The sequence below is a fragment of the Eucalyptus grandis genome, chromosome 2, assembly GCF_016545825.1.
Source record: "Eucalyptus grandis isolate ANBG69807.140 chromosome 2, ASM1654582v1, whole genome shotgun sequence".
Taxonomy (NCBI): Eukaryota; Viridiplantae; Streptophyta; class Magnoliopsida; order Myrtales; family Myrtaceae; genus Eucalyptus; species Eucalyptus grandis.
In genome coordinates this window covers 32,426,980-32,571,158 of record NC_052613.1, presented here as the reverse complement: position 1 = coordinate 32,571,158, position 144,179 = coordinate 32,426,980, and the positions used below count along the sequence as shown (strand labels likewise).

Genomic DNA, 144,179 nt, shown 5'->3' with positions numbered 1-144,179 from the left:
ACCACCAAGCCTCCAAAGTCTTCCAAAAATATCTTAATTCATTATGAGAGAGACCCCAAAGTCCATGGTTGAGCTCAGCTGCCCTATCCTCTCCAAATCTTCCTCAAGAAGCCATTCTAGGTGCCCAAATTGTTGCACCCCCCCCCCATGGCTACGTTTGAGACATTTCCCTTCCAAATTCAAGGCAATTCTTCTCCAGTTGGACTCAAAACATTGGCCAACTTGCCAAGGTAGGTTCCCAATTCAAATTCTACAATTTTCCTCACCAAAAGATCCAACTTGATGGCCAAAAGTACGCTAAAAAATAGGCCTCTAAATTTTCCGGTCCAAAATCATCCAATTTTGATTTTTCGCCAAAAATTCGGACTCGCCGAAAATTCTTCGGAGGATGAGTCAACGTTCCTAAAATAAATCATCACATGATAGAACTTTCAATTTCTGAAATCGGGTTCAATTTTGTGGTTAATTTCAATTGGGCGCAATTTTAGCGTAACCTAGCCTACCGAGTAGCTTTTAAGAATTTTTAGCTCAATTGACCCATAGTCGATTATTTTTAGCCACATTGTGCATTTACGACTCATAAGCAACTTTCGATTAACGAAAATCTCGAGGTTTCAAATACGGACATAAGATACAGAAATGATAAAAAAATCAGTTGAGTACCGTTCGACGAAAATTTTGCAATTAGGTGGAATCACCCACACTTTAATCACATACCTCTGCTGAATCGACCTATCTCTAGTCTTTGATCGATTTTAACGGTGCCATATTGACCCTCGTAGATTAGCATGATCGAGCAGTTGATTTCTGGTCGAATTCTCAAGTCTATTGCATTTAAATTCCTTAACGGCTTCACCTAATAGATTAGTTATCTCGTGAGTGATGAACTTAGAAAAAAAGACTATAGGCGCGTCGATGAAAAGCTCAACTCATTTAATCAAAAACAGATTCAGAAAATCAGGCTGTCACAACTCTTCCCCTCTTATAAAAATTTCGTCCTTGAAATTTAAACCATTACAAATCTTAAACAAAAAGGTGGGAGTATTGTCGTCTTATCGAGTCTTCACTTTCCCATGTTGCTCCTTTTGTCCCGTGGTATTGCCAGACCACTTTGACTAATGGGATCATCTTGGTGCGTAAAACCTGTTCTTTCCGATCCACAATTTGAACTAGTCTCTTCACGTACGACACTATGTCGTCTACGTCTAATTTTTCAAAATTCAGCACTTGGGTTGAGTCAGACTCATGCTTTTTCAACATTGACACATGGAAGACGTCATGCACTTGTACCAGTCTCGGCGGCAATGCAAAACGACACGCCAGAGTCCCCATTCTCTCCAGAATCTTAAAAGGACCGACGTACCACAGACTCAGCTTCCATTTTCTTGCCAAAGCACTAAGTACCACTCATCAGTGACATTTTTAAAAAGACGTGTTCACCCAACTTGGAATTCTAAAGATCTTTGACGCTTATTAGCATAGCTCTTCTGGTAACTCTGAGCGATATTTAATATGTCCATGATAACTGCAACTGCATCCACTGACTGTTAAACCAATTCAAGGCATGTGATCCTCCATTCTCGAACTTCATCCCAAAAAATTGGAGTTCTGCACGCTCTGTCATACAACGCTTCAAACAATGTCATATGAATACTCTACTGGTAGCTATTGTTGTAGGCGAACTCGACGAGATGAAGTTGTTCCTCCCAACTTCCTTTGAAATCTAGTATATAAGCTCTCAACATGTCCTCGAGGGTTTGAATCGTCCTCTCAGACTGGCCATCTTTCTGTGGATGATATGCCGTACTGAACTGCAGCTTTGTTCCCAAAGCAGTCGGTAAACTTTTTGCAGAAGGCTGCTATGAACTTCAGGTCTCGATCAAAAGTAATCGTCACTAGAACTCCATGCAGACGAACTATCTGATGCACATACAACTATGCATATCTAGCTAATGCATAGTCCTTTCGTACGGCGATGAAGTGAGCAGACTTCGTCGATCTATTGACTACAACCCAAATGAAATCATTACCCCTCTGACTCCTTGGTAAGCCCATCACAAAATCCATTGTAATGTGTTCCCATTTCCACTCAGGAATCTTAAGAGGCTGCAGAAGTCCTCCCAGCTTACAGTGTTGTGCCTTCACTTGCTAACACGTCAGACACTTGGTGACATGCTTAGCGATATCCGCCTTCATACTGGTCCACCAATAGTGTTGATGTAGATTCCGATACACCTTTGTACTGCCTAAATGAATGCCATAACTGCTATGATGAGCTTCTAACAAAATCTCTTCCTTAAATTCTGCATCATCAAATACACACAATTGTCCACGAAACTTCAGTTTTCTGTCCTCAGAAATCTGAAAGTCAGGTTTTCTCTTTTCTAAATCCTCTTGCAAGATCTTCTGGATCTCTGGTGTCATCTATAATGTCTTGATTTTGATCTGCACTTCCAGTTCAATTCTAAGGGGGCCATAAGATTTGAAAGGTGGTCTACCTCAAATTTGAAAATCGAATCTCAAACTCCTTCAAGTAAGATCCACTCCTTGATCACCATCTGCACAATCGAAGACTTCCAACTCAACGCATCTGCGACCTTATTAACCTTTCCAAAATGATATAGAATGTCGCAATCATAATTCTTAAGAAGTTCCATCTAGCGACGCTATCTCATATTCAACTCCTTCTAAGAGAATAAATACTTAAGACTTTGATGATCTATAAAGATCTAGAACCTTTATCTGCACAAATAATGTCTCCAAATCTTCAGAGCGAAGATAATTGCTGCAATTCTAGGTCATGCATAAGGTAATTCAGCTCATGAGGTCTCAATTGACGGGACACATATGCAACAACCATGCCGTGCTACATTAACACACAACCCAGTCCTCTAAACGACTCATTACTGTAGATCTTGTATCCTCCAAGACCAGACAGAATTGTTAACACTGGTGCGATAGTTAGCTTCTGTTTAAGCTCTTGGAAACACAAACTTCTTTTCCTTCTTTATCAATCGGGTCAAAGGTGAGGCTATTACTGAAAATCCTTCCACGAACCTTTTGTCATAACCTGCCAAACCCAAGAAACTTCTGATCTCTATCACTGTCATCAATCTTGGCCAATTGATAACTGCTTCGATCTTGGTCGGGTCCACGGAGATTTCTCCACCTGAAATCACATGACCTAGGAATGCCACACGAGTCAATCAAAACTAGCACTTATTGAACTTGGCGTACAATCCATGATTCTACAAAGTCTGGAGCACTGTCCTCAACTATCTTCCGTGCTCTTCAGGACTTCTCGAGTACACTAGGATATCATCAATGAAAAGGATCACGAACTAATCTGGATACTCTTTAAACACCCGGTTCATCAGATCCATGAAAGCAGCTGGGGCGTTTGTCAAGCCAAACGGCGTTACAGTGAACTCATAATGGCCATATCACGTACGAAACGCCGTCTTTGATATGTCTTCCTTTCTGATTCTTAGCTGATGATACCCTATCCTCAGGTCGATCATAGAAAATATCGACGCTCCTTGCAACTAGTCAAACAAGTCGTCAATCTTCGGCAGCAGATACTTGTTCTTGATCTTCACCTGATTGAGTTGACGATAGTCAATGCACAGACGCAACGAACCATATTTCTTCTTTATGAACAGTACTGGTGCTCTCCAAGGTGATGCATTGGGACGTATGAATCCCTTATCCAATAACTCCTGCATCTACACCTTCAGTTCTTTCAACTCTAACAACGTCATGCGGTAAGGGGCCTTAGAGATTGGCTCCATCCCGGGGGCCAACTCGATCACGAACTCTATCTCCCATTCTGGGGGCAGACCTGGTAACTCCTTTGGAAACACATCTGGAAACTCCTGTACCACTGCAATATCCTCGATCTTCAGCTCCTCAACTATCGTATCCACGACAGTTGCCAAGTAACATTGACAACCCCCGTCTAACAAACAGGTTGCCTCAAGCGACGAGGTTAAGGTAATCGAAAGTCCTCATCGACTCTCAATAAACTCGAATCTTTCACCCATTAACGGGTTAAACTGAATTGCTTTACAATAACAATCCATTTTAATTCTATACTTAGTGAGCAAGTCCATGCCAATTATCACATCAAAATCATACATCGCTAAGACTATCAAATCTATATTTTATTCTCGCTCACCAATCACTAACTTGCAACCGGAACAACCTACCGTAAACAACACATTATCCTTTAACGATGTAGATATACTAACCACTAACTCCAACAATTCAAGACTCAACCCTACTAGCTTAACAAACTGCTCAGCTATAAATGAATGAGTAGCATCAGGGTCAAATAAAGTATAAGCAGCATGGTCGTATAGTAAAACAATACATGTGACCACATCAGGCGAGTCCTCTAGCTGTCACCGGGTGACAACATACACCCTTCCTTGAGCTAGTGGCCGGTTCAGTCCACCTTGTGGTGCATTCGGTGGCGCATATCCCCTGTTCTGACCCATCGGTGGCAACGGTGGCAACTGTTGTGGTCCCATTGGTCTGCGGGGACAATCTTTGACCTGATGGCCCTGCTGGCCACACCCATAGCAAGCACTCATCGTAGAACGACAAAGGGCTGATCCTTGTCGCCTCCCACAGAAACGACAGACTCCATTATGGCTCGATGCTGACTTGCCTACCCCACCCTTCCTATTGGGCGGGATAGGGTACCTCCCTCCGACCATAGGTTTCTTCCAAACCTATTACCATCCATGTTCGAATCAAACCACAACCCAAATGCAGTGGCTTGTTTGTTCAAATTCCTCTCTATCAACTGATCCCGCTCATACAAATCGTTGTAGTCTTTCAGGTTGAACGGTACCAGCAGATTCTTCAACTTTGGTCCGAGGCCATTGGTTGAACCCCCTAGCTTTATCCTCTAAATTTTCTACCAGCCTCGAGGCGTAATGTGATAGCTCTGCAAATTTGGCCTCATACTAATCCACTGTCATCAGACCTTGATGAAGGCGCTAGAATTCCTCCATCTTCTATTCGCTTACACTATCAGAAAAATATTTGCCATTAAAGGCTCCAAGGAAAGGGTTCCACACCAGAACCACGCCTTTTGTGAATACCCTGCCTCTGGTGGCCCTCCACCAGGTACTTGCGTTTCCCTACAATTGATATACTGCAATGACAACTTTCTCTTCCTTGGTGCACATCAGCAATGCAAAGGTCTTCTCCAAATCTTGGACCTAGAGTGTCGCAGCCTCAGGGTCCCCTACACCTATGAACCTCAGCGAGTTCAGCTTCAGGAATTGTTCGACGAGTTTGTGCATAGGCCTCTCAACAACCACATTCCTAGGTGGAACTTCAGCAGGTGTGGCGGCAGCAGCAATGGAAGCATTGGTAGCAGCAGTAGTGGCAGTTGTAGCAGCGGTGGTAGTGGCGGTGACTTGATTCTAGGCCTGCTGCCCCTATTAGATTCCCTAGAGTCTTGAGCGCCTGAACGATCCCATCGATTCTAGGATCGTCAGGGGCTATTACACCAGCACCGACCAGCGGCGACACTATCACACTTGCGCTGGCCTGAGCCTACACTCTACCTCGGCCACCTCGAGTACCAACCCTTGTCAGCGTCCAACCCCGAGTCACAGGGGCTGCTGCCCTCTTCCTAGGAGTTCTCTACTCTTGATCACTCATCTCACAGACTCTCTACAAAACCTACTTTCCAATTCCATACAAATTTAGAAATTGAGTGATCTCCACACACAAGCTACTAACCAACTATCAATCACTTGCATCAACATAATAAAATGACTTTCCTACTAACTATCCCATAACCTTTATCACCTTATCACTCCATACACTAACCAGCTCTGATACCACTTCGGGCAGGGATGCCATGCCCCGAACCTCGAGCGCACGCACATCCCTCGATGATCGATAAAATTTGCAACGTTGCCACGACCCCTCACCGACCCAACTCGATTCATGCACAAGCGAAAGCGGAATAAACAATCTCCAAACAACAATCAACATAGGATAGAAAAGCAAGACGGTAGATTTTCACAAACACACTTTTATAAACAAGCAGGTCGGCCTTATAAAGGTATATACCAAAGTCACGGTCTCAAAAAGGGACTACCTAGCTAATTCTACCTCGAACCCTATCTGTCATGCCCTGAACCCCAAGACACGTGAACAACCCGCCATGGTCATGTAAATGCGACATTCCCAGGTAGTGTCGACGACCCCCTTCATTTATTATGCACATGCGGAATGTACTAAGAAACCCCTGACAAAACTTACATGATAGGAAGCAAGAAACCAACGGGTAGATTAGAAGAGCTCATTTGGAAAGTGCCAACGGATATGAAGGCATGGAGGAGTATATAAGGAAGACGTTCCAGTTATTCGAGTGTGTGCGCAATAGATAAATTCCAAAGTCTGAAGCTCCTTGTTCTTTGCAAATTCATTGTTGAGCGTAAACTTGTACTCAAAAGAGAGTTTATACATTTGTGAAACCTTGAAGAAGTATAGCAGAGTCTCTACACTGTGGAATCAAGGACGTGATACTGTAACGACTCTTTTGATTCATAGTGAAATTTAGCCAGTGGGCTGTCAGTGCGGAAGAATGGACGTAGGCTTAGATTAAACTGAACCACTATAAATCTTGTGTTCTTATCCTCTTCCCTAAACTCTTTTACTTTACTCGTAACTTTATTTAATTGTTAGAGTCTTGTTTCCACTTTAAAGTCTACTGTGAAATAGACTCTGGTTAAAAGTAAAGTTTTACACTACTTTGCAAAAGTTTGTTTTCGCACCTATTCACCCCCTCTAGGTGCTCGTACTAGCATTCACAATTGGTATCAGAGCCTGTGTACTCATTTAAATTAAGTGTTTTACTTAAGAGTTAACGATCCATGGCTAGTATGTTGGCTCCATGTTTGGTTGAAGAGCAAAGCGACACTAGACCGCTTTACTTTGATGGGAAGGAATACAATATATGGGAAAAAAAAATGAAGGCATTCCTAAGATCGAAAGACCCTCTTGAATGGGATGTGGTAGACAAAGGAATTAATTCTAAAACTATAACAGTCTTAGAAAGGAGAAAAGAAGCTGTTGAGTCCAGTGAGATGACTCAAGAAGAGATAACCAAGAGACAAGCTTTTGATGCAAAAGCAATTTATTCTTTATATTGTGTAGTATCTCCTACTGAATATAACAGAATATCTTCTTGTGAAACAGCTAAAGAAGTCTGTGATAGATTGCATATCACCTATGAAGGAACCGATCGAGTGAAAAAAACCAGAATCAATATTATGCTCAATCAATATGAAACATTCAAGATGAAACCAAGAGAATCTATCACTGACATGTTTAGTCGTTTTACAGAAATCGTGAATGGTCTTTGTCACGCCCTGATCCTCGGGCACACACACATCCTTCTCACTTGGTCAATTTTATAATGCGATATCCCAGGACTATGTATCGCCGACTTTTTCATTTATTAAGCACATGTGGAAGCAGTTAAAATTCCCAGACAATAAAACGATGGGATAGAAAAGCAGGGCCATATTTTTCATATTGAAACTTATAACCAAACTTTTATACAAAACACAAACCAGAGTACTTCACAACTTTTTACTCTATCTCTATTCACATCAAAATGGAGATCTCAAAAGAAGATAGAATTTCAGTTCACCTGGGCTGTACTCAAGACCCCTCTTGGGATTATCTTCTTCCAAAAATTCTTCTCCTTAAGTTTCACTGCAAAGTACTCCTTAGATTCCTCCTCAGCTCCTCAACGAGGTCCTGAAATAATTTCCCCAAACCAGGATGAGATTACGTCTCAGCGAGTTCTACTCCACTAAGGCCCGATTAGTAAACTATTATACTACAGGCTGCCTAAACACGCATAGGGCAGATGACTTACCTTGACCTCAGATCCCACCTGCAAATCAGCACAATTCACAATAGGCACTGATTTATTCCAAACAAATCGAACCAATCGATTACATGTCAAACGGACCATTATAGGTCATTGATTCCACACCATATATCCTCCCATCGAGTACTCAGTCACAGAGCCACATCAATGCTCTCAGGCATCAAGTTTGCCAAGGTGACGTATCCACTACACAATTGCATGCGTTCTTTAAGGCGCCGTTTTCGCCAGTGATATCCCAAATCACCGAACCACACATGCCTACAATGATTTGTTCAATAGACAATTGCGTGCGTTCTTTAAGGCACCGTTTTCGCCAGTGATATCCCACATCACCGAACCACGCATGCCTATAATCATGTATTCAATAGACAACTACGTGCGTCCTTTAAGGCACCGTTTTCGCCAGTGACTTCCTTAGACACCGAACCACATAGGCCTGTACACCGTGTTTGATCAGTTATAGCTCAGAGTATTTCCAATCCACTCTCATGATTCCATCCACTTTACAACTCATTAAAGCAGTATAAATGCTAAACAAACATACTCGACCATCTACCAATCAATCATTTAATCTCAATCAATTCCAAATCAATTTAGGTTAAATCCCTAAAACATCACAATTTATTTAATTCCATGCAACGTATAGCTCAAATAAATAAATGAACTGTGCCATGACAATCAGCACGAGATTTCGGTCGTCGGCCATCTCAATCTTAATTTTTGAAAAATAAATAATTAATAAATATTAAAAATTCAATTTAGCACAAAATAAAGCCTAATTAAATAAACGGACTTCTCCACGGTCATCAGCATAATATTCTGGTCATTTACCATCTCAATTGAATTTTTGGAAATTAATTAATTAATTAATTAATTTTGAAATTTAAATAATTAATATTAAAAATTCAATTTAGCTCAAAATAAAGCCCAATTAAATAAACAGACTTCACCACGGTCATCAGCATAATATTCCGGTCTCGGGCCATCCCAGTTGAATTTTTGGAAAATAAATAATTATTTAATTTAATTCCGAAAATTAATATTTAAATACCAAAATTTCACTTAGGCCCGAAAAGCCTAATTGGAGCCCACTAAGGGTCGGGAAAAATCCTGAGACACTTCCAATAAATAGTAGACCACGTCTACTTGCTAATTGCACAATCAATTTGTCTAATTCGCATCACAATTGGCTAATAAACACTAATCCATACTAATCTAACCACCTAAACCTAATTAATTAAAACTAAACCAAACTTAAGCATAATTAGCCAACTAATCCAGGATTAGTGAGATTACTCACTGGAATCGCGCGCAAAACGTATCAATTCGACGGGGACGACACGAGGAACGATTCTTCCCAAAGCATGGCTTGGGTTCGAGGCCCGAAAACGGCCCAAAAGCGGGCCTAAAGCCGCTGGAAACCCACTTCGTGGGTTGCTGGTTGGCCGCGAAACAGGGGAAAACAAAGATGGTTAGGGGCGGAGAAGGGTTCGGGAGAGCGGGCGGAGCTCCGAGGAGGGCCGGTGGAGGTCCGGCGGCTTCAAACGGCGGCCGGAGGTGGCCGGACAAGGGCTGGACAGAGGCTGGGCAGCGGCTGGATCAAGTGGGGAGCATGCCTGGGCGCGAGGACGGCCGGCGAAACGTGCGGCGTGCGCGGGCATGCGGTGCGGGCAGCGGTCCGGCTCCGGTGCGGCGACGATGGCTTCGGCGAGCTGTTGCTTCCGTTCTTCTTCAGCTTCTAGTTTTTCACGAACAAGAGGGGAAGAAGAAAGGAGTTGGTTCGGTCACGTGGGGAAAATGGGGAAGGAGAGAGAGAGAGAAGAAGAGAGAAAGAAGAGATAAGAAGAAGGGTTTTCTTTTGACTAGTCAAAAGTAGAAACAAAAGAGAGAAGCCAATTTAAAATTGGCAAGGGGGCATTCGGTTGGTGGGGATGCTCGTACAAGGGGGGGGAGAGGAGAGAGAAGAGAGAGGGAGAGGAAAAAATAAAATAAAATAAAATAATACCCTCAATCTTATTTTATTTCTTTTCTCTTTCCCTTTCTATTTTCTTTTGGTCTTCAATTTTTTTCCTCCGATAATTTCTTTATTGAAATTTTGGACTCGTCAATAATTTGATGAACGATGAGACAGGATCCTCAAAATGAATTGTGACACGCTCGAATATTCGATTCCCAAAACCAAATTAAATTTCATGGTTAGAATCAATCAAACGCAATTTTAGTCCAATTCAACCAATTGAGTAGCTTTTAGGGATTTTACTGCAGATACATCCCTTAACGGCTTCACCCAATAGGTTAGTTAACTCGTGAGTAATCAGCTCAGAGAAAAATGACCATATGCACATTGACGACATGCCCATTTCACTTTATTGAAACGGGGTCGAATTTCAGGATGTCACAGTCTTAAGTATCAAGGTCAACCAATCTCTTCACCCATGAAAGTTAATAAGTTATTGCGTAGACTTTCCAAAGATTGGAATCACGTAAGGACCTCAATAAGAAAGACATAAAGGATAATGTCACTCTTTGTTGGCGAATTAGTTGACACTCTTCAGTCTTATAAAGTGGAGCAAATCAATGAAGATGAGGATCCCAAAGGTAAAAAAAATCTATTGCATTAAAATCTAATGATGATTCTGATGTTACAGATTCAGAAGACGATATGGACGATAAAGAGCTTGCTCTCATGATAAGAAGGTTCAGAAAACTGAACAAAAAGGGAAGAAGATTCAATTGAAAGAAATAGAGTTCTCAAAAGTTTCAAAATAAATCAGCTGAGGATGATGAATCCAATAAAGATGTGATTTGTTTTGAATGCAAGAAAAAGGGACACATCAGACCCAACTGTCCCTTACTGAAGAAAAAGAAAGGAAAAGCTGAGAAATACAGAAAAGCTCTCAAAGCAGAAACTTGGAGTGATACCGAGTGTGAAGAGAGTGATGATGATTATGCTAATATTTGTCTAATGGCACAATCAGAATCAGATTCAGACTCTGAGATAAACTCAGACTCAGACAATGAAATCGAGGTAAGTAATTTTAAAATTCCTACTAAAGTCTATAAATATATTGAGGAATTGTGTCTTAGTCTCAAAACCTCTCCCAAGAGGATTTCCGAACTAAAAATGGAAAATTTTGCACTGAAGCAACAGGAGATTGTTTGGAAAGAAAAAGTCAAAAATTTAGATAAAAGTGTTATTACTTTGAAAGAAAATGCAGACTCTCTTTCAAAAGAAAATGCACTTTTGAAAAATGATATTTCAAGTATTTCAAAAAAAGGTTTTCTATAGGATCGAGAAATTAGAAAAGATTCTTTCAGCACAAAGACCTTACGTTAACAAATCAGGTTTGTGAATGACTGTTGAAACCATTCCTCTAATTGATTTTCCAAAAGTAAAGGAAAGAATTAAACAAAGACTTACAAAAGATTTTTATAGAAATCATTTCCAAAAGTCTTTGTAAAACTTGTAGGCCGCAGTGCTCTCAAATGTTCTAAGTGCAACAGTTCATAACATTTTGAGAAAGAATGTCCTATGATTTGGAAACCCGTTAAGAAGGTTTGGGCAAAGACTGTATATTGCACTAACTCCATTGGACCCAAAAAGTATGGGTATCAAAGAAAGCTTGAGTTTCTTTTTTAAATGCAGGTCACTATCAAGAAAAAGGTTAAATGGTACTTGGATAGTGGCTGCTCAAGACATATGACAGGAGACTCAAGTTGTTTCATAAAACTTATGCAAGTTAGTGGTGGAAAAGTTTTTGTTTGAGGAAATAGCAAAGGCAGAATTGTGGGATATGGAACCGTAAAGATTGGAAGTCTCACAATCAGTAACGTTTCCTTAGTAAAAGGACTCAACTACAACTTGCTGAGCATCAGCCAACTATACGACACAGGTTACAAAATCAACTTTCAAGAATAAATATGTTTAGGAACCAATAAAGACTCCTCTCAAACATTCATGGGGCGAAGACATGGGAATATATATCTCTTGGATATCAAACTAGAAAAATCTCAATGTCTAATTTCAATTCAAGAGGAAGCTAATCTCTGGCATAGAAAACTTGGCCACATCAACATGAAGCAAATAGCCAAGATCTTTGCAAAGAAGCTTGTTCATGGACTACCCAACCTGACATATCAAAAATCTAAACTATGCACACCGTGTGTATTGGGAAAACAAGTTAGAAACTCTTTCAAACCAATCAATCAAGTTTCCACTAATCGTGTACTACAGCTATTGCATATGGATCTCTTTGGACCAACAAGAACCCAAAGCATTGGAGGTAAGAAATATTGCCTAGTAATAGTGGATGATTATTCACGATTCACTTGGGTATATTTCCTGACAAGTAAGTTTGAAACATTTTCTTATTTTATAAAATTTGCTAAGAAAGTTCAAAATGAGAAAAAAAAAGTATGTTATTTCAAGTATACGAACAGACCATGAAGGTGAGTTTGAAAATCAAGACTTTGCTAAATTTTGTGATGAATCTAGTTTTCAGCATGTGTTCTCCTTACCATACACTCCATAACATAATGGAGTTGTGAAAAGGTAGAATAGATCGTTGCAAGAAATGACTAGAACATTATTAATTAAAAGTAACATTTCCTCTCTTTTTAGGCTGAAGCAGTTTCTACAGCATGTTACATTATTAATAGAGTTTTCTAAAGGCCTATTCTAGATAAAACTCCTTATGAGTTGTTCAAAGGAAAGAAGCCAATTGTTTCTTATTTTCATGTGTTTGGATGCAAATGTTTTATATTGAAAAATGCAAATGATTGAATTGGTAAGTTTGAAGAAAAATTAGACGAAGGCATCTTCCTTGGATATTCAACCACCGGCAAAGCTTATAGAATATACAACAAAAAGACTCAATTTGTGGAGGAATTGATGAATGTCAAATTTCAAAACTTTATACAAAATCAATCGATTCAGTCTCAATCTGAAGAATCTGAACCTGTTCCAGACTCTACAAAGTCTAAATATCTAGAAGCAGCTCAGACTTTAGAAGATCAGCAACGAATGATCGTTGAAGATTCAAATTAAGAAAAAGATCAACAATCTGACAAACCAACCAGCAACTAGAAGCACACGTCTAGTCATCCTAAAGAACTCATTATTGATGACATTAATCAAGAAATTCATACAAGATCCAAAAGGCGTGAAGAGTTTAGTGCTGTGGCTCTTATTTATGAAATAGAAGAAAAGAGCATAAAAGAAGCTTTAACTAATGAAAGCTGGATTGAAGCTATGCAAGAAGAACTTAGGCAATTCAGTATCAATGATGTCTAGGAATTGACTCCTAACCAAAAGGTAAATCTATTATTGGAGCTAAATGGGTTTTCCGGAACAAGATGAACGAGAAAGGAAAAGTCATAAGAAACAAAGCAAGACTCATGGCCAAAGGATATACGCAAGAAGAAGGGATAGACTATGATGAGACTTACGTACCCAGCAAGGTTAGAAGCAATTAGATTATTACTTGCTTTTGCTTGTTATAAGAATTTCAGGTTATTCCAAATGGACATCAAAAGCGCATATTCTTAAATGGATTTATCCAAGAAGTCTATGTGGAACAACCTCCCAGTTTTAAAGACCCAAGGAAACCAGACTCTGTATTCAGACTAAAAAAGGCGTTATACGGCTTAAAGCAAGCACCTCGAGCTTGGTATGACAAATTAAGTAAGTTTTTAATCCAAAATGACTTTGTTAAAGGTAAAGTAGATACTACATTGTTTATCAAAAGAGAAAGCAAAAACTTTTTACTTATTCAAATTTATGTTGATGATATTATTTTTAAATCACATAACGAAAATCTATGTAAGAAATTCTCTAAGACTATGCGGGATGAGTTTGAAATGAGCATGATGGGTGAATTATCCTTCTTTCTCGGACTTCAAGTAAAACAATTGAATGAAGGAATTTTCATTCACCAAGAAAAATATGCTTAAAAACTTATTAAAAAGTTTGGCTTAGAGAATTGCAAAAAGACTGATATACCAATGTCGAGTTCCTCTAAGCTTGATAAAGATGAAGGAGGAAAGAAAGTTGACCAGAAGCTACATAGGAGTATCATTGGTCACTTCTTTATCTTACTGCTTCTAGACCTGACATTTTGTTTAGTGTTTGTATTTGTGTCAGATTTCAATCAGATCCCAAAGAATCTCATTCAAGTGCTGCAATACGCATCATCAAATACGTTGCATCTATCTTTAATTTGGGTCTCTGGTATCCTAAAGAAGGAGAGTTTACTCTCCTTGGATATTCAAACACAGACCTAGCAGGATGCAGAGTTGATAGAAAAAGCACCTCGGGCACCTGTCAATTACTTAGGGACAGGACAGTATCTTGGTTTTCAAGAAAGCAAAGTACTGTAGCTCTTTCAACAGCAGAAGCAAAGTATGTGGCTCTTGGAAGTTGTTGTTCACAAATTTTGTGGATAAAGCAACAGTTAAGAGACTTTGGAATCGAAAATTCATGCACTAAGATCAAATGTGACAACACCAACGCGATTAATCTTACCAAGAATCCAATTCTTTATTCAAGAGCAAAGCATATAGAGATTTGACATCATTTTATTAGAAACCATGTTCAAAATGGAAAAGTCTTGATTCAATTCATTGACTCAAATAATCAACTAGCGGACATCTTTACAAAGCCTCTAGAGAAAAATCAATTCGAGCTTATTCGTTCCAGACTCAATATCTTAAAGTCTGAAGAAGTTCAGACTCAGGGATAAAAGTCTAAAGATACTCAAACTCAGAAGATCAAGATTTACGACTGTAAGTTATTTTCGTTTTAGAAATTTATCTCACGGATAAAATCTCGAAAAGGTACGTACATCTATTAATCTGTAATTGATTGGTGTTATCTTCCCTAGTTTTCATGATTATTGCAAGCATTCCTTTTCAAAAAAGAAGTTATCTTTTGAAAAGACGGTAATCTATTTTTTTTTTCAAAAAGGCAGTTATTTTTTGAAAAGGCATTTCTATTTTTCCTTTTACGTCGTTCCGTATACCTCTTTTCGATGCCTTATATATTGATCTTCTTCCTCACAAACCCTAAAAGCACATAACATCACTTTCTCACTTTTACTCTGTAGTTAATCCTCAAAGCTCTCACCTTTTTTGCAAATCGAGTTTGAAATCTCTCAAAGACTGTGAGAATGTCTTCCCAAAGAAAGTCTTCAAGGATTGCGAACATGGGACCACAACACATGCGTGAGGGTCCTATGCATTTTGACCTCACCGAGGAAAAAGAATCTCCAAGACAGCAGTAGGGCTCACAACATTCTCAACCGCATCAATCTCCTCAAGCTAGACCTCAAGATATTGATCATAGAATGGAGGAAGAAATCATTGAAGGCGCAGAACCCATAAGATCTCAAAAGCCTGCTTTTATCTTTAAACTTCATTCTACCTTGAACTATATTAATGAGTTTTTGAAAGAGAAAGGGTATCGAAATGAAACCCACTTTTTGCGAATAATGGAACGTTTAGGAGTTGTTCCTGCGGGGTCGACAGAACAAGCATTTGCGAATATTCCAAGCCATCCACGTGTTGAAGGTCTTAGTCAGCCTGATGGGAATGATGATGACAAAATGTATACTCACTTTACGCCTAGAATGGGTGTTGGGGCGAATATTCGAAGCAAAATGACAAATTTGTTTCGCTTGAATAAACACAGGCAACTTTACTCTAAGTTGCTAAAGCGAGGGGTGATCAACCCAAGAAGTGTGGACTTTGATTTTCTTGATTCTCTGAATGTGAAACTATGAGCTTCATCTTGAATAATTTTGCTTTGAATCAACGATGGCTCATCCGAAACTCACTGCGTACTTCTATTCTAATCTAAGTTTTTTGGATGCGAATAGATTTTCTTTTAGTGTTTGAGACCAGGATTATATCGTTGACATGGACACATTAGCAAATGTGATTGGAGTAGAGCGAGGGGCATTCCAATCAATTAGTGTGTCTATTGGTTGTGCGATGGTAGAGCTTGTTTGGGATGGAATGGCAGAAGGAAGAATTTCATACTTGAGGATGAATGCCTCAAATATTTTGCTTCACAAGATCGTGATCAATTGCCTTAGACCCAAATCGACTTCGAAGACCGACGTCTCCAACTCAGAAGCAAAGCTTATATATGCAATCAATGCTGGCAAGAAGTTCTCTTTGCCTCACACAATCATGTTTCACATGTATAGAACGATGGTGAAAGACAATGGCCAACTTCCTTACTCAACGCTTGTTACAAAGCTATTCAGACATTTCAATATTCAATCTCCCGATATTCTATGTGTTCGTTCCTGTGAACAAATGGTGTTGGGACTGAAAATGGTTTTCAAAATGGGACTGAAAGAGCTGAACAAAGCATTAGAGTGATTGAAGGAGAAAACGCCTGTCAAGACTCACCAAGTTTCTTCGGCTACAAAACGGAAAGGGAAAGAGCCAATGACTGCTCAATCCAGGGAAAGAAGAGCACTCATCTTGGAGAATGAAGAAGATGAGGACGAAATCACCATTTTCGCTCTTGCATTGAGAAACCTACAAGGTTCTGTTCCAAAAACAGAGGAGAGAGAGGATCAGGACAAAGAAGAAGAAGAGCAAAGGAGTGGAGAGAGAGGATCGATCAGAAAAGAAGCGGAGGAAGAAAGGATTGCAGAAGAAGAAGAAGAAGGTAGAGGTGAACCAGACGAAACAGAGCATGAAGAGTACTTCTCACCGCCTAAAGACAATGAAGCGGGGAGTTGCTGAGAAAAGAGGTACCTCTTCAATTGCTTTTACTAGTGAAGATGTTAGCTGTTCACCTACAGATCCAGAAGACATCTATGCCTCTTAATTTCCTGAGGAAGGTCATGAGGCTTCATCACCAAATCTGGGTGCTCATGCTGACTTGCCATCATCTGCCAATACTCCTACTGATCATGCAGAGGCAAGCACTTAGATTGATAATATAGCAGACTTTCGAAGATTGCTTAATATTCTTATGGAGATGCGAGGCCAGATTTATGCCCTAGGATGCGAAGTTCAGAACTTGCATAATGCAGAACAAGCTTCTTCAGTTTCTTTGCATGATCAAATTCATGTCCTTGCTCTTCAAGTTCAAGCTAATGCCAAGGGTGAAGAAGTGGCTCAACTAGAGGATTTGAAAAGGCTGGAAGGGATTGTCCAGTCGATGGGAGATTTCCAGCTAGTTCACGTTCCAAAGCAATCCTAATTTCATTCTCTTTTCATCTCTACCTTTTTAATGCTGACAAAAAGGGGGAGATGGTGCAGATTTAAGACTTGACTCTTATTTGACTTTACTTTTGAATGACTTTACTTTTGTTTGGATGCTTGGTTGTGACTGGATTTGGATTTAGATTGTTTGATAGTTTAAATGTTTGCTGCAGTATCTTAAGTATTGTTGGTATTTCATGGTAAAGATAGTTATTTTTAACAGGATTAACTTATTTGTTGTGGATGCAGATTTATTACTATCTTTACTAAGACAGTTATTCTTTTGTGAGATATCCATGTTTGCTTGAATATTGTCTTGCAGGTCAAAAATATCCAAATCTACAGGAAAGTTTTGTCACCATCAAAAAGGGGGAGATTGTTGGAGAAAACTTCCATATTTGTTTTGAAGCTGACAAAACGTTTCCATTAGTCTAGTCTGAAGACTTGTAGACTCTTTCATCAAAGTCTGAAGACCGCCGAATCACTAGACTCAAGATTCAAAGTCTACCCTCATTGACAGTTTCTAGACCGCCGAAGAAGACTTATCTAGAGTTGAGTGTTTCTTTAAGGATTTGATTCTATCGACTAAATAAGATCTTTCGGCTGGATATAGCATCTCAAAATCTTTATTTGTTTTTATTCGGGTAATTTAGATCCGTTGATTGGCAAAGCATACTTGAAAAGTTCTACTTATGAAAACTTAGATCTTGATTGTATGGGCGAGTATGATTGGTGGGCTATCGTCATATTCCTTAAATACCTCGAGATCTCCCTAATTGATTCTGTCCAACGGGTAGAATGGAAGAGCTCCTTTAGAAAGTGCAGACGGGTATGAAGGCATGGAGAAGTATATAAGGAAGACGTTCAAATTATTCGAGTGTGTGCGCGATAGATAAATTCCAAAGTCTGAAGCTCCTTGTTCTTTGCAAGTTCATTTTGTTAAGCGTAAACTTGTACTCTAAAGAGATTTTATACATTTGTGAAACCTTGAAGAAGTGTAGTAGAGTCTTTACACTATGGAATCAATGACGTGATACTGTAACGACTCTTTTGATTCATAATGAAATCGAACCGGTGGGCTGTCAGTGCGGGAGAGTGGACGTAGGCTTGGATTAAGCCGAACCACTATAAATCTTGTGTTATTATTCTCTTACCTAAACTCTTTTACTTTACTCATAACTTTATTTAATTGTTAGAGTCTTGTTTCCACTTTAAAGTCTACTGTGAAATAGACTCTGGTTAAAAGTAAAGTTTTACACTACTTTGCAAAAGTTTGTTTTCGCACCTATTCACCCTCTCTAAGTACTCGTACTAGCATTCATACGATGGACCTGATTAGCTCGTAGACCCAATGACTTCTAGGGTCAAGAAAACTGTGCACCTACTCGACAATGTGCACTGGGATGCCATTTTTCTCCGGAGGTCCTGCCATCTAAGGCCCTATAATATTTTCCCACAACGGAGTGAGACATTGTCTCACCAAGTTCATCCCTCTTAAACCCCTATTAGAAAGAAAATATGCCCAATAGTGGTCTAGCCACACAGCACAAAAGACTTACCTCGTCTTATTTCCTTCCTGCAAGTTAGTACAGTTTATATCACTCAATCATAGGTAGTAATAAGAACTTAAATCATTGGAACACAATCAATTTCAAATAATTCACAATCACAGCAAGCGTTACAATTATTATTCAATCGCCTCCCCCCTCGGAGCGCGGCTTCGTCACTACGTCGATGGCATTCCCGAAGGAACATGGGTCTAGTTGGCCTATCCTCTACTGCGACCCGAGCTTCGTCACTATGTTGACAGAGTTTCTAATGGAATAAAGGTCCAGTTGGCCTACCCACTACTGTGACCCGAGTCTTTCAACCAAGACACGACAATTCAATATTGATCCCCAGATACTTTGTATTTCACTCAAATACTCCAATTACAATATTAATCCTTAAAAATCTAATTTCGGTGCCAAACCCGACACTTTGAATATTCTAAATAAAATCCATATTTTTCACAATCAGCACTCAATTTACATTATCCACTCATCAAATTTAAATTATAAATACACAGTAGCGATCAGCATGAAATTTTGAGCAATTGAGGTCGAGAAATAATTTTTCGAAAATTTTTATATAATAATATTTTAATAATTTTTGGAATATAATATATTATTAAATAATCCAATAATTTTGAAACATTTATTTAAATCAAAAATAAATTCTTTTAAGTCACATCAAGGCTTATACTAAAATAAACCTACTTAGCTTTAAACTAAACACATTTTAACTTAATTAAACATCTTAATCTAATCCACAACTAAATAAACTAATCTAACCACCTAATCTCAATCAACCTAAGCTAAACACACTTAAGGCATGATTAACCCTCTAATCAAGATTTAGTGAGCTAAACTCACCAGAATCGCTTTCCGATGAGTCTCCGGCGAAGAGAACGGCGAGGCGATCGACAAATCTCGGTTGGAAGGAGGTTGCACATCGGCTGGTTGGACGGAGGAGGACCGACAGAAGCTCAAGTGGCTTGCACAGTCCTCTAGCGAGCAGGATGACGGCTTGTGACGGCTCGGCGATGGTTAACAGGTTGCTGAGCAACGGACGATGGTCTGGACGCTTGACTACAGTGGACAATGGCCAAAGAGCTCGGACAAAGGCGGAGCAGCGAATGGCAAGCGGGACAACGTGCACAAACGGGCGGCGACGGTGCAACCTCCAGTGAACATGCAACAAGCTCGAGCTGGCGGTTCCGTCGAGCTGTTGGCTGGCTCTAGTTCGCACGATCTTCCCCCCCTTCAACCAGTTTCAAACATTGGAGAAGAAGATGATGGAGAGTGATGTGAGGTGCTTTTTTGGAAGCAATGTACACCCTCCACTTGTCAACATCCTAGCCACTCTCTTTCCCCCACACCATGACATCACTTGTGAGGTCACAGTCCACTATCTCAATCATCCACAACCTCTTTCAATAGGTTCAATTTCATTTTCCGCCGAGGCATAAAATCTTGTACAACAACTTCTTCAAATCCATTCGATTCTCTTCCAATTGAATCAAATTGAAGTTCATAAAATTAATTTAATGTCACCACATTTCAATTCACATCTTCACTCATCCATAGAACCAACTTAAGTCCCAAAAGCACGACCAAAAGCTAGCCTTCTAAATTCTCGAGCCAAATTAACCATTTCTTGACTAATGCTGAAAAACTCTGATTACATGAAAAATCTTCCGAAGATGAGTCAATGATCCTAAAATGATTTGTGACACACCGTGACTTCTAATTTCTGAATTCGATCTCAATTTCACGGTTAATTTCACTTAGCATGATACTAGCGCGTCCTGATCTAATGGGCAGCTTTTAAAAATTTTCATGCATTTGACCTGTGATTGATCAATTCAAGCCACAATGTACATCTTTGACACATTGGCGACTTTTGGTTGTTGGGGGTAATCTCAAGATTTCAAATACAAACACAGGGTACCCAATCGACAAAAAAGTCGGTCCAATGCCGATCGACAAGAATTGTGCAATCTGGTGGAATCACCCACACCTGATCACATGCCCCTGTCGAGTCGACCTATCTCTGGTCTCTAATCAATTTTTAATTGTGTCGTAATGACCCTTGCAGATTAACTCGATCGAAAGGTCACTTCCTGATCACTCGAGTCTAATGCATTAGAATCTCTTAACGGCTTCACCTAATAGACTAGTTTTCACATAAGTGGCCGACTTAAGGAAAGGAACTATATGCGTGCTAACAAAATGCCCGTCTCAATTTATTGAAAATAGAATTGGAAAATCAGAATGTCACACCATCTACTTGGGATCCAGGTCTACCACAACACCGTCAGGTGGGTCAACTACCCCCTCGCTAATAGCGGCGTTGACCACAACGGCGGGGACGTCGAAACCCTACAAAGGACCTTCCTGGACCCCATTAGGCCTATAACGGAACCACTCCCTAAACCGATGGTAGGCCCTCATCGACCAAGATAGTGATCACGATGAGCTCATGAAGCTAAGGACTCTTGGGGACAAGGACGTCAATACTCTGCTCGGTATACCCCCGCAGCTATTCAAAAAAAACTGAAGGAGCCTCTATCTACGGACCTGAAAAGTTAAACCCACGACAGGGTGAGACAATGTCTTAGCAATTTTATGCCCTAAACCCCGATTAGGAAGGAAATATGCCTAAAGGCAGTCTAACCACACATCATACAAAACCCACCTCGCCTCAGCACATCCTTGCACGTCAGTACAATTCATATAACAGATGCATATAGTAAATGCACACATCAATTGGAACGTCTCAGTCAATTTCAATCAATCCCAAGGATCCCAATTATAGGGCCAATTCGTTATGACACATCACATTCCGTGCCACACAATTTTGTCACATAATCCGACGTGTCAATTTCAATCATCCATGCATCCCAATTGATTACGACCCAACGGCCATGACCGACTCAACAGTCAGCAGTCTTCCAGCATAGCAATTGTTTCGCACCATCGAGCACAGCAACGTCTACATCTAGACGGCATCTCACAAGGAAGCATCAGTCCAACCTCCACTGCGACTGGTGTCCGTTGACTTGGGGCATTTCTGAAGAAGCATTGTCAGGCTTAATAGCTCGTGACGGTTTCTCATAGCAATTCCATGCATATCCAATCCTGCCCAAGGATATCGTGCTTTGCACTCAAATGCCTCAATTAAAATAATGTACTTGGCATATATTCTTCATATTAAAAACACCTGGTAAAATAATCGTGTGTGGGTACACAGTTAAATTGAACTTTAAAAATTGATATCTTTCCTTTTAAAAATCAAACTACTTGCTATAGTACTTAAAAATATTTTCGGTGTCAAAACCCGACGCCCAATATTTTCTAATTAAATACAAAAACTTCATATTTTTAAATAATAAATAAAAATCACAATCATCACTCAATTGCACAAATTATCATTCAATTGCATAAACTAATCACACCACGACAATCAGCACGAAATTCGATGGACCGATTATCCCGATATAATTTCTAGAAAATATTAAATAATTAAACAAATTACAAAATTAATTAAAATAATGCAAATTAATTACATAAATACCTAATTAAGCCTAATACAATAATCTAACCACCTAATTAGCCTAATTAATCAACTAAATCACTAATTAAACTACACTAACCACCTAAACCAAGCTTAGCATAATATAATCCTACTAGAAGCATAATTAACCTCCTAATTAAGGTTTGGCAAGTAAACTCACCGAATTAACGAGCCGATGAGTTCACGGCGACGGTGATGCGGAGGCGAGTGAAACACGAGCATACGGCAATGCCCAACAAGTTGGAAAGGCCCAAAAAAGCCTAGCAAACCTCACGGTTTATTGCTGGCTTCACTTCTACCACAGCTGGTTGAAGAGGCTGCCGGAGACTGCCCAGGCTAGTTAGGTTGACAGGAGGTGGCATGGCAGCTTGGACAGGCGGCGAAGGGACTTGGTGACAACGAACAATGGCTAGACGACGAACGCATGAGCGCGAGGCAGTGAGCATGAGGTAGTGCGGGGCTAAAGTCGCGCAGGCGAGCGGGACAGCATGCGATGGCAGCTTGGGCAAGCAAACAGCGACATTGACGGCTTGGCTAGTTGACGGCTGCAAGGGCTCGCCTTTTGCTTGCTTTCTATGGTTTTCTAGCTCCAAAATAGCAACAGTGGAGATCAATGCAACAAGGAAGAAGAAGGAGAAGAGCTGCAGCTGGAGGGGGACCACAAAGCCTCCAAAGTCTTCCAAAAATATCCTAATTAATCATGAGAGAGGCCCCAAAGTCCATGGTTGAAATCAGCTACCCTATCCTCTCCAAATCTTCCTCAAGAAGCCACTTTAGATGCCCAAAATGTTGCACCCCCCATGGCTACGAATTTGAGACATTTCCCTTCCAAATTCAATTCAATTCAATTCTTCTCCAATTGGCCTCAAAATATTGGCCAACTTGCTAAGGTAGGTGCCCACTTCAAATTCTACAATTTTCTTTACCAAAAGATCCAACTTGATGGCCAAAAGTATGCTACGGCCTTCCGAATTTCCCAGTCCAGAATCATTCAATTTTGATTTTTCGCCGAAAATTTGGACTCACCGAAAATTCTTCAGAGGATGAGTCAACATTCCTAAAATAAATCATCACATGATAGAACTTTCAATTTCTGAAATCGAGTTCGATTTCGTGGTTAATTTCAATCGGGTGCAATTTTAGCATGACCTAACCTACCGTATGGCTTTTAGGAATTTTTAGCGCAATTGACCCGTGGTAGATTATTTTTTAGCCACATTGTGCATCTTCAACTCATAAGCAACTCTCAATTGCGGTGAAAATCTCAAGATTTTAAATACAAGCACAGGGTACATAAATGATAGAAAAATCAGTTTAGTGTCGTTCGATGAGAATTTTGCAATTAGGTGAAATCACCCACACTTTAATCACATGCCTCTGTCGAATCGACCTATCTCTAGTCTCTAATTGATTTTAATAGTACCATATTGACCCTCGCAAATTAGCACAGTTGAGTAATCGAATTCTCAAGTCTATTGTGTTTAGATTCCTTAAGGACTTCACCTGATAGATTAGTTATCTCGTGAGTGATCAGCTCAGAGAAAAAAACTATAGGCGCGTCGATGAAAAGCCCAACTCATTCAATCAAAAACAAAAGCAGAAAACCAGGCTGTCACATGTGCTATGATATGCAATTGATTGCTTGATGGTAGTTATGGATTTTTAGTATAAAACTCGGTTTTATGGGCTTTTAAATGGAAAAATTATAGGTGTCGATTTTGGACGCCAATCTTTTATGTACTATATAAAATCATGGAGTTTTAAAATAGGAGAGTACCAAGTTTGACGGTTTGCTTTTGAATACGTGGCCACGCACAATTATTTTTACCGAGATTTTCAATAGGAAGAAAAATTGACCAAGTTCATTGTTTGAAAACGAGATATTTGAACGCAAAGTATGGTGTTCTTGGCTAAGTATGTGCTTGAGTGGTCACATAATTAAACCCGTCACCCAACAGGAGTTTGGGGACGATACCCGATTTTATCAGATGCCCGGCAGGGGTCCGGAAGTCAAGTCACACTTGAGGCTAGACCGATGCTCCTTTATGGAATGCCATCTAGGCAGGGGTTCTAGACGTTACCATGCTCGACGGATGACCACTGACTTTTGAGCTAGCCGTGGTCGATAGGTCATAATAATCGGAACATGCCTAAATGGTTGTGCTATTGCGCTTGATTATGGGGCAAAATTGTGTGGCACGGTATGGAACATGTCATAATGATTTTACCTTATAATCAGAACCCATATAAATGTTTGAAGGATGAAAATTATGTGTTTCAGTTATTAATTACGCTTGTTGTATTTATAATGGCATATGTGATGCGCTAGTATGTAGGGACGTGCCGAGGCGAGGTGACTTTTGTTTAGTGTGTGTTTAGGACCGCCTTCGAGGTGAATTTGCGTCCTAATCGGGATTTAGGATTTTAACTCGCTAAGATTTATCTCACCCCGTTGTGGTTAATATTTTTTAGGTCCTTAGTATGGAGATACATCCAGTTCATTTTGGGGTTTCATGGGACATGGAATCAAAGTCTACCTTCTTCCCTATCCCCGGGACCACCTAGACTCGCGAGTTAGTGGTGACTACGATTTGGGTTGATGAGGGCTTACTTCATCTAATACCTCATCACTTCAAGGCGTGATTCATTAACGAGCGCAACGGTGCTCAAGAGGGTCCCTTGCAGGGTTTTGATGGACCGCCCGTCGGGACGGAAGATGGGGAAGTAGGTCACCCCATGGACATCGACATCCCGGACGGTATCGTGGAGGATCTAGAGCCCGAGTCGGAAGGGTTTAGGGTGTAGGTTGCCTAGGAGTTCTTTTTTAGATAGACTTGTGTATATAAATTAACTTGGTATGTTTATAAAACGTAGTTTGTGAAAAATCACTAACATGTTTTTTCTATCTCTATGTTTGTTTGTTGGCCAAGTGTTTATTTAATTCGATTACACATGTGCTTAATCGAAAGATAAAATGAATGGGTCGGCGACGCATATTGGGACGTCACATTTTTAATTGACTACCGAGGGATGTGCACGTGCTTGGGGTTCGGGGCATGACATGATGCCATTCTAATATCCCTATGTTTTCACCACAACGGTAGTATAACCCATGCTGATGTGAGACTCTCTAAATTGCAATAAGTTAAAGCTAGAATATCGTCAGACCATCAAAGAGAGAGAAAAATGCCTTGGATCAAGTTTTTTGTAGAATTCTTTCTTGAACCACTCACCCCAGCTTTCTGAGATTCACGGATCACGATAACATCCACATTTTACTCGGTCATGAAAAAGTTGGAGTTTGACCCTGTCGCTTCTTAACAAAAATGTACAAGTAGGGTTGACAAACCCAGTTACTCACTGATTATCCATGTTGAGGAATCTGTTGTTTCCAGGATTGCTATTGACATTTGTTTCTAGTTTGGAAAACAAAGATCTATCTTCTAAAAGTGTAAGCTGTCCAAAATCTCTCATCAAATGTCCTGTTTCATGTTGTTCCTTGCCAAATCTTTTCATTGCTTTATATCTTGTACTCCAGTGTTACCATTTCTTAGGATCCTTTCCTGAGAATATCCAGAATAGTTGAGTCTGGGGTTCTCTTCCTGTTGAAGCTGTCATTATATTGTCTAATATGTTCCTAGAGGCACTGGTGATTTGATATGCTGTAAAGCTTGTTGCCGGAGAAAGAAATGGTGAAAATTTTACTTTACCAGCTTCTCATTAAGGCTATGAAGAGGTGTGTCATTCTTACATAGTTTAATACTCTTCGTTCTAGCGAGTGCCTTTGATAATATTCAGCTTTCATCTTGCGAAAATTGCCAGTAAAGGAGATGATTATGTAGATCCTAAATAATCGCATTCTTTAAAAGTCCATTTCCACAATGAACCTTATTGAATCTAACATAAGTATGGATTTTCTTTTGGCCAAAGACCAAAAGAAAATTGAAAATGCAGTTAGAGCACATCTTTCGTAATATTCACATGTTTTTTTTTATCAGGACCGGATGTCTAGTGTCTCTTATCACTTGGCAAAAGGAATGGCCATAATTGCAAACCTGCTCATAGCAATCACATGAACAGTGCTGGTAATCACCATCAAGATTGCTTGCAAGCCATGTCTTGACGGATCTCTCGTTGTTGCCCCTGTAATCGACCCTTGCAACACCAGTTATGTGTAAGTTTCAGATGATGCCCCAACCCACCAGGACCACTGGCCCCAGCCCTCGTTGTTCGCAACCGGCTATGTCCAAGTCGCAACAGCACAGTCAATGGTAAAAAAAAAAAAAATGAAGTGCCGTCTCTTTCCATTGCATGGCATTATGCTTAGCTATCTTCTTGTTGGTAGCCTAATCTGCGGCTTGAAAATAATAGGGTGATCTTGGAAAATTAGCATGTCTCTACTCGCACCATTTAGACAATTTAGCCTCCTGCAAGTGACAGGAAAAAACTCATTTTAGAACTCTTAAAATACTTTAAAGCGGGAAAATATTACAAATGAGTTCTCTCATAACATTTTCAAAATCATCATTTCAAATATTGCTTATTTTTCTTACTTCATTCTTTATTCTAACCAATCGGTATAAACAGTTGGGTCAATCGAACTAGAAGAATTGAATGCCGGTCCATACTCCGGTTCAACCTTTGATAACATTTTCAAAATATTGCCTACAATCAGACCTAGAATAGTTGACTAAAATCATCTGTTCTTCTTGAACGGTGGTGGGTATATGAAAATCTTTAATTAAGAGCCCTCAACTTTGGTTCATATATCTATTCATCAAATTTCTTTGGTGGACGACCTCGCTCTTAATTTATAAAATACCATTCGAAGTACAAGTATATATGTATATTACAACAATGGGGAATTAGACATCATTATTTTAAGCCCGCTTCGTCCTTCTTCTAAGCGAGAGGATCCACAAAAAATATACATTTCAAACATGTGGAGGGAGAGATAGAGAGTCTTATGCAAACACACACTAACTGAACTTCCTCGATTTGATAACAAAAGAGAAAATGAAATTTAGCATATTATATTTAAAAAGGGTTGTATTTTCGTACATCTTGATTGTAGGAAACTTTATCTAACCATGCCTTTAGTCAGAATTACAAATTATGGATCATTTAAGTGCAAATAGAAATATGGGCGACGTCCATGTTATCATGACTTAAGACTTATATTTTATTATGCTTAGCATGTGAAATTACACAACATTATTTAACCAAACTCGACCAGACTTGCTGTGGCTCCATGTACCTCTCAACCTCATATAATAACCGATGATAGATCAGATGTTGGAAATTATAGTTTAGATTTCGGCTTGATTATTTTATTTAACACATTTTGTCATCCTTTTCTAGATCAAGGCATCATCCTCTGTATCCTGAATAAAGATCACTAGGTATCTAGTTACAGTCAAAAACTTGAAAGAAAATAAGCTTCTTACTTCTCCATGAACAAGATAATATGGTAAGCATCGTTGAGTTTTAGGGAAACTCATTCGGATCATAGCAAATTGTTGATAACCTCAGGTAGCACCAACTCTATACTTGTCATAACTATCACTAAACAAGGGACACGCATAGTCACAAACACATCTCCTTATTTTGGTTTTATTTAAATTTTTTAGCACAAGTTCAGAATCAGGTCCAATATTATTGATATTTGTCCAATTGAGATTTGTAAAGTTATCTCTCAATATTGATGAACATTTGAGAGAAAATTATAAGGGACAATTTATTTTAACGAAAGACATCCAAAATTTTGATCAATATTTAGTGAAGACAAAAATAGCGCCAAGAGCAACCGAAGTCGCTTCACGGTTATATACGTCGCTCCCAAAGTGCATAAAGAAGGGATTCAATGGAGTGTGAATTAATGTGGAGCTAAGTGCGGAGAAAAATAGAAAATTGCAAATAAAATGTAAACTGCATTGAAAGGGTAAATTTTGAGAAAAATAAAAAGGTGTAATAAAAAGTAAATATAAACATAGATTATAGATTTGCTTGGTCGTGGAAGGAGAGAGCTTTTCAATCCCAAAACATTGGTATTTATAAACCAAATACTTAGAATAACCATCCCTCCTGCACGTACAACAACCACCCACATAACTCCAAATGTTCCACCTCATTTGCAGCTTCTAACCTCAAAGACGAAAGCTACCACGTGCAACTCATCATGAGCTCTTCCTAGTTACTTCCCCCAACTAATCTGTACATCTGCCTTATTTGTCGTTTCCACTTTCTCTGCTTTTTTCCTCCCTTCTCATAAATTTTAGGTTAGCATCTACCGTGCTTAACTATATATGTGATGATAACTAATATTTCGAAATTGTTAAATTTCCATCACAGGGGTAGCTTCTGTCTCACTTAGTGTTTAAGTTTTTTCTTTAATTTCCTAATAAATTTAACTTAGTGGACGAAAGAGTCCCATTTCATCTTTAGTTCATTCAATCAGCCTATACGCAGCACTAATTAACAATACGTCCGCATCTTTACGAAGGACTAACTTATCAGGAAAAAAAAATATAAATTAGAGACCATATCGGCGGAGAGAGAGAGTACGGGGACAATAACAAGGAAATTGAAAAAGTAAAGGCACTAGTGATTCCATTATCCCTGAACCTTTTCCAAAAGTTGTATGAAAAGAGCTAGAGGCATAGTTATACACTAGGGATGTATTGCTTTGGGTTCTTCTCCTATGATTGTTTGAATCCTACATACAAACTGCTCTAAGTTAAAACCACCTACATAAGCAAAATGCCCAAACTTAATAAGTTCATGACGCTTGCAAGTTATTTCATGAATCTCTGAATAGCTGCGTTTATACGTTCACATTCCCTGAATTATAATAGAAAAATGATCAATCACGACTTTAAAATCATCTACCACAAAATAATAAAATAAATTACCAACGCGTCCTAAACAATTAAATCACTTATTAAAATCATCAAGCATAAATTAAAAATCTTCAATAACGAATGATTTCATGCTAATAATCAAAGTAAAACGTAAACCTTACGGTCCTTCCTATTGCTTAGCTCGTCCCTCTCCACGATGACTCAGAGTCAAATCTGACGTTGATCTTACCCAATATTTTTCCCATATATATCCATAAGAATTTTGAAACGGCACAATTTTAATATATTTCTCAATTAATCCATCATCTTCGAAACATACTACTCAACATAACTATCGTGATATTATTCTTTTTTGACGTGTCGCGACCAAAATTTCGAGTGAACCACCTAGTGTTTGACTAATGGATTATTAAGTCTAAACTTAACCCGGGTTCTCCCAAGCCCATACCACTTCGCGACTTAGATTCAAGTTTGTAACATGCAAATGATTTTTCAATTAGGAGTCGCTATTAATATATTTTCGGTGGGTCGATTAAAAACTTAAGTAATAGGAGATTCACTTTACTCCTGTAAACCAGAGATTTATGAGTTTGAGGACTTGATTACGCTAGATTACTCTAACGCCATTTCGGTACCTTTCTCCTTTATTCAGCATGAATTGATTTTAATTTACTTTCATAACATGTGAGGTAACCATGTGGGTACGCATACCACCACTCAAGAAAACAAATAAAAAATACAAGACTTACCTCATAGCAACGAAATCTGCATTGTTAGATCAGAATTTACATTAACGGTCTTAGATATGATTATTAAGATGCAATCACTCAATTTCTGTTATGAGAATCTAATCTATATGCAATGTAATGTTACTAATCTAACATAAAGTGATATGACATAGCAGTATAGCCTAAACTATATGACATGAGTAACTAATTTTTTTGGTGTTTTCTTAATGAGCATGCAATCTATTCTAGAGAATTAATTAATCTACATGAAATGCAAATGCAATTTTTTGGTATTTTTGGGATAAACAAAACAATTAAAGATAAGCACCAAATCATTCACAATCATCAAAGATATCATCTAATCAACTTGATTATTTCAATAATAAAATCGATAAATTAATCTTAAGCCTTAAAGATCAAAATATCAATTTTATTCTCGCATGATTAATTATTTCATTTAAAGCCTTATAGATGGAATAAACAATTGACATGCGGTTGCGGATTAGGCAATAAATCATAATTGACATTATGCCTATTACTCAAAAAGATTAAATTAGATATCAATCTCATCAACCTAGGCAATATGATATCTAAATCAAATTTGGCGATTTTTTACCTAATTTGCGGATATAATTCAAAATTGGAATTTGTCGATGGATGGCTTGCAACCGGTGGCCAATGGCACAACTGACGGTGGTGACTTGAGTGGCGGTGGGTCACGTGGTGGTTCATAGTGATGCTGGCCGATGGGTCTCTCGGTGGTGCTTACGATCAACAAACCTACAAAACAGAAACTTCACGGGATGCTTGGGTCGGGGATGAGCTCAACGGGACGGCAGCTTGTCTTGACGTTGGGCTAGAAAATGGCGTTAGAGCGGCTCACGTCGGGACTTCGTGGCTCAGCACGGCAGGGCAACAGCGAGTCAATGAGCTCGCCAGGGACTCCGCGGCTGATGATGTTGCTGCAGCTTGATGTGGCACAACCATGGCTACTCGTCGTGGGAAATTCGCTGGAAAGACTTGTAGAAGACACCTGACACACACACACGTAATCTGAAATTTTTGACGGCCTGTTGGTGTTGTAGGCAACGTGATGAGCAGCAGCTGGTGTCACGAACGCCACGCAGGGCCAAGATCTCGCTTGAAAGTGCTCGCTGGAAGTGTCCACCCTGCTGTCACAATGTAGACGTCGCAGCGAACAGCTGGGGACGACGAATGGGGGTTGGCTTGGATCAGTGAGGCACGGGCGTAAGGCAATGAGTAGTTCCGAGCTTGCGGTGCAGGGGCAGCAAGCGCGGACCAGCAGCGGGCAGAGGAGGACCGAGCAGCGACAGCGGGTAGCTTGGACCAGCGTGCAGGGTTGCCGGTGCTCGGACAACGGGCGGAGACGTTGGAGCTGGGGCTGCAGCGTGCGAGTCGGACGGGTGGCGTCAACGCCAGGGCTGGCAGAGGGAGCCGGTGACGGGGCGATCTGCTGTGGTGGCGGCGACGACGGGCGGAAGCGGCGGACCAGCAGCAGTAGCTTCGTGGGTTGCTGGCGGTGACTGGCAGAGCAGGGCGAGCGGAAGTGACCGGTGAGAGCTACTGGGCATCGGAGCAGAGGCGGAGCAGGGGCGGAGCAAGGGCGTCGTTTCTGGTGCACTGGGTCGCTCGAAGACGCGGCGGCCGGCGGAAGAGACGGCAAACGCGGCGGCGGAGCTCCGGTGTCGCGGGCAGAACAGCGGCCGCCTTGGGTGGGCTGACAGAGCGGCGGCGCGGAGGTGGCGGAACGGCGGTGGCGACCGGCGCAGCGGAGGCCGGCTGACGGAAGCGTCGCGGCTGGGGGCGGAGCAGAAGCTGCGGCGTCGACGCCCGGGGCTGCTACCTCTTCTTCCTCTCCTTTTTGTTTTTTGTTTTTTCTTTTTTCTTTTTCTCCCTCTCTGGCCGCACGTCCACTCTTTGCAGCACTCTTTTTGACTTTTTTTTCTTTTCCACAAACGAATTTTTTCTTTTCTCTCTTGAATTTCTAACTCTAATAAGCCCCAGCAAAAGACCCCCTTTGCCGTACAAGGACAACCCTTCTTCTGGGGGAGGGATTTGATCTTCGCGGTATATTTTGTTTCTAATTTTGCTTGTGCATAATCCCCAGCATATATCATTGAAATATACGCACCTCAAGTAATATTCTTGTTTGTATTTTTCAAATATTTCATCCAAAATCTTCCTTTTCGCCCAAAAATGTCCATCGGTGTATATTACTTGAATATGTGAAAATCTCTCGTCATATCAACGCTCACCGTCGATCCAATAAAATAAAATAAAATAAATGTTTCTAAACTATATGCAATTTTATTTTTATTTTTTTTGGGTAAAAATTAACCCATTTTTTACGCAAAAATTTAGGTGTCAACATGGCGAAAGACCCAAGCGTTGATCAAAAAGTCTTTCAGCAAAAGACCAATTATTTGGGAAGGTTTCCAAGGCAAAAAAACCAATTCGCAACCATATGTATTCTAATCAAACCTCTTGGTTGCAAGTTATGGTGTGTCGATAAAGTTGTGATTTTTTTTTCGCCTTGTTCCACTTGTCTTTTATGATATGCAAATATTCGTTTGAGCGAGTCTCGGACAAAACCGTAATTCTGAATTCTTTCATCACCATGAACAGAAAATAACTTCACTTTGATTTATGTGACAACGTGACCCAATTAATATCCTTAAAGTCTACAAGATGGGGACATTCTCATACCATCTCGTGTTAATAATAACGAGGTAGCACCATATGATAGAAATTCACCAACGATTCGGTAACTTTTTAACAATAAGTGCAAATGATTTTGTATGGGACAATTATCTAAAAAAAGTCTCAAACCTATTATATTAATGTCAATTCAATCACAAACTTTTCAATTTTATCAATTTAGTCATAAACACATTTTTCACATTTTTCTAATTAAGTCCAACCAGTCAATTTTAGCTGGAAATCGATGCCGTGGATGTCGTTGTCCAACATGGTATAACTAGCACTATTGTAGAAATTCTAAAAAAATAATAATAGGTTTTGAATTTTTTTATAGTTTTTTAAGTTTTTTTTATTTTTCTTTTCTTTTCTTTTCTTTACTTTTTTTTACTAAATGACAGCAAGTGTAACCGGCTGACCCTCATCTGCTTCTAGTACCGCAATTCAAAAATTATCCTTCAACAAGTCTTTCAAATACTTGAATCTTCTTGGTCTTCATGTTTAGTCCCCCAAATGCCACCTCCATTTCACTTCATATTAGAATTTTAGTAACTTTCTTGTTTCGTGAACATTTGCAATGTAGCACACATTTATAGAGCTCGAGAATTGGTCGGAACTCTCTGATCAGTGATCAATCTCCAAAAAATACTCCAACAGCAGCCTTCTCATCATTTTTCTGACATGCATGTTTTACTAAATAATAGAGGAATATCTGTTAAAAATCATGGAGGTCCACATTCATTCTTCAAAAGCTGTCCAATTGCAACTGTGTGCCCGCCCGTGTCATTAACCAAGTGCTTTTTCTTCTCACGTTACCCTTGATTCTTTCAAAATACTGAATTCTGATGATGTTTTGCAGTTGTTGGAAATCGATTAGATCAAATTGGCTAGTTCCATACATAAGAAATTGCACTCAAGCTCTTCAATGAATATGAGATTAGCATTCTCTTTTAGCATGATCCCATTAGTGGTTTTTCGATGTAGATGCAGGAGGAGCTTTGTACCCCAAGTTTGTCATCGACCGATATCACAGATACTTTTTTGCAAATAAAATGGAACTTCTTTTCTTATTGGTCATCCAATTCTTTTGTCACAATAGTACTAAATCGGGTACCTATACTTTATTATTTTTCCCTTGGACATATGTGCGCTGTAAGGGCAACATTTGAGTTAGATACCAAGTGTGCTTCGGCAGAACTTGGTGAAGTCAGGCTTTGATATTAGGTGGCAGCAAAATCATCTGGGTTGGTTTGTCTTGAATGCTTATTGCTTTCGGTGTTCAAGAGACTACATTGAATCCTCCAACTATGTTCCCCATCCCCATTTGTATACTTGTTTATGGAATTGTTCTTTCATGGGAAGAATTTTGTGAATGCAAAGGAAGAATATCCTAGATTGCGTGGTCATTATTGTTTCCAACAAACTGACAATGTTGCCTCGTACACATATTAGTTTTTGTTAGCTTGTGCCCTTGTAAAGGTTGAGGGACAGAATCATTCACAGAATCATTGGTCAACTCAAAATATTTCAACAAGAATTCACGAATCAATTAAATCGCTAACTATTACAAAATAGGACCACACTAAATCAAATCTGGATCCAATCATAAAATGATGTATCATAGCCATTTTATTCATTATGGTCAATTTGCAAATGTTTGTTGGATCTTTTAGGTTAAAGACTCCTCCCGCCATAAAAAACGCAAGTGCTAGAGAAACTCCATGCTTAGAGCTATAGTGATTGATTCTCTTATGATCTTGGGGACTCGACATAATATGAACGTATAATGGGAATTCGTTTATTATAGTGGGGAGGGAGGGAGGGAGGAGAGAGAGAGAAAATGAGGTCTCAAGAGGCTGGATTGACTTAGGCGTGTGTTGGCGTTTTGGATCCTGAGAAGATGAATCAAGTCTTGGGGGCAAGTTCTTGGAAATTTAATGTGGAGGAAGTACATATGTGGGAAGGAGTGGATAGGGATAATTATTACTATATCTTGATCGGGGGAATTTGGAAATTTCGACCCAGATTGTGTAATTATGAGTTGGGAAAAAAGTTGGAAAATCTTTTTGAGACTTGAATAATTCTACCCGTTATCTATATTTTTTGCAAAAAGTGTATTATAAGAAAGAATGAGTATTTTAAACATAATTAATTTCAAAATTGGCTGATTAGATATTCAATGGGCAAATTTAACGTTTTGGAAATTTAGTTTTGGGATATGTTCAACAGAAGTCCTAAAACTTGTCAAGAAAGTGCAATTAAGTTCTAAAACTTACAAAAGTTCAATCAAATCCTAAAACTTGTCAAATTGGTTCAATTGAGTCCTAAAGTTAACATCATTAATATTTTTCATTAAAAATGCTAACGTGGCATTTTAAATAATTTTTTTATTTTTCATGTGAATTTTTTAATAATTTTTATTCATTTAAAAAATAGATTTATTCATTTTATATTATTTTCACCAAAAACTAAAAAGAAAATTTTAAAAAAATGAGCCATCTTCTCCTGCCGCCGCCGCCCATCACCGGAGGGGCCGAGCGACGATTGTCGGCCCTAGGCGGGGTGGCCAGCCCTCACCGGCCCTAGGCGAGGCGGGCGATGGTCGCTCGGCCCCGGTGAGGGATGGCAACCGTCGCCCGCCCTAGGTGAGGCCTCGTCAACCCTCGCTCGGGGCCGGTGAGGGCCGACGAGACCTCGCCCGGGGCAAGCGACGGTCGTCGGTCCCCCATGAGAGCGGCGAAGACTCGCTTAGGGCGGGCGATGGCCATCGGCCCCTCGCGAGGGCCGGCGTGCCCCGGATCTGGGCATCCTCGCCCAACCCGCGAGGGTGGCCGGCCCTCACACAGGGCCGGCAAGGGCCGGCCACCCCGCCCAAGGCCGGCGACCGTCGCCGACCCCTGCGAGTGATGGGCGGCGGAGAAGTCCACTAGTGCCTTTTTTTTTTTAATAGTTTTGTTTTTATAAATAAATTTAGATTTTCCTTTTTAGTTTTTAATCTAATTTTTAAATATTTTGAATAAAAAATAATTTAAAAAGCCATTTGAAAAATAAAAAAATCATTTAAAATAAAGCGTTAGCGCCACGTCGATAATTTTTATTAACTTTTGACGGTGTTAATTTTAGGATTCAATTGAATCAATTCGACAAGTTTTAAAACTTGATTACACTTTTTATAAGTTTTATGACTCAATTGCATTTTCTTTAACGAGTTTTACGATTTCTGCTAAACATATCCCTTTAGTTTTCATTTGGTTACTTCGTAGTGGTATCTTCTCTTTCTTTCTTTGCAGACGCACGCAGAGCGAGGTCGAAATCAAGCCATGGAAACCACCGCAGAATCCGCGCGGCCCTTCCAGTTCTTCGTCAAGCTGATCGACGGCAAGACCTCCGTCCTCAACTTCGCCGCCCCGCGCGTCGACGCGCTCGCCGTCAAGCGCCGCATCTTCGAGGTCGCCCAGATCCCCGTCCCCTCCCAGCGCCTCATCGTCGCCGGCCGCCAGCTCGAGGACCGCTCCGTCGTCTCCTCCCCCGGGCCCACCCTCCACCTCTCCCTCCGCCTCCGCGGCGGGAAGGGCGGGTTCGGGTCCCTCCTCCGCGGGGCCGCCACCAAGGCGGGCCAGAAGAAGACCAACAACTTCGACGCGTGCCGCGACATGAGCGGCTGGCGGCTCCGCCACGTCAACACCGAGAAGAAGCTCGAGGAGGAGAGGAAGCTGGAGAGGGTGGCGGAGGAGTTTATAAAGAAGGCCGCCAAGAAGGGGAAGAAGGGGTCGGGGAGGGGCAGGCCGAGAAGTATGTCGAGAAGTACAGGCAGCAATCGGCGAAATGCGTGGCGCAGGTTGAGGAGTGCGTTAGGGACGTGATCGGGTCGCGTGGGACGGGGTCGAAGTGGAAAGCTGGGGTCAGTTCGGGCTCAGATGCGAAAAAGTTGAAGATTTGGATGGGGAAGAGAAAAGTGGGAGATAGTGACAGTGATGATTCGGGTGATGATACCAGTGAGGATGAAGAAGATGAGAAGTCTACCATCTCAAATGGTGCAATGCATTTGAATTTGATTAGGGAAGAGGATGGAAGCTCCGACTCTGTGACTGGTGGGAGACAAGATGGAGAAGCATATACTTCCAGTTGTAATGGAAGTGGTTCTGAGGAAGAAAAAGAGACCAGCATGCAAGTGTGTTCAGAATCCGACGGGTGCTCTGGTGGAGTTGTGCCTGATGAAAAAGTTGCTTTGGTTAACCCAGTTTCTTCTGAGGGTCATGCTGTTATGTCATTGGAGTGTGCCATAGTTTCTGAGACTGAAGCGGTTGAGCCCGTGATGAGAGTCAACATAAAGTTGAACCAGAAAATTGCGAAGTAGTGATTAGTCAGTCACCAAGTGCTCCAGATTCAGGAGATGAGGTAACAACTGAAGCTGGACAAGTACCTCCACAGGCTGGTGGGTTTTCAGAGGACAAAGTAGCAGTTACTGAAGCAGCTGAAATTGTCGAACCTGAAATTGTCGAAGCTAGTGTTTCAGAGGACAATGCACTTGATTTTGATAAATTCGATTCAGCTGCTGAAATGGAGGTTCTGGGCATGGAAAGGTTAAAGCTTGAACTTCAATCTCGTGGATTGAAATGCGGAGGTACTTTGCAGGAGCGTGCTTCTAGGCTTTTCCTACTCAAGACTACCCCACTGGACAAGATCCCAAAGAAGCATCTTGCAAAGAAATGATGTATATGATGCCACTTCAAGCATGAACCTAGTCATCAAGCTGTGATAGAGCCGGAACTTTGTCGGCATTAGATGGGAACAATTGCATGCCATCCGATGCTTTGGACCTTCAAAAGATTTCATCACCATCTACTTTAAACATTGCGTGTATAGAGTCTTTGTTTGTGTGCTTATGGAGGAGACAAGTTTTTGTAATCTGACTTCGTACGAGGATGTGTACCTATAATGAAGTTAAAATTTGAAAAAGCCAGTCTAGTGGTGAAAGGGTATCGCCTTTTTTATTTTCCCAAAAAGGGTATTGCCTTTTGGCACGATTGTGATTTGGGGGGAAGGAAAGTAGGTTGCCTTTTGCCTAGTCATGAATCACGAGTGCGAGTTGACAGATGAAAAGGAACAATGGCAACGATCTTGTACCGTCCCCACAAATATGGACCCTTCGATTGGGATGACAAGGATCTCAGCCATTGAAATAGAACAGCTTCCATCCAATTATCCACTTTGATAGGATCCTGATACAAATATGCTACAGGCCAAAAGAGGTTATCCGCGCATTAACTACATACTAGGAATTGTTCTTTTTTTTTTTTTTAACCTGGATTTCAAGACAATGCACTTGCCGCATCTCAAATATGCAAGTGTGAGATTCTATTTCCACGCCTGTAAAGAGACAAGGTAAAAATCTAAAATTAAGTTAAAATGAAAATAAAACAGACCAAGAAAAAAAAAAAAAAGCAAACCATGAATCCGGTAATTTTTCTTGCCAATATCGCCATGACTATGCTTAGGTTCACCAGCGCTAGAGAGCGAGCAGAATATCACGAATGTCATGGATCACAAAGCCGTGCAAAAACTCTAGCCAAAAAGTAATGATCGAATTGGAAGCAACCTGCCCACTAAACATCCTGGTCCTAGAGTTTAAGATTCTAGTAACTGCACCGTGATTTTCTTTCTCTGGCTTTTTTGGATAATATTAGAGTGAAAGTAGAGGCATCGATCACCATCATATTATATGTGCAATCTCTTGGTTTGGATTTAGGTTCAACCTAAATAAGGAATACTCAAATATAAGATTAAAGATTCACAAAATATGGTAACACTTTTGGATAGGCAAAAGACATCGGGATAATAGGACTTATTATTATATTTTTGCATGTTAACTCGAGATTATCATTCCAATGGAGTGACTCCAATTATGGTAATATTTAAACATGTCTTTCCATGGGTCAATTGCTAGATGTGTTATGTCACGTATAACTCTTTCAATAGTTAAAATTCTTTAATCCATTGATGTTATAAGTTGTCTCTCATGTGAAAACATGAAATTAATATATATCATTGGAGAGCATGAAGCTCAAGATAGGCTTGAGTGATCCAAGCATATTCGTGCACTCATCAAAAGTAAAGTTCGAACCGTTGTGCCTGTGACAAAACAATTCATCAATACAACCAAATAATTAAAGACTTATTTGGTCACGTATTATCAAGAGACACAATTTTTTAAGTTTTTATAAGGTCCTTTTAACCTTAGGAAAACATAGTGTTAAGATATCAAGCAGATGCCCTCATTGTCTAGACTAGGCAGACATCGATTTATGTATATACACACTAGCTCAAAAACTTTGCCAATTTTCACCTTTGTTAGTATTGGCTATGCGGTTATGAATATGTACAAAACCGGCATTTGAGAGGCCATCATTAATCTTTCATGGTCTAATGCTCCCAATAAAAGAAAAGTTTAATGTCCCAGAAGATAGATTATTATACGAGCCATACTTGTCATTCAAGTTTCCACTTCAAAGGAAACTTGCATGCGGCTCACACCATTCAAGGTGGCCCAGCCCAGCATTCATTCGAAAATCCGGTAGCCCCCATTATCAACTACTTAAGGGAAATAGGTTGAATAGAATCTGAATGAACAGGTGCCCTTCAGAACTACCAAACATGATTGTTCTAGGAGGAGCGGGCCACCCACCTTCGAATGCCAGAGGCAGAGCAAGGTGATTCAAATGAAAGTGATCCCCCAATCCTCACTCGGTACCAGGGGCTAGAACTTCATGATTGATTCGATGTAATTGGTCTTTGATTGATCAAGGAAAAAACACTTTACCTATTGAAGGAAAAAGTTCAGTTCAATTCCACGAGTAGAATAAAGAAAAGATAGGGGGAAAGAAAGGGCTATTCTAAAAAACATGTTTCATATATATACATATTCTAAATATTCTAAGGACTCGATTTTCCTACTTCGCAATTTCACAATACTAACATGTGTTGAATGGGAGAACGGAACTGACGGACCAAAAACACAAACGCGATCCTTAAATTATTGATAAATATTAACTGTAATCTTATATGAAAATATATAAAAACTTAGATAAATTTCGAGGATTGTGTTGAATAAATTAAAGTATTATTTTTTCATTAGATTAAAATTCATGAATCATATTACATAAATTAAAATTTTAATAATAATATTACACGTCCGACCAAAATTGAGGAGCCATTCGTGTTGATTTTTCTTTTGCTGACCCTTCCCCCTGCGCAGCGATGGAAAGTCAAATCCGCACATTTAACCTTATCCGTCAAATTATTCAAAGACCCGGTCAAGTCAGCAGTCATCATCCCAGCTTTTTCCCAGCGATTACACAAAGACTTGAAACCCAGCACGAGTTAAAATAATTTTATGGGTCGGTCCATCATTTTCTCTCTCATTCCCTCGTCTAGCTTTTCTTCTCCTCTCTCCCCGAACTTCCCCAGCGAAGGGGATAACAGCAGCCTGGTCTTCTGGTCCTGGTCATCGAAAAACGGATTAACAAAAACATGAGAAACGTCAAACTTCGCACCCAATCCCTGCCTGCACTCCTACATCTATATATGGCAACAAATTTCACCAAGAATCCCAGGACACGCGCAAAGCTTCGGTCTTGATTCAGTTCTGAAACGGGTTTTGGCCTCCGAAAAGGAAACAGCTTTTACGTCCCTTCGCTGTGCGCACGATCGTTTCGACGAGGGTTTGTTTCCTGGTTGGGATCGAGCTTGATTCAGTCTCGATACGGTTCGTAGCCTTCAAAAAGGAAACAGCTTTTACGTCCCTTCGCTGGCCGCGTGATCGTTCCGATGTGGGTTTGTTTCGCTGGTTGGATAGACAACTTCGTAGCCTCGATCGAGACGTCACAACCAACCCCACGCGTTTTGGCGTTACTGTCAACGACAACAAAGGGATAGAGAGGGTGGGTGGGTGCCACAATTTTCACCAGAAGCAATAATTCTGAAAAACAGGGGGTTTCAGAGAGATAGGAAGAGACAGGAATTGCGGGTGTGAATCGAATCTACGAAGGAGGTGAAATCGGACTTGTTCGAGAGGAAGGGAGGAAGGGAGAGAGCATGGGGGGTTGCTTGGGTTTCTTTTCGGATGTGAAAGGAGGTCAACAAGCGGTCGGGGGGACCCGACAGGGCCCCATGGGAGGATTAGAAGTCGGCGGAGGAGGAGGAGGAGGAGGCAACAACGGCGGTCCCAACGACGCAGTTGACCACTTCTTCCGAGCTCGCGGTCTACCCGCTCTCTTCTCTCAAATTGAGGTTTGTACCTGTCGCCTGCCCGTGTAATCATGCATGCGCGCCTTTTTCGCTGCAGAATCTTTTTTTCTTTTTTGCATAGCGATGCGCTTCGTTCTCTTGAGGCCTGAGTCAATGTTGTCGCTTGTCGGTATTTTACTCTTGTCGTTTCGCGCGAACCGATGATGTGGCCAGAAAAAACCTGTCTTTCGGAGGATGGTTCGCAGAAAAACTGAGAAGCATTCTTCACAATGTGGATTCTACTCAAACCTCGCTATCTGAACGACATAATGTTAAATTTTGCGCGTGATCTAAAGAAAACACGGTCGTCTAATTGGAGTTTTCTTCTTGTATTCCTCATCAGACTTGACTTCAGTAAATCTGATTTGTTTTCTTTGAACCAAAATTTTGGTCTGCTTCTTGAGCCGTGGCCTTTTGGAACTCATGCATTGCATGCTGCAACAAGTTTAATTGGGATTTTTCGTCAGTTTATTCAAAAGAGGCTGCTAAATTAAAACAAAAATCTAACTAAGCCTTGGACTTATACGCAATTGCATTGTTCATTCTGCAGAAACAGTTTTTTAACTATCTGAATTGTGTGTCGCCTTATGAAATATAAATTTGGTGTTGCTGATTAAGCGTAGCAGGGAGGGAGCTAGTACAAATTAAGCATATGAACTTTCCAACAACAAACTTCTTGCATTACATATGGTGTTCTGCATGAGTATCAATCTTGAAATATAGTACCCACAATTTGTATGATGTGCCATACTGTCTTTGCTGCAGTTATCCTTATCTGCTTCGAAATTACGTGATCGAGACGTCATGTCAAAGGTGAGAAACTTAGCTTTTTCAGGAGACTTGGGTATATATCGGAGATGAACCACATGCTTACAATCACTGAAGAACCATCAAACCAATAGATAAAATCATTCAAATTAATGCCTAAGAGAATTCACTGCAGCATCCAGCTCATTAAGCTCGCAAGGTTTACAAATAACCCACTCCAACAATACCCAAACATGTCCTAATAACTAGCAAATCAAGTACACATTGTCTTCCGACCACCAAAAAAAAAAATGTACACATTGTCACCTTATCATCTAAATCACACTCAAATGAGTCTTAAACTAGTATACATCATGAATAAAACGGTGATGTCAGAAAAATCCAGAACAAAATCAGAACATTAAAGGCCGAAATTCATGATTCTTTCTAACTAATGGACTTGAAACACATCCTTGTGCGAGTGTATATCAGCTCATGTGAAAATTGAAGTCAAATGAAGATCATCAATGCTTGTATAGCAGGCACATGTTCAATTTCAGCAAATTAAAGCATGACAACATGATTATCTTTCTTGAAAATTAACACGGATTCCTCATCTTAACTCACACAACTAAGATAACACATAGACAAATCTTGGTGATTGTTGTTTGAACAACGAATGGATATGGACAACATGCATCAACATGAATCGAGCAAATTTAAGTCACAGACAACATTTATAACCATGACTACAGCATGTTATAAACATACACAGCATTCATAGCCAAGAAATCAACATATTTTTTAACATGTACAGCAAGAACAATAATGAATTCAGTAAATTTGAGCCATGTACAGTAAGAATAGACATATTCAGCAAGCCCACAATGCAATGGGTGTACAATTTTGACAAATAGCACATCCTGAATTGAATGTTGTGCAAGCTAATGATGAGAACTGAGATAAGCCACCATGTACTGGCACGTACATCGCAAGCATGACACAAACATTACTCCAACGCATCCATCACATGTGAAGTGGAGTCTCAACCAAGCCCAAAACAGAGCAGCAGTTAATGCGAAAGAAAAGCTACAACTCCACACATGAACAATTTGCAGTTACAGACGATTTCTTTAGATTAAAACCTAGACAATTATGCTTTGAACACCTCAAGTGCAAAAATAAATCCAAAGGCTCTCAGTTTAGAGGATGATTCAGCCACGCTCCCAAAGCAGTATTTAATTCACTGAGGATGAGTAAACGAAGCACCAAGGGAAGGAGAACTCTAGGCCATCAAAGGATGAAGCATCCATTCGCCATATACAGTTAGTACCTTGAACAACATACAAATCGCTCCTATACAATCTCAAATTGATCAATTGATTCATCATGGTCATCTCCAAGGCAAATTGTCGAACAGGTGGTGAGCATGAAGGGTGTGGTGTTATGTAAACAGGAATTCCTATCAATTGGCGAGGAATGTAACATGAGAAACCCAGCTAAAGATTGCTAGAGAGGAACCGTCATCTCGGTCTGTGCGTTTTGTTCTTGTTTCGCTCAGTTCCTCAGCCCTCATGCGCACACCAAGCTTCAGAGAGTGCATTGTGGTTGTTGTTGTTGTTGTTGTTGTTGTGAATTCTCCTACAGACCGTGAAATCGTCAGCTTAAAAGAATCTCCAATGCATTAGACGGGAGAGAATGAAAGAGCATGAGAGAGAAGTTCAATTGGTGGTGGTGATGAGCGTCAAATGCTCTGCTCCATCACGGCCAAGGCTGTGGCAGCTAGCTACGGAGTTCTGATGGTGGCTGTTATTGATCGGAGATGGAAGACGATTATCACCACCACCCATCTTTCTCAGGCAGCTATGTCAAAACACACTCGGCGACCAAGGAAAATTTGTGCAGAAGAGAGATTCTACCTGAAACTACCCGCGCTATAAGCGAGCAACATCCAGAAATCACTGAACATCACTTCCTCTTGTGTCCCTGCACAAAGCAAAATTTGGGAAAACCCATCAATCAATATCAGAATTGACATTCGCGGACTGACCAACCAGGTTTTGGGCATGGCTAGCTAATCTTAAACACGCCTCGGTCTCGTTCGAACTCTTCTCCTCGTTACTCCGGCAGGTCTGGAAAGCCCGGAACAACTTTGTGTTCAGAGCTCAAAATCCAAAGCCCCCTGTTCATCATGGACTCAGCCCTTGGCGATGAATCGAAACAATTACCAGGTGGGTGACGGTAACTTCGTCGAGGACTCCAAAAAAGAAGCGATTTACCCCTGGTTTGGACAGTGCCAGCTCCTGGCGTGCTCAAACATCAAGGTCGATGGGTCGGTTGTTCCAGAAACAGGGGAAGGCGCCATAGCTTTTGTGTGCCGCGACTGCCACGCAACGGTGACCCGACGGTTGTGCCCACTCGGTGGTGACCGTCTCCTCGGCGATTCAAAGTTGAAGCAATGGCAATTCCTGCCCGAAACACTTCGTAAGCCCCGGCGAAGTGAAGCTAGGTGAACTGAAGTGGGAACTCGAGACTGATCAATCTGATCTGGTAGCTGCAAATTTTTCTTACTTCTGCCAACATTCCCAGATGATCTTTCCAACCAAGGGATCGACTTTCTTTGGGGATCTTGAGGCGGCGATTTTGAAAACCTGCGTCACCTTTAACTTGCATCGGGTTCATCCCAGTCCAAAGTACTCTCAAAGTGGCAAGCTCCCAGAGAATGACTCCAAACTAAAAATGTCACATCTGCACAATCCACGAAACATCGAATAAAGTTTTGTAGCTCCTACAGCTTAAGCTTATGAAAAGGAAGTGCTGTGGTTAACCATATCATCTCAAGCAACGCGTATATAGAGCTAATAACATCAGTTATACAGCTCTTATAAAGCTCTTTTTCCCTGACAGTCACATCCAAGCAGAGTCTGATCAAATAAAGTTCCATCTTCTCAATTTTGTATGTCCTATTCTCCAGACATCAAAAGATACACATTCAATCGAAAAGAAACTTTGCTTAAGGTGCAACTTTTTTCTTTTCTATATATAATATCGTGTAAGGTATCAGTGATAGGGTCAATCAGAAGGACATTATCCAAGTCCATCCAAATCCCAATATCGACAAAAAAAGTAGGCCAGGAAGAATGCTTTCCAACTTCAGCAATGAAAAACAGAAGGCCTAATAGTATAATTACAACATATTATCACAGCAACGCTCATAAGTGAAATCATTTAGGCTTGACTATCGCAAAATCTAAGCAAGACAAGCTTAAGAAACTTAGTTTGGACAAAATAATTGAAGCTACCTCAGATATGCACAATTCACTTCTCATTTGACAGTTCATTACGGAGAACTTCTGGTGCCATCCACTCAGCCTTACACGACCAAAAACTTCACATTAGGAACAGCAAAATCTCAAGAAACATCAAGAATGGTTTCTTTCAAATCCAAGTATAAAATAAAAATGGAAAACGAGACTCTCTGACTCTTAAGGCATTGTTTATTATTGCTATGGCAAACTGTTTTCTAATTTCACAAATTGAATCACTATGTACATGCTTGTCTGACTGTTTAAGATTGCATTAGAGAAGAAGTCTAATTCTGAAATGACCAAAAATAATGTTTCTAGTTGTTTTCTCTTTGTTTCCTCTTTTGTTGCTAATTGTCCATTTAACTCCACTGAAAGCTATTAGTAGAAACCATCCAAATGTCTTTACCTATTTCAATATAGTTGGATATCGTTCTCTCTCCATCCTTGAAAACTCTTCAAGAACGATTTCAAGAAAGCTTCCAAATTTACTGTTCTTGCAGTTGACTTGGATGACAAGAAAGTATTATGCTTCAAGCGTGACAACCCAAAGTCACAAACCTGCACAACGATAAATTTTAGTGAGGACGCAAACAACATTTTACTGCAAACTTTGATTGTCATTCACATCGAAATCACAGATCACATTTCTGATGGAAATTGCATCGCATCAGCAAGTTTGGATCAAGAATCATCCACATCAAGGTTCTGTACAAATGTAAGTTCATCTATGGCAGTGAAAAGAGAGAATGAGAAGTCAGAGTCTACAAGAAATAAAGTTAACATGCTATCCCAGAATAAGCTAATACCAGTCAATATCGAGCTTATTTGAGGTGCTCACACTGTCAGGCAAAAAAGAGTATCCAAGAAAAAGAGAAAAAGGCCAAGCAAGATGTTAGTAGCACCTAGGAGATGGATAAATGACATGTACGCAAGAGAATAGCTTGATTTGCTATTTAAAGAAGTGAAAGAAAGAAAACGAAAGTGTCAGGCAACATCAATAAGTTTTATGCACTTTGACAATCCAGTTTTTGTCAACAAGAGGATTTGGTGATTTCAAATCTCGATGAAATATTGTCGGGAGGCTTGTGTGCAAGCAATTCATTCCCCTTGCCTGTAAAATTTCCATAAGCACTTAAATCGATTTCAGAAAAGGAAATCTCTATATCTCCAGCACCAAAGAGAAGGGAGACCGATTATTTCATACCACATCAAGGGCCATTTTTATCCTGCGTTTCTCATCAATATGACAGGACGATGTATGATACTATACAAGCTTCCCCTGGAGAAGTAAACAAAATTAAAAATCAGACAGCAAAATGAGATTGTCGCACACCATCAAAATATCAACACCTTTAACAGTAGATAAATGAGCTGCATGCCCCTAACAATTGATGTCATTCCCATACTACCAAGGTTTTTTAAGGTACAGAAAATTGTACCTTGGAAGAAACTCCATAATGATAGACAGATGTGGAGGATGAGCCGCATCACCCATGAAAAGAACAAATTTGGATGACACAGTCTACGGATCATCTGCACCTTGGAACAGAAGAACAAGACATATGGTCAGTTATCTTCCTAAATATATTGGAAAGCATTTGTTGACTCATTGCTCTGATTAGTCCTCATATCTTTCCTTGCTAAATAAGCAAATCAAGCAAACATATTAATCGTTGAACACAATTATTTCCATAGACGCGGACAGATCATGGAACCCGTGAAAAGTATGACATTCTGATGACACTGTCTACGTATCATCAGTAACCTTGGCACAGAAGCAAAAAGCATGGTGCATAGTCATTTATCTTACAGTTGCTGGATAAACGGGGAAAGCATTTCTTTGTCCTCAGTTTTATTCTTGCTCAAAATGCAAATCAATTACTGAACACACTAATTCATCAGCTTCCAAAATACATATAGATACACATAAACTAAACTGAACTTGTGATCCGTAAATATTTCTCTTTTGTTTTCAACTATCAGACTTTATGTGTCATTCGGATCTTATGTAAAGAACATTAATTTAATGTGTCGGCGTTATATAAATCACCAAAAAAAGCAGACTAAATCAACAATTCTATGCCAACATCAACAAAGCAACAGGAAAGCATATTGCCTCTTTCCTCTGTAATATTTCTGTCAATGCAGAATGCATGGCGTGGTAAGGTAGTCTTATTGTGAAACTCATCTCTATTAAGCGCCCGTGCTAATTCTTTCCTTTACAATGTTCATCCAAGTTTTATTCTTTACAGGTTTTGAGTTCTCAATAAATCTGGAAGATTTTGTTCCCCAAAAAATAAAAAATAAAAGAACTGGAAGATAAAAAGCACAAATGAAAGACCTATGGATAGCTTACTTCTCATCTGAACTTATCCAAAGCAGCACTTGAGAGATCCTGATCCAAAAATTTCCTCATAGCCACCTCCTGCTAAACAAGCAAGTCAAGCCAGATGTTAGACTCAGACATGCATTGCAATTTATCTTAGGTCTTATACATCATAGATTTTTAATATTAAAACACATCACCACCAAGTATTTTGCAAAAGGTAATGTCTAAATTGCAAAGTACCGATAATGAGTGCATAAAATTCTTCGGAGAATGTTAAAAACTGAAAAAGTCGTCTACTGCTTCTCTTTCCATTTCTTGATATTTAAGAGTATATAAAACCATAAGAACGACAAACCTAAACAACCCAGTGTTTAAAGTGCTTTTACCAAATGGGTGGGGTTTGATTGAATCGGAGACTAACAAATTACAAAAAGACTTTGCAACAGCCTATTCATTGTGACTATTGTACAAAAATCTTCAGTCTTCACAAAAAGGATTCAATTAAATCCAGAGAACTTGCAACTCTTCACCGAAGAGCCAAACATAGAAGCAGAATCTTGCCAGCACCTAATAACAGAATAGCAAGGGGGCCAAAAGTAAAATTTCCTTTGGCTTATCCAAAGTACAAAGAGAGAGTAGCAAGACGAGGCCATGAATGAGCAACGAGGATTTAGTTATTATGGTTGGCACCAGTCCAACAAGTCATGTGCGTATGTCAAGGTACCGATTCTGGAGCTTTTTTCTACCAACCCAGGTTGAAATGCCAGATTTTGATACTATATCTGATGTCACTATTACACACTAGCTGCTTAGTCCAAAAATCTAAAACATTAGCACAAAGCAGGACACTGAATTAGTACTAACCGTCATCTCTTTTGACTAAAAGACTACTTGTCACTTTCTAGGAGGATCTCTTGCTTAAAAGCAGTCATACAAAAGGAGTCAACAGATATAATCTCATTCCATAAATTCAAACAAATGGAAGTCACAACCAAACATAAAGGAACTCTTCAAGTAACTAACGCAATGCCAGTTCTTGATTCGCAAGAATTTAGAAATATTTGAAACTGACCTTGCCATTCCAGTAAGCATGATAGACCTCTCCATAAGAGCCTGTTTGGAAGACGATGAAATGGGGTACAATTTTTTACACAATAAACAGTAAATGCAATTCAATGAGGAAGCGTTGCAGTACATCCTATAATAACTACTGCAATTATGCTTACATTCGGATTGCCATAGGAACTTTCTATTAGAAGGCATGCCCTTCTTGTTACAAGGCTAGCTAGCCATGAGCATATTAGGCGGTAAAATGGTGATAAAGCATATCTCATGGTACTAGACAAATTTCACCAAAAATGCAGCAACAGGATCAACATATATGAATTCATGAGTCTTGCTCTCTGAGCTAATATGTGGACCTGCATTTAATCAAAGCAATACCTAGTCCAATCCTTTCACCGATGACCAAATTTTCCCATTGAATCTCATCACCAACATCAACATCATCAACTTTATTGGTATAACTATCAATTGATGCACTAGGCCCTTCTGAATTCTTCAACATGAAGTTTGTGTCCGTGAATCTGTCATTAGTGCACTTTTTTGGATCAGGAAAAGAAATTCCATGACCACCACACCCGCTCGGAAAATCTGCTACACCATGTTGCAAATTCTCCAGAGTCCTAAGAGGGTCTTCCTTGATGCGGGATTTCAAGCGCTCTTCACAAGGCATCGTATTATACTGCCCTGTGCTACATCCCAACATCGGACTATTCTTACTGGAAGGATTCCAGTGACTACTCTCTTTGATCAACTGATTTGATTTGTTTGATGACTTGACGACACTGCTCTCTTGAGCTGAATGATTAAAATAATTACTAACTTAAAGCTGTCCAGATTGACATCAGTTGTAGAGCTGCCAATGGATGATGACACATCATAAGCAATAGGTTCCCAATTGCTTCTTGGAAATAGACCTTCCTTAAAACCATATTCTTTCTCGCTACTTCGTTGAGAGAAAGTCGATTTGTTAGCATCGATGGGACAGGAGGCTGACCAGGAATGGAGTTATTTTTCTATCCCGGCATCCCATTGATTTTGTTTTCTGTGCTGTTTCCAAGGGCTTTTGGAAAGCCTGCCACTAAGAAAGGATAGAGATTTACAAAATGATTTGTGGGTGCTTTGAACACGGCATAATAACAGCATTGATCCTCCTCGATGATGATGATGGTGGTTGTCCCGGTCCTCGGCGTACCCCGCTTCGCACTTCCTTTTTAATTAGCTTTCAGCGACAAACCGGCGACCGAGTAATCCAATCATTTTTTTCGGGTGGCAGGGACGGGGGGATGGATGGTTCGATAACTTCGACGCGCCGATCTCCTCTTACCACAGAACTGTCCGCCGGCTCTGCCAGTGCCCTCTCGGGGGCGTCTCTGTCCAAAAAATCGCCGATTCTCTCAAAACACCATGGTCAATCCAAACGCTGCCGGGCGACAGTTACACCGCACATTCTCTTTTTTTCTTCTCATTTTCTCATCTCTCTCTCTCTCTCTCCCCGTGCCTCTCTGCGCACAGACAGAAGTGAGAGAACAGAGGAGGACGAGGGAGAAGAAGAAGAAGTCGGGACCTCATCGGCGTCAAGCCGCGCGCCGGGCCCTTAGACTTTCGAATTTGCTGTGTTCTGAAGCAAATTTTATATATTCTCAGACTACTTCTTAATGAGAATTTCATCTAGGATTGCATCTCCATTGAAAATTTCACCTAGCAGATTGCATTACATTTGAATAGCATCAATTAGATTCTTATTTGCATATATCATAGTTCATTTTACAGAAATAATTCATTTAGTATTCAAATAGTACCTCACGTTTTCATATTTGTTCTTCTTTTTTTATTAAGCGGTGGTTAATTTTGAAGATTTTTTATTGAGTTTCCATTTATAGCTCACAAGAGTCCTGTCATGAGCACTAATAACAAGGTTTCATAAAATTTTACCCGTATGGTTTGGGTTCTTTGTTTTTCCTGCAGCTTTTATTTGTTATTATGGTTAATATTTATTATTGATTGCTTGTTTATTTTTTACTGCTCGGGCACTATGCATTATCATCTTCCCATATTAGAGGATTTAGGAAAACAAAAAATGAAAATACTACTTGCAAAATTATTTTATGAAAGGTATTGAAAGGGTATTAAATTAATGTAACGTACTCAAGTCCCAAGACACATGAATCTTTGGTTCCTATGCTCTCGCATCTTACCAACCTTTCTAACTGGCTTCTAATAGGTTAGTAGTGATTCTTTAGCCTGATCTTGAATAAATGATTAATTAGAAAAATTAAGTTACGATTAGTATGACTTGTAAGGATACGTGCTAGGCATAGGCCCCATCTACTGAGAGAAATCATTCTTCGTTTAGCAATCCAGCAAATTTCCTCAGAGGTATAATGTATTTAATATCACTCTCAGGAAGGTCGTGACAATTTATACTTAAAGTACAACTTAATTCTATACTAGCAAATGTTCGCATGTTACGTGAGAAATAACTTCAAAATTCAATACAATCAACGTAAAGCGAGATTTGCAGTATAGTGTTATTAATACAAATTTCATTAAAAACAAAAAAGTTAGAAGCAAATGAACAGAAATGATGAGATGATAAATATCACCTGAGAACGCCGAGGATTGCTGCCACATATTGCCATTAAATAGCGCCTCATGGTCCTCTCTTGTTGCTACGACCGTGCATTGGCTACAACACCAACATCTATTGATGAGATATAATTTGGTACGAAAAGCTTTTGTAAACACTTCTTTAAAAATACGAGATCAAAATATAATACAAGAACCTTAAATCCATTCCGCAAAATGAAGATAATCACTTGACCCGCATGCCCTCACGTCTCAAAATCAACAATTTAAGCAAATTTTTAAAGTCCACAATACTTACGTCATCATTATTATTTAGGACAGTCCCAATGTTGCAGTAGAAATACAATATAAATGAAGATGCGACAAGAAACAACCCTCAAAAGGAGATGAGAGGAAGTCGAGCGAACCAGAGATTTCTGCTCCCTCTCGGACCTTTCTTCACTGAAGCATCGAGACTCCAAGAACGAGAATTCTCTTCTGGATACCCTCGATTGAACCTACAACGTCGACTCCAGTCCAATCTTCCACCGCAAACATTCGAATCTCCGTCGACCGAGGCGCCTCCACCTCTGGTCGCTTTGAGCTCAGCCAGGTCGGAGAGATGAAACGAAGTATTGACAGAAAGATGCCGAAGTCGCGGCCGATCGGAGCCGCTCCCGAGCTTCACTGATCGCGTCTCCCTGTTCTGCTCTGTTTGTCGTTCGGAGATCTCGAAGTGCCTTGCACTCGCTGAATCCTCCTTTGCCAGGTCCGATCATCATCGGTGACGCCCAGGAGTCCTTCTCGTAAGTTCAGCGGCTGTTCGCGACTGCAATCGCACATCATCAAGGTAAAATTGTTATTGTTTGTCTGAAAATCGGCCACGAGGTTCTATTATGGATTTAAGCTTGCTCCGATGTTGTTCTGATGATCTAAAAGTGAATCGTCGGTTCATATACGCGTACAAACTCCTTGATCGAAATGCGTATCACATGTTTGATGAAATGGTCGAACCAGATCCGGATGTGTTTCAATTAAATCATTGAGCCGAAAGTCGTAATACATCAACTCAACTTATTCTTGGCTTATTGAGACCTCATTGTGACTGATTTAGTTGGAATACGACGCCCATTTTTTATTGAATTGGTGTTATGATTCTCATGTTGGAAATTGTGTCTTGATTTCTCATCTTTTATATGAACATAATTCAGTGTTCGAATCGTTGCTATATGCTCAAATTTCTCTTTATATTTCATTTTTCCTTATGCATATCACTCTGACGTGTCATCGCTGCGTATGAGGTGTGGCCAGTGATCGAGTGAGAGCTTGCCTCTCGAAATAGAAGCTCACTGACCGTGCTTGACAAGGCGACAATCATTAACTATGGACTCTCTATCCTTCCTCTGCATTTAGTTGTCTTCATTACATGTGTTTCTTCTTTTCTGTCCGCCATTCACATCTTTGTTATTGCACTGTTTCAAGGCCCTGCGAGCACAAAGTCGAGGTTGTACAGCAGCAACTGGCGAAACTCCTGCTCTTTCTGCATCCGCATTGCTTTCAGCTTGAAAGGTTTGAGTATGGGTATACTCATGTAAATTTGGTAAGGAAAGATCAACTCAGTACATGTGAATCCTGCTTTACCTATTATCTCTGTTTTTGGTTTTCCTTTGCTATCCTGAGTTGGTTTTTTTTTTTTTTTGTGATCGTATTGGAAAGCTTGAGGTCCTGAATATTTTAATTCCCAAAAAGAAAAATTTTGTAGTAGCCACCGTCTTTGGGGAATCATTGAATGGGAATTGATGTCTAGCGATTTGTAGAACCAAGTTTAGTAGGCTTTGCTCTACATTTGCTTTTCTTCAGTCCTTCTACCAAAACCCCTCTGGCATGTGATGAAGCTATATTAATATGATCATTTACCTTAGCATTTTTTTGGATAGAGAAACTCATTCGATTAATCGAAGCCAGGGATTAAACCGAAGTTTTAATTTGATATAAACTCATAATCGGGTTATGTGTTTTGTGTTCTGTTTTACAACACGGATGTTTATTCATGTAGCTGATACTTGAATATGCTTCATAAAATGAGTGGGCAATGGATGAGTGTTAAGAATACATGTCAATTTTGAAAGAAATAGGACCATAGTCACGTTTGATCATGCTGGAATGTAACTTGGATTTGCTGACTTATCTAATTGAAGCTCAATTTCAATTCGTTGTGATGTCATTTTTATCATATGAACAAGTATGATGACCTAGGAGACTGTCATGGTGAATTGGTGATAATTTTTCAACAGATAACCATGTTGTTGTGCCTTGAAAATGCTGGATATGGGCTGTCATCACTATTCCTTTGTTGGTCATTCCTTTCTCGGTGTAGACTGAATTCATGTGAAGCCCCATCTAAGTGCTGTTCTAATTAGCCGTGATGCGGTGTTTGTATGTTGATGATTTCTTAATCATTGGGCATGTTTGTTGCCAATTGCTTTGATTGAGGTAATGCTGAAATTCATGGAGTATCTCAGTGAAGATCTGATTCACAGGAGGGACCGAGAATAAGAGAAGGGAACGAAAATAATAAAAAAATAATATTAAAAATCTTGAAAATAAAAATAAAATGGAAAAATGTTAGAATTTGGTATCAGAATTATCTTGGAATTAGTTTAGTTTCAATTAGTTAGTGTACACATGGTTTAATGTTTTATTGGACACCTTTGATTTAGTCTTAGATGGTTGATCATTTAGAAAATAAATTGAACTCAATTTGAATTAAGCTCATGGGGTTGTTATCATGGGGTTTAATAGCAAGGCCATGTAATATTTTTTACCTAACTTATATTGAGTTATTTTACTACACTATATTTTTTATTCATCCTTCATTATTATTTTTAATGTGTTTGTTATGATTGCCATTATACCATTTTTTTTTTTTTTTGCTGTTATTCATTTTTAGTTAAGTGGTCAGATTCATGTTAGGAACATCATAAACACAAAATCATTGCATGGACACTTAGCAAACAATAACTTTAGGACTCATAATTTGGTAAAAAGATTGCATGGGCACCTTGGTTGACAAATGATCAAGTTTAGGTACCAAAAGGGCACGAATTAGATAAATAATGTAATCAATCCCCTAAACTTAGATATTTGGTTGCATAGGAAGTGGGTATATTTTCATACCCCACTTGATTTTTAGCTAACTCTAATAAGCTGATAGCGATTCATAGGGTTAATCGAACTAAACTGAAAATCCCAATGTCGTGCTAGGTAAGGATTTAAGAGCACCCAAACCGATTGAGGACCATTGGTCTTCCGTCATCACATCACCTCTAATGTGTTCTTTTTTAAGAGCACCCAAACTGATTGAGGACCATTGGTCTTCGTCATCACATCACCTCTAATGTGTTGTTTTCTCTGACGGAAAAGAGATGCGTAACATCAAATCCTTCCATTAGACCCGTCCGAATTGATTCAATGTAAGTTAGAAATATGTAGGGGCCATGTCATAAAAATTTGCCAATTTTTTAAGAAAAAAAATCGAAAAAGAGCCAAAATCCATCTCTTTCCACACATTTGTAAGCGAGAAAGGGAACCTTATGGAAAAAAAAGAAAAAAAAAAAAAAAAAAAAAAGGGGGAACCTTATGGTATGTTCATGTGAATTATTGTTTGTTAATCAAAACTTGTCTTAGTTTGTGGGACCAAACCCCACCAAAATTACTACAAAGCAAGGTCATAAGAGGACAATACCTTTTGGTTGATTTGAAGAAAATAATTCGAAGCATAGTATTCAACCGCTTCCAAAAGTTGCCAGTGAAGGAGATGATTACTTGGCTTCTAAAGAATAGCATTGATTAAAAATTGATATCTAGTATGAACACCTTGACTCTAACATTGAGTATCGATTCTTTTTTGGCTAGGACCTAAATGTTGATTACAATGTTTTTGAGCAACAAGTGAAAACGTCTATTAGCAAAAGACCAATTTCAGACCATATTTCTTCGATCACTGAAGGTTGGCCATAGCATTAATTGGTTTGGAAGTTTGCTTTTTTCCCCCTACAAGTTCCCATTGCAAAGATATCGTGATTCTTTAACTTGGTTATGCTTCGTAACTCTCTTTCTTGATGAAATGTTTCTCCAAGCTAACAAGTATTGCTATTGCCATACTTTCAAAGTGTTTCGAGAAAGGAATGAAGATTTTCTCCCCATTCAATCCCTTATAGATTATGTCATGGATATATTGAACTTTTCAGAAACATGAACATGAACATGAACTTTCCTATTTCTGTTTACACAAAAACGCTTTCAAAAAGTATTTGATAATTCCTTATGTTCATTAATTCAGCGATTGCAAGTCATGTGGGATACTCGACTTTAAAAATTCTGGTATCCCAATAAAAAGAAATTTGATAAAGAAAAATCAGAATTTTCATTTTCTTTTATTTAGGACAAGAGAGATTCCCTCAGAGGCTGTAAAATATTATATTAACGTCATAAAAATAGCAAGTATGTACATACCTTGGAGGGACACAAATGTTCCCAACTTTCAAATGTCCTAAAACAAGCACGTCCTCTTAATTGAGGGGCACAATGTCCACCGTTGTTTTTTACGTCCAAATGAGCTTGCATGGCAACTACGAACGACACTTTATGATAAGAAAGCGCCGTCGGCAATGTGGCTTGAGACAGGGTCTCTAGTCTTGTCTTGCTCGTCCTCACCACCTCTCTTAGCACTCAGCAAAAGAAAAACTAGGAAAATAATGGCCACAATCACAATCTCACTTATACTATCACATGAGTGGTGTTGGTGATCCTCATCGACATTGAATGCAAGCCTTGCCTAGACAAGGGCGGGGAAGCCATCGACCAATCTTTCAACCCTGATTACAACCCCAGTGTCCAATCTCACTTATCTCTCGCCCCTCCGATCGCCCACCCTAACCCTAACCTTGTAGATTCAAATATGAAGTGCATCGGTGGTTGCTTCTCAGTATCTTCTAAAATCGTCAAATCAATGCTTTCTGTTGTAGGTTTCCGATTCATAATCTTTTCCCTCCAATCGTTCCTCTTTTTCACTTTGGCCATGAGGTTGGTGAATCCTTCCGCGTAGCACTAATGTATTATTATATGTAGAATTTTAATCTTAGTTTGACATTGACAAAGCTAGCTTCGACACCATAAATGGATTATGAGGGATAAGGATACCATACGTACTATAATTTTCGTACGACGCTCACTTCAATGTCATAACTTTTTTCCAAACACTAAAGTGTTCATAACTTATTATAAAAAAAAAAAAGCGTTCACTCGAGGTCATATCTTTTAATCGATTACTTTAGTGTCAAAATTTAAGTACCAAAAATTTGACGTCACATAGCACTTGTGGTGAAAGTTTTTAAAAAGTCATAACACTCAAATGGTCAATTAAAAAGTTATATGGCACTCAAATAATAATAAATAAATAAAAAGGTTATGGCGATCAAGTGAGGGCTATGTATAAGTTATGACACTTAAGCGATCGAACAAAAAAAAAAAGTTATGGCTAGTAAATGCTTTACGAAAGTTATGATACTTATAGTGTCCGTTTCTCAAGTTATGATGAGGATTAATGATAGTTCGAGACAAGTATGCCTTTAGTATCAAGACATCATTAACCTATATCAGTAGAATCTTTGGCTTCATAAAGTTTATGATCGACATAAAAAGGACGATAATGCAAGTCATTCTGGCCAAAAATAATCGCCGATAAATATAAAAGCACACTGATTACGATAATGTCAAATCCTCTAGAGTCATGTTTTTGGGACCCACATCACCAAGCTTTGCCAACCACCACCGCCAATTGTCCATATTCATGAGCACTATCTGATCGATAGGAAAAGGACAATGATGCAAATTATTGTAGACAAATGTAATGGCCGACAATAAGAGAAGCGCACTAAGTACGATACGATCATGTCAGATCCTCTTGAATCAATTTTTCTAGGATGAGCATCACGGAGCTTCGCCAACCATCCTTGCCAACTCATTTAACTTAAAAAAAAAAGATGAAATGCTTATCTTCTTCGTGAGCAAGAGATTATAGTAAGCATCATTGAACTCTAGGTAATATCATCCAAATAATAGCAAATTGTCTATAAACTCAAGTTATCTCAATAAGTAGTACCTCGCTGCACTTATGTCGTTTATTACGAAATAAGAAATGAGAATGGTTACAGACGCGTCTCCTAATCTTCTAGTGAGAAATCAATTTCTTATCACATGTACAAACTCTGGGACATATTTAATGGTATTTATCCAAGTAGGATTTGTAAAGTTGACATTTGCAAGATAATTAAAAGAGACCATCAAAAGAAAAATTTAAATTTTGATCAAAATCTATTAAAATTATCTAATCATGTGCCAAAAAAATAAATAAAAACAAATTGCGTGAAGAGCAATGGATCGCTCTGAGGTTCCTTACCTCGCTCGCAAAGTACACGAAGTGGAGATTCAACAAAGTGCAAATTTTTGTGAAGCTAAGTGCGAAGAAAAATGAAAAAAATTGGACAAGATGCACCCACCCAACTCTAGTATTCATTCCACCTATTTTATAATAATAATAATAATAATAATAATAATAATAATAATAATAATAATAATAATAATAATAATAATAATAATAATAATAATTTTAAAAATAAGAATTGCAAAAGTTATTTACACCAACAAAGGCCGTGCCATGTAGGACAATTAGTATTAACTAGACCATCATGTTAGCTATTTTTGGCTGAAATGACTAATTTTGCACATAGTCAAAAGATTTTGGACAAACTAATTAATTTAAAATATTTATAACTAAACTGACAAAAATATTATAAGTTTAGGATTTTTGTTGGTAAACTATTATGAATTCAAGGCCAAATGTAAACCTCACGCTCTGAGAATTGCCTAACTCTTCCCTTTCACAATGATTGAGAGTTGAATATGACATTCCATCAAACTGACAAAATATTATAAGTTTAGGATTTTTGTTGGTAATTTTACTATTATGAAATCAAGGCCAAATGTAAACCTCACGCTCCGAGAATTGCCTAACTCTTCCCTTTCACAATGATTGAGAGTTGAATATAACATTGATCTTTTCCATCAACTTATTAAAAGACATGTCACAGATTAGCCTGTGACACACGCCTCAAGTGTTAGAGGTCATCCAAGCTTCTTCCAAGATATTTCCGCATAATTTCAAACACGGCACTGCTTTAGCAAAAATTCTCAATCAATCCATTATTTTCAAAGCATAATTATTCAGCATCTTGACTCTAAAGGATAGCAACATGCGAAAGTTAATTTCTAGTACGAACAACTTGACTTTAACATGAGAATTGATTTTTTTTTTGCCAAAGACTTAAGTGTTGATTAACACGTCTTTTAGCAAAATACCAAATATCCTTGAAGTCTTTGGGGCAGGGTTTTCCTGCCAATCTAGAGAAGGGATTGATTTATCCTTTGGGGAAAAAGAAAAAAATGGTTTCCACTACGAGCAACTTGCAAAAGTTGCCAAGTAAAGGAGATGATCATTTCCACTATCAACACCTTGACTCTGACATAAAGTATCGATTATTTCATTTAGTGGGGCAGGGAGAGCCCATTTTCAATTTGATTTGCGTGGCCAGCCGATCCAATTACAAAGACAACTAACAATGTATCTTTGGATTCTACAGTGGGCGGTATTCCTGCCAATTCATTTTTAGTTTATTACACACGGTTTAATTATTATAAACAGAGCTTGTCAAAAATGCTGTATGATAAACATAACATCAATTGGAAATATTGATAGAATGATATCATTATCATGTTAGCAATGAATTGATCATTGCAAAATATACGATACAATATGTAAATAGGTGAAGTTTTAGGACTTCATGTATTTCCTATCACTTTATTGTTGATGAAGAGAATTCCCATCACTTTATAACCGGTGAGAATAAATTTTGAAGTAAGAAATACAGTTAGCTTCTAAATGAGTTTTTGAAGGGGTTTCAGTATTATATCTTTAAATTTTTCACAATAAATAATCTAATTAACAGTTATTTTACAAATTAAAAATATTAAAAATTATATAAATCTCTGCTTCGCTCGTCCGGACATAAGCACACTCACCAATCACGAGAGATCCATATAGAGAGATTTAGCAACCAATCGTCTTATCATCCTGAGTACTCTAGAGCATTTTTAAAACTATTCGTTCACTTAACTCTTTTGCTCGCCTTTCATGATTTGAAGATATAATTGGGTCTATATTAGATCAGAGAGAGAGAGAGTGTGTGTGTGTGAGAGTTAAGAGGAGTTCATAAATTAGATGACATCAATCTTGTATTTGATGATGCAATTTTGATTCGAAGTCGAAGTAAACCCAAATTTCGAATCTAAATGAGATCTCTTAAATAATGAAAGTAGTTTTAGCGATCAGATGATGATTAGATTGTCTTTGATAATGATCCAATGACATCTAGTCCAATCACTTCACCATACTTTTTCTCTCACTTGTTTTTTATTGGATGATATTATATGTAGAATGAGACACTGGTCATCGATATATGTGCAATATCTTGGTTTGGATTTAGGTTCAACCCAACCAAGTAAGATTTGATTAGAACAAATGTTGGTATCTTTTTATTCTTCTTTGTTTAAAGTGAAATTTCAATGACTTATCTGAAAACTCAATTTTTGGTCTTTCTATTGGTAGCATAATTTGTGACTTAAAATTAATATGTAAACTTGAAAAATTAGAAGTCTCTGCTCACTTTCATTTAGACAATTCAGCCTATTACAATTGATAATATATATATATATATATATATATATATATATATATATATGATTTTTACTCATTACAGAACACCAACATGTGAATTCACACATGGAATTTTCAAAATTATAATTATATTGTTTATTTTTCTTACTTCATTCTTTATATTCAAACGATTGTTATAAAGGTCCAATCGGTTGAACCAGTGGAATTGCACTCTAGCCCTCACTCCTATTTAACCTCCTGTACCATATTCAAAAAATTGCCTATAATCAGAAGCCGGAATGGTGAACTAAAATTCATTAGTTTTTTTTTAAAGATGGGTACGTGGAAATTTTTAATTAAGGTCGTCATCTTTGATTCATATACCTATCCATTTTTTATGGATGACCACTCGCTTAATTTATTAAAATTTCACATGGTTTATTCAAAGAGAAAGTGCAAGTGTATATATAGATTATGCAAATGGAAAATTGGATATCGTTGCTCTATATCCGCTTCCTCCGTTGCCCATGCGAGAGGATCCACAGAAAAATTAACGGTTCAAACATATGGAGGGAGCAGGGAGGGAGGCAGGGAGAGAGAGAGAAACCTATACAAACACATGCTAAAAGAAGTTCCTCAATCAATAATAAAAGAGTAAAAGAAAAAAATTGTCATATTTTATGCAATGGGTTATAATTTTCCCACCCTTAATTGAAGGAAACTTTCTCAGACCATAACTTTGGTCGGTGGATTACAAATTATGAACATAACACGCATGCACAAATAAATGTGGATGATGTCCATGTTATCCTAACTTGATGCTTGTATAATTACTATGTTATCTACAAGGCCTAACTCATCAAGACTTCACCTATTGCCCAATCTCATGTCGTAACTGATGTTAAAACAAATGCTGGAATTATAGCCCAAATTTTGGCTTGATTATCCTGTTCACATATTTTGTCATCCATTTCTAAATCAAGGCATCACCCTCGATTTTCTAATATAGATCGATACATATCCGATAACAGTTAAAAACTTGTTTAACTAAAAGAATAAAATGCTTATCTTCTCCATGAACAAGAGGTTTCAGCAAGTATAGTTAATCTCTAGGTAATATTATCTGGATCATAGTGAATTGTCTATAACCTCAAGTTATCTTGATAAGTAGTGCCACAAGGGATGAGCATGGAAATAGACACATCTCCTAATTTTTTAGTGAGAAATCAATTTTCTTTATCACATATACGAAATCAGGGACAAATTTAATGACATTTATGCAGGTAGGATTTGTAAAGTTGACATGTGAGAGAAATTTAAAAGGGACAATCCGTTTTAACAAAAGACAAATTAAAATTTTGATCAAAATCTATTAAATCCACCTAGCCATGTGCCAAAAACCTAAATAAAAAGAAATTGCGTGAAGAGCAACGGGTCGCTCTGAGGTTCCTTACCTCGCTCACAAAGTGCACGAAGTGGAGATTTGACAGAGTGTGAATTTATGTGAAGCTAAGTGTGAAGAAAAATAAGAGATTGGACAAGTAGCACCCACACAGCTCCATTATTCATTCCACCTATTAAAAAAAAAATTAAACAAATTTAAGAAAAACAAAATTTATTCACACTAGCGCTTACAGTGCCACGTAGGATGACACGCACTAACTGAATTATCGCATCAACTATTTCTGACCAAAATTGACTAAAATGACTAAATTTGTAAATGGTCAAAAGATTTAGGACAAAATTATCAAATTGAAAGGTTTATAATTGAATTGACACGAGTATTATAGATTAGGATTTTTGTTCATAATTATCCTGTTATGAATGACTTCATGCTAACATGAATCAAGGCCAAATGTTCCTACGAATTGCTTAGCTCTTCCTTCTCACAGTAACTAAGAGTCAAATCCAACATTGATATTTTTCATCAACTTATTAAAAGGCGCATGTGTCACGGACCAGCTTGTGACACACCAAGGTCGTCCAAGTTTCTTCCAAGATATTTCCATAGAATTTCAAACACGGCACCATTTTAGCAAAAATTCTCAATCAATCCATCATTTTCAAAGCATAACTATTCAACATCTTGACTCTAAAGGATAGCATCATGCAAAAGTTAATTTCCAGTATGAACAACTTGACTTTAACATGAGAATTGATTCTTTTTTAACCAAAGACTTAAGTGTAGCATAACTATTCAACATCTTGACTCTAAAGGATAAAATTATGCAAAAGTTAATTTCTAGTATGAATAAATTGACTTTTAACATGAGAATCGATTCTTTTTGACCAAAGACTTAAGTGCAGCATAACTATTCAACATCTTGACTTTAAAGGATAGCATCATGCAATAATTTCCAGTATGGGCAACTTGACTTTAACATGAGAATCGATTCTTTTTTGACCAAAGACTTAAGTGTTGATTAACACGTATTTTAGCAAAAGACCAATTATCCTTGAAGTCTTTGGGGGAGGGTATACTTGCCAATCTTGAGGAAGGGATTGATTTATCCTTTGGGGCAAGAGAAAAAGTGGTTTCCACTATGAACACCTTGTAAAAGTTGCCAAGCAAAGGAGATGATAATTTCTACCATCCACACGTTGACTCTGACAAGAAGTATCGATTATTCATTTAGCGGGGCAAGGAAAGCGCATTTTCACTTTGATTTGCGTGGCCACCCGATCCAATTACAAAGACAACTAACAAAGTTTCTTTGGATTCTACAGTGGGGGGTATTCTTGCCAATTCATTTTTTTGTTTATTACATATGGTTTAATTATTATCTATGGAGCTTGTCAAAATTTTATATGATAAACATAACATTAATTGGAAAAATTGATAGTATGATATGATTATCATATTAGTGATGAATGGATCTTTGCAAAATATTCGATACAATATGTAAATAGGTGAAATTTTTACAACTTCACAGATTTCCTATCACTTTATTGCTTAAGAAGAGAATTCTATCACTTTATAATCTGTGAGGATAAATTTTGAAGTCAGAAATAAGCTTTTGAATGATTTTTTAAAAGGGTTTCAGTATTATATCTTCAATATCCTTACAATAAATAATCTGATTAGTACGTATTTTACAAATTCTAAAAGTATTATCAAAATTATAGAAATCAATAAAAAGTCAACGTAAAAATTTGCCTATGATTTCGAAAAAAGTTATGAAACAAAAACATGTGTCTTAACATTGTTTCCAAAAAATGAGATACATAAATATCAAATTAGCATATCTGTTGATATTCCTTTTGGATTTTCACTATCATTGTTGTTTTTCCCCTTCTTGGTTCTTTTTTCCCCTCTAAGTATTATGTGTGAAGCCATGTGATATGCATGGCGTTTCCTGATTACAGATTTACAATGTCTTTGACTGCAATTCTATGTCACATTTTCCTAGTTATGGATCGACTGAATTTTTGGTTTTGTCCTGAAGTAGGATTATATAAAGATAAACAATCGTCTTTTCTTAACTTTGATGTTCATGTGTGGTAGGCCGACAAATTTTTTGAGGTGGATTGGCCTTTGCTGTCTTGTAATCTCCAAATTGCTACATCCCTAGAGTTCAGGAAAAATAAAATGACTACATTGGACGACCTTACGTTTGCGCTGAAATTCAAATGTTGAACGGCAATTGAGGGGATCATGACTTGCAATTACCCTTGCAATCAAGCTTATGTGGAAAATGTTTACTAGCCCATTCGAATTACATGAAATTCTATTTGCCTTTTGTCTCTCCATTTGAGTAAGATGATATCTCGACAGTATTTTTAATCGGGAGGTTTCATAGCAGAGGTTAAAGTAGAAGGACTTAAAATTTATAGGAGAAACTAGCCGTGTCGTTTAAAACCTTTAACTTCCGCCAAATCTAAAAAAGTTGACTATGGCGATTAAGAGAGGAAACTACTATAGTGCTACAGTGAGCTAAAGTACTGCTGCGGTTATAAATAGTATTGCTATAGTGCGTCAACGGTACTAATATGGTGCCATGAATTTTTGTAATAATGATCACTAACTCTAAATAAAGGTAAAATCTAATTAAAAGAATTGAGGATATAACTAATAACCCGACAAACTGAAATTGATAAATTGTGTAAGCGTTCATTGATTGTGGATACTCCACAACTGGTCAAGCTTCGCTTTATATAATCTTGCACAAATCCTTGCTTATTTTCAACTACACATCCTTATCCATAAGCAATTATGATCCCTTGAATATCCTTTAACTCAACCATTGGTCAAGAATTCTTATACAATCTTCACTTTATATCTTTTTGTAACATAATCGGCCATTTGCCATCATATGTCGATAACTGTCTTTGTCCATCATCACCTAGCAACACTTCCATCGGTAACATAATGTTGGTCTTACGTCAATGGTTTATTGACTAGTGACTAGACCTATCAATTACTCTTTCGACTCAGTACCAACACCATATCAATTTATAAGGACGTGAATTATTTTTCAGTGTCAACACTCCTAATTAACACACCTCTTTCTAAAAATTTACGGGCTAATAAAATATTATCAATTGCCCCTATCCTCTTCACTCCAAATATTCAATGTGAGATTTTGTTAATTTCTTACCTTGCATGTGCACAAGATATTCTCCTACTCATGTGTGAGTCTCTCAAATGAGGCTTGAAAATTATTGCGCTCCCTTTTTTGTATCCTAAATGTCAAATGTGGCATTTCTTTTCATACGAGCACTTGATAAAAGAACGCTTTAGAAGTTTTGTAGAAAAATTTTAAATTTTTTTAAAATTTATTATAATTATATCAATTTAATCTTTATTTTTTTTTTTATTAATTTAATCCTAAATTTTTAGTAATGATAGTAATTTAGTTTATTCGATCAAATAGGATCAGCCTGCGTTGATGTGAATTCCGGACAGTTGGTGCCATTCTACTGACGTCGATGTGATAATTTTTTTATAATTTTTTATTTTTTTATAATTTTTTATTTTTATTTTTATTTTTCCTTCTCTTTTTCTCTTCTTTCCCTTTGGGTTCTTTTCTCGCAGTGGCCGGCGAGCCTCTGATTGGCGAGGCTCTGACGAGGCTCGCTGGCCCTTGGACGAGGGCCGCGAAGCCCTCGCTCGGCCTCACCCACCCTCGCCGGTGGCCTCGCCACGGCTGGCGAGGCTCGCCGGCCTCTCGAAGGAGGAGGAAGTCCCCTTTCCTCTCTCTTCCATAATCTCTCCCTCCTCAATCTGTCTTCTTCCTCCTCTTCTCGGTTAGCACCAGGAGCTCTCTCGATCTCCTCCATTGCATTCCATCCCCTCGAATCTATCTCTCCCTTCCTCTCTCTTCCATAATCTCTCGCTTCTCGGCTCGATTTCCCAAACCGTTCTCCAAGGACTCGCAGGTGGGTGGGTGGGTGCGTGTGTAGTTTTTTCCATTTCGCCGAAATCGCGTTGCTTTCTTGGAACGGTTCCGCCTGTGATCCGAATTCTGCTCGCGTCCCTGCTTCAAGGCTCGATTCTCGTCCTGGGATCGAATTTCCTCGTTCTGCTCTCGCTTTCTTCTGTCGCGGGAATGTTCTGCTCTCACTTTCTTCGCAATCCGCGGGCGAGGCCGCCGGCGAGGTTGGGTGAGACCAGGCGACCGCCGGCGACGGCGAAGGCTTCGCGGCCCTCGCCCAGTCGCCGGCGAGCCTCGCCGGCCACGGCGGGGAAAAGAATCCAAAGGAAAGAGAAGAAAAAGAAAAGGGAAAAGAAAAAGGAAAAAATAAAAATAAAAATTCAAAAATATTATTAAAAATTGTAATGTCAATGTTGCACGTGAGTTTCAACCGACCAAATTTAGCCGAAAAAATTAAATTAATATAATTATAAAAAATTTAGAATTGAATTAATGTAAAATAAATTTATGATTGAATTATGTCATGTTTAAGACTATTATGATATTTCTCACAATATGTTATAGTTTTGAATTAAGGAAGTGATCACACCAATTATTCAGTGAATTGTTGGGCATACTTGGGCATACGAGTAAGATAAAATGTAGAGAATATTTTCAAATGATTTGAAGTGAGACTATTCTTCAAATTGAGAATTCAAAGTGGACTTTTTGTCTAAAAGAAGAGCATGGAATAACAAAAGTTGTTTCAAAATAGTCCCAAGCTTTGCTCTGGGCATTTACGTCCAAGAATTTTTTTTTCTTCCTTTTCTTTTTCTTTTCTATTCCCCATCTTCTTCTTCATCGACAATGACAGCTTGGGGTTGGACTGAGCGTTTGTGACAGGAATGTATCAATGAGCGATAAGAAGTGGCGTCTTGTGAAGGTCATGAAATGTGAGAGCAGGTTCTTGAGGACGTGAATGGCGGTGGAGAGATAGAAGGAGAGGAGGTGGAGGAGATCGGAGAAAACCATTGAACTGGGTATGGATGTGCTTCGATGTGCGCGTTTCAGTTTTCAACCAAAACTCAATTTTGGCATTTGAAGCGTTCGCGATCGACGCGTAGATGAAGGAACAAAACCATGAGAAATACACTCATCATTGTTCTCTCTTTCTTTTCTTTTTTTAATTTTTCTGAACACAGCAGACGTACATGTCGCTGTTGATCGTACAAGAAAAGAACAATCATGGAGGAAGAGAAACTGTGGAGGACCACGTGATGTGTTCGGTCCTCATCATTCATCATTCTTAAATGTTCTTTTCACTTCGATATCTGTGGCCACTTGGGCCAATCACAAAAGTGACCCAAGAAAACATCCTTAAAATCTAGAGGCTAATTAAGAGGAAGGGATTGTTTTGGAAGTCTTGGTCAAAAAGGTAAGGGTTAAAGAAGTAAATTTGCCTCATTATAGAAAAAGCAACCATCACTAGATTTCGTATATACCAAGCGTTTCTGGTTCAACCTTCGGGGCAAGAGAAGAATTCGAGCTTACTTTAGGAGGCGAGGACTTGTGCTTGAAGTGGAGAAATCACGCTGGTAAGAAAATCACCGAGATGCTCCTTTTTGTTTTGAGATATTTACTTTGATGACTATAGATTAAGGCGTGAAGATAATCCTCTAATTGTATTTCTTTTTGGGATTCGGACACAACTTGATATGTTTCAAGAAAATTTATTCTGAAACACAAAACTCAATATAGTAAATTTCATCTCTACATTACTCCTCTAGAAAAGCCCCACCTTCGATTTCTTGTATATTAAAATTTGACAGGATGAAAAACATTTGAGTTTTACTTGTTGCGTGACAATCTACATCCTCTAGAGCATACAAATTCACAAATTACTTTTTCATCTTTTTGGGGCAAGAGAAGAAGTAAAGCTTTGTTTGGCTTGTGCTTGAAGAGGAGAAATCGCATTGGTAAGAAACACCACACTGATCTTGAGAAATCACTGATACACTCCTTGTTATGAGATATTTGCTTTGATGACTACAGGTTAAGGTGTGAAGCTAATCCTCCCACCATATTGCATTTCAAGACTTGGACATGACTTAATTTGTTTCAAGGTAACTTATTTTGAAACACAAAACTCATTATAATAAATTTCATCTCTACATTGCTCCTCCATAAAAGCCCACCTTCATTTTTTATTTTATTATAATTGATAGTATGAAAAATATTTCAGTTTTACTCGTTGCGGAATACAAATTCACATATTACTTTTTCAGCATTTGGGGCAAGAGAAGAAGTAAAGCTTTGTTTGGCTTGTGCTTGAAGAGGAGAAACCGCATTGGTAAGAAACACCATGCAAATCCTAAGAAATCACCGAGATGCTCCTTCTTGTTCTGAGATATTTACTTTGATGACTACAGGTTGAGGCGTGAAGTTAATCCTCCGATCGTATTGCCTTTCGAGACTCGGACATGACTTGATCTATTTCAAGGTAACTTATTCTAAAACACAGATCTCATTATAGTAAATTTTATCTCTATATTGCTTCTCTAGAAAAGCCCCACCTTCATTCTCTAGTTTATTATAATTGATTAGATGAAAAACATTTGAGTTTTACTTATTGCAGGACACTTTACATCCTTTAAAGCATATAAATTCACATTACATTTTAAAAATAATCGTCACACATATTGCTTTTTTTTCTTAATACATTCATTCTATTCAAAACCAATCGATATGAACTGTTAGTTTGTTTGGACATGGTGGAATCGCATACCGATCCTCACTCTAGAGCAATTCTCGAAACATTTACCTTTGACCTCTGGAATAACGGACTTTAAAATGTGGATAGGGGAGAATCTTTACTTAAGGGACCTCAACTTTGGTTCTCGTATCTATGCACAAAAATTTCTTTACTGGATGAGCTCGCTCTTAATTTATTAAAATTTCATCCGATGATGCCAAAGTAAAGTGCAAGGGTATATGAAAGTTATATCCACAGGAATTTGGACATCGTTGCTCTAACCTTGCTTTGTCCTTTATACTATGTGAGAGGATCCACAAACAGATTACTGATTTGGAAGTGCGCAGAGAAAGAGAGATTCGTAACTATGAGCCGTCAGACTAGCTATATATTTTCATTCATAGACTAATTAATAAATAAATTCATTTTAGTCTGAGAAAATATATATGGCAATGAAGTAATTAGTAATAAAATATTAGTCTTTTCCCACACATTTTTAAGTGAGAAAGGGGCATCCTATGGAGAGCTAATGTAATAAAAAAGTGTCCTTATTAAATGGGATGGGTTTGTGGATAACGTCTTAGCTCACAGGACCACACCACCCCCATAATTTCCTGTATGAATACATTGTCTCTAATGTACGTATCAATTCCTTTTTTGCCAAAGACCTAAGTGCTGAGTACAGCGTCATTTAGTGAAAGACCAAATATTAGACAACGTCTATTAGCGGAAAACCAATTTGAAAGCATACTTCTTTCGACTGCCGAAGGTTGAGCATAGCATTACTCGGTTCGAAAGTTTCCTCACGCCTACGAGTTGCAATTGCAAAGAAATTGACTTTTTTCCTTGGGCACACGCTTCATAACTCCTTTCATGATGGAACGTTTCTCCAAGCTAATGAAAACTAGTATTGCAGAATACTTTTAAAGTGCCTAAAAAAATTAAGTTGCCAACCCCCCATGTATTACGCTACATATCTGTTCATCTTTTAGGAACAATGAACACGAGTTTTCCTCATCTCTTCCAACAAAACGCTTTCGAGAAGTATTTGATAAGTCCCAGTGTACATCAATGCGGGATTTTACATTTATTCATGTGGATTAGTTGACTTTAAAAATTTAGGTACCCCGTGATTTTTATAACAAAAATATTAGATAAGGACAAATCAAAATAATCATTTTCTTTATCTAGGACGAGGTTTCCTAGATGAAAATTCCGAATGGATAAAAATTTTGTATAATATTAAAGGGGACAAAATGATCCCCTTTTCATATGTCTTCTAAAAATGCACTCACTCTTAATATAGAGATGGAGATGTCCCCAGCTATCTTTTCTATCCAAATAAACCTACGTGGCAACCAATGTGATAAACACCCCTTTTCCGAATTGATCGGTCGTTTTTTATCGCTAAAAAATGAGAAAAAGAAAAATTGTCCAAAAAGTTTTTGAAAGTATTATATGATTGCTAATTAAAATTTTTTTTTTTAATTTTATCAATTTAGTTGTAAATCTTTTAACGATTTTTCAATGTAGTCCATCTAGTCAATTGTCATTGGAAATCACAAACGTGAACGATTTTTATAAATTTTATAAATTTTTATTTTTTTTTTTTTTTATTTATTTCCTTTATCGAATTTCCACCCAACAAGAAGGAAAAAAAGAAAGAAAGGAAAAGGAAAAAAAGTGGAAACTTGAAAATTTTAAATAAAATTATAAAAATTATTCATGTCAGCGTTAATCTTGTTATGTAAAATGGTCAACGTTGATTGGACTATCATGTTACCGGTTTTCAATTATAGAAATCACACAAGTGATGCTAGTTATTACCATTGAGACAGCTTGCAAATCTTGCCTCAATCGATCTCTCAACCTCGATAGTGACTCCTTCGACAACAAAGGCAAGCTCGTGCTCGCGCCTCTTGAATCCCTAGCCCTCAACTTGTATATTTAAATCGGTAGCACATTGAGGGAAAATCTTCCACATCTTCTAAAACTGTTTGATTAATGCTCTCTCTCTCGTAGGTATAACGTCCGGTTTATAACCTTGTTTTCCCTTCAATCATTACTCTTGTTCGCTATATTTTGCTTTTGTGTTTGCATCTTTCTGCAAATCGAAAAGAAGAAAGAAAAGAAAACTGTGACATTTGGTTTTGCTTCAAGATTCTGTTACTCTTTTTCTTTTCGTTACTCTTCGATAATAATCATTTTGTTTTAAGTTCAAAATCATCTTCTTTTTGCCTTCTACAATAATAAAAAACGTCAAGTCAGCTTACCACGTGAGCGCCATTTGCCACGTAGCTTAGTTGGAAAAGATGACAGTGGCGATGTTCATTCACCAGGAAAAAAATATTTGCTTTCTTTTATGTAAATACATGGTTTTTCTGGAGTATTTTTTTTTTTTTTTTTGGGTCGAAGCTTTTTAGATATGTGAGAACTTTAAATGGCATTCCAACCCACCGAGGCCTTTGAAACCCAGCCCTCTATGTTAACAACTTGCTCTTTCCAAATCGCAATAGCATGGTCAATTAAAAACATGAAAAAATAAAAAGAAGTAAAGAAAACATTAAGATGGTCACTATTGAGTAGTCGGAAACGATCGACTCCATCCAGATTGTGGTCGAAACATATTTTCAGGGAGATTGAGATATAGTGATATATGTCTCTCTTTGTCATTTTCTTATGATATTTCTCAACCAATCGATTTTTTTTATAGCAAGACATATGTCGATAAATTGTGATTTTTTGTTGCCGTTGTTTTGCTTTGTCTTTGTTTGATGGTCATTTGCAATTATTTATCCCAGTAAGTTGGACAGAACTATATGATGAATTTTGTCCTTAGCATTTTCCCCTAGAATTATACATTTCTCAACTAATCAATTTCTTAATTGCAAGTTATTTGTTGATGAAAACGGAACATGAGTATCGGAGTTGCATGTGTGTGTGTGTGTGTGTGTGTGTGTGTGAGAGAGAGAGAGAGAGAGAGAGAGAGAGTTAGTTTTTGAACATTGTAAAAATTACCTCAAGCCATCCTATTCCTATTAAGATGAATAGTTTAGTTACATTAAAAAATGAACAATCTAAGCAAATTAATATTTATGGACCAAACTTACAAACTTAAAAGTATTACACCATTTAATCCATCATAGTTTAAAAAGAAGATGGGAGAAGCAACGTTGACAGTGAGAAACAAAAGGTATGGTTAATTAACCATTAATTGATTTTTACTCATAGAAGAATATTTTAGTCAATTAATAATAAACATGAAAGGTGAACAGAAAAATGAGAAAAAAACGAACGAATTGACGATTGACCTTGTTTTTTTCCTTAATAATAAATTGATATTTTGGTCAATTGATAATAAAATGTGTTTATCAAGCTAAAGAAGAGGTGGAAATAGCCCTACCTTTTATTTTTTTTAATATAAAGTAAAAGTATAGAGACTTTTATTCGATGCATTGTTCTTGTTTAATTTAGAATTTTCCACATTAAAAGGTACCCAATTCAAAAAGATTCTCTTTCAATTCATAGGGGACATGGCACACGCCGTGTGCTTAGAATTGATTATAATCCTTCACATAGAAAATATTAAGTGAGCCCGAACCTCCATGTCAGCCACTTTTCGTCTCTTTGAGAAGTTTTCCCCGGCCCAAGCTCATCGTCTTCATCAACCAGTCAGCAAAATATTTGGGTACCCTTGCTGCGCCCGGTCAGCAAAGAACGAATCCATTAGTTGATCGACAAGTGTCAATGGAGCTCACATTTTAGATATTTCCAAAATTCTTTTCTCAATCAGTTTTGTTCTTCCATAAACGTCCCCCGTCTCTCGCCTTCGTCTCTCTCTCCGTCTCTTTTCTTCAGAGACAGAGGTGGCCTCCATCCACCGGCCAGCGACGAAGTTGTCGCAGGAGGCCGAGTTCTTTATGCGGGAGAGAAAGGCGGCGGCGTGGTGGAGGTCAAGCATCTCGCCGCGGACCTTGTCGGGCTTTGCGTCTACGAGGGCCAGCTCGTCAGCGAGGTAGGTGAGAATGTTCTGGGCGATGGCCATGCCGACGTCGCCGACCCCAACGACGGCCATCTTGATGCGTCGCTTGTAGGGCGACGACTGCAGGGTGTTTTGGATCGGCTCGAAGAAGGCTTGGGTCAGGTCCAAATCGCCGGGGCTAAAATAGGAAGAAGAAAGAGGATCGCAGACGAGTGTTTAAATTTGAGGGTTGGACAGTGATCTTGGCGTGGCGCTTGGACGACGATCTTTGTGCATCTGCTGTTTTGAACTTGAGGGTTGAGAGAGAGGAGCGCGGATGAGTGAAGAAGAAGGAGAAGAAATAGGGAGGGGTGTTTATGGAAGTTAAAAGATTAGTGAAAAAGAGATTTTTCAAAAAACTGAAACGCGGGTTTCATCGGACACTTGTCGATCAACTAATGGACTCGCTTTTTGCTGATTGGGCACCCAATATTTTCTCGGGGAAGAGAACAGACAAAACCCAGCCGAAGCACCCACTCCCACACCCTCCCATTTCCTCGCCTTTCCACTCCTTCTCGCCCTCCCCGACGACGACTTCCAGTCCCCCCCCGTCTCTCCATGGTCCGTACCCTCCTCGCCTCCTCCCCCACCTCCCACTCCGCCACCACCTCCTCCCTCGGCTCCGAACATCCGAACATCAACGAGCGAACACAAGACGAAACTCAGAGTCATTGTCGCCGGCGATCGCGCTGCGGAAAAGGACATGAACCGAAATCAAGCGGCGATTGCGAAACTCAGTTGAGGGACGAAAGCATCTTCGACGACGATGGAGCTTGACGGTCGGCGATGAAGTTCGCTGCGTCTGCGCAGGAAAAGAGACTTTCGAATTTTTTTTTGCGGATTTTGGAAACGATCGGAAATTGGAGGGGAAGCGGGGAAGGATGGTCTCGGCTTATTTTTCGTTTTCTTTTTAAGAAAAAGAGGTTTGACCGAGTTTCGTTATTCTGAGATAGATCCTCATAAATTGAGGTTTAATGGATCTGTTTTAAGAATTTATCAAATACACTCCTAAAGAGGGAGAGGAAAATATTGGTTTGATTTTTTTTTCTTTTTATTTTGCATTAAATAACTCAGCTTTTATTTATTTATCTCGGTTTTATATTCATCTTAATCCTATCCGACTTATGCTTTTTTTAAAAAAAAAAAAAATGGACGGAATTAAGTTCTTCTTAAAAAAGGAAAATAATCGATCAATATTGTGGTCAATACTTGGTTTAATTACATTATGTTCAAACTCCATGCTTATTGCTTGTAGAACCGTGAAAATATCAACGAACAATTGAATTTTTCGGAATGGCTTGCTAAGAACTTGCTCGTGACCGGTTTGATTAGTCGACACACATTCTAAAATTTGTAACTTGGTGATTTAAAAAAAGGTGACGAACATGGAGCACGCGTTTTCTTTTGTCGAGCACGGAGCACATTTAATGCCTGAAATTTGATTTTTATTTAATATCGAAACCTTTCAACTCCAATTTACAAAATAGGCAAATCAGATTTAAAATATAGAATCATCAGTAATCTCCAACATATTTTTCAGTAAAATATATTTGAAAATCTTGAAAATAGTATAATTATGAAAATTTGTTAATAGTATTAAATAATTTATTGACTTTGTCGTGGAAAGTCAAGGGACTAGTTGAACAAATCGAAAATTTAGAGACTATATTGAACATTTATGATTAGTTGAAAGACCACATGAACAAATTAAAAGTCCAATAATGATATTGCATATTGAGTTGAAGTTTAGGAGATTTAGTATCAATTGCTCCTTTTCAAAATTATCATTACATATATTGGTTATTACTTTATTCTTTATACTCCAACTGGTCGGTCTAAATAGTTGTACTGGTTGAACTGGTGGAATCACATACCGGCTTTCACTTTGGTTATGCTATTTCCAAAACATGGCTTATAATTAGATAACAGAATGATTGACTAAAAGTCACTAGTTTTTAACCCACTCATGTATGACTGTGCTAGTTGAGTTGTGCCCCTCTACATTTATGCGGACCGAATGGTTAGGGTTCGAAACTCTCAAGAGTGGTTTTGTGATTTAAGTGAGGGGTTTTAGCGGTGGGTTGCTGGGCTAGTTTCCCCCAAGATATAGTCGATACTGTGCTTCCGTAAGGTGAGCTAGGCCGGATCTTTAGCATAAAAAAAAGAAAAAAGTCTTTCATTAAGGGCCCTCACCTTTGGTTCATCTACACGTTAAATTCCTTTAACGGACAACCCCGCTCTTAAGTTACTAAATTTCATTTGCTTTATTTGAAGTAAAGCGCAGGTAGATAAGTAGATTATGCATATGAGAAATTGGACATTGTAGCAGGTGTATGTGTAGATTATGGGAAATTGGATGTTGTTGCTTTAAACCTGCTTCGTCCTTTTCTAAGCAAGAGGATTCAACATTCTCTTTTTCTTTTCCTTTTTCTTTTTTTGGGGGGACGAGGGGTCTTATGCAAACATATGGCATATGCTAACCAAAGTTCCTAGATTTTATAACAAAAGAGTAAAGTATAAATGTACCATATTTTATGTTATTCCTGACTTGATGCTTGTATTTTATTACCCTTAGCACATGGAATTGCAGATGACAACATTAGCTAACAAAAAATGGCCCAACTTGTTGAGGCTGCATCTACTCACAACTTCACGTGATCACTAATGATGGAACAAATATATGATATTTACATATAATAAATATAACTTTTTGGCAGTCTAATCTATTATATGAATTAGGGCAAAAAGAATTTAGTATGTTAAAATAAGATATCAGGTAACAACTTAGGGTTATACGGTGGTGTGTGTGAACTTTATCTTCATTAAATAAGTAATGATACTCGGAAAAACAGGATAAAAGAGTGAGAATATGACCATCTTACATAAATTTGGAGAATGATGTCTTTCGGTTGAGTTGAAGAAAATAATTGGAAGCATACTAGTCAACATTTGCAAAAGTTGCTGAGAAAGGAGATGGTTTCGGGCCTTTAAAGAGTAGCATCATCTGAAAATCAATTTCCACTATGAGCAACCGACTCTAACGTGAGTATTATTCTTTCGTGGCCCAATATAAGTGTTGATTAAAACATCTTTTAGCAAAAGACCAATTATTTGAGAACGTCTATTAGCAAAAAAAAACCAATTTGAGACCATAGCATTAATATGTTAATGAATGAAGAAATCAATTAGACGTTGAGGTTGCAATAGCATGGTCAATGAAGAAAAATGAAAATAGAAAAGAATTGCCGTCTCTTTTCATGTCATCGATAATGAAGAAAGGAAGGCGTTGAGGTCGTCTCCATCAACAAGTCGGAATTCCATCTGGATTTTGGTTAAAAATGTCTTAGGGGATCGAGATACCTGGCGATCTCCGGCCCTCGTCGTCATTTCCCATTAATATGATACACTAGTTCTCTAATAATCAGTTACTTAATTGCAAGTTGTCTCGATAAAGTTGTGATATTTTGGTACCTTGTTTTGTTTCTCTTTGTCCGATGGTCATTTGCAATTCTTTCTCTGAGCAAATGTGACAGAACCACGTGATGATTCTGTCCTCATCATTTCCCTCTAAAATACGTTTCTGAACTAACTATTTCTTAATTGTAAGTTGTCTTTTTGATGAACAATGAACGTGGGTGTTTGTGCGGCACATTGACCTGTTGACTACTAATTGTTTTTCTTGATTTCTGTAGCAGCAAACGGCCAGTCCAATAAGTCCGGCTTATTAATTGCGGAAAGAACTCAGTAAAGAATCCCTTCATCCTTTAGCCATTCCAACCGAAGCTTAAGGTATTGAAACATCTTACTCCATTAGATTTTCTCTTCAATGAATTTTCAGTTCCCTGCTGTATTCTTCCCCCACGGTGTCCACTTGTTTTTGTGTCATACTGATATGTCCACGTATATTCTGGTGTTGTCAGGACTGGTTTTGGCCTGCATTGCCCTTCACCCATCTTGCAGAAAAATTAGCAATGAAGCCAAGAAATCTCAGTTCCGTTTCATCCCTACAGTGAAGCCACTCCTGGTATGTGTGTCATCATATGCTATCACATTCAACCTTTCTGTTTGGTAATTTGGTTGCATCGATTTTACCCTACAAAACCCAAAAGCAAAAAAAAAAAAAAAAAAAACATGGAAGAAGAAACAAAATGGGTGAAATAATAGCAACACAAACTCATTTCTCTGACCAAAAAAAACACAAACTCATTTCAGATGCATCGATATTTGTGTCTCTAAGGTTTTATGCGTCACTAAATTTACTTAAATGAAACTATAATAATATTTATAAAGATAAAAAAAAAGGTAAAAAAAAATGAATAAAAAGACTTTTTTTTTTTCGTTGATTTAGCAAAAGAAATAAAATGAAAATATATTCTGAAATATGAGAAATATTGTAATAATGAAAACTTTTGAATGCTATAGAAGAATTAATTTGACTTTATCATGCAAAGTTGAGAGACTAGATCAAACAAATTGCAAGTTTAAAACATGGAATATTCATGAATTTTTTAAGGATCACATTAAACAAATTAGAAGTCCAAGATGACATTACACATTGGGTCAAATTTTAAAGACTATTTGTTTCAATTTCCCTTCTCAAAATATTGCATTTTCACTTTCTATTTTCAAACTGATGGGTATAAATAGTTTGACCGTTGAAACAGTGAAATCACATACCGACCATTACTCCGCTTATATTGTTTTCAAAATATTACCTTTAATCAGAGACTGAAACGGCTGACTAAAAGTCATTTATTCTTTTCTTGAAAGGTGGGTATGCAAAAACCTTTAATTAAGGGCCTTCACCTTTGGTTCATATATCTATACATAAAATTTCTTTAACGGACAACCTTGCTCTGAACCTACTAAAATTCCATCTGCTTTATTCGTAGTAAAATGCAAGATTATATCCATAGGGAATTGGACATAGTTGTTTTAAATCTTCTTTATCCGTTTACTAATCAAGAGGATCCCACACAAATAAATGTTTTTAAACATGTGGAGATAGAGAGAGACCTTCGCAAAAGCATCCTAATCAAACTTACTCGATTGATAACAAACGAGTAAATTATAAATTGCAACATATTTTATGTCTTCTTGACTTGATGCTTGTATTTTATTATGCTTAGCACATGACTAAATTATCTAACAAAATAGGGCCCAACTTGTTTAGGGCCCAACTTGTTGAGGTTCCATCTACCTCACAACCTCACTTGATAAGTGATGAAAGAACAAATGATAAAAATTTAAATATGATAGATGTAACTTTTGGAAATTCTATTATATTATATGAATTGGAAAAAAAAGAATCTAATATGTCAAAATAACACATCAGGTAACATTTTAGGTTTTGTGGTGGCTTGTGCGAGCTTCCTAATCAATAATGAGTAATGATACTCCAAAGGAAAAGAATAGAAAATCGAGGATATGACCATCCAAAAAAAATTTGTTGATTGAAACCTTTTGCTTCAGTTAAATCTAATGAATCAAAAAGACATGTCCTTTTTTTCTTAACATGCCCAATAAAAGATCTTGAATTTTTTTTTGGTCGAAAGAAAATTGCGTTCATTACTCAAAAGAATGCAGAAGTACATAGTATTCATGAAAAAATAAATTGAAATAGAGTATGGATACTAAATAGCAAAGTCAAATCCAGAACACAAGAAGGATTGATGGAGCAATTGCAAAGTTAAGCACAAACTCATTCCACTTGAACAGGTCTATCAAAAAAAAAAAAAAATGGGAAGCCGATCACTGGATCTTGTATCTTTGTCAGTGATGAGCACACGCCAAAAATTCCTTCTTCAATAATTATGACGTTGTCAGTTGGCGATACATGAGTAGGTTTGGCTTCCTCTACACCATCGTCATATGAAAACAACAAAAACATGTGGAGGAGCAAATATTTGTAATTCAATGAGATGCCAAAACTCCTACGATCATCATTGATATTGGATGTAGAGAACCTTACACGAATAGCACATATGGGTATTGAATCCCCAAAAGCATATTTATTAAACTCCTAAACTAAATTGGGAGAGGATAGCACCCAAATCCAGAATTAGATCGAGAGAGTTCAAACTCTCGAATTGAGAATTGGATTGGGAGAAGAGAGCTCCCAAATCTAAATCAAGAGAGAACAAAAGTAAGGAAAGAACAATAAAGGCAAACAAAATCAACAAAAGAGAGAGGAGAGAAAAAAGATCTTGAATTTGCCGATTAAATTAATGCATTAATTGAATTATAAAACATAATTATGGGGGTGGAGGTTGATAACCCCCGATTATTTAGGATATCATCTTGCCATCCAATTTTGACCGTTGAACATAATCCACTCTTTTGGTTCTCTTCCCTCCCAATAAACATGCACCTCTTTTAGTAAATTTATGAGTTAATAAGGTATTGCCAATTACTCCGACCACTTTCAGTTCGCTCCACGTATGTCGTGTGGGATTTTGTTTATTTCCCACCTCACGTGTGCACCAGATATTCTCCCCTCACATGACAATTGCCAATTGAAACATGATCTCTTGTTTTGTGAATCATTGAATACTTCCTTTTATCCCAAATGTATGATTTTGTATTGCCGATTTTCAAGGGATTTTTTTTTTTTTAGATTTAAGGAAAATGATTATACTAAGCACTCAGATGATTTAAGTAAATTGCATTTCTTGTTAAAAGAGCCCAATTAACTGAGAGAAGCGCATGAGTCCATGCAGTAAAATAAAATAGGCTTTAACATTTACAACGACAGTGGAAGTTCCTAACTACCAACGTCTATTCAGTTAAATATTTTCAAACATAGTGTAATTAATAAGTAATTTATTCGATCATCCAGACTAGTGCGAGAAAATGTATAGGGTACCGAAGAAATTATTACTTAGATCCTTACTATTATGTTTTGACTTGGTTATGCCTCATAACTCCTTTCGTCTCCAATCAAGCCATTGATGGTGCCGCATGTATTTTCAAAGGGGTTTCTCAAGATTAAGGTTCTTTCCACATACCCAATAGATGACGCGGCAGATTAGTTCAACTTTTAGCACCATGAACCCAAATTATCCTGTATCTCTTCCTAAAAAAATGCTTTAGAAAGTATCTTATAAGTCTCGATGTACATCAATTCGGTGATTTACATACGTTCATGTGGATTAGTCAAACTTCAATTTTTTTTTTTTTTTTTTGGATTTAAAAACTTCAAAAGTTTAAGTACTTCTTGTTTATACCAAAAAAGATATATTAAATAAGGAAAAATTAAATTTTTCGTGCTCTTTTAATTAGGATGAGAAGGTTCTTTGGATGAAAATTCCAGGTCTGTAAAATATTATATTAAGTGGACAAAAATGACTCCGCATTTCAAATGTCAAAAAAAAAAAGCACCCACTCTTAACGGAGGGATCCAAATGGCCACCATTATTTTCCGTCCAAATGAATTACGTGCAGTTGACAAATATGCTTACATATAAGATGACATGTCTTTTTTTTTTTTTTTTTTTTTAAAGTAAAAAAAAAAGTGAAATTAATAATTTTAAACACAAAATAGGATGTTTTCTATCAAAGAAAAGAATAAAACGAAACTAAAAACAGTGAGGGGAAGGGGCTGTGTCCGGCGGTGGTGGCCACGCTGGCATCGAGATAAGCATGGCCGCAACCGCCGCCGCGTCGCTCTTGGTGCTCTTTTCGACTCCGGTAGCCGACGACATAATCAGTTTTTCCACGAAACATAATTTGCAAAGGCGACCATGGAGAAAGCGCCGTTCGCAGCATCACTCGCGACAGGGTGTCTACCCTCGTCTTGCTCGGCCTCATCATCTCTATTATCTCACGTCAAAAAGAAACAACATATAAGAAAAAAATGGCCGCAATCACAAATCCGCTCGTAAAGTCGTGAATTTTTGTCGCCTTGTTTTGTTTGTCTCTGTTTGATCGTCATTTGCAATTATTTATGTGGGCAAGTTGGACAGAAGTCACAGAACCGCAGTGATGAAACTTCTCTCAAGCCAAAAAGTAGGACTTAGTAGTGCTCTGTATCAAGTCATCCCATTACAATTTAGAAGAATTGAAAAGCTACATTAAAGAATTAACAATCTAAGTAAAGTTGTTCTGACCAAAAAAAAAAACATTCCAAGTAAAGTAGTTTATGGACAAAAATTACAGAATTACCAATTTTACAAAAATTAATCCATCATAATTTACAGAAAGTATGGTTGATTAATGTTCAATTGATTTTCAAACATAGAAGGATATTTTAGTCAATTAACTATAAACATAGAAGGTGAAGAGAACATATGAGAGAGAAAAAAAAGTGGGTGAATTGGTGATTGACCTTGTTTTCCGAAGGTAGAAGGCTATCTTGGTCAATTGATAATGGGAAGTTTGTATCAAATTAAAGAGGAGGTGGTAATTGCCCCACATTTCTTTTATGTAAAATAAAGCAATAAGATCTGAACTTTTAGTTGGTGCGACTTTATTCTTTAATTCACAATTTCTCAAATTTAGAAGTAGCCATTAAAAAAATCTCTTTTAATAAACTAAAAAGATCTGCTGTGCTCTAATAATTGTTTGTAACCTCTTCCATACTCAAGTCCGAGTAATGGATGGTACAAACATCACAACAAGTAACAGCTATCAAATGTTTTTCCCCCAAAAGTACTTATTGATTTCTTGCAAGTCATGAAAATGCAAAGAAATGTTTTAAGCTTTAAAATATTGGGAAAAAGTTCTAAATAATTCGATCAGTCAATAATTAAAAGTCCTAAATTTGAACACACTTAAACTTTCTCGCGGAAACACTTTGAGAGCGTGTAATTGTGATGGAGTCTGCAAAATTTGTTGAAGCCCTCGAAGAGTCATCCCCATCATCAAGAAACTAAAAAAGAAAGGGAAAAAAAAGGATATATAGAAAAAATATTTTCTTTATCCTTCTACTGCACGTGGTTGACCAGTAACGTGTTGTCTGTCCTCGCAAGATCATCTGCAAATTGTCCACATAGACCAGTAACGTGTTAGTTCGGTGCACCGAGTGCGGCGAGCCAAGGAGCAACCGAATTTTCCCATTAACTGCTCCTTTTTAGTATGCGTAGTGCCGACGTCTTTCTTTTCTTTGATTCTTTTTTTTTTTAATCCTCAATCTGATTCTAAATTGCTCTTGCTGGTATTCCATGGTCTCTCTGTTTATTTACATTACTATTGCTTCCATACACTCGAGGCTCACTCTCTCTCTCCCTCTCCTCTTTGGTTTTGTTTCACGGTTCTCATTGTTTTATGACTTTGCTCTTCCTTTCTTTTCATGCACCGAGTGATTAGTTCTTTTCTTTGTTCAGTTTCCTTCACGCCCACTTCTTTAAGCAAATAATAAAAGGAGGCAACAACAAGAGGAACGAAAGAGGGAGGTGGGGGGAACAAGGGATTACCGGAAATTAAAGCAGAAAAAATGTGTGATGCATTTGCTACCTCCATTGCATCAAATCTTGTGTCGAAACTCGGTGAGTACCTGTTTGGTCCCATTGGACGTCAATTTGGGTATGTCCTATCCTACAAGAGCAATGTTAAAGATCTCAAGAAAGAAGTCAATGATCTGAAGAATGCAAGGGAAAGGGTGCAATCCTCCGTCGACAAAGCCTTGTATGACAGGAAACCTATATTCACTGATGTTAAGGATTGGCTGAAAAGTGTGAAGAATGAGGCTGAGGAAGCAGAAAACCTATTAAGAGATGGCGAAAGTGCCAAAGATGCTTGCTTCCGTGGGTGGCTTCCCAACCCTGTGGTGCGCCATTCAATTGGCAGGAAGGTGAAGAAGATGACTCAAGTCATTAAAGAACTCCATAAGAAAAATAACTTCCCGGATGTCCACTACGACCATCCTCCGATAGGAATCGTCACTGCTACCACTTCCACGAGGTGAGGACACCTGGAGTGCCATAACTTGGCACGCCGGGACACTTAAGTGCCATAACTTTAAAATGGTACACTTAAGTGCCATCATCGGAGTAAAATGGGACACTTAAGTGCCACTCCGGCGAAAATCCGGCCAAATGGCTGACGTGGCAATTTTCCGCGAGTTTAGTCCAAAACGGCGTCGTTTTGCACGCTGACGTGGCAGAGAAAACGCAAAACGACGCCGTTTCGTGCCTACGTGTAAATAATAATATAAAATTAATTAAATTATAAAGTATTCAAAAAATTAAAAAAATTTTAAAAATTAAGAAAAATTTAAAATTTTTAAAAATTAAGAAAATTAAAAATTAAGAAAAAAAAAGGGTGGGGAGGTCGAACGGGCGGCCGAGGGCTAAGCCCTCGCCGCCGCCGCCCCCCGCCGTCGCCGCCCTCCCCGCCGTCGCCGGGAAGGGCTGGCGACGGAGGGGGAGGGTCGGCCGGGGTCGCCGGCCCCGGCCGATCGACGGTGAGGGCTGCGAGCCTCGCCGACCGCGGCGAGGGCCGTGACCCTCGCCCTAGATCTGGGCGAGGGCTCGCGGGCCCTCGCCGACCCTCCCCACTCCATCGCCGGCCCTTCCGGCGGCGGCGGGGGAGGCGGCAGGGCCCGCGACCCCCGCCGGATCTGGCGAGGGGTCGCGGGCCCTTGCCGCCTCCCGCCGCCGCCGGAAGGGCCGGCGACGGGAGGGGGAGGGTCGGCCGGGTCGCCCGGGCCCGGCCGGGCCGGCCGATCGGCGCGAGGGCCCGCGAGCCCTCGCCTGGATCTGGGCGAGGGTCGCGGCCCTCGCCGCGATTTGGCGAGGGCTCGCAGCCCTCGCCGTTGGTCGGCCGGGGGCCGCAACCCCGACCGACCCTCCCCCTCCGTCGCCGGCCCTTCCCGGCGACGGCGGGAGGCGGCGGCGGCGAGGGCTCGGCCCTCAGCCGCCCGTTCGACCTCCCCCACTTTTTTTTTTTTTTTTTTTAAATTCTTAAATTTTAAATTTTTTTAAATTTTCTTATTTTTTAAAAATTTTAAAAATTTTCTTTTTTAAAAATTTTTTTGTTAATTTTTATGCTGATTTGGAGCTCCGGAGCCACGTAGGCAAAAAATAATAATAAAATATTGCCACGTAGGATTTCCGGCAAGGGTCGCCGGAGGTGGCACTTAAGTGTCCCACTTGAAAAAAAGTGGCACTTAAGTGTACCGTTTGGAAGTTATGGCACTTAAGTGTCCCGGCGTGCCAAGTTATGGCACTTGTGCTGTTCTTCTGCCCACTTCCACTACTAGATCTGCTGACAATAATGAAGATGTCCTAGAGTCAAGGGCTTCATTCATAGAGAAGGTAATTAAGGCTATAGCTTATGACAAGGTATGTGTGGTTGGGGTGTATGGACCAGGTGGGGTAGGCAAGTCTAAGGTTTTGGCGGACATTGAAAGGCGAGCAAAGAAAGAGAAGCTATTTGATGTGGTTGCCTTAGCAGAAGTATCACGCAATCCAGATCTAAGAAGAATCCAAGGAGAAATTGCTTATGCATTGGGTCTAAATATAATGAATGAGGAAACTACTCATGGGAGAGCAGATCTTTTGTGCAGGAGATTAGAGAGTTATTTTGAGAAAAGAATTCTCATAATTTTAGATAATATGTGGACAAAGTTAGAGTTGAATGAAGTTGGAATCCCTTGCAGATATGATAATAAAGTAAAAGGCTGCAACCTATTGATAACATCTAGAAATCGAGAAGTTTTGAGCATTGACATGTGCTCTGACCAAGACTTTCGACTCAATGAGTTAAATGATGGAGAAGCACGAAGACTTTTTGAAAGGACGGTGGGGAAGAGAGTTAATGATCCAGACATTAAACCCTGGGTAGATGGAGTGGTCAAGAATTGTGGAGGCTTGCCACTTTTGATTGTTTCTTCGGCAAAAAGGTTGAAACATGGAGAGTTGGCTGCATGGAGGAATGCTTCGACCCATATAGATGTGTCGGATGTAAAATCAATAGCTGAACTAAATTACAATGAATTAGGAGATGAGAGGATCAGAAAATTGTTCTTGGTTTGTGCTCTATACTCTAGCAGTATTCACATGAGATGTATCCTTGCCTACAGCATGGGTTTGGATTTATATAAACAATTCAGCATGACCATCGAAAGCGCTAGATATAGGTTGGTCCTGGATTTACGTTGCTTGCAAAACTCTTCTTTGTTATTAGATAGTGATGACATTGAAGACCTCAAAATGCATGACATATTTGTTGATATGGCCATCTCTATTACTTCCACAGAGTGGAAGGCCTTGATTGGGAGGAAAGATTATGGGTTTAAAGAATGGTCAAAGGATGACCTCAGCAAATGCACCGCGATATCCTTCCCTTTTGTGGGCATTGATAAGCTTCCAGAGAAATTAGATTGCCCAAACTTGAAGATGTTTCTGTTAGCCGAAGACAACGAGTCTCTCAAATTTTCTGATTCATTTTTTGAATCTACGGAGAAGCTCCAAGTCTTGGACTTGACTTGCTTATCTTTCACTTCTCTACCTACGTCGATTAAATTACTTGAAAACCTCAATTCGTTGTATCTTGATTACTGCCATCTGGAGGATGTGACTGTTCTTGGAAAGCTGAAAGGATTGCAATTCCTAAGTTTCCACGGATCTATAATCGCTCGGCTGCCCAAAGAAATAGGTGGACTAACAGAATTGAGATTTTTGGACTTAAGAGAGTGCTTCAAGCTCCAAATTATAGAACCTGGCGTGCTTGAAAGCTTGGTTAATTTAGAAGAACTGTATATTGACGGATTTTGTCAATGGGAGGCCGAGGATGAAGCACCGCGAAGCAACGCCAACCTGGCTGACTTGAAGAACATGAAAAAGTTGAGAACTTTGCACATTACCATTCCTCATTCTACCAATTTCTCAAGCAACCTGCCATTCGGGAATCTAAAAGAGTATAAAATCCAAATTGGGGCAATTGCGCATGGGTGCAATGAATACAAAGAATCCAGAAGTTTAAAGCTCAATTTGGATTCTGGCAATCTTCTCCGTGAAGTGTGTATGCAGGAATGTTTGGGGAGAACGCAAGATCTCTGCTTCGATGGATTGCAAGATGACAGAGATAGCATTCACGACTTGTGCACCAAAGGTTTTCAGGAATTGAAGCATCTTTGTGTAAAAAATAACCTCTCGTTTCAGTATGTCGTTGGCTCCACACAATCCACTGGATTTATGAGACTGGAATCATTGGTTCTACAGAATTTGAACAACTTCAAGAAGATTTGTCGCCATTGTCTTACCCCGGAATCCTTTAGCAAATTAAAGATTGTGAAAGTGGAAAACTGTGATGAAATTAAACATTTGTTTCCTTCATCCATGACAAGAATATTCTTGCAGCTAGAAGAGATTGAAATAACTGGATGCAACTTGATGCAGCATATTGTCGCAAATGCCAAGGTAGAAGATTACATAGATGAAGTAGATAATGATGCCAATGTGAAGTCATGCAAGTTGCGTAGGCTAACGTTACAAGACTTGCCAAAGATGACGAGCTTCTGTAAAACCGAGGACCACTCAGTCGTATTCCTGGATGGGCAACAGGTAAATTTCATGCTTTCTGAAAGAATCATGTTCCCATTCATCCGGACCATCCTAGTTGGAGGAAACCTTCTCCGACTAGTCTTCTGATGCATAAGTTAAAACATGGATATTGCCTTCAATTGAATATGCTAATCGTGGAAAAAAAATACTAGTGTAAGAATGAGTTAGTTCACTACTCAATTCGTGATACTCTCGATAATAAAACCTGAGGAAAGATAGACAAAATAACATAGATTATGTTTCCGATTTTTATAGCCTTTTCCAATTTCCTCCATACCTTTCAAAGGTATCAGTTGAAGCCCCCCACATTTTACGGTATTCTTAAAAAATGACTTGTTGAAATATTTACTTTGGACATATAATGAATAGAAATTTTGTGTAATTTCAAAAAGGTAATATGTATTAATCAACCAAACGACAACAATTATTTAGTGAGACTTGCGTCGTCTAGTGTTTTGTGTTAAAAACGTATTGAGTTTATTTGAATTTGATTATTTAGATATTTGATTTGTAAACACATGAAAGTATTGAATCTAGAATTATCCTTGATTTATTTTTTTTATGCAAATGTGGCTCTACACAAACTTCCATTATATAATTTTTTTTTATAGTTTTATGTGTTAATTGATGGACTATTATGTGACTACGAAATGAAAATTCAAATATAATATTCAATAGGGCAGTTTGTTTTCATTACCCCTGGTTGTAGAATGGACCTTATGTGGTGACCAAATCCAGCACAAATCTACATTCTAACCACTTATTCTAATATTAATAGTAGAACTTATGTGCCCTGCACATGTTTCATTTTTTTTTTGTAATAAAATATTATTGAAAGCATTTATTAGATATACATCTAGCATTCATTTGTTCACAATTGCTTGGATTTAACAGTTTCTGTAACTATTCTGTTTGTATAGATTAAAAATATAGAAACCCTTTTTTGAATTATCTTGAAATTATGTTTATAGTGTGATCCAAATTGCAAAAGCATAATGTTCGATCAAAATCATTTATTAAATTAATTGGCTACACGACTAACTCTCCACATAAATCAATCTTTTTTATGACGAGAAAGGGTATCTTAGGTTCTTATATCCGTAGAATTAAACCTATTGCTGAAATTTACTTTGAAGCTCATATGGTGCTGCTGCGACCAGTTCATGGATCTTATGGCCGACCACGGATCTTAAATTGATGAACCCCTTTCTGACTTTGTTTCGATAAGTCATCTATTCCGCACTACAGATATACTAGAATTTTAGCCCATGTTATGCACGGGGACAACAAAATTTTCTGACTACTTCATAAATTTATAATTACTTTTTAGTTTCAATCCTTTGATAAGGCATGTTTTTGTTTTTGGAATACTTTGAAGAAAAAAGCCAGACTCAAGTTACACGTTTTGATCAATTAAAATAATATTTTTTATCGGTTGGTCAATCACGAGCCCTTTAAATAATGCTCATTGTTATGTTTAATGTTGTTCTATGTCTTTCTTTAACCTAATATCTTGTTAGTCCATGAACATTTGGTAGAAAATAATTAAGGTGGTTTTTGTAAATTGTTATTTGAGATATTATATCATACCACAATTAATGACTAACAATAATTAATTGAGTCTACGCCATTAATTTGTAAAATTTGGAAAGCACAAAATGTAAGCGCAAATTCAATAACCTCAATAACCCATGGATTATATCTTCCTTCTCTTGTCATATATATAATAGAGCCCCAATAGACAATAAGGTGATTGATAAGTCAAGTGTAAAAGTTGATAAAATTTAAAGAAGAAAAAGGCAAAATTGAAAAATCACTACTAGGCCTTTTTTTCCCGTCAACTTCAAATCCATTATGTGAGATTATTTCCCTAATTAATTTTTCACAAACAGCGCATGTTCACAGCTTTTACTTATAAGCATTGTGAGATTATGTGGGATCATCCACCCCTTACTGCTAAAGAAGAATCAATGCATATGCCTTTGTAACATTATTCTCCTAACTTTTTAAGGTTTCACTGCCCTTGTTGGAGTACTTGACACTGTCTGAACTTCCCAAATTGAAAGAGATATGGAATTCTCAATTTCCTTCAGATGTGAGCAACCTAAAATTTTTGAAGGTAGAGAATTGTGCGTTCCTCTTGAGCGTCTTCCCATCAAACTTGGTGACAAAGCTACAGAATTTGGAAGCCATAACCATTGAAAGATGTCAGTTAATACGAGAAGTATTCGATGTTGAAGAACTAACAACTAGTGGGGATGTCAAGATTCTATCACGATTGATGACATTAACCTTGAGTGACTTACCAAGGTTGGGGCATATATGGAACAAGAATTCAAGAATAGCATTGTGTTTCCGAAACTTAAGGGTATTGAAGGTGCAAGGCTGTGAGAATTTGAGGTTTATTTTTTCTTCTTCCTTGGCTAAAGAACTCAAACAAATAAGAAAAATAAAAATAGCAAGATGTAAACTGTTGGAGGAAATTATAAATGTGCAAGAAGAAGAGTCAAAGAAAGGTGCATCTATGCACACTTTAGAGTTTCCTCTATTATCCTCCTTATCTCTTGAGGAATTGCCAAATCTTAGGACATTCTCTCATGGGACACACCGTATTCACTGTCCAACCTTAACAAGATTGAGGATATTTGGATGCCCCAAGATGATGACATTCTCTTCATTCCAAGGAAAGCAACAGACGATAGCAACTAATACAGGTTTACAACAAGCACTCGGTGGTGTCAACTCTAGCATGTCCTTGTCTATACTCTTCGATCAAAATGTACGTAACTATCTCTGGAATTTTCTATTATATGTTTATCGTAGAAACTATTCTTGCTAATTGTAGTCTTATCGCCGATGAAGCAGTTGAAAACTCTGCTGCATGTCCTTTAAAGCCTCTTGCTACTGCATGCATTTGTCGTTTTTCTATGATGATGGTAATCTCGAGTAACCAACTTCATTCATGAAAATATATTACAGAGCACATATCATGAGTAAACCAACTTCATCCAATTCAGGATTATTAGGAGTTCTTGGTCGAGAAACTAACATATGGTCGTTGCAAACAGATTCTTTTTCCCAGCTTGGAGGAGTTGACCGTCGTGTCGTGTGGGTTGATGAAGATATGGCACAATGAACTTTCTAAGGAATCATTCTGCGAACTAGCATCCATCACAATCCGAGATTGTGAAAATTTGTCTCATATTTTTCCATCAAATAAAATAGAGGTGTTCAAGAGCCTGGAAATGATTGAGGTGGTCAATTGTACCTCTTTGGAGTCATTAATCGAACATGTTGCTGTCAATACTAAGAAAATGCCAAAAATTTTGGTCTTTCGAAACTTAAACGAAATGAAGTTGTGGGATCTGCCGAGGCTGGATGCATTAGTGACAAGTAGCTCCGAAGCAACTTTGAGTCTTCCTAGTCTGACTACCGTTAGCTTGCGCAACTGCCACAGTCTGAGATATCTCTTCACATATGATACATCGAGGACTCTTGTTAAACTTGAGATGCTAGATGTTTCTGATTGCAATAAAATGCAGAAAGTAGTTGCCATGGAAGAAAGTGAAGAGCGAAATTTGAAGGCAATGAAGTTCTCTCGTTTACAAACATTGAAGCTTTGTTCCCTTAAGAGCTTGATTAGTTTCAGCTTAGGAAGTTGTGCATTTGAGTTTCCCTCCCTCACAAATCTCTCAATTTTGGAGTGCACTGAACTCAAGGCATTCATACTGAGGCTGCCAATGCCAAGAGTAGAGACGACGAATGAGGGAACTGCTGGTTCTGATGAAAGTCCACCTTCTTTATTTGACGAGAAGGTTTTCCTCTTTCCTTTATCTCAGCTGTATCGTCATTCATGTGATTTGCTTTCTTCTTTGTATTGCTCTAGATAAAAAAAGCAACTTTGCTTCAATGCCAGTCATTGTGACTTTAGCCAAGTGATGCCTCTGTAGGTTGTATTCCTAAATTAGAAGAGCTACGTCTAATGTGAATTCAATCAAGAGATTTTGTATAGTTTTAACAAAGTAATATGCATTTATCAACCAAACGACGAAATTTATTAGTAACACTTGTATCGTTTAGTCTTTTGTGTTAAAAGGTATTAAGTTTACCCAAATTTGATCATTTAGATTTTAAATTATAAACACATTAAAGTATTGATTTTTGGAATTATCCTCAATTTTATCTTTTTTGGAAATGTGGCTCTAAACAAACTTCCGTTATATAACGACCTTTTTTAAGGGTGATATCCGTAGGGGAGATTCTTTTTATTCTCTTATGATATTTCTAGTTAGCCCAAGACGCGCATCCACCAGATAAGCAAATAGTTGTGATCCTCAAGTTCAAGTCACCAGTGACTAATAGTATCAAACAGACAGAAGACCTTCTCCGCGGGTGGTGAACCGAATTGTTCCGATTAAACATATGGCACTCCTTCCTACCTCTGCTTGGAAACCTTAGCTTGACGCACTGGCACAAGACAACTAAACCTCTGGTAAAGGGCACAGAGACTAAAAGGGCACGGCTGGCTATATCCTATGATAAAAGCACTTTTTAAACTATCTTGATCACACTCACTGTCTTCTCTAAGATCCTTGCGCTTTCTGTACATTCCGCCGCTTGTTCGTTAGCTACTTAGGAATGAAGGGGAAGACGTAAGGACAGGGAGGAAATTCTCTTATAAGGGAGTGGACAGTAGACAGGGGTTTCTATTGCTTATCCATAGTCAACTACTTCATGGACTACATATTAAGTGGAGACTCTTATATGTTAATTGATGGATTATCATGTGACTCCGAAATGAAAAACTAAATATACTATTCAATAGCCAATTTGTTTAGAGCCGCATTTTTCTTCAATCTAAAGTGCGTAGATGCCAAGAGTGGAGATGATAAATGAGGGATCTACCGGTTTTGATGAAAGTTCACATTCTTTATTTTACAAGAAGGTTTTCCTCTTTCCTTTATCTTAGTTGTATCTTTGCTCATGTGATTTGCTTTCTTCTTTGTGATGCTCTGGATACATCATTCACTTTGCTTCAATGCCAGTCATTGTGACTTTAGCCAGGTGATGCTTCTATAGGTTGTGTTTTCCAAATTAGAAGAGCTACGTCTAACATGAATTCAAATTAAGATATTTTGTATAGTTTTAACAAAGTAATATGCATTTATCAACCAAACGACGAAGTTTATTAGTAAAATTTGTATCGTTTAGTGTTTTGTGTTAAAATGTATTAAGTTTACTCAAATTTGATAATTTAGATTTTAAATTATAAACACATTAAAGTATTGATTTTAGAATTATCCTCAATTTTATCTTTTGTGGAAATGTGGATCTAAACAAACTTCCATTATATAAATCTTTTTATGCTCTTATATGTTAATTGATGGACTATTATGTGACTACGAAATGAAAAATCTAAATAATATTCAATAGGCCAATTTATTTTCCTTACCCTAGGTTATAACGTTGACCTTCCGTTGTGATCAAATCTATCGCAAAAGTATATTCTAACCCCTTTTCTAATATTACTAATAAAATCAATGTGCGCTGCACATGTTCAATTTTTTTTTTTGTAATAAAATATTCATGAAAGCATTTGTTAGAAATACATCTAGTATTCATTTGTTCATTATTGCTTGGATACTATTATGCTAATATACAATAAAAATATGGGAAACCTTTTTTTAAATTATCTTAAAATTATGTTTATAATGTGACCCAAACTGCAAAAGCATAATGCTTGGCTAAAATCATTTATTAAATGAAGTAACACCATTTTCTTGGCTACATGACTAGCTCTCCAATAAATTAATCTTTTTATGACGAGAAAGGGGGTATCTTAGGTTCTAATATAGGTAGAATTAAACCCATTGCTGACATTGACATTGAAAGGGTAAGTTAGCATCTATAGTTTTTTTTTTTTTTTATTCAGCATTCTTCTAGTTCTGGTCAGTGAAGCAATTTCTTATAAATTGGATCATTATTCTGTACCAAAAGTTTAGCAATTCACGGTGCAAGAACTAACTCATGATGTTGTCCATTTCCAAAGATGCCCCTAAATTATAAGCATAATAAATTATGTACCAAATATTTCAGTTATTGAACATATACGAGGTTTGTACACAGGTTCTTTTTCCAAGCTTGGAGGAATTGAAGCTTTGGTCCATGTGCCAACTAAAGAGGATATGGCACAATCAACTCCACGGACAGTCCTTCTGCAAACTTGCTTCCCTCACTGTTAAACTTTGTGAAAATTTGTCACATGTTTTTCCATCAAATTCAATGGACATGTTGCAAAGCTTGAGTAAAATTGAGGTGGTTGGATGTCCCTCCTTGGAAGCATTATTTGAACCGGTAAGCCTCAGCTCTGAGGAAAGGCAAAAGCCATTGGAACTCTCTGCATTAAAAAAAATGAAGCTGTTGAATCTACCAAGGCTGACAGACATTTTGAAGGGTGACTACGAAGTAACCTTGACATTTCCTAGCTTGATGGAATTGAACGTAAGAAGTTGTCCTAGTTTGTCATATCTCTTCTCAAGTACCACGGCCAAAACTCTTCATGAACTTGTAGTGCTTGATATTTCCTGTTGCAATAATCTACGAGGCATCATTGTGATGGAAGAAGGAAAAGGGAAAATTGCAGAGACATTCGAGTTCCGTCATTTAGCCAAACTCAAGCTTGGTGACCTTAAGAGTTTGATTTGTTTTAGTTTAGATAATTGTGCTGGTGATGGGTTATATCCTCTATTTGATGAGAAGGTATCATATCCTAGTTTATCTAATTTGTTATATTTCTTTGCTTTTTTATGCTTTGGCTCTAAGTTATTTTGGGTATTTTCGGTTTATCTCTTTACATTTGTAGCTTGCATTTCCAAAGTTAGAAGAGCTACACATCAAGGGAGTTCAACAAGAAGAACTATGGAACAGTAAAATCCTTATGGAGTCCTTTTGCTGTCTAAAGGCCCTCCAGGTGAAGCAGTGTCACAACCTAGTGAATGTGATTCCTTCATTCATGTCAGAGAGGCTACTTCACTATATGGAGTCCTTGACAGTTGAGGAGTGCCCTCGTCTGAGAAACCTTTTTACAATGTCTATGGCAAAAAGTCTAGGACAACTCCAATATCTAGGTCTCAGTGGTTGTGGAGAGATGGAGTACATTGTCACCAAAGAAGATCAGAAATCGGAAGAAGCAACTGACAAAATTGTAATTCCTCAACTTGTCACTTTGTATCTTCACAACATGCCAAAACTTAGAAGTTTTTGCCAAGGGAAGCATATCTCAAAGTGGCCCTCCTTGAAAGAGTTTACTATTGAAGATTGTAAAGCTGTGAATATGATTCTAGGAGATGCCAGTTGTAGCGTTCCAAAACATCAACCGCTTTTACTCGTCGAAAAGGTTTGCACTCATTCTTCTCTAATGGCATATCTAGTTTGTTGTCTTGATGGTTTGAGCTAAGGGTATGAGCAGTCACTTATGATAACTTATCATTTTCATTTACAAATCTTTGACCTCAAATAAGAAACATCTCAAAGCTACTTCTTTAATATAAAAATGTTGAAATGTATATCAAAACTTTTTCATAAACTTCAAAAACTTAATACGTTTTTTCTTTCATTTTCAAGTCTTAAACTAAATTGTAGCTGAAGCACAAATATCAATGAGAGGCTAAGCTAGACAACGCCAAAGATGTCTACTTTGATGCTACGAGTTCTAAAACTTGTGTTGGTTTAGCACTTAAGTTTTAAAATTTGCAAAATTGATGCATTTCAAGACTTGTTAAGTTTGTTCCTTTTTTTGTAAAGAAATTCTGCATTTTTATCATATTTTTAGTCGTGCATGGGCTTTGACGTGGTGATGGAGCTTCCTCAAGCATAAAGGGAGCCGTTTCACCATTTCCACATTGAAAAATTGAAAAATAAAAAAAAGAGTAAAAATTATGAAAAAAAAAAATCAGCAACAATATGAAACTGAAAATAAAAGAAAGTCCTATAAGAGATCGCTGGTCAAGTGGGGAAGGGTTGCATTTGGAGTGCCACTACTGCTTCCCTTCCTGCCGACAAGGGCTAGCGCTCACCGTGAGCAAGCATTACCGCCCTTGGCAATTTGGGTGAGGGCAAGTGTGCTCATTCACGTGGTGGTGAGGAGCCAAGTTTGGCAACTGCTGGTGACCTAGCAAGGGTACCGAGCACCCTAGCCATGACCCTGGGTACGATTGCAGCCCTCACTAGTGCAAAAGCCCTGAGACGAACCCTCCCTCTCTCCTGCCTTGTTTTCTTATATGTAGTTTTTAAATTTTTGGTCGCTTTTTTTAAAGTGGCATCACCACATTCACACCACATTTTACAATTAAAAAAAAAGGAAAATTTAATGAAAAACAAGTTTTACCAATAAAGGAAAAAAAAGTTTTAGTTCTTAAACATGCCAAATCGGAAAGTTTTAAGAGTCATTTTGTCAGTATTCCTAAAGTCAATTTTAAATATTGTGATGGAAAAAATCGTTCCACAAGTCCTAAAACGTATTTATGAAATTCAATCAAATCATAAATTTTTCAGTTGGTGTAATGAACTCTTAAACCTTTATCAAAAAGTGCAATCGAAGTCCCAGACCTTTCAGTTAGTGTAATTAAGTAATAAATTAAAACAAACAAATGCAATTTGAGGTTGCTGCATAGGCAATCTAAGTTACCGTGTACTAAAAGAACTTGATTACGCTTCTTCAAAAATATTTAAAACTCTTGACTGCATTTCAAATATAAGATTAATACTTCCAATGCACATTTATATCTTGATTATGACTAAAATTGCAAGTAGTTGACATAATATTTTTAACTTTCGTGTCAAACCTAGTCTGCTTAATCAAATGCTAATTAAAGGAACTAAGCATTGTTGCTCCACATGAGTCAATATTTTTTTCACTACATGCATTATATGTAAATAACTCAACTGCACTGACGTTGATTCTAAAATTTGAGGAGCTTTTTACTAGGTGTATGATATATATGTTAGCAAATGATAATATAGAATGAAATTGCATAGCAAGGTTGGTTTAGAATCATAAAATTCGAAGGAAATTGAGAGAGATGGAGAGAGAGAGAGAGAGAGAGAGAGAGAGAGAGAGAGAGAGAGAGAGAGAGAGAGAGAGAGATTTTAAATTAGGCAAGGAAGAAGAAACACCCAATAGGCAAACTCATTAGTCAATGAATTCATCCTCAAGACTAAAGAAAATTAGTATCTTAGCCGATATCATAGGTAATTAAAACAAGAGTTCCTTATCAGAAGAAAAATAAGAGTACAATGTAAGGCGTTTCGTGTAATTTGACAAAGAAATATGCATTTATTAACTATAAGAAAAATAAACTTTTTAGCAATATTTGGATCGTTTAGTATTTTGTGTTAAAAAGTGTTGATTTTTTTTCAAATGTAAATACTTAAAAATTTGATCTATAAACACAATGAAATGTTGACTTCAGAGTTATCTCAATTTGCTTTTGATATTTGGGTGAGTACTAATGTGATACGTTTTGCATTGTATAGGAAATGAAATTTTATGCATGGGTATTATAGAGGAGTCTAATAGTACATATAAATATTTTTTTAATTAATACAAAATAATGATTTAATTTTTCAAAATGTAATTTCTACGTGAGATGTGAATGCATAAAAACATCTATATTAGATAATTTCATCTATATGTGTTATCTTATCATCATAATTAAAGAAACAACATACGATGTATCAAATTTTCAAATAGTCTAAAAGTTATGGATATAATCGTAACTTTAAGAAATTATTTATGACCTATATAATTTCTATGACCTTCATTTAGTAATGATGGAAAATTGTAGGATTCTATTATATCAGCGAGATTAAAGCGAAAAAACAGAACTTAAAAAAAAATTTGGTGCATGTAACTTAGTGACTGTGTGAAATAATATCCAGATCAATTGATTAAAGAAAATTATTTTGCAATTTTCATCTTAAGTACATTAATGCTAGGGTAATTGAGACGATTAAGTTGCTGTGTTTTCTTTCCAATAATTGTAAAAAATTGGGGAAGGTGAATGGACCTCAGTGGAAATGTGGTTTTACACACAAAGTTCCATCATATAAAATTTTCTCTAGTCTTATATGTGAGTTGATGGAACTATTATGTGACAACGAAATGAAAATTCAAATATAATGTTCAATAGGCAAATATGCATTTTGTACCCTTGTTAAAATGAGATGTTAGTGGAATAATTAAATTTTATGTTCTGATTTATGTGAACTATGGACCTTTTGTAGTGATCAAATCTACCACAAATCTTCATTCTAACAACTTTTCTAATATTCCTGGTAGAATTTATGTGCGGCACATGTTTAAATTTCTTGTTTCTGTAATAAATGTTGCTTGAAAGTATTAAGTAGAAACACATCTAGCATTAATTTGTGCACTATTGTTTGGAATTAACAAATTTTATTACTATTCTGTTATTATAAAATAAAAAAATTGGAACCCCTTTGCCACCTATTTTTTAAAATTATGTTTATCAAGTGATCCAAACCACAAAAGGCTGACGCTGGACTGAAATCAATCAAATGAAGCAATTCTTTTCTTGGCTACATGACTAAAACTTTTTACTTTCTACAGAAACTAACTTTTTTATGACGAGGAAGCGTATCTTGGGTCATCATATTTTAAAACTAAATCCTTTGCTGAAATTGACCTTGATGACCATACGGCGCTGTTATGACCAATTCATGGATGTTATGGCCACCAATGGGTCTTATGGAGATGAACCGTTTTTCTAACATTTCGTCGATGCGGCATCTATTCCGCCTATAGTGCTATGCATGGGGACATTAAAATCTTAAGACTACTTTAGTATTTCTCTATTAAATTTATAACTACTTTTTACTTTTACTCTCTCGATAAGAGATACTCTTTTTTTTTTTGGAACGGTTCGGAAAAAATGCCAGGCTCAATTTACACCTACAAATCAACTAAAAGTATACTTTTATTTTTCAGTTTATCAATTTAGTTCATAACTATTTAGGAGAGAATCATTAAGATTTTTTTTACACTGTCATTTGAGATATTATATCAGACCACATCGAAAAATCAATTGAGCCTATGCCATGAATTTCTAAAATTTAGGCAGATTGCACAAAATGTGAGGGTAAATTCAATAACCTCAATAATTGATCCTTGATAATATATGTATAATAAAGTCCAAATACATAATAGATAAATGATAAGTAAGTGTAAAGTAGATAATTTTATAGAAGGATAAGGAAAATTCAAAATCATTACTCTGCTTTATCTTCCATTATTTTAGATCTACTATGCGAGATTATTTCTTCTGTTATTATTTCACATGCAACTCGTATGCATACTTTCTAGTTAATAGCATTGTTATGAGATCATGTGGTGTTATTCACCCCTTGCAGCTAATAAGGTTGCAGAACTTGGGAGCTATAACGGTTGAAAGATGTTAGTTAATACGGGTAGTATTTGACCTTGAAGAATTGATGACTAATGGGGATGTCAAGATTCTATGGCAATTGACTAGATTACCTTGAGTGGCTTACCCAAGTTGGAACGCATATGGAACAAGAATCTAAGATTCTAATAAATATTAGAAAAATTTATGCTTTCTACTTTAAAATTATAGACAAATGAATGAATTTTAGGGGGTGGCATCCGCTAAAAAGAAATAACATATGTCTAGTCTTCTTTTATTTCTATTTTTTGATAATATGCATCCTGTGATTTTCTTTGTTCTTGAAATCAAAGTATTATCTTTTTTGAAGGAATAGAGAATCGGCTCTAATTAATTAAATTAAAAATAACAGGTTGAGTTTCCTGCTATGGAGTCGATGGAGATCTTGCACATGGATAACATGGAGAAGATATGGCTTGATGATCTTGATTCAAATGCTTTTGGCAAACTCAAAACACTAGTAGTGGAGCAGTGTGAAAAGTTTTATCCATATTTTCATCTTATAATATGCTCACGAGATTTCAAAACCTAGAGAAGATAATTGTGACCGATTGTGGATCCTTAGAAGTAGTATATCAAGTCCAAGAGTTTGAATTTAGCAAAGCTGGTTCTACAAATTCTTTTCAATTGGGAGAAATAGTTTTGATGAGGCTCCCATAAATGAAACACGTGTGGAATGGACTTCCTCAAGGAGGTCTTACCTTTGGACGCTTACAACGCATGAAGGTTGTTGAGTGTGAGAGTCTCAAAAGTTTATTTCCAAGCTCGGTGGCAAAAAATATGACACAATTCAAAGAACTTTTAGTAATGGATTATGGGGTGGAGGAAATTATTGCGGAGAAAGACGGAGTAGGGATGAGTGCAAGTGATCTCTTCTTTCCGCAATTAACCGACCTAAGATTACTTGAGTTGCCGAAACTAGGGAGCTTCTGCCAGAATAGTCATACTCTAGCATGGCCACTCTTGAAGCAATTGCGAGTAAGACATTGCGGCAAGATGAGGTCGTTCCTATTTGCTTGTGAATTTCAAGGCTGCCAAGGTACAACTACCAACAAGAACCAATCTGCACTCTTTTCTTTTGAAAAGGTATTGCCCTTGTCAAAGATTCTAACTCTTTGTTATTGTCTTCATTGGTTTATGTGCATAGATCTTGGTGCATTGTTATTTCCTCTAGGAAATTGACATTGTCAAACATTGCATGCTTGTTGATGCTCGCCTAACCACACCTGTGAATTGCTTAAAAATTTAAAAATTATTTGTAGTTAATTATTTCCAGCTCATACTCTTTGGTGTATAAATCTATTGATCCCAGCTTTTACTTACACTTTTTATTAAATTGACTTGCATAGATAGCTATGCTTCTGATGAGCCACTTGTATCTTATGATTGAGATTTACCTATTTAATTTAATTTGACCAACCTTGTCCACCATTTTTTTTTTTAAATGGTATTATGTTCACTTGGAATATTGCTAGCTTAGCTACAAAACAATTTTCCATCCTCGAACATCTTGAACATGGTTGGTAATTGTTAAGCACTGTGGATAATTTTCTTATTTGATCACATGTTAGTAACTCATCAATAGGCTTAAAAAATGACAAACTTTTTTTTACTTTCAAATCATCAACTAATTTAATAATTTACCAACTTTTATTCTAGCTTACCAACAAATTTGAAATTACTAAGCTTATTTGAAGTTACCAAATCAAATTTGATTGGTGTACCAATATTAGTCACATTAAGACTTCATTCGTTTCACGAAAAATGGAATTTATGCAAAATATTTTTTGAAAAATGATGGCTTGTATTGTTTATAAAAATAAATGAATGAAAAATATTTTTATAATCTACAAAAATATTTAGATGTAAATTATAATTAATCAATGAAAAGAATTTTCATTGATTAATTATTATCAAGCAACATAAGCAATTATTTTTAGGAAAATGTTTTCCAAAACATTCATTTTCTATAAAATACAAACTAATTTGAGTTACTTGCCACCTTAAATTATCTTGTTAGGTTGGATAGTACCAACATTTTCAAAATTACAACCAATATTTACTCTCGTGACAAGCCAACGCCTCTCAAATTACTAACTTTATTTTGAAATTACAAACGAAAATCTAATTGATGTACCAACAATCATCAAATTAAGATACCAATTGATTTTAATCATTGACCAACTTTTTGTTAGATCTTGAAAGGTACTAATATATATTTATATTTTCAAGATCACCAACTACATTAAAAACCTACCGACGTTTATTCCTATGGTTGACCAACGCTTTTCAAGTTACAAACATTTAATCAAAATTACCAAACTTAATTTGAGTGGTATATCAGTGATATACCGACACAAAATTAAGTTCCTTTTTAACCACACATAACGCTAAAAAGATCCATTTATTTGGGGCTATGTACTTTTTATTTGTTTCATTGCTCATATGATGTTTCACTTTGCTTTTGTAAGAATGAACAATTTGTCTTCATTATTTACTCTTTGTTCCATCGAAATTTTGAACTATTATCTCTATCTTGTTTTATTGCTTTTTCACCAATGTCCTGTCATTTCAAATTTTCTTTTCTTCTCTTTTCTTTTTGTTTTTTTTTTTTTTGCTAATCATTTGTTGAGTTTGAATGCATTCTTCTAAGCGTTACGCGAAAATGAAGCCATATGATACTTATGATCTATAGTAAAATAGATATGAGAACTGCAGCTTCGAAAACAATGTGCAACATTAATACATCTTACTATTGAGACACATATACTAACTATAAAAATAACCTGATTTGTTAAAACAAGCAAATGTAATTTTTCCATTTGAATTTAATTAGTTACAATTGAAATAGCTGAAGCGCCATTGATTAATAACTTTCTTTATCCAAATTTACGAAATATATTGTGATTGAATTGGGCACACCACATCAATCAAAAAATAAAAATAAAAATTGGGCACACCACTAACAACAATCATCCCTCGTATAATGGCCATCGATGCTTGCTCGTCTACTTCTTGAAAGTTGTGTTTCTCCTTATTTCCCTAAATTGAAGGACATTTTAGTCATTGGACTTTTCGGTGGCTTAATTAAACGGAGTCCCTCCTGCAGGTCATTTCTCACTTGGAGGGATTGACATTGACGATGGAGGATGTTATGATGATGATGCCGCAGCATTACGTCTTTCACCATCTCAAAGTGGTGTCTTTGGCATGCTACCATGATGAAAATGTCGCTTTTCCTTCCAACTTCCTTCTCCACAGATTCCCCAATCTAGAAACGCTTAACGTGATATGTAGTTCCTTGGAGGAGATATTTCCAGAAGATTCGTCTGGACATGAGGGAGCGATTTCCTGTGGAGAACTAACTGACATGGAAAAACCTCTCTTGGCACTGCAAAATCTGAGGCGACTTGACCTGATCAAGCTGTGTAACCTGAAGCGAGTTTGGAAGGATGGCTCCTTGATGGCTGAAATTCTCAAACAGATTGAAGTTCTTTGGGTTGTGGAGTGCCCGAGATTACCAATCGTACTTCCATCCTCGATTTCATTCCAAAGATTGACGAGTTTGGTAATACGCGATTGCGTTGGTTTAGTTCATTTGGGGACTTGCTCAACAGTGACAAGTCTGGTGCACCTTACTCGGCTAATACTAATAAATTGTGGTGCGATGGAAGACGTGGTGACAGATGATGGAAATGGAGTGAAGGAGATCTCTTTCCCCAAGCTGCGATGGTTGACACTTGACGGTTTATCAAGCCTTGAGAGCTTCTCCACCACTAATTGCACCTTTAGATTCCCATCGCTGGGGAGTCTCGTCGTCATGAAGTGCCCCAAGATGAATATATTCTGCAAGGGTGCCTTGAGGACACCGAACCTAGATAAAGTACTCCTCTCCTACGTGGGTGATGAATGGTGTTGGGAGGGTGACCTTAATACCACCATTCGAACCTTATCGGCTTGAAATGATGCACTCCGAATTTAGCAAGACAGGTAAATCTGTGTGCCTAATCATGTTTGCCTGAATCTAGTGTCATAAGGAAGAAATTTGCGTTCTTCGAATTCTATATTGGCTCATATGAAGTCAGTCTTTATGAAAAGAAAGTTCGACTAGGTTTTAAAGGAATTGTCACACGATTCGACAATTAAGGTCATTTGAGCACTTACTCACCCATACATTCTAGCTGTTCGATGAAATGCTTAGCATGACCTCAGCTAGTGCATCTTCGAAGATTGTGAGGTTTCGTTATATGGGAATGTATTCTTACCCACCTCTCTGGTTAATCTTGAGGATTGTCAGTAGTTAGACATGTCTTATAGACAATGTTTGTTTCTTTCAGGTGTCATGCTCGCTACGATCTAAGTGGCTGCTTTCATTTGCTAGAAAGTGTCTCCTGTAGGAAGATGTTGAATGGAGCTTTTTGCAACGTGTTCACTGATAGTGCTCTAATTATGGTGTTGATGCTCCTTGAGATGGCATCTTTGTGCCGACATGTGGTATTCACGATGGGCATGTGCTGCATTGAATATTTCATTCTTTTTCTAGTTTGGAATGTCCTCTGTATGTCATTTTCCTGATAATGGTACTGGTGTTGCATAATGGTTGGAATGCGGGGGCTCTCTATCCTTTATCGAATTGGTATGAGTGTTGGCTTTTAGGCAGCATCGTTTAACACCAAGTTGTTCTTTGGAGTTGGACTATTTGGATGACGACAACAGTGGCCATACACTGACCAAAAGGGGAAGAAGTCCAAGAATCCAAATAAGCATATGTCCTCCTAGCAGTGGACCATAGCCTACATGGAGCCATTCACACTAAATGTTTTCATCTCCAAGTGCCTCATCTCGACTTCACTCACTCACAAGGTCACGTGCAAGTGGGTCGCTATTGCAGGTACCAATTCTAAGGATATCAGAGCTGTGCTCAGTCTCAATCGGACATACCAGAATGTTTGGCCATAGGCCGGGTTAGGTAGACCAGGTGAGGGAAGTTGATGTGTGCAAGCTTCCTATACTCCAAGAGAGAGGGACAAGTTTGAAGGTAAAACCAGGGCAGTAGTTTAATCTCTGATTGACAGTGGCATTGATATTACAATTTATCTTTACTGATTTTCCTTCCTTCAGCACGATCTTGTTAATGTGCACTACTCCTAATAGGAAGATACTGACATCTTTGACATTGTTTTGAGAATATGCAAGATGTAATGTTGTTTCTTTTACTGGTTATATGTAGATAATAGTGACTGTATGTTTGGCAGTAGGGGGATCCAGATTTTGTTTTGGTTTTGTCCAAAAATTTACCTTGATCTTGGATGAGCATTGTGGTGGATATCATAGCTTCATATATATTTCTCCAATTTTACATGGTGTCGGCATTGACTCCTGCTCTTGAAACGTTATGGATGTCCATGTGAGGATGGTTAGTTTGGTTTATCTTCTTTTAGCAGACAATTGTTACAAGGTTAGGTCCACACTTGTTGATTATCTGATAACATGGATTGGCAAGTAATATCCTACATGAATTATCATACCTTAAGTTAATTAGTTGTCTACTGTTCAGCCGTTTTACTAGAGTTTATAAAATATAGATACATAGATATTACTTTGCCTGCCTTCGTGTTGTGATGATAAATAATCAATTGACTCAATATAGCATGATTTAGTTATTTTATTCTTGTAGATAATTTTGACACTGATTATAAGGTGTTGTTTAGTCATTCTTTTTGTGCTGTTTCTGAACTTATCTTATTTGCTGCTTTTTACATGTAAATTCTTGCCAATTTACTTTGGTGGGAGAAAAACGTTTTGTACAAGTTTGACCATGTCAATATGAGAGTCTCTTTAAATTGCAATGAGTTCGAGCTAGAACATCTTTAGACCATCAAAGAGAGAGAAAAAAAAGGCATTGGATCCAGTTTTCTATAGAATTTCTTTATAAACCACTCATCCCAGATTTCCGAGATTCATGAATTGCAATAGTATCCGCATTTTACTCTGATCTTTTCCCCTGGACGTTGGGCTTTATATCAGGTAAAAGAGATATATGTCCAAAATCCTATATTCTCACCAGTAGCATCCAATATTTCCAAAAGAAATAGAGAGAGAGAGAGCTAGTTATTGAAGGTGATATAATTGCTTCGTGAATCACCAATTTTAGATGCATCCCCTGCAAAAGCAGATGATCTAAGGATCAATCAGCTACTGAGCATACTGTAATTTTGTATGTTCTTCAGGGGGTTGGTATGAAGAAGAAAGTTTCACTTGCTACTTGCTATTATCAGATAATGTTCGAACTCTGCTTTTCTGCTTTTGTCGGAGTTTAGTTGTGTTTATAGCTTTTGGTGCTTCATCCTCATAGGTCTTTCCGTAAGCGCCAATATGGACTATGCAATTGTTTTTTAATTGACTTAGGAAGTAATATTCTCTCCTAGCTAGGGAAAATATCATTTGGGATCTACAATCTTAGGAATTCTTAGTAATCAGATTCTCAATTGTTTCAAATGAGTTCATAAAATACATCAAATAGCTCACAAACTTAAAGCACCATATCCGTTACCATGACATGTTTGCACTTAAAGTACTGCATATCTTTGTACTACTCAAATGTCCACAATTTAACATAATCTGTGTACAAATAAGAATATGCATTAAAACATTATTTATGAGTTTCTAGGACAAGCTAGCTGCATGCGATCGGGGGCATTTACTGCTGGATCACATTAAAATGTCATTTTCCATGCGCTTGGTTTCAGTGAAGTACAAGTGCAAGCCATGTAGATCTTGTCCGAAGCATCTTCTCCTTTCTAATCCCGCGGATGGTCACAAAGCAGAGTCGGAGTTTGGTCCTGTCGCTTCTTAATAAAAATTTACAAGTAGGCTCGAGAAACCTGGTTACTCGGACTATCCATGCTGAGGAATCTGTTGCTTTCACGACCGCTACTGAAATAATACTTCGCTGTTCCCAATTAAGAAAACAAAGATTTGTTTCTGAAAGTGTGAGCTGTGCAAAATCTCTCTTCAAATGTCCTATTTGATATGGTTCCTTGCCAAATCTTTTCATTGCTTTATCTCTCGTACTCGGGTTTATTAGGATCTTTTCCTGAGAATATCCAGAGGAGTTGAGTGTGGGCTCTCGTCCTATTTCGTTATCACCATATCCTCTAATATGTTACTTGACGCATTAGTGACTTGACATACAGTGAGACTTGCTGCGGGAGAATTCATTAGTCATTGAGTGCTTCGACTTCAATACTAGTTGGAACCATGCACATGTAGGGTAAATGCCTTTCCTCTCAACACCACCTTAGACTACCGGTCGCCTCGCGACATGTAATGGCACGGGACCCACACGGCCTCCACAGTCAGAGGCCAGAAGGTTCCGGACATCTCAGCCTTCGGCAGGCTTGCTTGGGGCACCGCCACCGGCAGTGCTGCTTGCCCACCTGACCATAAACAAGGTGTGTTGGGCGATCCCTGACGCGACCAAGCAAATGGAAGCCACTTGCTCTGAGGAGGACATTTTAGCAGCTATAGATGACACCATTGGCGATGGAGTCGATGTACTGAGCATCTCCCTAGACATCGGCAAGCCTCTCCGGCTCTCCCTTACACTGAGGACTCTCTAGCCCTTGGCACGTTCCAGGCGATGAGAAACGGCATTGTGGTGGCATGCGCCGTGGGGAACGCCAGCCCTGCCAGGTCAACTCTATCAAACATGTTAATTTGCTCCTCGCTTATTACAGTAAACCTCAGAAGTCCATGGCAGATTTGGAGAAACTTCACAGAAAGATATGGGGCAAATCTTGCTTTACCAGCTTTTCATCAAGGACGTGAAAAGGTGTCTGTCATTCTTAAATAGCTTAATACTCCACATTCTAACGAGCCCTTTGATCATATTCAACGTGAATTTTGCAGAAGTTGCCAGTAAAGAAGATGATTATGTAGGTCCCAAGGAGTAGCATCATGTAAAAGTTCATTTCCAGGATGGAATCTTGAATCTGACATCTTATTGATTCTTTTTTGGTGAAAGACCTAAGTGTTGATTAAAATGTGCTAAGATAAGTAAATTTCCACAATGCACTTAGAGCGCATCTTTCTTAATATTTACATGTTTTTTTCTCTGGACAGGGTCACTATCCTTGTCTTACTCGGCATCACCATCTCTCTTATCGCAGCAAAAGAAAAATGAAAAATGAAAATGAATGTACATAGTCGCAAACCTGCTCATAGCAATCACATAAGCGGTGCTGGTGATCACCATCGAGATTGCTTGCAAGCCATGTCTTGACAGATCAATTAACCCCGATTATGACCCTACAGATCACGATGGCATGCTCACTCTTGTACCCTGACCCTCGCAACACCAGTTACATGTGAATTTCAAATGACACTCGACCCCACCATGGCCACTGGCCTCAGGGCTCATTGTTAGAAAGTAGCTATATCCAAGTCGCAATAACACAATCAATGAAAAAAAATGAAAAAGAAAATGAAGTACTGTCTCTTTTCATTGGATGACATCTTGTCTAATATCTTCTTGTTGATAGCCTAGTTTGTGACTTGAAAATCATAGGGTGATGTTGGAAAATTTTATTTTTACTCATTGCAGAGCTCCTAAAATACTTTGAAGCATGCAAATATTACTTCTGAGTTTTCTCATGACATTTTCAAAATCATCATTTCAAATGTTGCTTATTTTTCTTACTTCATTCTTTATATTCGAACCATTCGGTATAAATAGCTGGACCAGATGAACCAGCAGAACCACATACTAGCCCATTCTCCGGTTCAGCATCTGGTTCCATTTTCAAAAAATTGGCTAAAATCAGAACCGGAATAGTTGACTAAAAGCCATATGTTCTTTCTTGAAAGGTGGGTACATGAAAATCTTTAATTAAGAGCCCTCACCTATGGTTCATATTTCTATTCATCGAATTTCTTTAATGGACGACCTCACTTTTAATTTATTAGAATACCATTCGAAGTAAAGTGCAAGTATATATGTAGATTATAACAATGGAGAATTGGATATTGTTACTTAAAACATTGCTTCGTCCTTTTACTAAGCGAATGGATCCACCAAAAATATACATTTCAAATATGTGTAAGAAGAGATAGAGAGTCCTATGCAAATACACGCTAACCAAACTTCTTTGATTTGTAAAGAAAAGAGTAAAAATGAAATTTACCATGCTTGATGTAAATGGCTATCTTTTTATACATTCCGAATTGTAGAAATTTTCTCGAATCATGCCTTTAGTTAGTGAATTACAGATTACAGATCATCTATGTGCAAATAAAACTATGGATGATGTCCATGCTATCCTGACTTAATACTTGTACTTTACCATGCTTAGCACATGAAATTGCACATGACTACATTATCTAACTAAATTTGACCCAACTTGTTGTGATTCCATTTACCTCTCAACCTCATGTAATAATTGATGACAGACAAAATGTTGAAAATTCTAGTTCAACTTTAGGCTTGATTGTTTTGTTTGATACATTTGTCATCCTTTTCTAGATCGAGGCATCATCCTCTTTATTCTGAATAAAGATCACTAGGTACCCTGTTACAATTAATAACTTGAAAGAAAATAAACTTCTTACTTCTCCATGAACAAGAGAACATAGTAAGCATTGTTAAGCTTTAGGGAAAATCATCCACATCATAGTAAATTGTCGATAACCTCAGTTATCTCGTTAAGGAACACCAACTCTATACTTGCCATGTCCATCATGGAACAAGAGATGTGCATGACTGCAAATACATCTTCTAATTTTTATTTTTTTTTTTTAGTAATAAATTTTCTTAGCACGCGTTTAATATTGATGATTATCCAAGTGAGATTCCTAAAGTTACCTCCAATATTGAAGGACATTTGAGAGAAAATTCAAGGGGATAATTTATTTAACAAAAGACAACTCAAAATTTTGATTGATATTTATTAAAGCAATATAAGAAATAGCGCCAAGAACAACCGAGATCGCTTCACAGTTCCATACCTCGCTCCCAAAGGGCATGAAGCGGGGATTCATTGGAGTGCGAATTAATATGGAGATTAGTGTGGAGAAAAATTCAAAAAAAAGTGCAAGAAAAATGTAAATTGCGTTGAAAGGGAAAATTTCCAGGAAAATAAAATGGTCTATTAAAAAGTAAAGATAAACATAGATTTGCTTGATTGTGGAAAGAGAGAGCTTTACGATCCCAAAAACACTGGTATTTATAATTAAATACTAAGAATAACCATTCCCTCCAATACGTACAAGAACCGGAAAATTGTCCAAAAAGTCCTAAACCTATTGCAATTTTGCCAATTCGGTCTTAAATCTTTTAACTTTGCCAATTGAGTCATAAACCTTTTCACTTTTTGTCAATTCAGTCCATTCGGCCAATTTGGGCCGGAAAATGCTGACATAGACGCCGGCGGTGCCACATAGGACTGCCGGTGCTAACGTGAACAATTTTTAATAATATTTTTAAAAAATTAAAATTTTAATTTTTAATTTTTATATTTTCTGTTTTTTTTTTTTTGGCCTTTTCCAGGTGGCTAGCCACCGGCCATAGGCGACAGCCACCACCAGCCACGGCCGGGCGAGGCCGCCCTAGCCCTAGCGAGAGCCAGCCTTGCCAAATCTAGAGAGGGGAGCCCTTGCCGGGGCTCGCCCTCGCCCAAGCGAGCGTCGGCCTTGCCCCTGGCCGGGCGAGTGACAGTTGGCCACTAGCCACAGGCCAACACCCGCCCGGCCCGGGGCGAGGGCCGGCCTCGCTAGATCTGGTCCGGGCAAGGCCGACACTCGCCTAGGCGAGAGCAAGCCTCGGCAAGGGCTCCCCTCGCCAGATCTAGCAAGGCCGACCCTCGCCGGGGCCAGGGCGGGCATCGACCTGTGGCCGGTGGCCAGCCGTCGCCCGCCCGACCAGGGGTGAGGTTGATGCTCGCTTGGGCGAGGGCGAGCCCCAACGAGGGCTCCCCTCGCCAGATCTGGCGAGGCCGGCCCTCATCGGGGCCAAGGCGACCTCGCCCGGCGTTGCCGTCGCCCAACCGGGCCTCGCCCGTGGCGGGTGAGGCCACCGTGACTAGCTGTGGCCGATGGCCAGTCATTTCTGTGGCCGGTGGCTAGCCACCGAAAAGGCCAAAAAGGAAAAAAGAAAAAAGAAAAGGAAAAAACAGAAAATATAAAAATCATAAAAATTTAAAAATATTATTAAAATATTATTAAAAATTGTCCACGTCAGCATTTTCCGGACAAAATTGGCCGGATGGACTAAATTAGCAAGAAGTGAAAAGGTTTATGACTCAATTGGCAAAGTTAAAAGGTTTATGACTAAATTGGCAAAATCACAATAGGTTTAGGACTTTTTGGACAATTTTTCCTACAAGAACCACCCACATAACTCCAATTATTCCACCTCTTTGGCGACTCCAACTTCAAAGACAAATGCTATCACGTGCAAACTTGATCATGAGCTCTCCCTAGTTACTTCCCCCAACTTACCCGTACATTTGCCTGATTTGTTGTTTGCACTTTCTCTGCTTTTTTTCTCCCTTCTCATAAATTTTGGATTAGCATCTAATGTACTTAACTATATTTGGTAATGATAGCTAATATTTCGAAATTGTTAAATTTTCATCACAGGTGTAGCTTCTCTCTAACTTAGTGTTTACAATTTTATTTTTTTGTTTAATTTCCTAATAAATTTATCTTCAACAAAAGAGTTCCATCCCATCTTTAGTTCATTCGATGAATCTAAATGTGGCATTAATGGATGATACGTTAGCATCTTTGCAATTTTAACAAAAGGACTAACTTGATAAAAATTATATATAAATTAAAGACCATATTAGGAAAAAAGACAATACATGGACAATATTTAATAAATTGAATAAGTAAAGGCACTAGCGACACTAGCGATTCCATTATCCCTAAAATTTTCATATAAGTTTTACAAAAAGATTTTTCTAGAGGCTAAGTTATACGCTAGTGTATTGCTCCAAGTGGGCCGAGACTTTCTAGTTCAATAATTGGAAGCTACTGATTGTGAAAGCTAGTACGAGCACCTAGAGGGGGTGAATAGGTGCAAAAACAAATTTTCCAGAGAGAAGTGTGCAACTCTAATCAATAATAGATTATGAAAAGGAAATTAGACTCTTGTAAATCAATTGAGTTACGATCAAAGTAAAAGAGCTTAGGGAAGAGAATAAAAACACAAGATTTATAGTGGTTCGGCTTAATCCAAGCCTACGTCCACTCTTCCGCACTGACAGCCCACCGGCTGGATTTCACTATGAATCAAAAGAGTTGTTACAGTAAAGCTCTTCCTTGATTCCACACTGTAGAGACTCTGCTACACTTTCTCAAGGTCTCACAAAAATATAAACTCTCTTTTGCATACAAGATTTCGCTCAACAATTGAATTGACTAAGAACAAAGAGCTTCAGACTTTGGAATTCTTCTATTGTGCACACACTCGAATAACTGAAACGTCTTCCTTATATACTCATTCATGCCATCACACCCGTTGGCACTTACCAAATGAGTTCTTCCAATCTACCCGTTGGACAGAATCAATTATGGAGATTTCGAGTTATTTAAGGAATATGTCGATAGCCCACCAATCATGCTCACCCATACAATTAGGATCTAGGTTTCCGTAAGTAGAACCTTCCAAGTATACTTTGTCAATCAATGGATCCAAAATCCCTGTATCAATCTCAATTTGAATAATGGATTCCGACATGCTATATCCAGCCAAGAGATCTTCTTCAGTCGATAGTTACAAATCCTTAACAAAATACTCAGTTCTGGATAAGCCTTCTTCGACGGTCTAAAAACTGTCAATGAGGATAGACTTTGAGTCTTGAGTATGGCAATCCGGAGGTCTAAAAAATTTGATGGAAGAGTCTGCAAGTCTTCAGACTAGACTGATGAAAACGTTTTGTCAACTTCAAAACACTCAATGAAGTTTTCTCCAACAATCTCCCCATTTTTTATGGTGACAAAACTTTCCTGCAAATTTGGATAACTTTGACTTGCAAAACAATACTCAAGCAAACATGGATATTTCACAAAAGATAATTGGCTTAGTAAAGATAACATTAAAATATGCATCCACAGAAAATAGGTTAGTCCTATAAATGAGCAACTATCTTTGCCATGAAATACCAATAGTGCAAACGATCAAACAATCCAAATCCAAATCCAGTCACAGCCAAACAGCCAAACACAAAAGTAAAGTCAATCAAACACAAAAGTTAAGAGTTTAAATCTCAAAAGTTTAAATCTCAAATCTGCACCACATCTCTCCCCCTTTTTGTCAGCATTAAAAAAGGTAGAGATGAAAAAAGAATGGAATTAGGATTGCTTTGGAACACGAACAAGCTGGAAATCTCCCATTGACTGGACAATCCCTTCCAGCTTTTTCAAATCCTCCTTCAGTTGAGCCACATCTTCACCCTTGGCATTTGCTTGAACTTGAAGAGCAAGGGCATGGATTGGATCATGCAAAGAAACTGAAGAGGCTTGACCTGTATTATGCAAGTTCTGAACTTCACATCCTAAAGCATAAATTTGGCCTCGCATTTCCAAGAGAACATCAAGCACTCTGCGAAAGTCTGCTGAATTATCAGTCTGAGTACTGGCTTTTGTATGATCAGAAGGTGTATTGGCAGATGATGGCAAGTCAGCACGATCACGTAGATTGGGTGATGAAACCTCATGGCCTTCCTCAAGAAATTGAGAGGCATAGATATCTTCTGGATCTGCAGGTGAACGACTTACTCCTTCACTAGTAGCAGCAATTGAAGACGTACCTCTTTTCTCAGCATCTCCCCCTGTTTCATTGCCTTCAGGCGGTGAGAAGTACTCTTCATGCTCTGCTTCTTCTTGTTCACCTCTGCCCTCTTCTTCTTCTTCTTCAATCCTTTCTTCCTTTATTTCTTTCTCCATTGATTCTCTTTCTCTAGTTCTCTATTCGATCTCCTCCTTGTCTTGTTCCTGTCTCACTTGTGTCTCTGGAACAGAACGACTTAAGTTCTTCAATGCAAGAGCAGAAATTGTGATATCATCCTCATCCTCTTCATCTTCCAAGATGAGTGATCTTCTTTTCTTGGATGGAGCAACCATGGGCTCCTTCCCTTCCGTTTTGCAGCCGAGGAGATTGGGTGAGTCTTGACAGGGGTTTTAACCTTGAATCACTCCAAAGCCTTGTTAAGTTCCTTTAGACGCATTTTAGAGACCATTTTCAGTCCTACCACCATTTGATCACATGATCGAACACAAAAAATCCTGGGAGGCTGAATGTTCAAATGTCTGAATAACTTAATGACAAGTTCTGAGTAAGGAAGTTGGCCCTTGTCCTTCACCATCGTTCTGTACATGTGGAACATAATAGTGTGTGGAAGAGAAAACTTTTTGCCAGTATTGATGGCATACATCAGCTTTGCCTCCGAGTTTGAAACATCGGTCTTCGAAGTCGATTTGGGCCTGAGGCAGTTGATCACTATCTTGTGAAGCAAAATATTTGAGGCATTCATCCTCAAATATGAAATCTTTCCTTCCGTCGTTCTATCTCGAACAAGCTCTATCGTCGCAGATCCAATAGACACGCTGATTGGTTGGTATTTCCCACTTTCAACCCCAATCACATCAGCCAATGTATCCATATCAACCACATAGTCTTGCTCTCGAACACTGAAAGAGAATCTATTCACATCCAAGAAACTTAGATTCAAATAAAAATAAGCAGTGAGTTCAGCATGAGCCTCTGTCGTTTCAGAACAAAACCGTTCTAGTTGAAGAAGATTGAATTTCTCTCGCAGCTTGACATTCAGAGAATCAAGAAAATCAAAGTCCACACTTTTAGGGTTAATCACACCACGCTTTAGCAACTTAGAGTACAGTTGCTTGTGTTCCTCCGAGCGAAACAAATCTGTCATTTTGCTTCGGATTTTCGCCGCAACACCCATTCTAGGTTTAAACTGAGTGTACATCCTATCATCATCATTCCCATCAGGTTGACTCAGCCTTCCAACACGTGGATCACTTGGGATATTTGCCAATGCTTCTTCCGCTGACCCTGCAGAAGCAATTCCCAATTGTTCCATTGTGCGTAAAAAGTAGGTTTCATTTCGATACCCTTAGTCTTTCAAAAATTCATCAATATAGTTCAAAGGAGTACCACTACTCTTCAAAGCATGGTAAAGCTTAAAAGTAAAAGCGGGCTTATGAGTTCTTACGAGTTACGCATCTTCAATGATTTCTTCCTCTTCTTTATGTTCAATATTCTGAGGTCTAGATGGAGGAAATGGACGCTGCTGAAAATGTTATGGGCTCTGCTGCTGTCTAGGAGATTCTTCTTCCTCGGTGAGATCAAAATGCATAGGTCCCTCACGCATTTGCTGTGGTCCCCTGTTCGCGATCCTCAAAGACTTTCTTTGAGACGACATCTTTCACAGTCTTTGAGAGATTCCAAGCTTGTTTCGCAAGAAAGGTGAAAACTTTTCGAGGATTAAACAAGAGAAGAAAAGAGAAGTGGAAGATCTGTGCTCTCTTAGGGTTTTTGTGAGTAAAAGGAAGAAGAACCAATAGTATATAAGGCAGTCGAAGCGAGGCATACGGAACGTCGTAAAAGGAAATATAAAAATGCCTTTTAAAAATAACTGCCTTTTCAAAAATTGGATAACCGTCATTTCAAAAATAACTTCTTTTTCGAAAAGAAAAGATTGCAATAATCACGAAAACTGGGGAAATAACATCAATCAATTATAGATAGATGAGCGTACCTTTTTGAGATTTGATCCGAGAGATAAATTTCTAAAATAGAAGTAACTTACAGTCGTAGATCTTGGTTGTCTGAGTCTGAGTGTCTTTAGACTTTCAGCCTTAAGTCTGAACTTCTTCAGACTTTAAGATATTGAGTCTAGAACAAATAACTTTAAATTGATTTTTCTTCAAAGGCTTTGTAAATATATCTGCAAGTTGATTCTTTGAATCAATAAACTGAATCGAAACTTCTCCATTTTGAACATGATCTCTAATGAAATGATGTCGAATCTCTATATGTTTTGCTCTTGAGTGAAGAATTAGATTCTTGGTGAGATTGATTGCGCTGGTGTTGTCACATTTGATTTCAGTGCATGAATCTTCAATTCCAAAGTCTCTTAGCTGTTGTTTTATCCACAGAATTTGTGAACAACAACTTCCAAGAGCTACATACTCTGCTTCTGCCGTAGAAAGAGCTACGGTACTTTGCTTCCTTGAAAACCAAGATACTGTCCTGTTACCAAGTAGTTGACAAGTGCCCGAGGTGCTCTTTCTATCAACTCTGCATCCGGCTAAGTCTGCATCTGAGTATCCAAGAAGAGTGAAGTCTCCTTCTTTAGGATACCAGAGACCTAAATTTGAAGTTGAGGCAATGTATTTGATAATACGTTTTGCAGCACTTAGATGAGATTCTTTGGGGTCTGATTGAAATATGGCACAAATACAAACACTAAACAGAATGTCGGTCTAGAAGCAAGAAGATAAAGAAGTGAACCAATGATACTCCCGTATAGCTTCCGGTCAACTTTCTTTCCTCCTTCATCTTTGTCCAGCTTCAAGGAACTTGACATTGGTATATCAGTCCTTTTGCAATTCTCCAGTCCAAACTTTTTGACAAGTTCTTTAGTGTATTTTTCTTGATGAATAAAGATTCCTTCCTTCAGTTGTTTCACTTGAAGCCCGAGAAAGAAGGTTAGTTCACCCATCATGCTCATTTCAAATTCATCCTACATAGACTTAGAGAATTTCTTGCACAGATTTTCATTAGAAGATCCAAAAATAATATCATCAACATAAATTTGAACAAGTAAAAAGTTTTTGCTTTCTCTTTTGATAAACAGTGTAGTATCTACTTTACCTTTGACAAAGCCATTTTGAATTTAAAACTTACTTAGTCTATCGTACCAAGCTCGAAGTGCTTGTTTTAGACCATATATAGCCTTTTTTAGTCTGAATACAGAGTCTGGTTTCCTTGGGTCTTCAAAACCGAGTGGTTGTTCCACATAAACTTCCTCTTGGATAAATCCATTTAGGAAAGCGCTTTTGACGTCCATTTGGAATAACCTGAAATTCTTATGACAAGCAAAAGCAAGTAATAATCTAATTGCTTCTAACCTTGCTACTGGCGCGTAAGTCTCATCATAGTCTATCCCTTCTTCTTGCGTATATCCTTTGGCCATGAGCCTTGCTTTGCTTCTTACGACTTTTCCTTTCTCGTTCATCTTGTTCCTGAAAACCCATTTAACTCCAATGATGGATTTACCTTTCGGTTTAGGAGTCAATTCCCAGACATCATTGATACTGAATTGTCTAAGTTCTTCTTGCATAGCTTCAATCCAGCTTTCATTAGATAAAGGTTTTTCTATGCTTTTGGGTTCTATTTCAGAAATAAGAGCCACAGCACTAGACTCTTCACGTCTTTTGGATCTTGTGCGAATTCCTTCATTAATATCACCAATAATAAGATCTTTGGGATGACTGGACTTATGTTTCCATGTGGCACCCCTCAACGGCCCCCGATCCATTAGGGTCGCCACAGTTCGCTTACCTTTCACTTTCCCTATTAACATGTCACTCCGATACCATTTCAATTGCAGTAGGTCCATACAATCATGGGGGTTTACATTTTTTTTTTTGATAGGTCCCTTGCGCAATTCATATACGGAAGCACAGCCAACAAACTCCCTTCCCTGTATTCAGAAAACGATGCACACCTACTAAACATTTATAGATAAAAGCCAAACACTTTTATTTACTTAGACCAGATGGACATCATTCATTGGTACATCAAAATGTTGTAGTCTTCTATACTCGGCTACACTTCAAAAGATGACCGACATCTCCTCCAACAGTTATATACTTAAAGTCCATCGATCAGTGTCGGCGTCCAAAAGTTCCTTCCCTTGCTATCCTCCTCCTCGCGATCATATCCAATCACTTGATCAATCTACTGGTAGTAGTGGCAGCAGAGGTGTCTTATTTAGTCTGAAATGTTGGTTCCCGAAGGGGTGAGTACAATCACTCAGCAGGTAAAGGACCAATAAACCACTCAATGCATCATGCCACACAATCATCACAATCATAGCATTACATGTCATTGAAGTATCCATGCACAATTTACCTTGATATCATGCACATGTCATCATATCTCATGTACATACATCATTACCATGCATCCATGCATTCATCAATCATCATATCACATGTACCATCATGCCATAGGTGTACATACATCTATGCACTTACCATCATCATGTCACACATACCATCATGCCATAGGTGCACATACCACCATGATTCATATTATCCATGCTATCAAGCATACATCACCATGAGATCCATTCATGCCTTCATGATCACATTTTCAATATCAAATAGCATCAATTTATTTTCATAAGCCGATCATGCATCATGCCATATGCATACACCCATGCACATGATTCATTTTCAATTCTTATCTTTCACAAGGATCTCATCAGCTTTTCTTTCTAGGGACCACTATTTGCATCCCACAATTCATCGCTCGCATCCAACCAAACATCGTGAGTAACCTTCGGGCATGTATTCAAAATACAACCGGGCATCCGGCCCCCCACATTCCGAGCATCTCGTATCCCAACTAGCATCACGAGGAACCTCCGAGCATGTATTCAAAATACAACCGGGCATCCGGCATTTACACTCCCTGGCCGGGCATCTCGCATCCCAACTAGCATCGCGAGGCATCCCCCCGGGCACAAACCTCCGGGGCTTTCGGAATTACGTACCGACATACCACCAGGATTCCCCCCTCCTCTGGAATTACGTACCGTATACCACTGGGCATCTCAAAACTCCCGAGGACCCTCCAAAATTACACCACTAGGCCACCGGGCATCCGGCACCCCTACATTCCGGGCATCCCGACACTCCCGGGGCATTATCAACTGCCTCCAACAGTTTCCTCATTTATCATTGTTCATGTTCACCAATTTATGTCTCAAAATTAGTATGGCATATGATGTAAGGGCAAACAAGATCACTTTCATCCTTTGATTCATACATGCATCTCCAATCATCATCATACATGCAGCAAGACACAATCATTCATAACAATATAATTCATGGAGTCCATGCAATTTAGAATAGTCCATTTATCATGCCTTTTGAAGTTTACCAAATTCCAGCTTGTACCATTTTAGAAAACATTTAAATTAAATATCCATATGATTCTCAAAAAATCATGAAATCAGCACATGAGATAGACAAGACAATAAGATAACAATTTCGTGAAGAACACATGCCCTAAAGAGTTTCACACAAGAAGATATAATCCACACAAATACAGCATGCAATTTCGGATAGAAACAGATTGCGCAGTTTTTGAAATAATTCGATTAAAATACCCGAATGACCTCCGAAAATTATGAAATTTTACCAGGTTATATTTAAGAAACTAAAGTATATTTTTTTCATGAAGAAATCTAGGCCATTTTCGTTCTATATAATTTTCTATAGACGTCCTCATTCTAGCACCGAAACGTCCAGTATAGCTATCTCCGAAATATCGAGTTTTCACCCCTTATTCTTCTTATTTTCCTATGAAATTTGGATATGTTTTACTTCACGAGGTCCCCTACAACTTTAATTAAGGAATATAAGTCAAATTTCCAAATAACAGTCACCATAAGGGTCCATGAAGTCTCAGGTGTCCAGTACCGTGTTTCCAGATTTACCGTCTTCAAGAGTAAGTCGATTCACTAGGCTACACTTGCTCATTTTACTTAAAATTTGGATATGTTAGTATTTAGGATGTTCTCTACAAGTTTTATGAAGAAGTCGAAGAGAGATTCTTGGTAAAAATTGACATGCAACCCACAAAACTACCAAAAGGTCAGCAAAACAGTTCCAGATCTAGTGTCTTTGTAGGAAGATGGTTTGACCCCTTAAATCTCCACCATTTTGTCCCAAATTTTATTATGTTGTATTTTAAGATGTTTTCTACAACTTTCATGAAGGAATAAAAGTCAAAATCCAACTAGAAACATGCATTCAAGACTCCACAAGTTTCTGGGTCGAGCGGTACACACGAAATCAGCAAGCATCTTCAAGAGCAAACCACATTTGCTTCGATTTCTTGCCTCTAAACATCCAAGATTTTCAACCACACATGCAAGAAACACATGCAAGAGTAGAAATTGATCCTAACTTGCCTCTAAGATCAAGCGGATGACAGCAAACGGACGGCACACCGGCGATGGACGGACGGCGTGCGGGCGGTGACGGGCGAGCTCCTTCCTTTCTCTCTTCCTCTCTTCCTCTCTTTCTCTCTTTCTCTCCTCTCTCTCGGCACCTAGACCAACCACTCCCTCTCTCTCTCTCTTTTTGGTTGTATATATATATATGCATGCATTCTTATTTTGCATGGGGGACACTTGTCCCCAAGAAGGAGACAAGTGTCTCCTTTGTTGAAGACACTTGGAGGCCATGCGGCTCCTCCTCCTCGCCCTCCATGCACCGACATGGGCTGGGCTTATGGCCCACTTTAGGCCCATCTCACTTGGGCCTAAAGTCCAAACTTAAATGGCCCAAAATTTTCTTAAATAAGTCTATTTTTACTTTTAATAATTTACCTTAAATCCCCACTTATATAAATACTAAATTACAATTTCATATGGCCATAAAACTTGAAATCATAAATCCATAAATTCCAATTTATAAAACACATGGCCAATGATAGGATTTTCTTTCCTATCAAATAATTATTCATTAAAAGCTTGGCCATAAATCTTATTGCAAATTATGGATTAAATGACTATAAAATAACTTAATGGTACTTCCATCACCAATTCATAGACTTTAATGTAACTAGAGGTTGTCATGAAATTTTGGGATGCCACATTCCAGTTGTTGGTTGATTTGTCAGACAGTTGATCATTTCTCCCATTTGAATCTTCGATGATCATTTGTTGCTGGTCTTCTGAAGTCCAAGATGCTTCTAGAGATTTAGACTTTGTAGAGTCTAGAGCAGGTTCATATTCTTCAAGTTGAGTCTGAATCGATTGATTTTGCATAAAGTCTTGAAATTTGACATTCATCGATTGTGGCAGCCCAAAATTCAAAGTCAAATTATAAGGTGTGTTAAATTCTCTAATTAGATAATAAAATTTCATATGCCTTATGCTTTAGCCATTAGTCTTTTTAAGATTAGATGATTTGTGCATGTGCTTGTGAGAATTTAAATTTGATAGATTAATGATGATAATCTATGCTTGGCCATGCACCTTATGAATTAAATAAAATGTCACAAGACTTTGGCCATGTGGAATTTAAAATTTAAAATTTGAAATCTATAAAAGAAATAAATTAAAGATGAATAATTGAAAATAAAATTGATTTGAATTAGGTTTGGGCCTTAGGCCCAAAAGGGGGCCTTTAGTGGGCCAAGCTAGTCGGCCCAATAGAAGCCCACGGAAGGGGCTGTCGCCAGCCCATTGAGGCCCAAGGAGATGTGGTCGTCGGCCACAAAGAAGGCCCAAAAGGAAGCCCAAGCCCAAGCCCAAAAGCCCAAGCCCAAGCCCAAAAGCCCAAGCCCATTATGCATGAACTTTGACAAGTGGCAAGAAGGGTGGCATGCATTGGCCATTGGTGAGGCAATCTCATGATTGCTAATGATGGGGTTTAGGGGAAATAAAAGAGAAGAGAGAGAGAGGGGTGGCTGGTTGCTTCATTCGCCCAAGAGAGTGAGAGAGAGAGAGAGATTGTGCGAGAGAGAGGGAGAGCGGCCGAGAGAGAGGAGGAGCCGAGGAGGAGCCGCCGTCCGTCCACCGTGCTCGCCGCCGTGTGCCGCCGTCCGTCCGGTCTAGAGGCAAGTGGGAGTCCTCTAGCTGCTCTTGCATGTGTGTATGTTACTTGCATGTTGAATTTTTGGGTGTTTAGGTGAGAAAAACCAAAGTATGGGTGGTTTATTCTTGAATGGTATGACTGTTTTCGCTGGAACAGTTTGAGTCAGAATGTTGTGTGAGCTTGCATGCATGTTTAGAGTCCGATTTTGGCTTCGATTTCTTCATGAATGTTGTAGCTAACATCTTGAACTACAACATACTGAAATTTCGTGGAAAATTATGGATATTTTAGGGTTAAACTCTCATCCTACGGAGACTTCAGATCTGGAAAGATTTCACTGACCTTTTGTTGGATTTGTGGTTGCATGTTGATTTTTGCTAAGAATATTTCTTAGATATCTTCATGAAAGTTGTAGGGGACATCTTAAAATACAACATACTCAAATTTGAAGTGAAATGAACAAGTATAGCCTAGTAAATCGACTAGATCTTGAAGACGGTAATTCTGGAGATGTATTTCGGGACACCCGAGACTTCATGGACTAAAATGACGACTATACTCTGGTTATTTGACTTAGATCTCTTCATGAAACCTGTAGAGGAAATCGTTATGTATAACATATCCAAATTTCAGAGGAAACGAAAGAGAATAGGTAGGTGAAAACTCAGTATTTCGGAGAAGCATGTACTGGACGATGCGGTAATAGATTTAGAAACTTCGTGAGACTGTAGAAAATAATCTAAAAATAATCTGACTTGGAAGTCTTCATGAAAGATGTACGAAAATTTCTTGGCTATAACTCGGTAAAATTTTGTAATTTTTGGAGGTCGTATGAATATTTTAATCGAATTTCTTCAGAAACTGTGCATTCTGATTTCACCCGAAAATGACATGCCATTTTGTGAGAATTGTGAAATTGTGTGAAATTCTATTTGGCCATGTGTTTTGCATGAAATTATTATTCTATTGCCTTTTTTATCACTTGCCTTAATTTTTATAATTTTTAGGAATTTATAGATATTAAATTTAATATTTTTGGAAAATGATAAAAGCTGGAATTTTAAATAAATGAAAAAGGCATGAAAATGGATTATTTTATTGACCATAAATTCCATTAAATTTTATTTCATAAATAATTATACCATGTAGTATGTATGATGAGGTCTTGATGTATGCAAGACATTGAATTGAAAATGCATGTGAATTCCATGCCGAATATGACTTGTTTGACATCACATAATATGCCATGCTAAATTAAGACCAAAATTGGTAAACATGGATAATGTTAAATGAGGAGATGGTTGTGGTGGAGGATAATGCCCGAAATGTATAGAGATGCATTGCCGGATGACCTTGGGAGATTCAGGATGCCCGAATGTGGGGGTGCCGGAAGCCTTGTCGGAGGTCTTTGCCCGAAAGGAATGCCTCGCGATGCCGGATTGGGGTGCGGGATGCCCGGCCGGGGAGTGTAAATGCCGGAAGCCCCGTCGAGGTCTTTGCCCGAGGGGAATGCCTCGTGATGCCGCTTGGGATGCGAGATGCCCGGAATGTGGGGGCCCTATGGCCCGAAATGGCTGAATGCCTAAGCCTCGGAAGTCTTTGCCCAAGGGGATGATGAAATTGATGATCCGAGGAATGGGTGATGTGGTGATCAAATTGAAAGTTAAAAGTGAAAATTCACCCATGGCATGATGATATGCATGATGATATGCATGATGATGACGATGATGATGATGATCACCCATGGCATGATGATATGCATGATGATATGCATGATGATGATGATAATATGTGATGTGGAATGATGATGATCACCCATGGCATGATGATATGCATGATGATATACATGATGACGATGATGATGATGAGAAATATGTGATGTGAAATGATGATGATCACCCATGGCATGATGATATGCATGATGATATGCATGATGATGATGATATATGATATGGCATGATAACATGCATGATGATAATGATGATGATATATGGTATGGCATGGTGACATGTGTGATATGATGATGCCATGATGATGATCACCCATGGCACGATGATATGCATGATGATGATGATGATGATATATAACATGGCATGATGACATGTATGATATGATGATGCCGTGATGATGATGACATGTATGATATGATGATGCCATGATGATGATGACATGTATGATATGATGATGCCATGATGATGATGACATGTGTGATGTGATGATGTCATGATAATGATGATATGTATATGATATGATGATGATACACATGTATGTGTTATGATTGTGATTGTGATGAAGATGCATGATAGTATGCGCATGGTTTCAAGGTAAGTAACGCCTACAATGCATGTATGATTTGTATGATGCATTGAGTGGTTATTGGATTACTTTACCTGCTGAGTGGTTGTACTCACCCCTTTTGGGGACCAACATTTCGATTAGCAAGATGCCGCTTTTCGCCGTTGCGGGCGCATTTTACGATTTACCATCCGACGTCGAGGTAGAGTGCGAGGAGTTCAGCTGTCCTTCTGTGCCTGGATTGACATATATTCGTGTGTGCTGTTTTGTCATGTACGACATAGGCCTAGCTGGGGGCCCGATTGTCCAATAGTTCGTCTTCGTCCACGTTCGTCGCGACGGGGTGATGAGAGGGATGCTGCCACCGCCACCGCCTGACGCACCGGATTGGGTGTGAGGGCCGTGCGTGACGAGTAGGAGCTGTGTTTTTTTTTGGGATAGTTAGCCGACACTTATGATGGGGGTTGTGCACGTGTGATGTAGAGGGTCGAGGGTTCTTTTTGGGGTTTTAGGCTGGACATGGCTGAGTCCTAGCTTTTCCTTTTTGATGTATCGACCCAAAAGAAGTCTCATCTTGAAAATATATATAAATAAAGTGTCGTGGCTTGTCTATAAAATCATGATGATTAGTGGTGTGTATTTGTATCATGGTTGGTAGGGGGAGAGATGGTGATGCTTTATTTTGCTTCCGCTAATGAGTCGCGCTGGGACCGCTTTTTAAAAAAAAAAAAATGCCTGTGAACTACGACACTTCTTCTAAGGAGAAAGGTAATAAGGTGTAACATTGGTGCTTGTGGCAACCTACGAAGGGTTCGGGGTGCTACATCGATTCCTCCACAGACTGGGTCTTTTTGTTGTATACTCTGTAAGCTTTGCTTGTGATAGAATATCCAAGGAAAATACCTTCATCTGTTTTTTCTTCAAACTTACCAACTCGATCATTTGCATTTTTCAATATAAAACATTTACATCCAAACACATGAAAATACGAAACAATTGGCTTCTTTCCTTTGAACAACTCATAGGGAGTTTTCTCTAGAATAGGCCTTAAGAAGACTATTAATAATATAGCATGCTGTAAAAACTGCTTCAGCCCAAAAACGAGAAGAGATGTTACTTTCAATTACAAGAGTTCTAGCTATTTCCTGCAGCGATCTATTCTTTCTTTCCACAACTCCATTTTGCTCTGGAGTATATGGTGAAGAGAACACATGCTGAAAGCCAGATTCATCACAGAATTTTGTAAAGTCTTGATTTTCAAATTCACCTCCATGGTCTGTCCGTATACTTGAAATAACATACTCTTTCTCATTTTGGACATTTTTAGCAAACTTTATAAAATAAGAAAAGGTTTCAGACTTACTTGGCAAGAAATATACCCAAGTAAATCGTGAATAATCATCCACAATTACTAGGCAGTATTTCTTACCTCCAATGCTCTGAGTTATGGTTAGTCCAAAGAGATCCATATGCAAGAGCTGCAGTACACGATTAGTAGATACTTGATTTATTGGTTTGAATGAATTTCTTACATGTTTTCCCAACACGCATGGTGTGCATAGGTCAAACTTTTGGTATGTCAGTTTGGGTAGTCCATGAACAAGCTTCTTTGCTGAGATTTTGGCTATTTGCTTCATGTTGATGTGCCCAAGTTTTCTGTGCCATAAGTTTGCTTCCTCTTGAATTGAGATTAAACATTATGATTCATTTGGTTTGATATCCAAAAGATAGATATTCTCATGTCTTCGCCCCGTGAAAGACTGAGAGGAGTCTTTGCTAGTTCCTAAACATATTCCTTCTTGAAAGTTGATTTTGAAACCAGTGTCGCACAGCTAACTGATACTTAGCAAGTTGTAATTGAGTCTTTCCACTAAGGAAACATTAGTGATCGTGAGGCTTCCAATCTTTACAGTTCCGTATCCCATAATTCTTCATTTGCTATTTCCTCCAAAAGAAACTTTTCTACCATTAACTTGTACAAGTTTTATGAAGCAATTTGAGTCTCCTGTCATATGTCTTAAGCATCCACTATCCAAGTACCATTTAACATTTTTCTTGATAGTGACTTGCATTTAGAAAAGAGACTCAAGCTTTCTTTGGTACCCATATTTTCTTGGGTCCATTGGTGTTAGTATAATATAGAGTCTTTGCCCATACCTTCTTAACAGGTTTCCAAACCATAGGACATTCTTTCTCAAAATGATCTGAGCTATTGCACTTAGAACATTTAAGAGCACTACGGCCTACAGGTTTTATAAAGACTTTTTGGAAATGATTTTTGTAAGAATCTCGTGTAGGTCTTTGCTTAATTCTTTCCTTTACTTTAGGAAAATCAATTAGATGAATGGTTTCAGCAAGTAATTCCTAAACCTGATTTGTTGAAGTAAGGTCTTTGTGCTAAAAGAATTTTTTCAAGTTTCTCGGATCCTATAGAAAATCTTTTAGAAATATTTGAGATATCATTTTTCAAGAATGCATTTTCTTTTGAAAGATTGTCTGCATTTTCTTTCAAAGTAGTAACACTTTTGTCTAAACTTTTGACCTTCTCTTTTCAAACATTTTCCTGTTGTTTTAATGCAGAATTTTCCCTTTTAAGTTCCGAAATCCTTTTGAGAGAGGTTTTAAGACTAAGACACAATTCATCAATGTATCTAGAGATTTTAGTAGGGATTTTTAAATTACTTACCTCAATTTCACTGTCTGTCTCGGAGTCTGAATCTAAGTCTGATTGTGCCATGAGACAAATATTGGCATAATCATCATCACTTTCCTCACATTCAGTATCACTCCAAGTTTTTGCTTTAAGTGCCTTTCGATATTTCTCAGCTTTTCATTTCTTTCTCTTCAGGAGGGGACAATTGGGTCTGATGTGTCCCTTTTTCTTGCATTCAAAGCAGACTACATCTTTATTGGATTCATCATCTTCAACCGATTTATTCTCAGCTTTTGAAAACTTTGTTTCTTTGGATTGAATCTTCTCCCTTTCTGTTCAGTTTCCCGAACCTTTTTATCATAAGAGCAAGCTCTTCATCATCCATATCGTCTTCAGAATCGTGACATCGAATCGTCATTAGATTTTAATGCAATGGATTTCTTACATTTAGGATCTTCATCTTCGTTGATTTTCTCCACTTCATAAGACTAAAGAGTCACAACCAATTCGTCAACAGAGAGTGGCATGATTCTTTGTGTCTCCCTTATTGAGGTCTTTATGTGATTCAAATCCTTGGACAATCCACGCAGTAACTTGTTTACCTTCATGGGTCCAAAAATTGATTAACCTTGATATTCAAGACCATTCACGATTTCTGTAAAACGCCTAAACTTGTCAGTGATAGATTCTCCTGGTTTCATCTTAAATGCTTCATATTGACCGAGCAGAATGTTGATTCTGGTTTCTTTCACTCGATCAGTTCCTTCATAGGTGATGTGTAATCTATCCCAGACTTCTTTAGCTGTTTCACAATAAGATATTCTGTTATATTCAGTAGGAGATAATGCACAATATAAAGAATAAATTGCTTTTGCATCAAGAGCTTGTCTCTTGGTTATCTCTTCTTGAGTCATTTCATTAGACTTAATAGCTTATTTTCCTCTTTCTGAGACTGTTGCAGCTTTAGGAATGATTCCTTTGTCTACCACGTCTCATTCCAGAGGATCCTTTGATCTTAGGAATGCCTTCATCTTGTTTTTCCATATGTTGTATTCCTTTCCATCAAAATAAGGCGGTCTGGTATTGCTTTGCCCTTCAACCAGACCTGGAGCCAACATACTAGCCATGGATCTTTAACTTTGAAGTAAAACACTTCAACTTAAGTGAGTACACAAGCTCTGATACCAATTGTGAAAGCTAGTACGAGCACCTAGAGGGGGTGAATAGGTGCAAAAACAAATTTTCCAGAGAGAAGTGTGCAACTCTAATTAACAATAGATTATGAAAAGGAAATTAGACTCTTGTAAATCAATTGAATTACGATCAAAGTAAAAGAGCTTAGGGAAGAGAATAAGAACACAAGATTTATAGTGGTTCGGCTTAATCCAAGCCTACGTCCACTCGTCTGCACTAACAGCCCACCGGTTGGATTTCACTATGAATCAAAAGAGTTGTTACAGTAAAGCCCTTCCTTGATTCTACACTGTAGAGACTCGCTACACTTTCTCAAGGTCTCGCAAAGATATAAACTCTCTTTTGCGTACAAAATTTCGTTCAACAATTGAATTGACTAAGAACAAGGAGCTTCAGACTTTGGAATTCTTCTATCGCGCACACACTCGAATAACTGAAACGTCTTCCTTATATACTTCTTCATGCCATCACACCCGTTGGCACTTACTAAAAGAGTTCTTCCAATCTACCCGTTGGACATAATCAATTAGGGAGATTTCGAGTTATTTAAGGAATATGTCGATAGCCCACCAATCCCGCTTGCCCATACAATCAGGATCTAGGTTTCCATAAATAGAACCTTCCAAGTATACTTTGCCAATCAACGGATCCAAAATCCCTAAATCAATCTCAATTTGAATAATGGATTCCTACATGTTATATCCAACCAAGAGATCTTCTTCAGTCGATAGAATCAAATCCTTAACGAAATACTCAGTTCTTGATAAGCCTTCTTCGACGGTCTAGAAACTGTCAATGAGGATAGACTTTGAGTCTTGAGTCTGGCAGTCCGGAGGTCTTCAGACTTTGATGGAAGAGTCTGCAAGTCTTCAGACTAGACTGATGGAAACATTTTGTCAACTTCAAAACACTCAAGGAAGTTTTCTCCAACACTAATTTGAATCCGGCCAACTGCAAACCACTGTAAGTTAAAACCACTTGTATAGGCGAAATGACTAAACTCAATAAGTTTGTGACACTTGCAGGTTCTTTCGTGAACATCCATGGGGTATGCATGTTTGTTTTCCCTAAATTATCAATAGAAAAATGATCAATCACGACTTTAAAGTCATCTATCACAAAATAAAATAAAAAAAATCTACCAACACATCCCAAATAATTAAATCACTTATAAAAATCATCAAGCACAAACTAAAAAATCTTCAATAATGAATGATTTCACGCTAATGATCGAGGTAAAATGTAAACCTCACGGTCCCCCCTTTTGCTTAGCACTTCCCTCTCCACGCTAATTCTGAGTCAAATTCGCAATTGACCTTACCCAAGCTTTTTCCTAAGATTTCCACAAAAATTTCAAACACGGCACAACTTTATTATATTTCTCAATTAATCCATCATCTTCAAAGAATACTACTCATCACCGGCAAAATTTGCCAATAAAGCAGATGATTATGGGACTATAACATAAGTATTGTGATACATTTCTTTTTTGGCCGAAGACCCAAACGTTGTCCAAAAGGTCTTTTAGCAAAAGACTAATTATTTGAGAAGGTTTACAGGCAAAAAAACCAATTTGCGACGATGTGTTCAAATCAAACTTCTTGATTGCAAGTTGTTGTGTGTTGACAAAGTTGTGGTCTCTTGTCGCCTTGTTCCACTTGTCTTTGCACGATATGCAAATAATCATTAGTGCAAGCATCGGACAAAACCGCAATTCTGAAGTCTGTCCCCATCAGAAAATATCTTCACTTTGATTTCCATGGCAACACATATAATGAATATCCCTAAAGTCTACGAGGTGGGGCATTCTCGTATAATCTCGTGTTAATGAGCACTGCCTAGGAATTCTCCAACGAGTCGATAACTTGTGAACGAGTGTGAATGATTTTGTACAGGACAATTATTAAAAAGTCTTAAAAATATTATATCCGTATCAATTTAGTCATAAAACTTTCAATTTTGCCGATTTAGTTCTAAACATTTTCACATTTGTCCAATTCGGTCTACCCAATCAATTTTAGCTAAAATTGAAGACGTTGGTCGTTCGACGTGACACAACTACCATTGACGTAGACATTTTTAAAATATTTTAATAGTTTTTTTCTTTTTTTTTCTTTACTTTGTTTTTTGTTTTTTTTGTTTTGGACTAAGCCAACCTCGTCGGCTAATAGTACTGCAACTCAAGAATTATCCTCAACAAGTCCTTCGAATACTTGAATCTTCTTGTTCTTGTTAGTTTCTGCATTACTAAATCTATTTGGTCCCCCAAATGCCAGCTCCATTTCCCTCTGGATTAAGAATTTCAGTAGCTTTCCTGTTTCGTGTACATATGCAATGTAGCACCCTTTTTACAGGTTTCAAGATTTGGTCGCAACTCTCTGGTCAATGATCGGTCTCCAAAAAAGATACTCCAACAGCAATCTTCTCGTCATTTTTCTAACGTGCATGTTTTACTAAATAATAAATGGAATATTTATTAAAAATCATGGAGGTCAACATTCAGTCTTCAAAAGCTGTCAAACAGTAACTATGTGCCCCTTCATATGGTTAACCAAGTGCTTCTTCATGTGTTATCTCTTATTCTTTCAAAATACTGAATTCGATAATGTTTTGTAGTCGCCAGAAATCAATTAGATTAGAAATTGGCTGGTCCCATGCAAGCTCTTCCATCACTATGAGACTAGCATTTTCTTTTAGTATAATCTTGTTGTTGACAACTAAATTTTGACTAAGTATTTAAGATTAAAATTACATAGATAATTAGGGACCAATTTGGCTTTAACAAAAAAGATTTTCACATCATATAAGCAATAATATTATTTGCATCAACTAAGTTTTATTTTTTGTTTTATTTTCCCTTATTTTACTGCATTTTGGATAAATATAATTTTTTAAAATAATATTATTAGTAATTAATTTTAAAAAAAGTTGGCTTAGGGGGGTTGGGCCTAACCCCAGGCCCTTTTCCCTTTTCCGCGCTGGCCCAGGGCCCATCTCGCCCCCCAGCTAGGTGACTTTGCGGCCCGGCCCTCTTCTTCTTCTCCTTCCTCCTTTCCTTCCTTCCTCGCGTTGAGGGGATTAAGGAGAGAGAAATCGGGGGAGCTCTTCGGAGAGTAAGTGAGATCTGAGAGCTGTGAGGTGGAGGTGGATGTGGGGGAGAGAGAAATCGGGGAGTGTTCTAGAGAGCGAGGTTGAGAGAATAGGAGAGATCCAAGGGAGGAGAGTGACGTCTGACAGAGAGAACTGAGAGCGAGGCTGAGAGCGAGTGTTCTCCGGTGACAAATACACTTGAAACCTGGCCGACGATCCATTGACGTCACCCCACTTCCCAAACCAAACCCACGGCAGGTTGTGTTCCGATTCTTTTGCTTGTGCCGACTCGGGGTCGGCTTCCCATGGATCTCGGCTCGGGGGCGCGCGAGGCGGACGGACGTATCCCGATCTTCGGGCTCGTCCGCCATCCGACGCCGTGAGCCGGGTTGGGACCCTCGGCCGAACCTCCCCAGTTCGTGCCCTGTTTTTCCCTGTCGGGAGTTTCGCCGTTTGTCCAGCGCGCATGATTTCCGGCCCCGTTCGTGTGTATGCCGCGGCTCTTGGGTTGTTGCTTGTCAATTGTTGTTAGCTTCGGCGTGAGTCGGGGCTCTGTTGGTTCGTTTTCCCCCTCTTTAGTTAATGCGACTTACCTGTTCGACGAAACGCCTAACTGAAGTGCGCGCGCTTGTTCTCAGTCCTTTGTCCATTTTGGGCGTTCGTGGTCGGTGAAATGCGTTTTGATAGATCCACGCGGATGTTCCTTCGCTTCTTACGTTCTTGTTTGGACATTCCTTTTGCGCGTCGTGTTTCCGCAAGCAACCGACTCTTGACCGGCGAGATTGAAGGGTGGTGGCGGCCCCGGTCACAGTGATGGCCGTGCGATGATTGAACACGACCGGCAGCGGTACTGGAGCTTTGGTTGAGTTTTGAGTCCCTCTTACCAATTGAATTTGCTCGCGTTATTGGTCCGGTCGAAAAGGAGATGGTCGCGGAGGAGAGGGAAGCGTGAAAGAAGGGAATAAAATGAAAATGAAAATGAAAAGAAACGGAGGGGGAAGGAGGGGGCGACAACTTTAATTAAATAAAAAAGTCTCCTTTTGTCTCTTGGTCACTAGAGTATAAAAGCGCGGCTCTGTATGACCACACGCACAAGATATAGGACAAGACAAGAGACAGAAAGCTAAGAAGAATAAATGAAAAGGGACTAAAAGGGAGCTCTTCTCTGGCCATCCGGATGCGCGATTCAGGTGAGGTTTTTATATTATCTTGTTATTTTAATTTTTTAATAAAAAATTAATTAAAAGTTTTAAAAATTTTGAAAAATTCTCAAACTAGGGAAAGGCCTAAAAATGTTTTTTTTGGAGTTTTTTTAATGCATGAAAAAATTTTCAAAAAAAAAATTAGACTTCAAACTTTAAATAAAATTAAGCATCGAAAGGGCATTAATTGATAATTAGTGTGATCAAATTCTCGATCTTCGTTTCTTTGAATGCATAGGAATAAAATATTTCTCTTAATATTTTATTTATATTTCTAATCGACCCACCCAAAATTAATTAGTGGCAACTCTTAAATAAAAATGACTTACAAGTTAAAAATTTAGATCATAAGTCGCAAATTAGTGGGCTTGGGACAGCCCGAACTATGCCCAAACTTTGCACCAGTCATTACCCTTTGCGTCCACAGTAGGGCTTCGAGAGGTCGCAACATCCATTAGTGGTTTTTGCACGCAAATGAAAGAGGAGCTTTGCACCTCGAGTTTGTCATCGACCTATATTGCGGACGAATTTTGGAAATATAATGGAATTTCTTTTCTTATCGATCATCTAGTTCTTTTGTCATAATATTACTAAATTGTGTACCTATACTCTGTTATTTTCCCCTTTTAGATATGTGCGTTGTAAGGCCGACTTTTGAGTTAAATTCAGCAAAATTTGGCAAAGGTCAGGCTTTGATATCAAGTGGCAGTGAAATCATCCAGGTTGATTTGTCTCAAATGCTTATTGCTTTTGGTATTTAAGTGACTACATTGAACCCTCCCACTATGTTTCCCATTGCCATTAGTACACTTGTTTGTGGGATTGTTCTTTCATGAGGAGAATACTAGTGTTTGTGAAAGAATAATGTCCTAGATTGCGTGATCATTATCATTTCCAGCAAACTGCCAATGTTGCCTAAGGGTGATCGATTCACAGTCCAGTCTAGTCTCACCTAGGAATTGGGAACTGAACAGGGAGGATCGCTTCCCACTATTTGGACAGGGGGCCGGATGGACTGGACCGGTTGGTCCAGTCTAATGGAACTTGCCACTTAGCCAAAAAAAAAAAAAAAAAAATACTAGAGTTGTTACTATTGTAGGGTTTATTACTATTTTTAAGAACATAAGAAAATATTTATAAAAAAAAAAAAAAGAGTTGGTCCAGTTTAATTCTCCCTCAAAACCGGGAACAAGACCAAAAATCAATGGTTCCGTTTTTATGAAATCGAAAACCGGACCGACACCCTCGAGAACCAGACCAAATTGGCCAGTTCAATCCGGTCTAGGCGATTCTAGGTTCGATCGATCTAATATGCTCACCTCTAGTGTTGCCTAGTACATAGATTAGTTTCTATTAACTTGTGCTCTTGTAAAGAGTTGAGGGACAAAATCATTCATGGAATCATAAATCAACTCAAAATGTTTCAAAAAGAATTCACACATAAATCAAACCGTCGACTATTACAAAATAGGACCGGACTAAATCAAATCTGGATCCAACCACAAAATGATGTATCATGATCACTTTATTCTAGTCAATTTGCAAATGTTTGTTGGATCTTTTAGGTTAAAAACTCTTCTTGCTATGAGGAGAATTTTGGTGATTGCGAAAGAAGAATGTCCTAGATTGCGTGTTCATTATCGTTTCCAACAAACTACCAATACATATTATTTTCAATTAGCTTGTGCTCTTGTAAAGAGTTGAGGAACAAAATCATTCACGAAACTATCTGTCAACTCAAAATGTCTTAACAAGAATTCACACATCAATCCAACTGCCGACTATTACAAAATAGGACCAGACTAAATCAAATCCAAATCCGACCACGAAATAATGAATCGTAACCATTTTATTATTGTCAATTTGCAAATCTTTGTTGGATCTTTCGAGTTAAAATACTTTTCTCACTATGAAAAATGCCAGTGCTAGAGAAACTCCATACATATAAATTTAGTGACTAATCCTCTTATGATCTTGGGGACTCGACATAATGGGAATTCGTTAATAACAGTTTTTTTTGGGTTGGGGGGAGGAGATGACGAGGTGTTAAGAGTAGTTCATGTGCTTAGCTTGACTCTTTCGTTGACTTAGGTATATGTTGGTGTTTTGAATCGAATCTTGAGGAGACGAAATGAGCCCTGGGGTGAAGTTCTTGGAAATTTATTGTGGAGAAGGACAGATGCTGAAAGGAGTTGATAGGGATCATTATTATAATATCTTGATTGGGCGAATTTGGGAATTTCGACCCCAATTGAGTAATTATGAGTTGGGAAAAAATTATAAAATCTTTTGGGACTTGAAAATTGCAGCCCATTTCTTCTTCTTCTTTTTTTGCGTAAAGTGTCATATAAAAAAAAGAGGGGTTATTTTAAATATAATTAATTTCAGAAACAGCCGGTTATATATTCGATTAGCAAATTTAATGGTTTGAAAATTTAGTTCTTCATTTGGTTTCTTCGTAGTAGGTATCTTGAAATATTTATTAATAAATTCCTATAATGAAACCTTTAAATTAAAGAGGATGTATAATAAAGTTAAAAATTGAAAAGAGACAATCCATTGGCGAAAAGGTATTTGCTTTTGGCATTATTGTATTTGGGGGGAACGAAAGGAACTTGCCTTTTGCCAAGTCGTGAATCACGAGTGCGCCTTTATAGATGGCTAAATGAGGCCACCTATTAGGAATTGTTTGAATATGGATTTGAAGACAACGCACTTGCCACATCTTAAATATGCAAACCATAACCATGAGGGTTGCCTCCCACATAAAAATGAGGAGATGTAGAGTTTGATTTCTCACCTTTTCGAGAGGGGTTGGAGGTGAGGACGTTTAGTTTCAGGTATAAGGTATGACGCCCACGCTCTACAAAGAGGCAGCACGAAAGTTTAAGATTAAGTCAAGAGTTAGAGTAAAATAGACCAACAATAAATATATATATATATATATATATATATATATATATATATATGCAAACCATGATTCCGGCGATTTCCCTTAGCAATATCACTATGACTACAACCTTGCAAAAGGTCTAAGGAAAAGGAATATGCTAGAGAGCAAGCAAATTATCAAGAATGTCGTGGATTACAAAACGTGAAATTATTATATATCATTGGAGAGCATCAAGTTTAAGATAGGATTGAGTGATCCAAGCATCTTTGTGCAATCATCAAAAGTATAATTGGAACTATTGTGCCTATGAGTAAATAATTCACTAATGCACAACCCTGGCAAAGAAAATAATCAAAGACTTTTCTAGTCACACATTATCGAGAGACCCAATTTCTCAAGTATATACTGTCTACTTTTTGTCTTTAGAGAAACATGGTGTGAAAATATTGAAGTGAATGCTCTCCCGGACACCAATTTATGCATTTACATTCTGGCTCAAATATTTTGCCAATTTTACCTTTATTGTTAAGAATTTGTTTAAAAACCCAGCATTTGAGAGACCAACATGTCATTAATCTTTCATGGTCTGATAATGCTCTCCTGGATGGATTAAGTCTAATTGCACGTGATGGATAGGGAAAGGAAACCGAGGGACCAATATTTTCATGAATATATCAATTTATCCATTAAATATTAAGCATCAATTTATATCTGTATTTTTATAAGAAAACGGAGATCCTCCTTTTAAACGTAATAATCTGTCTATTTTACTTATTCCTATGTTTAATGTAGATATAACATTACAATAATTTGAATGTGATAATTAAAATTTTGAGTAAGATATTCGTAGTTACAAATCTAATAACTTAATAAATCTTTTAATCATTAAAATATATACTTTCTCACTTTTCTAATCACTTTGAATTTTTAATCATGAGCATTGTCTCTTTTTTTCTTTGGCACATGCATAAGCTTGTGATTGTATTAACTATCACGTTAATAGCACTCCATCCATTTATGCAAGATAGACACAAAAAAGGAGAGAGCTTCGACCGGGAACGTGAACTCAACACCCACGAAATTTCATGCTCAATCCCTCACGTTCTCGCACGTTATTGCACATGTTCAATTGTCAAACATTCAAAAGAAAGACCAAGAGACGACGTTCTCGCACATGTTCAATTGTTAAACATTCAAAAGAAAGACCAAGAGACGATGATGTCAGAACGAGTTTGCTACCTCTCTCTCTCTCCCTCTCAACAGCGATTCCGAGAGTCAAGATCCGACTTTTGACCTTATCCATCAAGCCTCGGAAGTCGTCCGAGCAATTTCCCAAACGACTTTTTCCTCAGACTTTTCAAAGGCAGCACGGCTTGAATACGTTTCTCGGTCAATCCTTCATTTTCATTCTCATTCCCTCGTCTACCTTCCTCTCATCTCCTCTCCTCTCCTCTCTCTGCCTGACTTCCCCAGCAGAGTTGATATATTCGATGCTGGTTATGGTCGTCGTAAACAGATAAACAAAAGATGGAAACGTCAGAGTGCAAATCAACACCTAATACACGTCGAATCGCACTCCTATATCTATATATGGCAACAAACTTTACCAAGAATTCCAGGGCACGCGCAAAGCTTCTGGCTTGATTCAGTTACGATACGGTTCTTGGCCTTCAAAAAGGAAACCGCTTTTACCTCCCTTCGCTGGCCGGGCGATCGTTTCGACGCGGATTTGTTTCGCTGATTCGGATAAGGAACTTCATAGCCTCGATCGAGACGTCGCAACCGACCCCACGCGTTTTGGCTTTACTGTCAACCGCAACAAAGGGATAGAGAGGGTGGGTGGGTGCCACAATTTTCACCAGAAGCAATAGTTGTGAAAAACAGGGGTTTTCAGAGAGATAGGAAGAGACAGGAATTGCGGGTGTGAATCGAATCTACGAAGGAGGTGAAATCGGACTTGCTCGAGAGGAAGGGAGGAAGGGAGAGAGCATGGGGGGTTGCTTGGGTTTCTTTTCGGATGTGAAAGGAGGTCAACAAGCGGTCGGGGGGACCCAACAGGGCCCCATGGGAGGATTAGGAGTCGGCGGAGGAGGAGGAGGAGGCAACAACGGCGGTCCCAACGACGCAGTTGACCACTTCTTCCGAGCTCGCGGTCAACCCGCTCTCTTCTCTCAAATTGAGGTTTGTACCTGTCGCCTGCCCATGTAATCATGCATCCGCGCTTTTTTCGCTGCAGAATCTTTTTTTTCTTTTTTGCATTGCGATGTTGTCACTTGTCGGTATTTTACTCTTGTCGTTTCGCGCGAACCGATGATGTGACCAGAAAAAAACCTGTCTTTCGGAGGATGGTTCGCAGAAAAACAGAGAAGCATTCTTCACAATGTGGATTCTACTCAAACCTCGCTATCTGAACGACATAATGTTAAATTTTGCGCGTGATCTAAAGAAAACATGGTCGTCTAATTGGAGTTTTCTTCTTGTATTCCTCATCAGACTTTACTTCAGTAAATCTGATTTGTTTTCTTTGAACCAAATTTTGGTCTGCTTCTTGAGCCGTGGCCTTTTGGAACTCATGCATTGCATGCTGCAACAAGTTTAATTGGGATTTTTAGTCAGTTTATTCAAAAGGGGCTGCTAAATTAAGACAAAAGTCTAACTAAGCCTAGGACTTATACACAATTACATTGTTCATTCTGCAGAAACAGCTCTTAACTATCTGAAATTGTGTCGCCTTATGAAATTTAAATTTGGCGTTGCTTATTAAGCGTAGCAGGGAGGGAGCTAGTACAAATTAAGCATATTAACTTTCCAGCAACAAACTTCTTGCATTGCATATGGTGTTCTACATGAGTATCAATCTTGAAATATAATGCCCACAGTTTGTATGATGTGCTGTTTTGTCTTTGCTGCAGTTATCCTTACTTGCTTCAAAATTAAGTGATCCAGACGTCATGACAAAGGTGAGAAACTTAGCATTTTCAGCAGACTTGGGTATATACCGGAGATGAACCACATGCTTACAATCACTGAAGAACCATCAAACCAATAGATAAATGACAACAAAATCATTCAAATTAATGCCTAAGAGAATTCACTGCAGCATCCAGCTCATTAAGCTCGCAAGGTTTACAAATAAACCACTCCAACAATACCCAAACATGTCCTAATAAGTAGCAAATCAAGTACACATTGTCTTCCAACCAAAAAAAAAAAAAAAAAGAGCACACATTGTCACCTTATCATCTAAACAACACTCACATGAGTCTTAAACTAGTATACATCATGAATAAAACGGTGATGTCAGCAAAATCCAGAACAAAATCAGAACATTAAAGGCCGAAATTCATGATTCTATCTAACTAATGGACTTGAAACACATCCTTCTGCGAGTGTATATCAGCTCAAGTGAAAATTGAAGTCAAATGAAGATCATCAATGCTTGTATAGCGGGCACATGTTCAATTTCAGCAAATTAAAGCATGACAACATGATTATCTTTCTTGAAAATTAACACGGATTCCTCATCTCAACTCGCACAACTAAGACAACACATAGACAAATCTTGGCGATTGTTGTTTGAACAACGAATGGATATGGACAACAGGCATCAACATGAATCAGCAAATTTAAGTCACAGACAACATTTATAACCATGACCACAACATGTTATGAACATACACAGCATTCATAGCCAAGAAATCAACATATTTTTTAACATGTACAGCAAGAACAACAATGAACCCAGTAAATTTGAGCCATGGACAGTAAGAATAGACATATTCAGCAAGCCCACAATGCAGTGGGTGTACAATTTCGACAAATAGCACATCTTGAATCAAATGTTGTGCAAGCTAATGATGAGAACTGAGATAAGCCACCATGTACTGGCACGTACATCGCAAGCATGACACAAACATTACTCCAACGCATCCATCACATGTGAAGTGGAGTCTCAACCAAGCCCAAAACAGAGCAGCAGTTAATGCGAAAGAAAAGCTACAACTCCAACACATGAACAATTTGCAGTTACAGACAATTTCTTTAGATTAAAACCTAGACAGTTATGCTTTGAACACCTCAAGTGCAAAAATAAATCCAAACGCTCTCAGTTTATAGGATGATTCAGCCACGCTCCCAAAGCAGTATTTAATTAACTGAGAATGAGTAAACAGAAGCACCAAGGGAAGGAGAACTCTAGGCCATCAAAGGATGAAGCATCCATTCGCCATATACAGTTAGTACCTTGAACAACATACAAATCACTCCTATACAATCTCAAATTGATCAATTGATTCATCATGGTCATCTGCAAGGCAAATTGTCGAATAGCTGGTGAGCATGAAGGGTGTGGCGTTATATAAACAGGAATTCCTATCAATTGGTGAGGAATGTAACATGAGAAACCCAGCTAAAAATTGCTAGAGAGGAACCGTCATCTCGGTCTGTGCGTTTTGTTCTTGTTTCGCTCAGTTCCTCAGCCCTCACGCGCACACCAAGCTTCAGAGAGTGCATTGTGGTTGTTGTTGTTGTGAATTCTCCTACAGACCGTGAAATCGTCAGCTTAAAAAGAATCTCCAATGCATTAGACAGGAGAGAAAGAAAGAGCATGAGAGAGAAGTTCAGTTGGTGGTGGTGATGAGCGTCAAATGCTCTGCTCCATCGCGGCCAAGGCTGCGGCAGCTAGCGACGGAGTTCTGATGGCAGCTGTTATTGATCGGAGATGGAAGACGATTATTACCACCACCCATCTTTCTCAGGCAGCTATGTCAAAAGACACTCGGCGACCAAGGAAAATTTGTGCAGAAGAGAGATTCTACCTGAAACTACCCGCGCTATAAGCGAGCAACATCCAGAAATCACTGAACATCTCTTCCTCGTGTGTCCCTGCACAAAGCAAAATTTGGGAAAACCCATCAATGAATATCAGAATCGACATTCGCGGACTGACCAACCAGGTTTTAGGCATGGCTAGCGAATCTTAAACACGCCTCGGTCTCGTTCGAACTCCTCTCCTCGTTACTCCGGCAGGTCTGGAAAGCCCGCAACAACTGTGTTCAGAGCTCAAAATCCAAACCCCCCCTGTTCATCATGGACTCAGCCCTTGGCGATGAATCGAAACAATTACCAGGTGGGCGACGGTAACTTCGTCGAGGACTCCAAAAAAGAAGCGATTTACCCCTGGTTTGGACAGTGCCAGCTCCTGGCGTGCTCAAACATCAAGGTCGATGGGTCGTTTGTCCCAGAAACAAGGGAAGGCGCCATAGCTTTTGTGCGCCACGACTGCCACGCAATGCTGACCCGACGGTTGTGCCCACTCGGTGACCGTCTCCTCGGCGATTCAAAGCTGAAGCAACGGCAATTCCTGCCCGAAACACCTCATAAGCCCCGGCGAAGTGAAGCTACGTGAACTGAAGTGGGAACTCGAGACTGATCAGTCTGATCTGGTAGCTGCAAATTTTTCTTACTTCTGCCAACATTCCCAGATGATCTTTCCAACCAAGGGATCGACTTTCTTTGGGGATCTTGAGGCGGCGATTGTGAAAACCTACGTCACCTTCAACTTGCATTGGGTTCATCCCAGTCCAAGGTACTCTCAAAGTGGCAAGCTCCCAGAGAATGACTCCAAACTAAAAATGTCACATCTGCACAATCCACGTAACATCGAATAAAGTTTTGTAGCTCCTACAGCTTAAGCTTATGAAAAGGAAGTGCTGTGGTTAACCATATCATCTCAAGCAGCGCGTATATAGAGCGAATAACATCAGTTATACAGCTCTTATAAAGCTCTTTTTCCCTGACAGTCACATCCAAGCAGAGTCTGATCAAATAAAGTTCCATCTTCTCAATTTTGTATGTCCTATTCTCCAGACATCAAAAGATACACATTCAATCGAAAAGAAACTTTGCTTAAGGTGCAACTTTTTTCTCTTTTCTATAGATAATATCGTGTAAGGTATCAGTGATAGGGTCAATCAGAAGGACATTATCCAAGTCCATCCAAATCCCAATATCGACAAAAAAGTAGGCCAGGAAGAATGCTTTCTAGCTTAAGCAATCAAAAACACAAGGCCTAATAGTATAATTACAACATATTATCACAGCAACGCTCATAAGTGAAATCATTTAGGCTTGACTATCGCAAAATCTAAGCAAGACAAGCTTAAGAAACTTAGTTTGGACAAAATAATTGAAGCTACCTCAGATATGCACAATTCACTTCTCATTCGACAGTTCATTACGGAGAACTTCCGGTGCCATCCACTCAGCCTTACACGACCAAAAACTTCACATTAGCAACAGCTCAAAATCTCAAGAAACATCAAAATGGTTTCTTTCAAATCCAAGTATAAAATAAAAATGGAAAACAAGACTCTCAGACTCTTAGGGCATTGTTTAGTAATGCTATGGCAAACTGTTTTCTAATTTCACAAATTGAATCACTATGTACATGCTTGTCCAACTGTTTAAGATTGCATTAGAGAAGAAGTCTAATTCTGAAATGACCAAAAATAAAGTTTCTAGTTGTTTTCTCTCTGTGTCCTCTTTTGTTGCTAATTGTCCATTTAACTTCACTAAAAGCTATTTGTAGAAACCATCCAAATGTCTTTACCTATTTCAATATAGTTGGATACCGTTCTCTCTCCATCCTTGAAAACTCTTCAAGAATGATTTTCAAGAAAGCTTCCAAATTTTATTGTTCTAGCAGTTGACTTGGATGACAAGAAAGTATTATGCTTCAAGCGTGACAACCCAAAGTCACAAACCTGCACAATGATAAATTTTAGTGAGGACGCAAACGACATTTTACTGCAGACTTTGATTGTCATTCACATCGAAATCACAGAGCACATTTCTGATGGAAATTGCATCGCATCAGCAAGTTTGGTAAATCAAGAATCATCCACATCAAGGTTCTGTACAAATGTAAGTTCATGTATGGCAGTGAAAAGAGAGAATGAGAAGTCAGAGTCTACAAGAAATAAAGTTAACATGTTATCCCATATTAAGCTAATACCAATCAATATTGAGCTTATCTGAGGTGCTCAAATTGTCAGGGAAAAGAGTATCCAAGAAAAAGAGAAAAAGGCCAAGCAAGATGTTAGTAGCACCTAGGAGATGGATGAATGATATGTACGCAAGAGAATAGCTTGATTTGCTATTTAAAGAAGTGAAAGAAAGAAAACGAAAGTGTCAGGCAACATTAATAAGTTTTATGCACTTTGACAATCGAGTTTTTGTCAACAAGAGGATTTGGTGATTTCAAATCTCAATGAAATATTGTCGGGAGGCTTGTGTGCAAGCAATTCATTCCCCTTGCCTGTAAAATTTCCATAAGCACTTAAATCGATTTCAGAAAAGGAAATCTCTATATCTCCAACACCAAAGAGAAGAGAGACCAATTATTTCATACCACATCAAGGGCCATTTTTATCCTGCGTTTCTCATCAATATGACAGGACGATGTATGATATTATACAAGTTTCCCCTGGAGAAGTAAACAAAATTAAAAATCAGACAGCAAAATGAGATTGTCGCACACCATCAAAATATTAACACCTTTAACAGTAGATAAATGAGCTGTATCCCCCTAACAATTGATGTCGTTCCCATACTACCAAGGTTTTTTAAGGTACAGAAAATTTTACCTTGGAAGAAACTCCATAATGATAGACAGATGAGGAGGATGAGCCGCAGCACCCATGAAAAGAACAACATTTGGATGACGCAGCCTACGGATCATCTGCACCTTGGAGCAGAAGAACAAGACATATGGTCAGTTAATTTCCTAGATATATTGGAAAGCATTTGTTGACTCATTGCTCTGATTAGTCCTCATTTCTTTCCTTGCTAAATAAGCAAATCAAGCAAACATATTAATCGTCGAACACAATTATTTCCATAGATGTGGACAGATCATGAAACCTATGAAAAGTACGACATTCTGATGACACTGTCTACGTATCATCAGCAACCTTGGCACAGAAGCAAAAAGCATGGTGCATAGTCATTTATCTTACAGTTGCTGGATAAATGGGTAAAGCATTTCTTTGTCCTCAGTTTTGTTCTTGCTCAAAATGCAAATTAATTACTGAACACACTAATTCATCAGCTTCCAAAATACATACAGATACACATAAACTAAACTGAACTTGTGATCCGTAAATATTTCTCTTTTGTTTTCAACTATCAGACTTTATGTGTCATTCGGATCTTATGTAAAGAACATTAATTTAATGTCTCAGCGTTATATAAATCACCAAAAAAAGCAGACTAAATCACCAATTCTATGCCAACATCAACAAAGCAACAGGAAAGCATATTGCCCCTTTTCTCCTGTAATATTTCTGACAATGCAGAATGCATGGCGTGATAAGGTAGTCTTATTGTGAAACTCATCTCTATTAAGCGCCCGTGCTAATTCTTTCCTTTACAATGTTCATCCAAGTTTTATTCTTTACAGGTTTTGAGTTCTCAATAAATCTGGAAGATTTTGTTCCCAAAAGAAAAAAGAACTGCAAGATAAAAAGCACAAATGAAAGACCTATTGATAGCTTACTTCTCGTCTGAACTTATCCAAAGCAGCACTTGAGAGATCCTGATCCAAAAATTTCCTCATAGCCACCTCCTTTTAAACAAGCAAGTCAAGCTAGATGTTAGACTCAGACATGCATTGCAATTTATCTTAGGTCTTACACATCATAGATTTTTAATATTAAAACACATCACCACCAAGTATTTTGCAAAAGGTAATGTCTAAATTGCAAAGTACCGATAATGAGTGCATAAAATTCTTCGGAGAATGTTAAAAACTGAAAAAGTCGTCTACTGCTTCTCTTTCCATTTCTTGATATTTAAGAGTATATAAAACCATAAGAACGACAAACCTAAACAACCCAGTGTTTAAAGTGCTTTTACCAAATGGGCGGGGTTTGATTGAGTCGCAGACTAACAAATTACAAAAAGACTTTGCAACAGCCTATTCATTGTGACTATTTGTACAAAAATCTTCAGTCTTCATAAAAAGGATTCAATTAAATCCAGAGAACTTGCAACTCTTCACCGAAGAGCCAAACATAGAAGCAGAATCTTGCCAGCACCTAATAACAGAATAGCAAGGGGGCCCAAAGTAAAATTTCCTTTTGCTTATCCAAAGTACAAAAGAGAGAGTAGCAAGACGAGGCCATGAATGAGCAACGAGGATTTAGTTATTATGGTTGGCACCAGTCCAACAAGTCATGTGCGTATGTCAAGGTACCGATTCTGGAGCTTTTTTTTTACCAACCCAGGTTGAAATGCCAGATTTTGATACTATATCTGATGTCACTATTACACAGTAGCTGCTTAGTCCAAAAATCTAAAACATTAGCACAAAGCAGGACACTGAATTAGTACTAACCGTCATCTCTTTTGACTAAAAGACTACTTGTGATTTTCAAGGAGGATCTCTTGCTTAAAAGCAGTCATATAAAAGGAGTCAACGGATATAATCTCATTCCATAAATTCAAACAAATGGAAGTCACAACCAAAAATAAAGGAACTCTTCAAGTAACTAACGCAATGCCAGTTCTTGATTTGCAAGAATTTAGAAATATTTGAAACTGACCTTGCCATTCCAGTAAGCATGATAGACCTCTCCATAAGAGCTTGTTTGGAAGACAATGAAATGGGGTAAAGTTTCTGACACAATAAACAGTAAATGCAATTCAATGCGGAAACGTTGCAGTACATCCTATAATAACTACTGCAATTATGCTTACATTCGGATTGCCATAGGAACTTTCTATTAGAAGGCATGCCCTTCTTGTTACAAGGCTAGCTAGCCATGAGCATATTAGGCAGTAAAATGGTGATAAAGCATATCTCATAATACTAGACAAATTTCATCAAAAATGCAGCAACAGGATCAACATATATGAATTCATGAGTCTTGCTCTCTGAGCTAATATGTGGACCTGCACTTAATCAAAGCAATACCTAGTCCAATCCTTTCACCAATGACCCAATGTTCCCATTGAATCTCATCACCAACATCAACATCATCACCTTTATTGGTATAACTATCAATTGATGCACTGGGCCCTTCTGAATTCTTCAACATGAAGTTTGTGTCCGTGAATCTGTCATTAGTGCGTCCATGAATCTGTCATTAGTGCACTTTTTCGGATCAGGAAAAGAAATTCCATGACCACCACACCCGCTCGAAAAATCTGCTACGCCATGTTGCAAATTCTCCAGAGTCCTAAGAGGGTCTTCCTTGATGCGGGATTTCAAGCGCTCTTCACAAGGCATCGTATTATATTGGCCTGTGCTACATCCCAACATCGGACTACTCTTACTGGAAGGATTTTAGTGACTACTCTCTTTGATCAACTGATTTGATTTGTTTGACGACTTGACGCCACTGCTCTCTTGAGCTGAATGATTAAAATAATTACTAACTTAAAGCTGTCCAGATTGACATCAGTTGTAGAGCTGCCAATGGATGATGACACATCATAAGCAATAGGTTCCCAATTGCTTCTTGGAAATAGACCTTCCTTAAAACCATATTCTTTCTTTCTTGCTACTTCGTTGAGAGAAAGTCGATTTGTTAGCATCGATGGGACAGGAGGCTGACCAGGAATGGAGTTATTTTTCTATCCCGGCATCTCATTGATTTTGTTTTCTGTGCTGTTTCCTAGGGCTTTAGGAAAGCCTGCCACTAAGAAAGGATAGGGATTTACAAAACGATTTGTGGGGTGCTTTGAACACAGCATAATAACAGCATTGATTCTCCTCGATGATGATGATGGCGGTTGTCCCGGTCTTCGGCATACCCTGCTTCGCCTTCCTTTTTATTTAGCTTTCAGTGACAAACCGACGACCGAGCGATCCGATCATTTTTCTGGGTGGCGGGGACGGGGGACGGACGGTTCGATCACTTGGACGCGCCGATCTCCTCGGACCACAGAACCGTCCACCAGCTCTGCCGGTACTCTCTCGGGGGCGTCTCTGTCCAAAAAATCGCCGATACTCTCAAAACACCACGGCCAATCCAAACGCTGCCGGTCGACAGTTACACCGCACATTCTCTTTTTTTCTTCTCATTTTCTCGCGAAAGTAAACAACGAGAAACTCTCATTTTCTCATCTCTCTCTCTCTCTCTCTCCGTGCCTCTCTGCGCACAGGTGAGAGAACAGAGGAGGACGAGGGAGAAGAAGAAGAAGTCGGGACCTCATCGGCGTCAAGCCGCGCGGGGGGCCCTTAGACTTTCGAATTTGCTGTGTTCTGATTCTGAAGCAAATTTTATATATTCTCAGACTACTTCTTAATGAGAATTTCATTAATTTCATCTAGGATTGCATCTGCATCGAAAATTTCACCTAGGATTGCTTTTAAGGGAATTGAAGTAGATTGCATTACATTTGAATAGCATCAATTAGATTCTTATTTCCATATATCATAGTTCATTTTACAGAAATAATTCATTTAGTATTCATATAGTACCTCACGTTTTTATATTTGTTCTTTTTTTTTATTAAGCAGTAGTTAATTTTGAAGATTTTATATTGAGTTTCCATTTATAACTCACAAGAGTCCTGTCATGAGCATTAATAACAAGGTTTCATAATTTTTTACCCATACGGCTTGGGTTCTTTATTTTTCCCGCACCTTTTATTTACTATAATGGTTAATATTTATTATTGGTTGCTTGTTTATTTTTTACTGCTCGAGCACTATGCATTATCAACTTCCCATATTAGATGATTTAGGAAAACAAAAAATGAAAATACTACTTGCAAAAAAATTTATGAAAGGTATTGGAAGGGTATTAAATTAATGTGGCGTACTCAAGTCCCAAGACATGTGAATCTTTGGTTCCTACGCTCTCGCATCTTACCCAACTTTCTAACTGGCTTCTAGGTTAGTAGTGATTCTTTAGCCTGATCTTGAATAAATGATTAATTAGAAAAATTAAGTTACGTTAGTATGACTTGTAAGGGTACGTGCTAGGCATAGGCCCTATCTATCAAGAGAAATCATTCTTCATTTAGCAATCCAGCAAATTTCCGCAAACTTATTTAATATCACCCTCAGGAAGGTCACGGGAATTTATACTTAAAGTGCAACTTAATTCTATACTAGCAAATGTTCGTGTGTTATGCGAGAAAGAACTTCAAAATTCAATACAATAAATGTAAAGCGAGATTTGCAGTATAGTATTATTAATATAAATTTC

General features: G+C 38.3%; 3 protein-coding genes, 1 long non-coding RNA gene and 2 pseudogenes across 5 annotated transcripts; 4 read left to right on the top strand and 2 right to left on the bottom strand.

Moving 5' to 3' along the window:
- The first annotated feature begins 35,868 nt into the window (after positions 1-35,868).
- Positions 35,869-37,476, top strand: LOC104428094 (replication stress response regulator SDE2). The gene is given in 2 exon segments (XM_039307902.1): positions 35,869-36,344; positions 36,347-37,476. Coding segments are annotated over 2 exon segments (1,035 nt in total). The 5' UTR covers positions 35,869-35,896; the 3' UTR covers positions 36,934-37,476.
- A 6,638-nt stretch (positions 37,477-44,114) lies between these two features.
- LOC108956453 lies at positions 44,115-48,981 on the bottom strand (annotated as a pseudogene).
- Positions 48,982-51,288: 2,307 nt separating this feature from the next.
- Positions 51,289-53,727, top strand: LOC120290339. Its single transcript, XR_005548255.1, has 2 exons — positions 51,289-51,726; positions 52,359-53,727. It is a non-coding gene; the product is annotated as an uncharacterized LOC120290339 (long non-coding RNA).
- Positions 53,728-81,209: 27,482 nt separating this feature from the next.
- Positions 81,210-85,368, top strand: LOC120290641 (probable disease resistance protein At4g27220). The gene is made up of 2 exons (XM_039306992.1): positions 81,210-81,676; positions 82,977-85,368. Exons 1-2 carry the CDS (start codon positions 81,210-81,212, stop codon positions 85,366-85,368), a joined length of 2,859 nt encoding a protein of 952 aa, XP_039162926.1.
- A 3,262-nt stretch (positions 85,369-88,630) lies between these two features.
- On the top strand, positions 88,631-102,125 carry LOC108956444. Of its 2 annotated transcripts, XM_039307804.1 has the most exons (6): positions 88,631-89,096; positions 91,408-92,040; positions 92,144-92,677; positions 97,117-97,850; positions 99,874-100,754; positions 101,102-102,125. In XM_039307804.1, exons 1-4 carry the CDS (start codon positions 88,632-88,634, stop codon positions 97,294-97,296), a joined length of 1,812 nt encoding a protein of 603 aa, XP_039163738.1. In that variant the 5' UTR covers position 88,631; the 3' UTR covers positions 97,297-97,850; positions 99,874-100,754; positions 101,102-102,125. The 2 variants fall into 2 exon arrangements, with proteins under 2 accessions (XP_039163738.1, XP_039163737.1); XM_039307803.1 differs by having other exon boundaries at positions 99,874-102,125.
- A 34,026-nt stretch (positions 102,126-136,151) lies between these two features.
- LOC108956456 lies at positions 136,152-143,028 on the bottom strand (annotated as a pseudogene).
- Between the last annotated feature and the right edge of the window lie 1,151 nt (positions 143,029-144,179).

Excerpts from the sequence above, each read along its gene's own strand:
- LOC120290641 (XM_039306992.1), top strand. The coding sequence starts at position 81,210 with ATGTGTGATGCATTTGCTACCTCCATTGCATCAAATCTTGTGTCGAAA. Across the intron at positions 81,677-82,976 it reads ACTGCTACCACTTCCACGAG|ATCTGCTGACAATAATGAAG; the intron begins GTGAGGACACCT and ends TTCCACTACTAG.
- LOC108956444 (XM_039307804.1), top strand. The coding sequence starts at position 88,632 with ATGAAGTTGTGGGATCTGCCGAGGCTGGATGCATTAGTGACAAGTAGC. Across the intron at positions 89,097-91,407 it reads CTTCTTTATTTGACGAGAAG|GTTCTTTTTCCAAGCTTGGA; the intron begins GTTTTCCTCTTT and ends GTTTGTACACAG. Across the intron at positions 92,041-92,143 it reads ATCCTCTATTTGATGAGAAG|CTTGCATTTCCAAAGTTAGA; the intron begins GTATCATATCCT and ends TTACATTTGTAG.